This window comes from Oryzias latipes, chromosome 13 (genome assembly GCF_053564925.1).
Source record: "Oryzias latipes strain Hd-rR chromosome 13, Olatipes_Hd-rR_3.1".
In the NCBI taxonomy this organism is placed as follows: Eukaryota; Metazoa; Chordata; class Actinopteri; order Beloniformes; family Adrianichthyidae; genus Oryzias; species Oryzias latipes.
Window position 1 is genome coordinate 10,749,166 of NC_136249.1, and position 121,896 is coordinate 10,871,061.

At 38.8% G+C, this 121,896-nt stretch overlaps 4 protein-coding genes and 3 long non-coding RNA genes across 17 annotated transcripts in view; 6 read left to right on the plus strand and 1 right to left on the minus strand.

Annotated features, from left to right (window-relative positions):
• Positions 1-1,589, plus strand: part of get1 (guided entry of tail-anchored proteins factor 1) — a 5,002-nt gene extending 3,413 nt beyond the window's left edge. Inside the window, 1 exon segment of the mRNA NM_001145994.1 lies at positions 1,283-1,589. Coding sequence (NP_001139466.1) covers positions 1,283-1,371 — 89 coding nt within the window. The 3' untranslated portion in view covers positions 1,372-1,589.
• Positions 1,590-4,729: 3,140 nt separating this feature from the next.
• Positions 4,730-19,911, plus strand: sh3bgr (SH3 domain binding glutamate-rich protein). 7 transcript variants are annotated; one of them, XM_020708445.3, is made up of 11 exons: positions 4,730-5,004; positions 7,417-7,602; positions 7,769-7,849; positions 10,317-10,379; positions 12,537-12,710; positions 13,157-13,186; positions 14,503-14,526; positions 14,805-14,831; positions 15,746-15,772; positions 18,482-18,541; positions 19,308-19,911. In XM_020708445.3, exons 1-10 carry the CDS (start codon positions 4,960-4,962, stop codon positions 18,497-18,499), a joined length of 675 nt encoding a protein of 224 aa, XP_020564104.1. In that variant the 5' UTR covers positions 4,730-4,959; the 3' UTR covers positions 18,500-18,541; positions 19,308-19,911. The 7 variants fall into 7 exon arrangements, with proteins under 7 accessions (XP_020564104.1, XP_020564106.1, XP_020564105.1 ...); XM_020708447.3 differs by lacking the exon at positions 15,746-15,772; XM_020708446.3 differs by lacking the exon at positions 14,503-14,526.
• A 7,791-nt stretch (positions 19,912-27,702) lies between these two features.
• igsf5b (immunoglobulin superfamily, member 5b) lies at positions 27,703-48,975 on the plus strand. 5 transcript variants are annotated; one of them, XR_002291570.2, is made up of 11 exons: positions 27,703-27,817; positions 30,660-30,752; positions 32,756-33,061; positions 40,282-40,409; positions 42,778-42,952; positions 43,434-43,565; positions 44,837-44,861; positions 45,368-45,450; positions 45,994-46,087; positions 47,505-47,569; positions 48,531-48,592. XR_002291570.2 is itself a non-coding variant. In XM_020708441.2 (11 exons), exons 2-11 carry the CDS (start codon positions 30,707-30,709, stop codon positions 48,859-48,861), a joined length of 1,371 nt encoding a protein of 456 aa, XP_020564100.1. In that variant the 5' UTR covers positions 27,703-27,817; positions 30,660-30,706; the 3' UTR covers positions 48,862-48,975. The 5 variants fall into 5 exon arrangements, 3 of the variants coding, with proteins under 3 accessions (XP_020564100.1, XP_011481168.1, XP_011481169.2); XR_013647236.1 differs by having other exon boundaries at positions 46,025-46,087; XM_020708441.2 differs by having other exon boundaries at positions 45,368-45,467; positions 46,025-46,087; positions 48,531-48,975.
• A 5,555-nt stretch (positions 48,976-54,530) lies between these two features.
• LOC111948465 (uncharacterized) lies at positions 54,531-55,869 on the plus strand. The gene is made up of 2 exons (XR_013659601.1): positions 54,531-54,800; positions 55,072-55,869. It is a non-coding gene; the product is annotated as an uncharacterized LOC111948465 (long non-coding RNA).
• Positions 55,870-56,672: 803 nt separating this feature from the next.
• Positions 56,673-57,910, minus strand: LOC111948466 (uncharacterized). Its single transcript, XR_002874484.2, has 3 exons — positions 57,758-57,910; positions 56,840-57,034; positions 56,673-56,748 (listed from the first exon to the last, which is right to left on the minus strand). It is a non-coding gene; the product is annotated as an uncharacterized LOC111948466 (long non-coding RNA).
• A 72-nt stretch (positions 57,911-57,982) lies between these two features.
• Positions 57,983-59,548, plus strand: LOC144996783 (uncharacterized). The gene is made up of 4 exons (XR_013659600.1): positions 57,983-58,154; positions 58,707-58,884; positions 59,014-59,108; positions 59,265-59,548. It is a non-coding gene; the product is annotated as an uncharacterized LOC144996783 (long non-coding RNA).
• Positions 59,549-79,778: 20,230 nt separating this feature from the next.
• On the plus strand, positions 79,779-120,509 carry pcp4b (Purkinje cell protein 4b). Its single transcript, XM_023961741.2, has 3 exons — positions 79,779-80,007; positions 107,945-107,996; positions 119,873-120,509. Exons 1-3 carry the CDS (start codon positions 79,999-80,001, stop codon positions 120,001-120,003), a joined length of 192 nt encoding a protein of 63 aa, XP_023817509.1. The 5' UTR covers positions 79,779-79,998; the 3' UTR covers positions 120,004-120,509.
• The last annotated feature ends 1,387 nt before the right edge of the window (positions 120,510-121,896 follow it).

A 121,896-nucleotide genomic window follows, 5' to 3' on the forward strand; every position in this document is an offset into this window, starting at 1 on the left:
GGAACTCCAACCGCCAGACATCGGTGTAAACAGGGCGTTCAAAGTAAGGTAGCGAATGGCGTGGGAGCGATGGGTGACCGAAAAACTTTCACTAAGACTTGGAGGCAGCGCCGGGCGAGTGAAACCACAATTAGTGAATGAATTGTAGTTGCTTGGGCTAACGTGTCTGCTTGCACTGTTTTTTCAAGCTTTTGCAAAAGGAGCCGCACACAAACGAGACGGACTCTGACGATGACGAAAGGGAAGCCGGCGTGTTTGATAGAAATTTAGCCCAGCCGTTCATTTCACATACAGAAGATGAGGACTTTGATGGATTCTTGGATGCTTATTATTGATGACTGGAAGAAAAAAAAACAATCACAACCAACTCAGTTTTACTCCCCCCGTCTTTTTTAAAACGCACACTAGCATGCATGTTTTTCCAGTATGTGTTCAGGTGCCCGCGCCCTAAATCCCGGCGGACCTTTGTATGTGTTAAATACAGAAAAAGGCCCCATAGCTGAGTCTGGTCCTGAAAATACGGTAGATGCTGAAGTGATTTTGCATTGCATGACCAGTCCACTGATTCTGGGAGGTTGAGAGTTCAAATCCTGGCATTTTATACAAATGAATGGTCTGGAGTGGGGATCGTTTTTCCCCATAGATTATTTATCTGTCAGTTGTTTTGGTTGTGTGGTGAAAAAGCCTTGTAAGAGAGTCTATTAAAATTAGGATTTCACCCAAATAAAAGAGAGTTTATATAGATTACAGTTGAAATTGATCAATAAATTGATTTGTTACCATAGCTCATATTGTTCTCTCCCCATATTTTTATTTTATTTCATGTTTAATTTTTTCTGGTCTGAAACACAGCAGACCATCAGTTACAATGGCTCCAAGTTATAGCTAACTTGTGTTTGTATTTATTAAAATCTTGATCCAATAAACCAAATCTCTTGTTTTTACTGTTAAAATGGAACACGTATCAAAAATGGAGATCTCAGAGAGGGATAAACAATTTAATGTTTTGTTGTGTTTTAGTTTCTGAGTCAATAACTATCCAGATGTTCATTTAAGTGATTTGTGCATTTAGGAACAGATGCTGGAAGCTCTAAAACCTAAAATACTTTGCCAACATTGCAGCCATTTGAGGATAGAATTCTTCTAATTCTATATTTATTGATGCAAATGTTTGAACCCGTAGCAGAGAGTATGTTTAACTTACTGAACTTTCCTTTTCACTGTGCACTTTGAACCCTTCTTGGTCTCCTAGAGCGTTCATAACGGAGCTCTTTCTTTTCAGGTGGAGTGGGAATCACCTGTTGGCTCGTGGTCTGCAACAAAGTCGTCACGCTAGGATTTAATGTCTTTAACCAAAGATCTCAGCTGTAAAAATGTGCAAAATATGGATTTTCACAACTGGAGCTGAATTACCAGAAAACTTAAAAATGTGGCCCAATTTAGCACTTTTTAAGTGCAAGACTCACATGTTGAATGTTGGTTTTAAAAGTGTTTGTTTTAAATTATGTGTTTGCATATTATTTCATATTTTCATTTGTATACAAATGTTTCAAAATGTTAAAGCTGTTTAATAAAAAATGAAAAAGGTAGAATTTTGTATGTTTTTTTTTTTAAATCCAATAAATTCCAGCCTTCCTTAAACAACACAAACACACTTTTTTATTTAACTGATTTAATACACACTCAAAGGCAAAATTATTAGTTCCCTCAAAATAAAAAACTACTAGGGTCAAAATGATTACCCCCCTTAACAACTAATCATCATGACAAAAAGAAATCAGTTTAGACTTAAGAACAATGATTATTGATGCTCTCAAACCAGGAGATGGTGTACAAAGTCATCGCAGTCTTTCCAGGAGTCAGGAACTGGAGTGAGAAGAATGGTCAAGAAATGCAACGAGAGCCACACAGTACAGAACAAGCCTGACAGAGGGAGAAAGACGACTAGTGAGAGATGTGTCTAAAGACCCCAGTGAATGAGTTATCCAGGTTGGAGTCTCAAAGAAGACAACCACTAGAGCTCTGCACAGGAATGGACTGTGAGGTTACAGACCAAGAAAAACTCCTTCTGCAGAAAAGACACCGTCAAGCCAGACTGAAGTCCGCGAAGGACAACCTGGAGAAACAAGCATGTCCTTTGGTCGGCGTAGAGCAAATCAGAGCTCTTTGGTTTGATTATGTCTGGAGAAAGAAGACGTAGGTATACAACCCAAAGAGCACCGTCCCCTCTGTGAAATATGGTGGTGGAAGTGTGATGCTGTGGGGATGCTTCAGTAGGAATCTCATCGAGGTGAAGGGAATCCCGAAGAGAAGAGGATCTGTCAAGATTTTGAAAGAACACCTCAAGCATTAAGCAGCAAACCTGGGTGAGGTTAGTCACTTTGTCTACCGTCACTGCATCGACCCAGAGCACAGGGAGCTACCTTCAGAAGACCAAAGTGAACCTTGTTGACTGGCCTGCACAAGCCCTGACTTGAACATTTGTGGGGTGAACTGAAGTCCACAGTCCAAATCTGGAGGATCCAGGAAGATTCGCCTAAGAAGATTGGGCTAGGATTCCTCAGGAGATGTGTCAGAGACTTGATGAAGACTACAACAAACGACTGCAGGCTGGTATCCTGGAAAAATCCTCCACAACTGACTGCTAGCATCAGGGGGGCTGATACTATTTTTGACCCTGATAGCTTTTTGTTTTTGTGAAACTATTTTGTTTCTACATGAATTCATGAATTAGTTCAGCATCAAAAGTGTCATTCCAAATGATACTCCTCCCCCTCCTCCTCCTCCTCCTCCTCCTCCTCACCTTTATCTTCATGTCCTCCTCCCTCAGCTCCTCAGTGGCCCTGGCCAATCTCACTTCAAGACAGGAAATGCAACTTTTCTAGTGGAATCTTGCTGTTGCACACTCATAAGGGAGTTTTGAACCGCTCTTAGTCTGGCTCGTCACCTAGGACCTGTCTCTCATGGGATCTAACCAGACCCCAGACAGACTAAGTTTTTTTTTTAGAGATGTCTTTTCACTTTTTTTTTCCTTCTTTTTTTTAATTTAAATTTTAATTAGCTTGGAGGTGAGGGTTTGGTTTTGGTCGTTGGCAGTTTTCCGATTGGCTTTTATTACAGCAAATGTGTCTTTTAGTACAGCCAGATTTCTCCGTTTTACAATACTGATAATGTTTTCATTTTGCTGTTCCAATTTCAGAACTTTAGATTTTTCTTTAAGATATTTCTTTTCCATTTGGAAAAATTGTCCCTGCTCTTTTTTTCAGATTTTCCTGAAGCTTTTTGGTTTCTTTGGCAAAGGTTTTCTTTTTGTTTTTCCAAATTAGGAGCTTTTACTTCAAGATATTCTTTTTTTTTTTTTTTTTTTTTAAGGTGGTCCTGTTTTCCATGAATTTAGAGTTGGTCTGTTTCCGTCCCTGGAGGTCAGTGGTGACCTCGTGGAAGTGCTGAACCCATGGTTTAGCCTCCTCACACTGCAGAGTAAGATGAAGGATTTCAGAGTCCAGGATGGAGCTCTGCTCCTAACTCCTGCCGCGCTTTACAAACACAGGTTTTTGGACTTTACCTAAAAACGGTATAATCACAATTAAAAAGACATCTGGGAACGCTTTAAAAATAGATCAAAAGATGAAGTGGGACTTTAAGTAAGGTTATGCAGTTTTTTTGATGAAAGGACTGCAAGATCCTCCAGACCCTTCAGCAGCCGTTGCAATAATCTTGTCAAAAGCATCAGCTTTGAATTTGTCCTGTGTTATTGGAGATGACCTGTCCCATTTTTAAGGAGAGTGTGATTGCATCTGATGCTCAACAGTAGAAAGATGTAGACTTGGCAGCAGCAGCAGCAGGATTTAAACTTGTTGATGTTGTTTTGCAGAACTAGAAGAGTTTATGAAGCTGTGTGAACAGGCCACAGAGAAAGCTGCATCAGCCCCCTCCCCCTGCTGGGGTATCGGGGTTCCAGAACAAACCAGAAGAAGGAAAGGGACAGCCAGATTAAAGCTTTTTGCCACACTAGCTTCAAGTGACCAAACTTTGGCAACCTTGAAGAAGTACTGCAAAGTTTTATGAATATGGGTTGTCTTGCCGTCTTCTCCAACCTTCGCAGATTCGGATGGTTCAGGACGTCCAAAAATGAAATGTGCAGTTGGGAAACGAAAAGACACAAGAGTTTGCATGAATTTTTTAGACCTTTTGCAAAAGGGGAGAGGTGGAGAAACACGACCTGTTAGGCTTTGTGGCTGTCCGCTCTCTCCGTCCTCAAGGCAAAAAGGCTTTTTTTTTTTTACAAAATACGTCATTAGAATGGTGTGTTTTTGTCTAGTCTACATTGCAGGTGTTGTGGCTCCATAAACACTACAGTACAGAAAGAAAACAGAGACCACAAGTCAAAAAGTCAGTACAGAAAGAAAACAGAGACCACAAGTCAAAAACAGGCCTACTGGTGACCTTGGCACATATTATCTGCTACTATAGGCAGGAATCAAGCATATTTCTGCAATACAATATACATGCAAATATAGAATCCATTAAATTCATAATAACAAGAACATAGAAAATATTATGGAACCCCTGTTCACCACCACAGCTGCTATATAACAGTCTGTTATCCTAAAATTTGTTTTGGTAAGTAATTACATTTGTGTTCCCCGTGCCCCCTTTTTTTTTTAATTTCAGCCCCCGCTCCTCCACAGGTCTCTGCACGTCCCTGCTGCACAGTCCTGGTGCTATTTCTGTCCTCCCGGGAAGGAGATGGAGCAGCTTCTCTGCATGCAGCTGAAGTTGCCAATCTGCGCATGGCTGCACCCCTTACCAAAAATAACCGCAGCGGCGTGCGCGCGTGTGTGCGTGATCTCGGGCCATGTCTTCGAGTTCGTCCTGGGAGCGCTCTAATAATAGAGGAAACCGCCCGCGCCCATAAGACCCCCTTTTGTTGCATTTTTAACCACATATCGTAACGAAATGGTCATCAAAGTTTTCCTCGCCTCCTCCTCTGGATCCACGGCGGTAAGCTTTCGGTCACTGATGGAAATCGACCTTTAGAGCGAACTTTCTGTTAGTTCTGTTCTGTTATTTCAGGTTAAACTTAAATTCGTGCTAAAGTGACGCGCAAAGGCTTTTTGGATCGTTACCTGTGCGTAATCGCTCTGTTTATTCACGTCTCGGATCAATCAATCCGATTGAGTGGAGCTTTCCTGAACAGGGGGCTCCTCAACTTTTCCAAACAAAGGAATTCCACTTAGGGGGTCCCAGACAGAAATGGTAGTACACAACGTTTTACTCTCACAGGGAACATGGAATTTCAATTTCATTTATGTTAAGGCAAGTTCCTGACCGTGCGTATGGGGATCTGCTGCACAGGGGAGGGTAAAGCCACCCCCCGGATCTACTTTAGGCAAACCCCGCTGGTCAGCAGAGCTGGCTTGTTGGCCCAGCTCACAGGCCTGTTTCACCACCAATAGACTAGACTTGTTTGCATTCTGGTCCTTAACACAATCTGTCCAGATAAATGAACTCTAGTCACGACTAATAACGTTGGATTCAATTAACAGTCTCATTACTCATTATTGCTGTGCGGTTTCTTTTAATTATGATCTGCACCAAAACATCCTATTTGCGTTGAACATACATTATGTGGCTTATGTTTAAACCCCAAATCAAAGAAATAAGAAAACATGTGTCTAAAAGGAGCTGACAGTTTTTTTTTAAACTATTTTAAAATTAAGGTCAGATTTTATTCTTTAAAAGTAATTCAACAATAGGATGTCATTTTTAAAAGGTCTTTACGCCTGTGCATAGCACTCTACTTAAAAATGTGATTTTTCAGCTTTACACTAATACTGGAAAGTATTTCTAAACTTTTGTAACTTTTCACAGTTTTATTGTTCTCTTATAAAATTGACAACATATTATTTTGTCTAAAATTTTAACCGCAAGATAAATAAAATAAACAAATTACTTTTGTGATCACTACTTAAACTGGACCCATTTGGCTGGGTTATCTTCTAAATTATAGTTAGTATTTTACGCTTGAAAATAATTTGGTTAATGTTGGGGGGAAACAAACAAAAAAAACAACTACAAAGATTAAAAAGTAAATTTAATTTTAAAATAAATTTAAATCAAGTGAATCAAAGAGCTATTACGTTAATCTAGACTCCAAAATATTAAATTGCCTAAAATTAAAATTAAAAAAATCTTACAAATGCAGGTTGTGTGTGACATTGGTGAAGTACAGCAGTGTTGTTTTAGGATTTTAGAAGGGGAGGTGTTCAAAGTTGGAAAAGGATGGCAAAAATACTTTGTTGTTGTCCATAAAGGATCTATATCATGCAAAATCATTTTTTAAGCTTTTAAGTCTTTTATAATGTTCATTCCTCACTATAAACAATCCTAAATCGGTATTTTGATCCGTTCATGAATTTCTGATTATTCCTCTAAAAACCTGCTGTCTGAGCCCCAGCCCCTCCCAATCCACACAAACGAGCGGGTTCTCACACTGTGACATAGATAAGTGAGGAACCGCCCCTTCCAGGAAGAGTCTGCGCTCTTCTCCATGGAGCTAGCGGCATTTGGCGAAAACGCTTTCCTTTTACACGCATGATACGAACGTCCATCTTTGCAAAAGTTCGGATGTTGTTCGTTTTCCTCTAGGTTGACTTCATGAAATGGGCGTCACCCACACAGAGTGAAAGCCGGTGCCTCAGAGATCAAGGCGTCTTTTTTTGGGTTGGAAAAGAACTCAGGAAAATAACTAAGATTGAATAAAAAATGTGTTCTTTTGTGTGTCAAAGGTAATGGGCAGGGATGCCCAGTTTAGCTTAGTCTGTATTTTCTTTTAGCAATTACCTTTTGAATTCTTAGACTTCATGTTCTTTATGAGTTCATGTTTATTATACAATTACCGTCATAAAGCCCATTGAGACAACTTTTGTTGTAATATTGGGCTATATAAATAAAATGAATTAAATTGATGTATTCATCATGTACATAGATATTGTTTAGTATGGAAGGCTTAAGAATAGCATGATATAGGCCCTTTAAACATTAGGGAAATAATAATAATAATAATAATACATTTTATTTATAAGGCGCCTTTCTGGGCACTCAAGGTTGCTGCACAGCATGTATACAGTATAAAATACAATAAACAGTTAAAACAACAACAACAATTTCAATAAATACACAATTAAATAAAAAATATATAAAAACATGAAAAGGTCAATGTTAAAGTGAATAGGCCATTTGGAAAAGACTAAGAAAGTAGAATTGTGACCTTAAATTACATATGTCATTAAAATGTCTGACTCTCATTATTTTTCATTCTTAACTGCTGTTAGGCCTGTACAATCGTGCATTACATTTTACTGCATATTATACTATGCACGTGAGATATAATACCTGCATACTGTCCAACAGATCAAGAAGAAACAGCAAGATGTGGTTTCATTCTTGGACGCTCTGAAGGTGGATTACACAGAGCTGGACATCGCCTGCAATGAACAGAACCGCATGTGGATGAGGCAAAATGTCCCAGAGGAGAAAAAGCCTCCCAACGGCATCCCCCTCCCTCCTCAAATTTTTAATGAAGAGAGCTACTGTGGGGTGAGCATGGATGCAGGCATAACAAGCGGCTGCTTTTATTGGCCCGTGATCTGCTCCGGGGTCATCAAACCATTCCAGAGGATTTGGCTTCAGAGGCAAATGTTCTTGATGGTGAATCATCTGCAGAAGTTTGTTTTTGAAGGTGGCTCCTTTCTGTTTGATGCAGGATTATGACACCTTCTTTGATGCTAAAGAAGACAACGCAGTGTACACCTTTCTAGGCCTGCCTCCCCCACCTGGGTCAAAGGTTGGAGTTAATTTCTTCTTGTAAAAAAAAAGAAACACATAAAAAAGTACTTTTAATAAATTGCCGTTTTTCAGTTGTGGTTTGATAACTAATGTGTCTTTAGTTTGTCATAGATCATATTTTGTTGGTTAAATTTTGAGTATTTAAGCAAACCAGCATGTTTTTGTAAGCCTGTAGAAATAATTTTAAGATACTCATCAGAGTTATTTTTTTACATGCAAAACATGATTTTGTCTGTGCGTTAAGTGCTACACCTGCAGAAATAGTATCTAAAAGAATGTAACTCCCATGCTTTTATTAAAAAGTAAGAAGTCCTTTGTAAGAACTAAGATGTTCACGAAGAAAAGTAAAAAATAGAGAAATATACATCAAAAACTAATTTTTCTGCCCTATAACAAATCTGTCTGAATCCTGGTGTCCATGATTAAAACCTAAACACACAAACGGAATGGCTAACATGTTAAAAAAAACACAAAAATAAGAAAGAACTAAAAAATGGATTTAGTTTACTCTGAAAGGCTTAAGAAAAGCAAGATATAGGCCTTTTAAATGATAGCTGTTGTAGTTTTTTCATTATTGCTAATAAAGAGAAGGGTCATCATAAATTGGGAACACCTGTACCTCTCTGCACAGACCAATGTGTAAAACTGAACTGAACCCATTTTCAAAGCAAAGTAAACCCAGGGCTTCTAAAGTTAGATATAAAATTAGTTCTTAATTATTTATTATTTTTTTGGGGTAAAATATTGAGAAAATGGATAAATGTACCATTTATTTACAAAGAGTGTTTTTTTGGAGGAATGTTGCAAGACATTGAAAGGTGATCCTAATTATTTAAAGAATCAGTGCATTTTTTGTAAAACAAAAAACAACAACCCCCTTTTATAGCATAATGAACCCCCTAATGACTCTGAATCTGCCATGTTTTCAGCAGTAGATAAAATAAATGATGTCATCTTCACATATCGTTGTTTTAATGATAAAAAACAATTAAGCCATGACCCTGTTTGAGTTGTGGCACAGCTGCTGTATTAGATTTTGCCATAGACTGCATATGAGACCTGGACTGAGTGACCCCTCCCCCCTTGTGTTCCAAACAGGAAGTGCTCGCTGGATCCAAAAAGCCAAAATTTCATAGGCTATGTCCGAATTCCTCTACTACTGCGTTCACCATTTTGCAGTGCTGTGCGAATCACAATTCCAAAATGAGTGCCCTAGAAATTTCCCAGAAGTTCCTGCAAAAAACCAGTGTGCATCGATGCTCACTAGATTGGCGAATATGGACCACAGTGCATTGCGTCTCAACACTTTTTGCCAAAGAATTGTATTTAAATGTATTTCTTAATAAACCATCAACGTTTTCCTCTTCAGAACTCAGTGGATTCATAAATGATCATCGCAATCAATTAGATTTTAACTTTGTGAAATCGATGACGTCATAATCGCCCTTTAGAAAGAAAAAAAAGGTAGTAAGCATGGAGTCCAAAGTGCTTTATAAATCCAGGGCACTAGATAGTCCAGCACTATATAATTATTTTGTAGTTAGGGGTTAGGGCAGGAATTTGGACACAGCCACAGACTTCTATTGAGAACAAACATCTATTGTGCTTGTCAGAATAAACATTTTTGCTCTGACATTGTTATTTAAAACATGTTCTTGCCGATTTTATTATATTTTGATGATATATTTTTTCCTGTAGTTAAAGTTATTCAAGTTAAAAACTGCCTCAATAAAAGTATGTGGACTCATCTTGGACATTTAAAATGTTTGAGAGACAGATTTCGTTTGGACCACTTTCAAATGGTGGGGGCGTGGCCTTCCAAAATGCTCAATCTTGTGATGCCATAGAAACGTAGACTCAGACCCACTTGGACCTGCCGCTCCTTACTGACAACATCTGGCTCCAACATGGCGGCGGGGTCTGTATTGCAAAAGATGGCAGCTGAATTGACTTCATTTGGGTGGTACCAGAAGTGAGCCATTTGCCATGGGTGATGTCCAGTTCTTATGTCCAGTCAATGGATTTTACATGCACTGTAACAGCTGGCTGGACTGTACCATTTCATCACCTCTTTATACTGCTGTGGTTTTCAAAATCAACAGTTATCTTCACTGGCTCTTAAACCCAGAGAAGACTCAGATCATCACAAGAATTCCAAAAATATTTATTGATTCCCTGAAAAAAGGAGCACATTTTTGGATGTATTTTCATTAGGAGGATGAACAAATATCAACGTTTGGATCATTTTTTAAAACTGGAATATTCAACAGGGTTTCTTTCTCTGGGCCAAAAAATTCACATAAACGTTTTTGTAGTTTTTCTCTGTGTTAAATACAATAGTACACACTTCTGTTTGTTATTTTATTCTGTAAAACACAGCATTACAAAGGATTAGCAGCATTTCATGTTTTCTGAAAGTGTATTTATTTTAATGTGTGTTAAGCTTCATGGTTTCCTCGATGCAGGAAGCAGAGCAGGCTGACAAGGAGCTCAACGGAACTCTGGAAGAACATCCAGACGACGCAGCAGTAATGCCAATGTCCCTTTTATCTCCCATCATGCTTTATTCTTTTAACTTCTCCTCTACCTCTTTTCTTTCTCATCCCCTGGCCTCCTCACTCGTTCATCCTAAACTGGTGGCTTGAATCAAACTCTTAATTTCTCCATATGGTGGCCAAACATCCTCCCCTCACTAATCTTGTCTCTGCATAAAAACTTCACCTCAGATGAACCTCTGGTTTGCTTTTTGTCTGAACTAACATTCCTTTATCAGCGACTGTTCTAGAGATTATTTATTTACTTTCTGATTTGACACACTTTTTTGCTTTTCTTTTAAAAGATTCTCAACAAGACCTGCTTAACCACTGTGAACACTTTATATTTGCTGCAAAACTCAAAAAAGCTTTTTCTGCGTTAGATGTTATAGCTAGTAGCAAAATATTCAGTAAAAAAAAAAGAATTTTTAGCAAAAAGTCTCACTGACTAAAGGCCTGTTCACACCGGGACGAATTTCGCCGGCGATTTTCGCCAACGTTTAACGCCTCGTGACTAAACAAAGGGCACCAATGTGAGTGTGCACACCGAGGCGAAAAAACGCCAAAGCGTCAAAAAAAAAAAACGCCCCGGGTTCGTTTTTTTTTTTCGACGCGTCGCGTCGAAATCTATTCGACCAATGAGAATGGCGCTTTTGCACACGTGTCTGGAGCTTCTGAAGTTACAGTAAAACACAACTTGGGGGTGCTCAAACACAAAACTGCCTTGCTGAGCACACATACCAGCGAAGAAGATAGACGCCAAGTAGCGTCTACATTCTTAAATATCCCCTTACCAAGTACCAGTCGGAGCTACTGATGCTTGAAATATTCATGTTTTCATTGTATGATTCTGACAAGCGCGTAAATACTTGCTCTCTTCTTCTGAGTGAAAAGCGACTTTAAGAATCGTAAAGTTGCGCAGCGCCACCTTGTGTACAGGAGTATTTCTGTTTACATTAAGCGCCATCTAATGTCAGGGAAGGAAATTGCATGTTCGCTCGGCTCATCGTCAGCGAAAATCGCCTGGGTGTGAACACAAAAGACGTGGCGAAAAACGCTGGCGAATAACGCCTGGCGAATATTCGTCCCGGTGTGTACGGGCCTTTACGGTAAAATTTAAATACGATGCACTGTTTTTACCCTTAAGGTTACACCTCATAAATGTGTTACTTTTCCTCATTTTCAGTATCTTTCCTCTAACTATTAACACATCTCTACAGGGCCCTTGACCTGACATTAGTAAAATAATAATTAATTTATTCCCACGACATAATAATTCACGTTATTATTATTTAATTCAAGTCATTCATAAACACCGATATGAGCAATACTTGGATTTACAGCAGATTCTTTCACATTTCTGTCTGTGTATGTCTCATGACAATGCATGGAAGACACGGAGGATGTTTAAAGGTCGGATTTTTGTATTTTAAAAAGCTCTACAAAAGCATCGGTAATCACTTCTCCATGTCTAGGTTCATTCACACCCGGGTACTCACGCCGTCCTGTTGCAAAAGCCGCTTTGGGTCGATACTCCTGTGTCTCTGTGACCCACATTAACGAGGGGGAAAAATGAAAACAAGAATCAAACTAGGGGATCCATTTATTTTTGTCATGATAAAAATAGGAAAAATATCATACGATTTAGGAGGCCTGAGCTGGCTGCCTCCCTGGACCATAACCAGAAGCATTTACGTTTATTTCTGGTTAAAAACACGGGGTGTGTGAAAGGTCACAATTATTTAGTCAGAACGAATTACTTTATTTTTTTAGCCTTGTCAGGTCTCGGGCTCCGTAAATCCCTGCTTTTTGTAATAATCTGTCAAGTAGACTAGTTCCATATGAGAAACATCTGTTTTATTGTACATACAGTAAATTTCAATAAATCCCATAGTGGAAATGAAATGTAATTTTTGTTTTCATCATGTCACGCCAAACTCCTGGTTTATTTAGGAAACCGTCTCCATCTGTTCTTTAAGGTTCTTCATTTGACTCAAATGGACGACTTCAAGACTAACTCCTTCTCTTCCATGTTCCTAACGTCATCTAACAGCTGAGCTGACCATCTTTCAGCTGCCAACACATCACGTTTTTATTTAAGGTGCAATGCTGGTCTTTTTTGATGGCACGTTGTTGTTTCCACCTCACAAGGAGGTTCCTGTGGAGGAGCGGAACGGGGGTTCACACAGAGAGGAGGAGGAGGAGGAGGAAGGACAGGCAGAAGGTGAGAGTGGTCAGGCAGATGATGAGGAGACGGAAGGAGACACGCCCCCTGCAGAAGAGGAGGATGAGGAAGAGGCTGAGGGGGAAGAAGACCATAATGAGGTCACAGAAGACGCCGTTTTTACAGCATAACGACGGCCTAACTTCATGAGAAACGTCAAATGTTTTTCTTTTTTGGACTTACATAGCACTCTTTCTTTTCTTTTCTTTAACACATTTCCAATTTCACTTTAACATTTTCTTTTAAAGGTTTTGCTGTTTCCAGGTCACCTTTCCTAGACTCTCGTGCTGGAATGACTAACAAACCTTTTTACTGTTTCCAAACAGTTTTCAGATATTTCCATTTCTTTATTGCTTTCTATGACTGCATGAACATGGACTGTTCTGGTTTTATTACAAATGTTCAGTTTCTTTTTCTTTTTACAATAATATCTCTTTCTGATGCAATAAACCACATTTAACCTTGAACTGTCCTGGAATTCTGTGTGGATGGGTCTATGGCTCATGAACATCTACTCTTTCTAATTGGACCTTTTCTCGTCTGTTAGGAGGCACAAGCAGAGGAGGAGGAAGATCAGGTAAGCACTTCATTCATTTAAGGTTCCAGACTTTGTTCATTCACTAAATGTTCCATTATTTGTTCTTTTTCTTTTGGTAAACTAAAAGTGTCACATAACAGCTATGCATGCTCTGTTTAGAGAACCGTTATGTATCATTGAATTTAGTGTAAAAAAACGTTGTGTTGCCTTTTGTATTCAAACTTGAATGTTAGCACCCATCCCCCTTTAGGCCACCGAACTCCCTAAAGTCAAATCAGCTGAATAGCCAGATATTATGGGATGTCAAGCAGCTACCCTTTCCTTTTTTCAAACCATGCAAATGTGGGGCCTGGTCCACCGTAGAAAGCTGACCTTGTTGCAAGAAGGAAATCCTGACCTTATTTCCTAATTTAGTTTTAAAATTTTGCAAACCTATTTTGCAGAGGTTTGTAATAAATGTTTTATTGGTATTTTAATTCCTCTGCATGTTTTATGTTGTTATTCTTATGTTGTTGACATTTGAACCTCAATTCTGTAATACAATTCTATTCAGTTATTTCAAAAAGCAGAAAATCTTGTCAATATAGACAAATAAATAAAGGAAATCCTCCAGCATTACATCATGTCTTTGACAAAAGCAACCCACAGCTAACATCAGCATTTATTTGCACCTACCGGAACATTATGATCACATTTTTAATGAAACATGCTTTATAACCCTGTAGGACCCACTGTGTCAAATTTGGTTGCTGTATTTTGTTGTATTTTATTTTTTTATTGGCTGCTGTACTTACTGCAACCCAAAATGAAGAAAAAAAAGTTGTTAAATCGTTCTTGGGTTCTCCGGGGTTAAATCATTTTTGCACAAAACATATGCTAAATTTAAAACATTCCCCTTAAATATAAGACATAGTCTCTATTTTAAAAGCGTTGCATTCAAAGTTCATGGCCTGCTGAGATACTGTAGCTCTATACGGGTATGAAAAACCTCACTGAAGGTATTTCTCAACAGTAAAAATACACCACAGTGAATCACGCTTTAACCCAAGTGGGGACCTATTTTATCTTTGATGCTGTTCATGCCTCCTAAGAGCTGTCAGGTAGTGTTTTAATTTGTGCAGAATCCTGTGGTTTTATCGTATGAGGGGTCACATGTTTCAGATGAGAAAGTCACAAAAAGAATTGACTTTCTGCTCAATGAAATGTTTTATTTAGCCCCCCGAACTGGCCTTGTTTGTGTTTCACTGCGCCCATCAGTGTCATCGTCTGTTCTTTCCAACATGCACACATTTCGTGGGTTTCGAACCCTTTTTCTTAGCGCTGTTGTCCATGTCTTGTTGCTTTGCTCCCTCCAGGAACGAGAGGATTTGCAGTCCGAGGTAACGGTCATCTCCAGCTCCTAAACAGCATTGAGAGTTTGATGGAGGCTTTGGTCTGCTGTTCTCATGTCAAATCTCTTCATTCAGCCATTCTCACCCTCCCCATCAGCTCTCTTTAATTCCCTCTTTTTCAGCTAACATCTTCATTCCTTCCCAGCTGTAACAGCCTCACGACATCCTCACGTATTTGCTGGATATGTAGCGGTGTAGCCCATGCTTGTGGTGCTCTTTTGCTCCCCATTGCAGCCTGCTGACCGGCTATTTGTTTTTGCTTCTAGGAGGAGGAAGAGCTTCAGCAGCTTGAGGTAGTAGATTTGTGGTATTTTTATTCTTGCCTCAAGCCCTCTGAGTTTGCCTGCTTTTCTCCAGTTATCTATCCCTTGCAGTTATCATATTTTGGAATGTTTGCAACCTATTGTGAAGCATTCCTTTAGATTGTTTCATAGCCATCTGCACATGACGGTCTGCAGTATTTGTGGAACAAATCTGACATCTAGCCGCCTTATATAACTCCAGTAATTGCCAAATTTGACCTCCCGAATTTTGATATTTTCTTGTAATGACAGTGCTCACATGATAGTGCATCCCTGTAATGTTAACTCATTTCATTTCGTTTTCTCTGCCGGCCCTACAGCAACAACAGAGAGCTTTTGAAGCTTCTGTTTACCCAGAGTTTTGCCTATCAGGAAACAAGATGTGCTCTCCAAAGAATTTCCAGGGTTGCAGATTTCGCTCGGCCGGCTTTTCACACGGCATTCCCAAAACAAAACAAGAAATTCCACCAAAACACAGAATGAAATCTATTAAGTCCAAACCATCGTCAGTTCACAGAAGAGAGCAGCTTTGTAAGAGCTCTGTGAAAGGGCTTTCATCTCTTTGACACATTCCAACCTCTGCCTGAGCTTCTGCCGCTGGCTTTGCCCCCCACCGTTGTTTTGTCTTTGCACCCTCTTTTTTTCCAGGACCAAGGCAGTGAGGTAGCTGCTTTGTTTGTGGCCTCTTCAATCTTTTAGGCTCCGTAGACATCAGATGTTCTTCCCTTTCCTTTCTCTTTCCTTGTGCTGCATGCTACGTTTCAGTTTTTTCCAAGGTGCCTAATGGTGTGCAGCATGATGACTACATTTGAATTAAATGCTGGAATTAGAATGGTGACAGCAATGATAGCAGCTGTGAAGATAAACCTGAACCCAACACCCCCCTGACTTTATTTCCCATTCAGGAAGAGGAGGACGCAGAGGAGCAAGAGGTATATGTTCGGACTGGACGAGCTCTGTCTGTCTTTGGAATGGTGTGACCCCTACTAGGACTGGGATTTTGAGCATGATGACAAAACATGATACTGGTCGCCACATGTCATGCCGTCCCATGCACATTGTGATCGTTCAGCACTGAAGTGAACTTTAAGCACATGGACGTTTTCCACATCTGCCAAGACATTTTCACTGTTCTGCTGCCACTGGAGCAGGGGGAAAACTTTGTTCATGTACTTGGAGGACATGAACAGAACTTGGAGTTGGTTTGTTCCGCTATGTTGCATGGAAGGGCATGTAGGTTCACTGGACTTGACATGGGCGCCTTGTCTTTTTCTTATTTTAGTAAAAAGTCGGCGCTTGTGTTTGTCTTTGCCGAGAGCACTAGGAGCGAAGGGGAATGGAAATTGATGTGACAAGGTTTGAAGGAGGAAGCACATCATTTTATTGCGCAACATGTGGACAAAGAACAGTTTTTATATTTGGAAATGTCTCAGGAAGTGACACTTATAGGTGTGATGCTATGAGTGTTTGTTCATAAAAGCTGTATTTTGTGCTTCTAAGTTGTTGTGGTATAACTTAAAGTTCCACTCTAATCATCTTTTGATCTATTTTTTAAGTCTTCCCAGTGGTCTTTTAAATATGATTATGCCAGCAGTAGTTTTTCACCTCTGAGTTGTGGATGGGACTGTTGGCGTAGAGCAACACCGCCCCCTTCCCCATCCCATTGCTGAGACCTCAGAGCAGGGAGTTTGTGGTCCTCCCAGCGTATGTTCTAATCTACATCACAAATTGCTTTTTTTTTTACAGCATTTTTTTGTCTGATGTACAATTTGAATAAAAAAAAAAAATCAGAAATGTAATTTTGAGCTTAAATTTCTTAATACAGGGGAGGAAATATTTGATCTATTGCTGATTTTATAAGTTTACCCACATAAAAAGAAATTGACAGTCTCCCTGTCATCTTAATGGCAGATTCGTTTAAACAGTGAGAGAAAATCACAAAGAGAATCAGGAAATCAACTTTAAAGAATGTATAAACGTTTATTTGCATTTCATTGAGGGAAATTTGATCCCATAGTAACCACTAAGTGTTCTGCTTCACACAGACCAGAGACTCTCATAATTACCCGTCAAATGAACTGAAGACACCTGTTTAAACTTATTACATGTAGAAAAAGACACCTGTCCACAGAATCAGTCCATCAGTCAAACTCCAAACTCTTCAACATGGAAAAGACTAAAGACTTTCAGGTGATATAAGGGAGAAGATTGTAGACCTGCACAAGACCAGAATGGACTAAAAAACCATCAGTAAGAAGCTGGGGGTGAAGCTGGGGGTGAAGGAGACAACTGGTGGTGTCTGCTTCACCCCCTTCAGGTCTGAGGCTCCAAAACAGAGAAATTCTGGTTAAGACCCTAAGAACACCATCCCCACCATCAAGCATGGAGGTGGAGGTATTATGCTTTTGGGATGGGGGTTGCATAGGGCTACTTCACCGTGTGGAGCCATGTACATCCTGTGTGAGAACCTCCTTCCTTCTGAACGGAGGCTTAAAATGGATGGTGTGTAGGTCTGCCAACAGAACAATGACCCAAAACCAACAGCCAAGACAACCAAGGAACGGCTGAAGAACAGGCACATCCAGGTCATAGAGTGCTGCAGCCAGTCTCTGGACCTCAATCCCATAGAAAACTTGTGGAGAAATCTAAAACTCAGAGTTGCCGTGATTTAGAAGTCATTTGCAAAAAGAATGGACTGAAATTCTGCCTGATATGTGCAGAAACTTGCTCATTAACCACAAGAAATATCTGACTTCTGTGCTTGCTAGTAAAGGTGTTTGCCACTAAGTACTACATTTATCCGGCAAGAAGGATCAAATACTCCCTCAATGAAATGCAAATACATTTATGTAAAAGTATTGTCTTTTCTCACTGTTCAAAAAAACCATTAAGGTGACAGTCAGTTTCTTCTTAAGTGGGCAAACTTACCGTATATAATCGGCAAGAGCTCAAATGTTTATTTCCTTCACTGTATGTGTGCTCCATCATCAGGAAAATGCCACAAGAACATGATAAGAACACTAAAAACACAATTTTCAGCTAAGTGAGTTAATGAAAAAGGTTAATATTAAAGTTGTCTTATCATGTCTATCTGATTCCTAGATGCATTTCATAAAAACTTTCTAGGGAAACCTAGTTTTTCTCTCACCATCTAAAGCGCACACATCATCTGAAAGAGCTGCCCGTCATTAGTTGTAACCCTGCTCCCACAGCCAAAGCCTCCCCTTTCTCACATTACTCCTTTGCCATTTTTAACCATCTCCCTCCTCACACACCAACAGCCTCCTTTACACCAGCTCACGCCTTTCTTCTTTCAATGGAGGAGAAAGAAAAATAGCACTTCAGTGTTTGGTACAGTACATGGAAACCTCGGTTTGTGTGTCCAAATTGTCATATGTGGAGAAATCTCAGCTTTCTCTCATTGCTTCAGTCTACAGACTCCAAGGAGACGACTGTACCTCCTTCTGTTAAACACAGTTAGTTTTCTGCAGTGGACTTAACAAACTGACTTGAAGACAAAACCATTTGTGAAAGTTGTGTTGAAAAATGATAACAGCATCTGTGCATTCTGCATTTTTCCCCACTGTATCATTATTATATTATTTACATTTCACATTATTATTATTATTATTTTTTTACAGGAGGACGAGGCGGAGTAGTTTAAGAATCTTGGTTGAAGATGAAAACTGACTACTGTCCAGGTAAAACCCATGAAAGGGACTTTTCGTTCAGCAGTGCTGCTGTTTTACCACTAGAGGGCAGTAAAACATTTTGTAGGCCAACTTTCAGTGCATTTTATAATTCATGCAACCAGGTTCCTTTCAGAGGTAAATCTGTTTTCACTGTTCTGTTGTGTCCCTTTCATTTCCCTGCTTGACCTTACTGTCAAATCAAAAACAAGTGCAAAAAAAGCACAATTACTTATCCTGTCAGAACAGCTGGATTCACAAATTACCTGAGAGGAAGGGCTATTCTTTGGTTGCATTAAAGAGACTCTACCTTAGGATTATATTTAGGTGCCCATACTCAAACTCACCTTGCTTCACCTTAGTGTTTGAATGGGCATTTTGTTTACTGCTGACTTACCCTTTTAGGTGCAACAGTAGAGGTACAAATAATGCATCACATTTACAGTTCCTCTGGCTCCCCCTGTAGAAAGCCTGTCCTTTAGTTCATCCCAGTGTGTCATGGCATCCCAGTCCTGCTGCAGGACAACTTAGGACACCGGATTTGAGGCGATGGCAAAGCCACTGTCCTTTTCTGTTATCTTTCTTCTGGCCCCGGCAAATTCCTGTCACGGCTGGTTAGAAGAAGCTGCTAAGTGAGCTTTCAGATGTGCCTGAGGAGGAGTGGGCGCGCTTGGTGGCGCAGGCACTGAGGTGGTGGTAGTGGCTGCCTCAGACAGCTGGAAAATATGTGACATCTTTTTTTTTTTTTTTTGTTTCATCTGCTTGTCTTGTTTTGCAGCTTGAAGCATCTCCCCGCTCCACCTCTTCATAACCCCAGCCTCGTGACCCCCCCCAAACCAATGGACAGCTCCGCCCTGATGCTGCGCTGGACACGTCTGGAAACCGCTGGCCATGTGCTTGAAGTCCTAATTTGACCCACCACTGTCCCCTTTTTGACTATTTTTATATTGTATGCTTTAGGACCTGATCCAAAAATGGTGTAGCGTAGTTTTTTGTAAAAAGGCACAGTCGCATTTAAACACATCTTGCAGGGTTTTTCTCTTCTAGAAAACCTAGTTTTCTAACACAAAGAGGGAGTGACCTTTTCAAAAAAAAAAAAAAAGTCATGCACTGAAATAGCTTAGCCTGTGGCTCCTGACTACAGTACTCGCTCTGGTTACAGTTCTGCTGTTTTACACCACCGTGGTGCCTCGCGGACTCCTTTTATCAGCTGAATGTAGAAATGCCAACTATAACAGCCTCTGGAGAAAGGAGAGAAGCTCTTGCTGTGATATTGAGAACTACCTTACTACAAGTCCAGTGCTGCTGTCTGAAAAATTGCACTTTGTTGAACAAAGACTGAAACAGGGCTGTAACTGAAATAAAGCAGACATAAAAACAGATTCCAAATGGTTTTTATTTTAAGCTCATACTGATTGTGTATTTTTAAGTGATTCTGTGGTATTTACAGTAGACGGAATAATTGATCCCCTTCTGATTTTGTAGGTTTGCCCACCTAAAAAGCCTAAATAGGGTTTTGCCACCAAGTACTACGTCTTGCTGGCAAGATGGTTCAAATACTTATTTCCCTCAATTAAAATGCAAATACAGTTAAAACAATTATTTTTTTATATTTCTATGTGATTTTCTAACTCTCACTCTGTAAATGAACCCACCATTAGGAGACAGGTGTGGGCAAGCTTAGAAAATCAGCAAGGGCCAATTGTTCAAAGGTAAGCTGATCGGATTTTGGTGATCGGATTGGATCAAATCTTGAAAATGGGTTGTTCAAAAGGGAAAGAAGGAATCTGAAATCAGATTAGATCACAGAATCCAATCCTAGTTCTAATCTGGATCAAACCTTCAGTTTGTGTTGTTCAAAACTTGTCAGTAGGATTTGGATAACTTTGATCCAAAAAAACTGGATTATCCTGATCCCAACAGGGGGTAGGATTTAAAGGTGGATTCCAGGAGGAAAATGTAGAAAAACTTTAAAATTGGTCAAATAATACATTTGTTTCATGTAGTGTTTATACTTTTATTTATATTTTGCACTTGACTTGTGTAACCTTTGTAACAGTGATGAAGTAGATACAGTAGACATAGGCTACCAGTTAAGCTATTCAGTAAAAACAACCAAAGTAGAACTGCAGATCAGCCTCCTAAAAGCAGAGCTTGGAAATGCTGGTCTCTCCTCCTCAGATTAAAAAACTCCCTAAACATTCTTTATTTTGTTAACTATTGGACATTTAGCCATTTTATCTAAGACGTTTTCAAAATATCCACAATGTATTTGTTAATGTATTTTTTATTTTTTATTTTTTGTGACTCAGATGAGGGGTCATAAAAGAAATTATGAATGGAAGTGGATGTTATTTTTGTGTTTTGTCTCAGAATAACAAACTCTTACAGTGACCCCATGTTGGCTCTTCTACCTGTTCTTTACATAGCTGGTAGCCCGTCTTGTGATATGTTCTCCCATTTAGAGCACAGGTAATCTGGATTTGGTAATCTTGAAAACTGTGTATCTGGATCAGGGTGATCCAGTCCAATGTTGCTTTGAAAAACCGGCATAAAAGTAAGACGGATTACCTGATCCTGCATAGGAAAAAATGTGATTTCCAAATCCGGATCATTTTGATCCAGATTAAACTTTTTCAACAACTGGCCCCAAAGGATCAAATACTTATTTTCTCCATTGTTAGCACTGAGGCCGGTAAACAAATATTGGGGGACTCAACTGAGAAGTAAACACTTAAAAGGGAAAAAACAGAGCATTTCAGAAGTGAAGGAAGAAAACAGACAAAGTCTATCAAAAGTAGAATAATGAATGTTTTTTTTCTCCAATTACCAAGGAGTTCAAACCCCAACTATAATTTAACAAAAACTGAATTATTATAAGACTCACTATAAAATAATTCAAGTTTATAAGAGGAATGTGGGATATTTACAGTTGCGTCACACCAGCTTTTAAATAAACCTATCATGTTTTTGCTACATGCTGGCTTTAGGCTGCTGTACAGGCATTATTGCATCATTTTTCACTTTATGATGCATCATCAATTTTTAATGGCAGTGTGAGCTGATCAGCCAAGTGCAGCCTGTCAGTGAAGATAGTATAAAATACTTTTACACAGACAGTAGTCTTCACACCACACTTTATGTGTCCATTTATATACCTATTTAAAAGTTTTTACAAAGAATAGCATCTATTTACATAAATGTTCAGCTGTCTGTCCTTGGAGGATGTTCAGCATCCTTAACTCCGTCTGAGGTATGGTTTTACCTAAAGAGCTCAGGGTTTTCACGGCACACAAACAAATGCAGACGTGCAGTGTGATGAATCACAGAGGGTTTTCAAAGCAGTCCCATTCCTATTTACCAACAGTTTACCCAGAGGTTTTGGACAGGAGTAAAAAAGTGTTTTGAGCAAAGAATGTTCTCTAAAAATATATTTGTTAATCGTTTATTATCATCATTCAACAAAGTGCAGTGAATGGACAATATAAGAATGCAAGGTTGTAGTCAGACTGGACACGTTTGGTTTCCTTAAAGTGAACCATAGTTTGTTTCCCCCAATAATCCAGAACACATTTTCAGTCTGAATGCACCCAGGCGGACCCTGGTCCGGGACCAGGAACAGATCTCGGACCCGTCTTTTGAGGTGGTCTCGGTTTGTTTCCAATTGGACTGAGCTCCGATTCCCTCTGACTTTCCTGAGTCTGAAAAGGCTCAGTACAACTAGACCAAAACATCCACCGGAGCTGCGCATTATGGGATGTAAACAGATTAGGAAGTAAGCAAGCATGAGCAGCAAAAAAACGTGGAACAATGATGAGACAGCGACTCATTGAAATGTGGTTGGATGAATGAAGGCTCATCACTGGGTTTTCCCAACATTCTACATCAGGCACGTGCACACATAGGACCCTAGGGGGGCTAGAGCACCTGCCTTTTTAGGCCTCATATTAAAAAGTGTCCTAGTGCCCTCTGTTTTTTTTGTATTAACATTAATAAATTATGTCTAACACTAAATATATCTGTTCATTGTAATATTTTCTGATTAGAATTGCCTTCTTTAAAAACTGTATTATTCAGATTTACCATCTTTTTGTATTTAAATCTTGCCAAACACAGAAAAAAGCTGTGTTTAGAGGATAAGAGAATTTAGCTGACTGTGAATCACAAACTCAAATTCAAACTTTATTTATTTATCTAGCGCCTTTCATTTCAGTGAAAAACACAGAGCGCTTGACATAAACACAGATAAAATAATCACAAAAAAATGAAAATGATTAAAAACAGAAAATACAGGACAATCACACACAGATAGCACCCCACCCTCACCAGATTCCTACTCTCTCCACCCACCAAGTTCCCCCAGTAGAACCCTGAACAAACAAAGAACTGCAGCTAAAAGAAGGTCTGGCTTGGTTCTGCTGTGAAGGAAACGATATCATGGGGATCCATTCATTCCAAGGCCCAGCCCGACCACGGGGGTCATTACCACAGCGCCCGCCCAACACAGAGCAGCCCAGGGCCCACTCCATGGCTGTCAGAGCATAGAGCGGGACCCCAGCCCGCCCAATGAGAACGGGCACTGAAGCAACAGCACCCCCTACAGGTCAAGCCGGTAGTAACCAGAACAATGGATCCCCAAGAGGAAACACTGGAGTAAAAAACATCAGAATAAAAATGATAATAAAATAACAACAATAAAAATAAAATAATATATGAGTATAATAACAACAATAAACAGAGTAGAATATTAAAAACATGAAGATAATAATAATAGTCCTTAAAAAAACATAGAAAACAAGAATCACAATGGATACAGATGTCAGGAACTGAAGGTGTAAGAGCCAAAATGCAGGAAACTGGGCTTGGTGGCAGAAACATTTAAGAAATAAACCTAAACTGGACAAAAACCATGGAGACACAAAAAGCAGATGAGCTGACAATGTAGATCTGAAAACCAGACACTTCTACCAACTGAAGACAATTAACAGAATAGAAGAGAGTTGTGGATGATTGACATGAACCTGAGTGACTGACAGAGGACAGAACATGACCAAAAACACCACTAAAAACCAAACTAAACTGCAGAATCCTCACAGCAACAGGATGACAACATTCAATGTTATTAATTTAAAACCCTTGTGCTATCTCAGATGACTCCACCCTTACATTGACGTGTTCTCCCTACCATGACAAAGGTGGATAAAGGTGGAAAGATTTCATGTAATCCATGGACACCAGTGAAGATCACAAATCATTGAAGAAAAAAGGTTCAGAGCACTGTCTAGTGGGTCTAGATGACCCAACTCCCAACGTTAAAGTGCCTAGGATAGCACAAGGGTTACTAAATTCAGCACTCTGGTAATGAAAGTTGTGGGATATTACTATCTGTATTAAACTTGATTCTTGTTGATTACGCCTGCAGCACATTGTACCAATATAAATATCTTCCAGTGTTTCATTGCTTTGATGTCTTCCAAGTCTATAAAAAAGTGAAGAGTCATTTTGACAATTACTTGTTTACATTAAAAATGACAATTGTGCACTTTTCCCTACACAGATCACATAGCTGAGCAGGTATCTTTCAGTACCTTATTTTAAAATTGTACTCTATAAAAACCTGCTGCCAACCTCTGCTTGGTAGCAGGTTTTGGCTGTTCCTCACCCTTTTTTTTTGTTGAACTTTTTATTTTTGCTTTCTCATCACAACAAATAACAAACAACAATTTCCTGAGATACATTTGACCATAAGTCCACATCCAAAATAAGGTGTACCATAATATTTTTTCAAGTTAAAACAAAAAGTTGCATTGAGGCAAGATGAGACATGTAGCTCAGTTAAACAGGTACTTATAAGGCACAAATTACAGTTACAACCCCAGGTAAAGTTTAACAGTGTGCCATCTACGTTCAAAGACATGTGTTTAAGAAGAGGCTCAAGACACCCCTTTTTAATTTAGCTTTTAGTTGATTTTAAATGCTAATTTATTCTATTAGTTTTAGTATAGGCTATTTTATGTATTTAATTTCATTTTATGCATCCTATTCTCAGTTTTATGTTTTTATTTACATCTTATGTCTTTAATTTTAGTATCTTATCATGATTTTAGCCCCAGTGTTTCTTGTGGGGATCTTTTCCTCCAGGGCTTGCCGGCTTGGTTGTTGGTTGTTGCTGCAGTTGTCGCCCTTGCTGGGGCGGCTGGAGTCTAACTTTGCAGCTTCACGGCTGTGAAGTGGACCCCAATTGATTGAATTGAATTGAATTTTATTTTTAAAGTTTTATTTTATTTTTATTTAAAACATTTATTTTTATTTTATTTTTACCCACTGTCAGCTTCTGTAGGTCAGCTTCAGTGACCTACTGTCACTGAAGCTATGAAAAAGACTTAAATTCTGCTCCATCGAACAGCTGGTTAAGAATAATAAGGAATTTAGTGGCCCATGTCCTAAAACCGGGGTCCCGTGTTGAAGGCGGAAAGTCCATATAACCGACAATAGGCATTGCTCTGGAAATTGACCCTGTGTCAAGTAACATTTTTTAACTACAGTACATTCCACGTCTTTAGAGTATGTTTGATCCAATCATTTCCAATTCTACCTTTGTTGACAGATTTTATGTCAATAAATGGAAGAGTAGACAACTGCACCCCTTTAGTCTCCCCGGAATCCCGGAACATCTCACGGTGGTGGAGCAACGGCAGAGACGTCTCCCTGCCGCCCCCCGCAGCAGCCCTTAGGACCCATCTTTTCCCCACGAACTGTCCTTCCTCCTCAACCATAGCCAGAAACAGGCTTTTTCAGCCTCCTCCGCCAAGTCCTTGGATGCCTTCTTCCATTTCGACCCAGTCACTCCCATCTTCCTAAGGAGGAGCTGGGTGGATGTTCCAACAAAGCCCCTGCAGCCGACCTCCACCGGGCAGATGATGGTTGACCACCCAGCATCTCGGCACTCAGCTACCAGCTCTGTGTATTTGTCCTTCTTCCTTTCATATGCAGCATCCATTCTTCCCTCCCAAGGGATTGTGAGCTCTACCAGGATTACTGCTTTGGCTGCAGAGGACCACAGGAGTATAATTTTAGATCTGGTAGAGCCAGCCGCCTTTATTTTTTGGTGAAAATAATGTTGTCATTTTAATTCTAGGTCTTTTTCTCTGCCGTAAAAATTGAGAAATCGTTTTGTTCAACATGCTGAAAGTTAATACAGGAATGTTTACTAGAAGAGATTGAAACAAAAACAGAAGACGAGGAAGCACATTCATCCTCACCATTTCTACTTTGCCCAATAAAGACAAAGGTAAAATTTCCCAGCGGGTCAAGTCGTTCTTTATCTGGTTTAGTAGTTTTGTATAGTTGGCGTCATAAAGTTGTGTGGGTTGGGGTGTCAAAATAACTCCCAAATATTTGAAACCTTGTTTTGACCAATGGAAAAGTACTGCTTCATCAAGTTGGGAGGGCCACCATCCAGATGTCATCATTGCTTCTGATTTATTTTGGTTAATCTTATGTCCAGAATTATTACCATAATTATTTAGACACTGCACAAGTTTTGGAATTGGGGTTTGAGGATTTTTCAAAAACAGTAATATATCGTCCGCAAGAAGAGATATTTTACGTATCCTCCCTCCCCCGTATTTAATTTCCTCGATCTGGTCATCTTGACGAATCGCCTGCGCTAAAGGCTCAATCTTCCTCACCCAGTTTTAAACTTCCTACACACCTGTACCTGTTTCAGTTCATGACTGGGTTTTAACCCACCAGTCAGATTACTGATCATTATCACTTGCTTGCTAAAATTGGTACACCAAAATTAGTACACCATACTAAATCCATGACTTTGAGCAAGCGCACCTATAAATATACCTTCACACCATTTTCTGCAATGCCCGTTCAAGGGACCCCTTGCAAAGATAAGTCCATATAAACAAGCTTAAATGCACATTGTTCTGTGTTCAAAACTCTCAGGCTCACATGTGGCCATGCAAGTTTCTACAACTTTTTTTGGACTACGTACAAAATGCGCCCATTTAACACGCATTGGTGGGACTCTGATTTGGTAGTGATGCATGGATGGCAACCCTTGTCATTTCCTGTGGTACCAACCAGTTGAAAATGTGTCATGAAGGAGAAATGAACAATTGCTGCTTGTGCCCTGACAAAATTCCATGACACCAAGTCTCTCATATGTAGAGATAGAGCTGTGAAGGAAAAAGCCTGAGCAAGATTCAGAAGATTTGCCCCACTTTGACATTTTTCACTAAGCCTCTACCAACTGTAGGTGGTGGACATGCACCAGTATCAGGGAGCGAAAGTCCATTGCGAACACTGTATGCCCAACGTGCGTCACATGCCCAGAGTGAAGGGAACATAACAAGAAATGCTGGTTTAAGGCAAAAGGCAGAAACCACAAGTGTTGATTGATTTCAATTTTTCTTTTGTTCGCTCACTGTGCATTTTGTAAACTGACAAAAATAAATGTCAAATCTTTCCCTTTCTGAAAGCGTTCTTTGTTAGCACCATTTTTTCACACCAGCCTAAAACGGGCGTGAGACTGCACCTTTCAAGATTTAATTCGTTTTTTGGAAAGTGATCATAATGTTGATATTTTACATTTCAGAACATCAATGGGGGACCTTTCTGTGTGGAGTTTGCATGTTCTCTCCGTGGGTTCTCTCCGGCTTCCTCCCACCATCCAAAAACATGCTTCATAGGTCAATTGGCAACTCTAAATTGTCCGTAGGTGTGAGAGTGAATGAGTGTGTGATATGTGGCCCCTCAGCAGACTGGCGACCTGTCCAGGATGTCCCCTGCCTTCGCCTGTAGGCTGCCGGGATAGGCTCCAGCAGCCCCGTGACCCGTGAAAGGGACAAAATGGAAGAAGATGAATGAATAAATGAACATTTTATTTTTTTCCATTCAAAACAAACCAAAGTTAGTTCTTTAAGACTTGCGAAACACATTCATAGATATTAAAATATATAGGATTGTTTTGGCAAATCCTGTTTACAACCACCCCAATATCAATTTACCAAAACTGTTTATAGAAAGAAGAAGTTTATAGAAAGAAGCTCTTTGGGAATGTCCCCTGCAGTCCTATTGGAGACAGTGTTTGCTGTTTTAGTCACTACATTGGTGTGAGGCCAGCTTGGGACAAAGTTCCCACAGAGTTTGGTAATAATTAACAGGAGATTTGGGGATTTGATGGCTGAATATCTGGCATGAGGAAGCTGCACGGTGGAAATGCATCCACGGTTCCTGACGTTTGCTTCAAATTCACTCAAACAACAGGCAGAGGTGAGTTCACAACGATTCTGAAGATTTACTGTGAATGTAACCAGCAGTTTTCTTAGTTTGAAATGCGTTTGTTCAGCTTTCAACCCAAAGTGAAATACATAACAGCTGCATGGCATAGTTGACTCATGGGATCTTCCTTTTTAAAGTGGGATAACTGTTGGATGACAGCTTGTATTGTTGTGGTAAGATAAACATAAAAAAGGTATCAGGAAATGGCAAGAAAAGGAAATAGAGACGAACACAGTAGATGAATTTATGTCCAATAATAAAAAAATTATTTATTTTTTCTTTGATTTTTTTGGTTCAAGGCGATGCTCAAGTGGGTTAAATTGGATGACATTATTTTCCTTGCAGCTAAACGTTAAAACATAATTTGTTCAACTTGTTTGTGAATATTACATTGTTTAAACTTTTCTTTGTTTGGTAAATTCACTGCTTTTAGCTGACCACATGACACCCGGAACGTGAGCCTGCACAGTTGACTTTTCTCTGCCCTGAGATGAGTTTCCACTCATGGGATCGTCTCCCGCCCTCCAAAAAAATGGGCCAGGTGGAGAAAACGAATGGACGGAGGAATTTATTGATTCTCTGATGTGTGCATCACTTTAATGTTGCAGTCAGAACTGGAATTATTGACTTCACTGCTGGACGGTGAATCCTTGATGTTATGGTATTTTGCATTCTGTTGGCTGATTTATATTTAACATCAGCGTAAATCTATAAAATGTAGCAGTTTGGACTTTTTATCTCTGAGGACGTGAAAAATGCATCGAGGAAAAAGGGTTTAAATGAAATTAGATTTTAAAGACCTTAAATAGTTATAGCCCATCACAGAAATTCCAGTAACACACCAAAACTAAAGATGTTGACCTGCATTTGATTTCTTTTTAAATATATCAATCTATTTGGACAGATCCGTTTAGGATTTGTATATCTGCGCTCTAAGTGTTCAGAAATGGAGACCCATTTCTTCTGCAGCCATATTCATAGCCGCTCACTGAGTGTGCCATGCTCATATTGGTTAAAGGCAAAGACAACAGATCACAGAGGAATATGGAGGAAATATTCAGATAGTGTTCATTTAGCAATCAGATGGATCTTTTAAATTTTGAAATGATCTGTCTGGCAGAAATTTTACACTTCTGTGCTCCATTTTTGTGATTCCATTTTGTTGATCAAATGTCTGCTTTTGAGACCCACTCAGAAAGGGCCGGTGTCTTTTGTCTTGGTTTCTTAGCAAATAATGTTGTCAAAGGTTAGTCTTCATGTAGGGCATCAGAGTGAGGGTATAGTTTTGTGTTTCTGATCTAAGTTGGTGGTGTGGTGACGCTTTAGGCTGTCTGTTGACCTGGTGACCCTGGTTTCTCTTAACCCTTGTGTTATCTCAGATGACCCCACCCTTACATTGACGTGTTCTCCCTACCATGACAAAGGTGGATAAAGGTGGAAAGATTTCATGTAATCCATGGACACCAGTGAAGATCACAAATCATTGAAGAAAAAAGGTTCAGAGCACTGTCTAGTGGGTCTAGATGACCCAACTCCTAACGTTAAAGTGCCTAGGATAGCACAAGGGTTAAGGACAAGGCTTATGGGGTCAAATTAGGATCAGCTTGAAGCCCCACTACGATCATCTATTCATCTATGTTCCAAGCGTTCCCAGTGGTCTTTTAATAATGATGCTGTTTTTAGTCAAAATTAAAGAAAGAAAACTGTCATTTTCGAGGACATATTTCGGCAGAGCAGCAGTAGTTCTTTAGAAAATCACCTCTGAGTTGTTAGCGGAACTGTTGTTATGCAAAACTCCCTTCCTGTCACCCATAACTGAGAGCTCTCTGTTTACATGCTTTCCTGCTAGCTTACAGCCCCTGAAACCGTCAACCTGACAATATCGGTGTAACAAAAATGGTGGGCGATGTTGGAGCTATCCAGTCGTACAGTTTTTGATCCAAATTCCACGATGAGGAAAACAAAGACGTTCATGGATCTATTTTTCCACAAATGGATGAATCAGAATGGAGTGGAGCAGAGAGATTATGGTCTGACGACTGTAGCTTCTACATCACAACTATAGGCTTTTTCAAATAATAATTTTTCTTTTGCTCTTGAACCATTTGACCGAAGAAATTCTCAGAAATGCAAGTTTGAGCTGAAATGTCTTTATATATGTCCTCCATCATCAGAAAAATGTTACAAGAACATGTTAAAAACACCACAAACATGCACTGTTCATCAAAGTAGGTCTTTAAGATGCATTTTGAGATTATCATTCCAGTTGTTCTGCACATTTTGGTCTCAAATTATTAGAATGAGGCAGCTGACAATCACTCCTTTGGTGTATTAATGAAACAAAAGGCTGGATTTATGACTTTACTGAAATGTGTTTTGGAAGTAGAAGAGCTAGGATTTCTATAGATGAAAGATTTGTAATGAACCCGCCTGGAGCACAGTGTGTCTGCAGTGTGAGCTCATGTTGCCAGAGTTCTGCAAAAAAAAAAAAACCACTTAAGTACCACAAAGATTAGAGCTGACTGTGAGCTGGGATGAGGTGTAATTTAAATATGAGCATAAAGGAGATACGTTCCCAGCACTGGAGGTTGAGACAATGTTCATAACGTTCCTGACAGCTGACAGTCAACCCATAGTGAATAACAACGAAATAAAGAAGCAAAGAAAAGATTTTAAGTTTAGCAGGAATGTCTTGTATATAAATAATCTAGAACTAGTGTTTTTCAGACCTGATAAAAAACCTCTAAGGTGACATCTGTAAGTTTTTTAACATGTCATGTATAAAGCAACAGTTTGAGAAAACCTTAAACTGCACTTTAAGCTTTTTTTTCAGGACCCTTCAGCGTTGAAGAATGGATTGACTGAACAGATGTGTTAAACATGGACATCCTTCCTCTGGTCGTCCTACTTTTCTGCACGACTGAAGGTACAATTCTGATCAGAACAAACCCGTCTCTAGTTGTAATCATGTATGATAACGTTGTCCGTCAGCCAGGACACTTTTGATCTCGAAGTAAGCTTTGAAGAAGCTTCTCCCGGATGGATGTATCCACTTCTTAGGCTTTAAAGTGACCATTTCATAGGAGGAGACACTGGTTGTGCTCATTAGTTTTCTGAAAGCATGTGCTGGCCTAGATATTTCTCAGACCTAATTTCCTAAACGGATGCATAATTTACAACTCTGCAAGCTGGCTGGAGAAGGTAATGCGTTCAGCTCACCACAAACAAGTTAGAGCTACATCACCCTGAGTACTGCGCCACGAACCTGCTAGCAGACGTTTCAAGTCTGGCTATTGATTACATTTCCTTTCGCTCTCATTTGTCAACCACAGAGGGCTGCAAATGTATGCCAGTATTTAAACTCAGCATTTATGGGCCCCCGTGAACAGAGCCTGCTTGGCTGGGGAAAATGCACTATCGTTCAAAGAACACTGGGTCAATTATGTTTTCCTTGGAAGAAAGTTTTTTTTTTTTTACTTTATCCACTTATTTCATCTCCATTTGTTCAGATTGTTTGCTCTTTGAGAGTGTTCAAGCTGCAGCTAGCGCCTGAACTGTGATGCATTGAGACCCTCCCATCTGTGCACTGCTGCTATTTTTTCTTCTCTCACAGAAAACCAAAAATATCTGAAACAAGAAAACTAGAAAACATCTCAGGAAATCTGCAAAAAGAAATAATAATTAACATTAGAACGTGCCTGTAGTAAAAGAGTTTTTTTAATTTTTTTTTACTGGTTTTGCTCTGCTTTCTATTTTGCCATTAATGCAAACTTGCAGACATATACACACTGATGATGGAGCGGCTATGTCTGCTAACAACCCAATATTGGCAGCATTCAGCCCAGTGACAAACATGTAAATCGCCAGGAAGCGAACCCCCAACCTCGTTGCAGGAAGGTGATTGGTCTGGCTCTAATCAACATTGCCTATCATAGCAAATGTGTGTATACCCACATATTGCTTAAAGATCTATTACTGCAGACTAATGTATTTTCATTTGCATTTGTACTGTGAGGGTCTAAGTTTCTGGCACATGTGGGACACTGTCCACATTTTTGCCTCTGAGCCTGTTATACAGTACAGAAAAGCTTTTATTTTGAAGTACATTTTGGGCAAAGGAAGCTGAATAAAAAAAAACAAAAATCCACAATCAGTCTTTTCAACTAAAAATTCCAGTGAATACGTTGTTAAACAGGAAAACAAAAAGCTTGAGGTCAGGCTAGTCGATAATCTGTTATATTGGAAAAAGACAAATGCATCTCCAGTTTCTTTATTAGAAAAAAATTGCATTAATGCAGATGTGTTTTGTGCAGTATATTCCTGATGCCATTAATGCCTTAAACTTAACCCAACCTCCTTTTAGACTTTTACTTTTTAACCAGGATCTTCTATGCTCTCTGCATCACCATGGGAGCAGTCAAATATCCCATGAAGCCCCACAGTTTTAGAAGTTCATTGAACGCTCATGTAATGAGAAAGATAAATACTTGACTATTCCATAATAGAACAAACAATTCTCAGTTTAAAACAGGTGGTGTGCTAAAGTTAAAAATGATTAATTGTTTATTGTTTTAGTACATTACACCAGTCTTAGTATGAGCCAACTAAAAGGTTTAACTTCATCGTTACTTGCTAATTAGAAAAATAAAAAAGGGGATTCTCTGAATTTTTGTTGTTGTTGTTTCGTGATACACATGTCATGTATGTAACTGACACAAAACCAAGGTTTAAACCGAATTGAAAGCATATCGTTGCATCTCAAATGACCAAACACTTATACTTGTTTCTAATCAACAATTATTTAGTTGGATTTAGTGAGGGCAGAGCTCAACATCAGACTTTTTTTTAGATGAAATTTTTGAATAAAAAAAAAAAAACTTAAGACAATTTTAAGAGCATCCTAAACCAGCTTGTGCTGTTGTTCACCAGCTCGAGCTCGTGTGACGCTTTCGCCCACAAACCTGACGGTGGTGCGAGGGGACGAGGCCCGTTTCACCTGCACGGTCCAAAACACACAGTGGACTGTTATGACCTGGATGATGAACGGCGGATCGGTGGCCACCATTTCCAAGAACTTAGGTGTTCTGCCTTCCCTCAACCCAAATGTGACAGCGCAGAAGTCAAAGGAGGACAGCTGGGTGTTAGTCCTGAAGAGCACGGAGAAGGAGAACCAGGGTCAGGTGACCTGTGATGTCCAGCACGTCGAAATTCAAACAACATTCCTGTTTGTACAAGGTGTGTGCACCTGTGTGAGAAAGCTGGTATCAGTGGCGGATTTCACAGTTTCGGGGCCCCAGGCAAACCATAACATGGCGCCTTCTGCAGCAATTGTATTAGTTATTTAAATAAAAAATCCTTATCTATAGTAAAATGTCAAAAAGTTAACTCACTGGTCCCCTTTTAGACAATGTCTATGTCAAGAATCCAAATGTTTTGATAGGAATTTGAAAACTGAAATCATATTTAAATGTTAAAGAAATTTATTTTATATTATATACATTATTTTTACTTGAAAAACATTACGTTTATTAAATGCACTAATTTGTTAATCCTCCACTTCCAAGAAGGAACAAATGATGATTTTCGGTCTTTTCTATTTTTTTTATCAGGTTTTACTAAAGAGGGCAAAAGAAACAGAGTTTTCTTAAATGTTGTTCTTTTTTCCCTAATTTAACTGTCTTCCAGCCATTTTGGAAGTTTGGTAACAAATGTTTTGCTTTCTCTTTGCTTTTTCTTCTTTTCACAGTCCCTCAGATCTCTAAGCGTCCTTTGACCACTTTTTAAAAATTGCTTTAATTCATCATTTAATATCTGCCAGTGTTCCCAGATAGTCGTGGTTTTCAAGCCTAAAAGTCATCCAAAAACCACCACACCCAACAAAAAAACACCCAAAATATGAATCAGAGATTAATGAACGGTAATTAATCATCCATTAGTTTTTACTTCCTGCTTTTGTTGAAAGTTAAACTTTGCCACTTTTAAATGATATTAAATCCACCATTTTTACAGTCAGTCAGAGAAAAAACATGCAATAATGGACTACTATTGAACTTTACAAACAACCACTAATGTTTTGCTCAAATATTAAGAACAATACAAAAAAGAAAGTAAAAAAAAAAAAAAAAAAATTTAAATTTTTGTTTAACTTATTAGCCTATCATGAACTAAAGTGGAAATGTTTCTTGTATTTTTACTTTTCATGAATGAATGAATGAAAATTCGATCCAATTTTATTGATATATATTACAACAATAATCATCTAAATGGGCTTCATACCGGTCACTGAATAATAAAATGAAATCATAAAGAACATGAAGTCATAGAATTCAACTGGTGATGGCTAAACTAAACAGACTAAGCTTAACCGGGCATTCCTGCCTCCATCTCGGTAAGGAAAAACTCCTAAAAAAAACGGTTTCTGGGAAAAAAAAAGAAGCAACGCCTCCTGGTGAGGGAGGGGTCCCACCTGTATGTGATTGTCCTGTGGTCTCTGTTTTTAATAATTTTCATTTTTTATGATTATTTCATCTGATTTTATGTTAGGCACTTTGTCTTTTTAACTGAAATGAAAGGTGCTACATAAATAAAGTTTGAGTTTGTCACCTGCCTCTCCCCAGACCGCACATTCGCAGGAACTAAAAGTTCTCAAACTGATCCCAAACCAGCCCAAATAATGTCCATCCACCTAAAGCAATTTTTGCCCCTACTCAACCCAGACTGGCAATTCTGCCTCTGCTGGCTAACTTGCTGTTTATTGGAATATACCATTGCTGCAGAAAGACAGGGGAGGACCAAACCCTTTTACGTGATTATTCTTATGCCAGTTCAGTGATTTAGGCTGTATTTTTTTGATGACAGAGTTAAATAATGATGGACGTAAAATTAATAATTTCAGACATTTTAATTAAGTGTTCAGCTCGGGGCCCTTAAAGAATTGGGGGCCTCAGGCGATCCTTTGCTTAACCCTTGTGCTATCCTAGGCACGTTAATGTTGGGAGTTGGGTCATCTAGACCCACTAGACAGTGCTCTGAACCTTTTTTCTTCAATGATTTGTGATCTTCACTGGTGTCCATGGATTACCTGAAATCTTTCCACCTTTATCCACCTTTGTCATGGTAGGGAGAACACGTCAATGCAAGGGTGGGGTCATCTAAGATAGCACAAGGGTTAATGGTTTGTCCACCTCTGTCTGGAAAACAATCAGAAATGCACCAAGAGGGGGAAATCTTTTCAAACTGTCCTTTTGTCCTTCTATCATAAAAAAAAAACATGCATAAAAATCATAAACACGCTTGGATCAGCAACACTCATTTCTGTAGTTGAGATTTTCAGAGGGTTTTGTTGCCGCGTTCAAGGACTCACATCTTTGCCAGATGAAAAGGTTTCATGCACACATGTTAACCAGCCATTGGAAACAAGCAGATGGCAACAGAGGTTTCTAGGAAATGCTGCTGTATACGGGAGCGCATGCAACACAATGAGTTTAACCTTGATGAAGCAAAAAGCAGCACGTTTTGAAGACAGAAAAAAGTAAAATCAGGCGACTTAGTTAGAAAAGCTTTGGATTTTTCTCACCCACACACTGCCTGCAAAATGGTACATCTCCTTCAAGCATCCCACTTCTTATTCTCTTTGTTTTATTGCCCCTTAAAGTGGGAGACTTCAGAGTGAACGCTTTCGATGAAAGCTGCTGAAGTGGTGCTCGAGTGATTAATCACACTGTACATCATGGGTGGGGAAATCATTAGGGCCTAGCTGGTGGAGGGAAGCTGAGCCGGTATGTTTGATGGTCTCCCTGACAACGGTTAATAGCAGGGTAGGTTGAGGATGGGAATTAATTGGTCCCTAGATATAAATACAAGTTGAAAATGGCTGGACTCCATGCCAGTCAGAGCAGGCAGCATAGCAGGATTTACGGGCTGCAGCTGCAACCAATCTCCTCTCCTCTGCACTTCAGGACTTGAAAATCACTAGTCACATCCCAAATTTGAATTTCATTTTTTTTTTACCTGCAGGATAACTCTCACACATTTAGCAGAAAACCTCAGAGGTTGGAAAACAGTGAGCTTTGAAAAACCCGGAGCACAAAAAGATTCAGCACATCAGCAATTTCACTTTATGAGTAATTTTTTTAAAAAACTTACCAACTTACCAAATTTTCACCCAAAGGGCTAAAATTTCAAGTTATTGGTTACTATTTGTTCATTTTTATTGGAATAAACTCAAATTTCAACCCCTTCATACTAAATGTCTCCAATTTTGAATGCATCATTTAATTCAGGACTCCACTTGATTTAGTATCACTTTGATAGCAATGAAGAACATTATTTCATGTAATTAAAAATAAAGGCATAAAGGAATTGAAAAATTATTCTTGAAATCTTGACATTAAGGATCAAAATGAGCAGAAAACATTCAAAAGGGAGAGTGATGGCTTTTGCAGTAAAGTCTTCAGTATTTGAGAAAGATTACATCATGAGAGGGGCAAAATTAAAATTTAAAGAATGTGCATCCATGCAAACTGAAGCTATAAGACAGACACTCTGGTGTAAATAATGTTTAGCATAGCTGCAGAGACTTTCTCAATAAAAGCCCTATTTAGCTCATCTAATGACTTAAATACCCACTTTCATGATAATTGTGTTTTTGGTGTTTTTAATGTATTATTGTGGCCTTTTTCTGATGATGGAGGAAATTCCTTCATCTTCTAAATCCGTTTTTCCCCCTTTCGGGGTCAAAGGGCTGCTGGAGCCTATTCCGGCCAATCGAGGGCGAAGGCAAGGGAACGCCCTGGACAGGTCACCAGTCTGTCACAGGGCCAGAAATCACACACCGATGCACACTCACATTCATACCTAGGGACAATTGAAAGTAACTATTTAACCCATGAAGCATGGTTTTGGACGGTGGGAGGAAGCTGGAGACCCGGACAAAACTCCACTCTTCTGTTTTGGGTCCCCCAGCCGGGATTTGAACCGGGGCTCCTTCTTGCTGTGAGGCAAGAGCGCTAACGACAGCGCCACTGCGCATCCTATTGAAGACATATATAAGGAAAATTAAGCTCAAAATTGCATTTCTGTGTATTTATTTTCTCAAATCGTTGTGAATCAGGAGCAGACGAAAAAAATGCAGTTCGACAAAGAGTATATTTGGCTAAAAGCAGCGTAATTAAAAGACAATTGGGGAATGCTTTTAAAATAGATTAAAAACATGATCAGAGTGGGTCTTTAACTCTTAAAAAAATTACTAACTTAATTACATTTTTTTTAAACTTCCACATAAAAATGAAGCTTTATTATTAGAAGTGAACATCCATTTTTTATCATAGTTAAACCTTTTTAATTGAATAAAAACTGAACAAATGTAGTAGTGAACAGGGAGTATTATAACATACCTTCTTTTGATTTCTTCTACAGCGATTGGGCATAAATTTAGAGCTCTGCTAAAAACCAAACATCACAAACCTAACTTATATCCCCGCTCTACCCACAAATCTCTGCAGCCAATTATCAGTAGTGTATGTTGAAGTAGGCCCTCCAGTGTGGATGCAGAGGATCACTGTGGCTTGACACAGCCTTCGGATTAATTGCGCATCCTGGCACGCCCGGTTAACAGTCAGCAACTCTGCCTGTGATTTGTGCGCTGCAGCCTCAAATATACTGTTAGAATGGAGCCACAAATTTACAGCGAGGACGCTTGACTCTGCATGCCATCACCCACTCCCTGCTTTAATTGTCCCATATGAAGATGGTGTCGATGTGACCACACGCCGGCTGCTCCATCTCTGCTCACAAATGCAGAACATCAACACAAATTTATCCCTTAAGCACGTCAATACAGCTGCCTCGGTCGCTGACTAAAATGGATCTGAAGTAAAGGCAGAAGCTGAAATAAATCAAAGAACTTGCTATAAGCACTGCGTTGACCATCACTGGCACACAGTCAAACCCACATGAGTGCATTCAGAGAGCTTGTTCTGCACTATTTATTTCCTCAAATTAAATGGACAATTTCATCTCTAAGAAGTCATGTCTGGAAGAGTCATGTGTTTTGAAAAAAATAAAAGAATTTCCTGTCAATTCTCTCGTTTCATATAGGATAAATACAGCAAAAAGTGCCCTTAAAAGACCAGCAAAGCAGCTTCCTAAAGTTCAATAGAAATACAGGTTGAACTTTACATGTAAATAAATTTATCCATGATTAGCAAGTGTCACCTATTTTTTAAATTTAGGATCCACTTTTAGATTATTTTGGATCATTAGGTGTTAATATACCTGAAATGATAGCATATAGGCATTGAAGCCTATTAAGACAAATGTTTGATTTCAGTTTTAAAAAATTTAGCATCAGTATTGCAAACTAGAAAATGTATGTTTAAATACAATTTCTCAATTTTTATTGTGCCCCTATTAGAAAAGTCCCATAACCTCAGGTCTAAATATCGATCACTACAGCAAAAATGTGTTGATGTCCAAGGGGGAAAACTTTTATTGTGAATTTTTTGTTTTCCTAAAGCTACGTTCTCCGAAATGCGCAGTCATGCAGCCACCCTCAATGAAAAGTCTGTGTAGACGCACATTTCGGGTGTCAGCATTTAAAACTCTCCCTTTCGCGTTTGTAAGACCATTTTCGGACGCACGGCCATAGAATGTGCATTGAAAGTCAAAATCTGTCAAACTTGACCAATCAGGGACTTGGATTTGGTAGTGAAGTATGGATGGCGTCCCTTTGAATTTACGGAAGGGCCAAAATTTGAAAATGGATCATGAAAGAGAAAGAAAAAGCCTGGAGAAATATTGATGAGATTTGCACCACTTCTAAGTTTCACTCAAGTCATCCTCCAACTGTAGCGGGAGGACATGCGCTAGTAAACAGTAAAAATTGAAAGAAGAAGAGGCCCCTCCCTGCTTGTCTAGTGTGAACACCTTGGGCTAAATGTGGGTTCTTGAACGCGTGTCACATGCCAGGTGTGTTCGTAGCATTCCACACTATTCTGGGTAGAACCTAGTTTGTTGGAGAATTGGGTAAAAACTCGAAGGTCATTTTTTAGATGCATTATTCTGGTATAATTACCCAGAATGCCTCATCATTCAGTCCAAAATAAAACGGTTGTTTTTCTGCCAACCTCAATTTGACAATGTTGACATTTTTTTAAGACCTGCATGACTCTCAAAAGTAGTAACTGTAAAAATGGGAAAGTGTGGCGTTCATGATGGTAAAACAGGCATCCAAGAAACATCCCCGCAGAGAAAAGAAGCAATAATCCATGGAAAACTTGAAAGGACTGAACTACAAATCGACACAGACACATCCTTCACTTTGACAAAGCACCAAACCCTGTGCAATTCTTTTCTGTCTATAGCGATTGTCAGTTACATCCTGCTCCCGTCATTCTGCTGGACTTCAAACAAGAAAAACTGCTGCATTTCTGTCTCTATAAAGGTACAGGGATGAATACAGGAAGTAAAAAAGATTGATTCTTCAGTTGAGGCTCTCTCTCATAGATGTGACCCCTGCATGAAGTCAGCTTTCAAAAATAATAAAGTCCAATGAAGGTGCTTATTTGTGGATGGTGATACGTACAAACAAACCCCCAAAGAGCATATTCCTGCTTTGTAACATCCATAAACCAATGCATGTAAAGCCTGAGTCACATGCAGCTGTATGAGGGTTTGACCCATGCAGATGCTGCAAGTTTTTGGGCTGTCCGGGTGTGTGGAGGGTCACAGAGAGGAGCAGCCGCATCTTGAAGAAGGCGAAGGTGTGTTGTGGCCACCTCAATGGATTTTATGAAAATGGAACATACCATTGCCATGTGTGTGTCAAGTGTATTGTTTCCAATTTCTGTCGGGCTGCACACTAGGCGCACACTAGGCGCACGCAAGGAGCGCACACCAACAGAACCAAAAGGCACCTTGTGCAGTACACAGGATTTGGGGGGATTAAAAATGATAAGTCTTCATCAAGCGTCACTTCACCCTTATTTAGCCTTAGTGTTTCCCACGACCTTCTGCTCACAGCGTACCCATAGGAAAAAAATGCACATTTGCAATTTCGCTCTTCTGGTTCACCGAGGAGTTTACAACCATGATACAACCTTGATATTTTGTACGAGCCTCCTGCACCCAATTTTGCTAATTTCCCGTGTCTGTATCCACTCGCAAGGGTCATTGTGACTAAGGCTTAACCCTTCCTTGTGCCATCTTAGATGACCCCACCCTTACATTGACGTGTTCTCCCTACCATGACAAAGGTGGATAAAGGTGGAAAGATTTCATGTAATCCATGGACACCAGTGAAGATCACAAATCATTGAAGAAAAATGGTTCAGAGCACTGTCTAGTGGGTCTAGATGACCCAACTCCCAATGTTAAAGTGCCTATAGGATAACACAAGGGTTACAGCATAAATATGAAGTGCACTTTTATATCAACACTACATTTTCTCATTTCAGAAAAGGGCAATGTGATAATCCAAGGAGATAGCCGGTTGGCCTATATAGACTCACTAGTCTGGTTTCAGTGTCGTGCAGCAGGATGGTTCCCTCAACCCTTTGTGGAATGGCGAGTGGACGGTAAAAAGGTAATAATGTGTCACGTTGAAGATTTCCACTTTTTCTTTGATGTTACAAAGGAATTTACTTTTTACAAATTATTACAATAAAGGTACCTTTTCCCAAACAAACAGTTATCTTATGGTGTAATGGTTAGCACACTCGCCTCATGGAAAAAAGGTCCTGGTTCAAATCCCAGCTGAAGGCGTTCTGTGTTAAATGTGCCTGTTTTCCTCATGCATGTGTGGGATTTTTCTGGGTATTTTTCTCATTGGCTAATTGTTGATTCTAAATTGCCTGTAAGTGTGCATGTGAGTGTGCATGTGAGAACAAGTGAGTGTGTGACTCTGACCTGTTCCAAGTGCACCTGCCTTTGCCCCACAGTAGCTGGGTTGCCTCCAGCAGCCCCATGACCCCAAAATGGGTTCTGAAAATAAATGGATGGATGGAAAATAATTTTTACTTTTGAAATATAACATTTCTTATTTTGGTATGTGTGGATATTTTTTTTTCTTCTGGTAAAAAACTGTTGAAGACCCCTGAATTATTTCACCTAGGTGGAGTGTTTCAGGGGATTTGCTTCCTGCTGGTAAGCCTCGGAGGTCCTGATCAATTATTTGGACGAAAGCATCTTCATCTGCTTCCTCAGAGTGTTATTGACATGCTGTGTAGTTACAAAAGCTTTGTCTCCATCCTGCTAATTATACATTAAGTCTACAAGATAACCAACTCCTTTTTTAATCGTGTTTGCAGCTATAGTCAACCACATAATACCGAGAGGTTCTGCAGCCCTGCAGGAAACAGCACGCCATGGCGTCCACAATGCTTTTAGAGAAAATTGAAAAAGCTGATATGATTAAGGATTTATCTTGCATTTTTAATTCACAATAATCCCCCTATTTCAAACCCTTCTGTCTGATTATGATCTGATTGCTAAAATCGATTAAGAAAACATTTCACAAAAAAACAATTTGGTTCATAAAAAAATGTAGTGGCTATACTAAAATATAGTTTTCTATTTCTATATATGTGGCTTGATATTCCTTCATCGTTTCATCTCTTTTTTTTAAATGCAGACTCTGACAAAAAAAAGGTTCAGATAAGACTTGTTTTGTCAGAGATTGGAATGTTTTAATTATATATTTACATTTTGATATCAGGCTGTCATTGCTTTAGTGCAGCTTATCCAATCAGCCAAATTGCAACATGGGAGATTTAAAAAAAGGGGTTGAAACCTTATGACTGTTTTTTAATTGTCCTTGTTTTGGGGATTCTTGTACAAATGACTTAATATAATAATAATAATAATAATAATAATAATAATAATAATAATAATAATAAAAATAATAATTTGGTCAAAGGCCTCATATTTCCCACATGATTTTTGTATTCATTAGGATGATGAAAGACAATTAAGAGACAAAGATAGATTTCAAGGACGTCCTTTCAACTTTTCACCTCAGAGTTACCTTATAAGATAAGATGGAGTAAGATATGCTTTATTGTCACTGTCCACATGTACAATTAAATCAAAAGCTGTCGCCATATCGTTGCAAAAAATTGAATAATATTAATATAATAAAAATTTAACAAAATACTAAACATTTTGTTATGTGCAAAATCATATGTGCAAAAAATATACATGTTTCCTATGTGCATCCAGTGATTAAGTCAAATATATATTGCAGATAAAAAAATGGAAGTTAGAAAAGTATAAATAGTTAAAATAACAGATATGCAGTACATCTCCGCACATGCACACACGCACACTTGTATATACAGTATATGCACTCATATACACATCAGGATCATTTTATTAGACATTTTTTAATGTCCAACTAATTAAATAAGAAAATACGTTTATGTTGCCTTGCTAGTGAGAGCAGAATCCCACCACTCATATTATTAAATATAAAAATAATAGTATGATGGAGGACTAATTATAAAATTAACTTTTATGTAGTAGATTTAAATTTGAAAATGGAAAGTGCTCATTATTACAAAGGTTTAAGCTTTAAATTAATTTAAAAAATTGCTGATTTCAAAAAGTCAATAAATGCTTAAATAAACAACACATAGGCAATAATTATGTATATATAATTTAAAATTAAAAAAATGGATAATAATGAATGTAGCATGTTGTTTATAATTCTGAATCTGACAGTTCTTCTAAATAGAAGTCACTTTAAATTCTGAACAGATGTTTCTAAAACTGGGGTTGGGTCACCACCACCATTAGACTTCAGCTTATCTCTAAAGCTGAACCTCATCTGAAACTGACATGTGAAAAGGATTTTTACTTTTCTCTGCAGTTTAGCTCCAATTAAAAAAACCTCAAGGACAGGTTGGTGTCAGAATAAACTGTAAACGATATTTCTTTTCTTTTCTTGTGTGAAGGTGAAGCAAAAGCAACACAGTGAATCCAGTTGGAGCTCTGTTGAGATGGTGGGTAGCCTCTTCACTGTGACCACCAACCTCACTGTCAAGGCTGTGAAGAGCACTCGTGTAGACTGCCTGGCCTCCGTCTCGGCTCTTCCTGCACCGCTGAAAAGCAGCGTCAATCTGACAGTGGGTGAGGAAACGCACACAGTACAGCATGTTTGTGTGAGCTAGAACAAATTCAAGCAAGTTTTCAGTGAAGGATATTGATCAAGTTCATCTTGACATGGTTTTGTTGTATTTTTTCACCAGAATCCATTATTTTAAAGGGGTTTTTCCTTATAGAGAAGGAAAAGGCAGGGATGGCTAGTTTAGCTTAGTCTGTTTAGTTTAGTTTAGCAATTACCTATTGAATTTTATGACTGATTTCATTTTCTTTTACAATTACCTGTATAATTGTTGAGACAACTTGTTGTAATATTGGGCTATATAAATAAAATTGAATTGAAATTGAATTTTTAAGCCATAGATGTGTAAGTGGAAGCAAAAGGACACATTGTGTGAACTTGCAAGGTTGTAAACTCTTGAGTACAAACTGGGACAATTTACTCATATTCATTCCATCAACTCTTCTTTAACAGTTCTGCACCAAAATGTGTTCGTTTTTCCTTTAGTTGCTGAGGTGCTGGGAGAAGCAGCGGACCGCACAGACCTGATGATATTATCCGCCTGTCTCGCTGCTCTGCTGCTGCTTCTGCTGGTCTGCATTTCTACTGTCCTCTGCTACAGACGAAGGACACAAGCAAGTAGGCGCTGTTCTTCTTCTTCCTTCATTGTTCGGCAGCAAACTGTGCTCCTGTTCACAATTTTCCACCCTGGAAACTGTGATTACAGTATAATGAAGAGATATATGATGTGACTGCCCTGTGGGGCGCTTCAACAAGGGCAAACAGTATTTTTTTTTTCTGACAAAAGCAGAACATTACCTATCAGGAGAGAGCTTAAATTGTCCAGTAACTGCTTTAGAACGAGTAGGGGAGGAGTGTGCAGCGATGCAAAAAGGAGTGCTGAGGACAGAAATGTGAAAATGAAATATGCAATCTAATCTTAAAGCTGAAAATCCAATAGAACAGGAGAAGAGGTACGGAAAAATGTATGTGATTTCGTAGTGTTTTTCTTTAAAAGACACACCTTTGAAGTTTTCTATTTGCAGTCAAACACGAGTGTAGATGGTTTTTAGCTTATATTAAAGTCAACTCCATTCGTCTTAATTCTGATTAATTCTGATTAATTCTGTTTGCATATAAAATTTAAAAAAAACCTGTGTTGTTTTCTCGGACATAGTTTCTGCAGAGCAGCATTGCCGGTACTTCTTTAAAAATTCACCTCTGAGTTTCTGGTGGGACTAGTTGGCGTGGAGTAAGCCTGCCCCCCCTTCCCATTATCCATCTGTTCATCCCCCTAGCTTACATCTTAATTTCTTGATACATGTTCTCCATGAGAACACTCTTTTTTTCTCATTTGAAGGAGTTTAGACCACAGCAAATCACAGCTTTGGTTCGGGACTCGGGGATCCTTGGGAAAGCATGAGTGACCTTTCATTACCTACAAAGTCTGATACCTCCTGCAGTACTCTCCTTGCTCCAGGCTTTCAGCTTTAAAACCACATCCCTCAGGGGTTTAGATGAACTTCACGAGGATGGCTTCCAGCCACCGAGCCCCTCTCCCAGTAAACCTACAGGGAATGATGGATGCCTTGTAATTAGTGGGGGAAAAAACAAAAGAATCTGCACATTAACCCTACAAGACTTTTGCCACAGTGATAGCAGATTTAATGGTGTGCATTACTTGTTACTCTGTTAAAAGAAAGTGTTTATGTTCCTTCCCAGTGGAAAACACCATCAGTGTTGTTGTGGCGATGTCTTGGTTCTGCAAAGCCTCACGGCTGAATTACATCCATACTGGAAGCTATTAGTGCAGAGCCTCTAACAAATAAGCATGGAGACTTTGTGCTGTGTGTTCCTGTGGTTAGAGGAGAAATGGCTCTTAATTATTCACTCCTTTCTCGTCTTTTCAGAGGACAACTTGCAGGAAGTGATTAGGTAAGAATCAAAAGCTCTTTTATTAAACTTATTTAGAATTTTTTTTAAACCACTGAAATCCCTTTAATCTCTTCACATCATAAAAACGACTTTTCCTATGGAGGGATGAGTTTCCCTGTAATCACAGCCTCACAGCATTGTCTTTTTTAAATGCATTAACATTTATAATGAGGACACCGGATTAATCTTTGTTCATGGGAATGAATTAGTCTTTATCGATCATTATTAGTACGGATAATTAAAAACATTCATTTGAAAATCCATTATGGTATACAGCTACATTAAGATCAAAGTGGTGTCGGCTGAGTCATCAAATGTCTTTGTCTGCATTCTTTTCTTCTGCTTCTTTCCATGTCATTTTTAAACGTGTTTAATTCTAATGTTGATGCTTATTTTTATTTGTCAAAAGACTTAAGATGAGAACAATGTGATGGAGAGCAAAGCTGAACAGCATGAACACGGACAATCTTGTTTCTTCACCAAAAGTTCTCCCTCTGTTCTTGGAGGTTTGACCAATCAGGACCTGAGGGAATCACTGGGGCGACAGGAGGGACGCTGAACCTGGGGTACTCCAGTGAAGGCACAGCAAGTAAGAGGCAGAGGATTGTATCAATGATTTACAACATGATATTCGTTAGTTTGTATACTGTATAAGAACATTTCCGCTCTATGGGTGTAACAATGAATCGATTTAATGGATTACGGTAATTGATTTATGTTGATACGATCCAACCAGATCAATCTGTCTGAGGCAAGTTGTTCATCAAATTGACCCATACCATAAAAAAATAGTTTCAAAATGAAATAAATCAATTTTGTTGATCTTTCAAAATACCATTTGGATTGAGATCCGATTATTCTACTATGACGTAAAAACGACCAAGTTCCAACATACGTGATGACAGCAAAAACGGATCAGTCCATCGTTCTGGTTAAATTTAGCAAAGTCATGTGACCACACAGTGTGCTAGAATGTTCTAAAAATGTTACCTTTGGGTTATTTAGATGTGGAAAAACAACAGTGGGCTGAACTTTAGGAAACTAAAATGTGAATGGATTTGTCATTAATTCTTGTTTTCTTGTTTTTTGTTTGCACATTTAATTTAAACTTAATTATTTTTGCAAATACAAGGAATTTGGAAAACTTCTCCTTCACTGTTCAGTACCAGGTATTTATCTCTGAGTCACACTGGTTTTTGACTACAGACTCCCTGGATCCACGGCAGGTCAGTGAAGTGAATTGTTTCAAATTAACCAATATCCGCCATGAATCATATCGGCAACCACAAATTATGATATTAATCAAACAGTTGTTAAAATGAATCGTCACACCCCTATTCTGCTCCAATGTCAATGAAAAACAATATCCCACTGGTTCAACTGCAATTACATTAACTGATAGGAAAATGAGAGCATGGTTTTCTTTCTCAAACACATCACTCTTTGAGGACTTTCTGAAATCTTTTGGTTAAAATTCCCTTTAAATGTTCAGTTTTATTTTTATCTTTAAAAAAAAAAGCACTCTGTCATTCATTTTTATTTGCATTAAGAATTTACTAATTCAATACTTAAAAGCTATGAAAAATACTGTAAAAAGTTTCCCATTGAATAAAATGCATCAATTTTTCCATCAGTAGACTTATAAATATTGACAAATAAAGTTTCTATGCACAGAATCTTCAGGGGAAAAGTGGAAAGACTTCAGTTTTAAACATTCTATTTCAACTCTAAATTCAAACTAGAAAAGCGAAATACTACCATGGATCCAAACAGTTCAGCAAGCATTCCAACATTTTTGGCAAAGTAATGTCTGGTGCCGTCTTTAATTGCAATACAAGGATTTGAAAGATGTCTTTTCCCTGTTTGTTACAGGATTTAAGCTCCTTGTGCTTGCCAATTATTTTCATGTCAAAAAATAGTTTTCAGTGGGTGACACTTTCTTTCTAAAGTTGGAAATATCTTTTTAAAAATCCAGACAAAAAGTTTCTTCATTTTGGTTGTCCAACTCTTTCATGCTGCTGCTCAAATGCAACACAGGTTCCCATCAACACAGTCCACCTCAAAGGAATTCAGGGACGGTCAAAAGCCTTCACATTCTTTTTCCTTTTCTTGATATTTGATTTTTCTTTTTATTCTTTTATTACTTGGATAATCATCTGATTTTTAGACCTTGTTAAAGAAAAAGCACACATTTTTTTTGGTTTTCATGACATTGCAAGGGTTTTGAATAGAATAATATAATGAAGTCAAATACAAACAAAGTGTTTTCCATGTTTCTTTTAATTTTATTTTTATTTGCAATAGCTTTTAAACGTTCTTATGTGCAGTATGACATATTTCTGGTTTGTTTCCTTGTGTACACATATTTCTGCAGATTTTGAGATACTTTTGATGGAGCAGTGCACCATAAATTAGTTATCAACTTTTATCAATGTGCCATTGCACCTAAATTTACCCTTTTTACAGACTGGTCATAGAAAAAAGTTCTCCTAAATGTTTCAATAGGATTTTGAGTTTACTTGTTTGGTTTCTCCCACACAAAAAAGTAAAGATTTCCACTTTGCTGATGTTGATTTCTAAACAAAACTAAGCTATACAGTCAAGGTCTGCTGGTTGAAGTGTTTTTGTCTTTCTATTCCACAGATGAGGACGGCAGCCTGGGTCACATGGAAGCTCACAGCCAATCAAGCTATGCCAGTTTTCATCACGTAAGGCTGAAAATTAGAAAAAAAAGATCTGATGCTTTTTAACTGCAACTATGACAGAGTATTAGGGCAGCAAAAGAAAAAATTAAATTGACAGGAGTAGTAAGTAATCCATGTGTCATCATGTATTTGGACCAATGCAAGTATACTGCCTACAGCGTGAACCGCCGGAAATCCACTCCTTATGGGTCAAGACTCTTCTTCTGCAGAGGCCCAGCTTCCTGCAACTTCTTTTCAATGTCCTTATTCTTCTAATAAGTAAATGTTGACTTATTTCCTTATTTGTGTAACCAATACTGAAGTAACAGCTTAGAATGCGCTATTACTTAAATTACTAAAACAGGGATTTTGGCGCTTCTTTTTGTGTCAGTTCTATTTCTTTTTGTAAACAGCCTTTTGCCCACAGAAATGTATGACTTTATTCTTGTAAATTCTCAATTTATAACTTGTTAAATTATAACTTTATTCTCGTAAAATGTCTTTTTTTACTCACAGTTTTATGAGTTTATTCCCATTTGTCGTAAAATGGCGACTTTCCCCCAAAAATTATTTCTGATTTTATCCTCGTCACACTGCCCCAATACTCCATTCATTGTATACAACCGCCAATACTGTTGAGTATTTCTTTCAGTCAGTGCGCCACAGCCTTTCACAAATAAATAGAAAAACTCACATTCTCTTCTGATTTGACTGAAATAACTGATTATTTTAGGTCTTCATCTTCTAAGATAGCACCTACCGTATTTGGATGGTTTTAGGTCAAAGGTTATCTTTCTGTTTTTTGTTTATGTATCCTAGTGAGGCTGTTAAGCCGACTATCTAGGAGGGGTTTCTGCTCCAGTGGCTGATTTTGGGTCACATCAATTGCAAAAACCCACAAGCCCTTGTGTTTACTCACTTCCTGTGACTCATTCAGCAGGAGGAACAATCAAAAAACAATCAAATGTCTGATGTCATTCCTCAGATACCGGATGTTGTGGACGCCAGCAGCATGTTCCCGCCATACAAGAGGCATGCCACAAAGTTTCAGCAACAGGAAAGCCGGAGCAATAGCAGCCGGGCCATTACCACAGTTTAAAATGTTTTTATTTTGCTATGTTTGCACCTATGTGTTTGGGACATGCTCGGATTATATGCCTATTTTTAAACCTTGTGAGATCAAAATAATGTTTTCCCTGGAATATTATTTACCCAAAAGTTTCTATGTCAGTGTGGGGGAATTGATCTGGGGAAGAAAGTACAATTGTGAAAAGAAAAAAATGTTAATGCCAAATGTTACATCGCCCATTTGTTGAAGTAAAAATGCACTAAATATGAACATTTCTATTAAGACTTCATGATGTTCTGATAATGAAAACCTTGATGATTTCTACTGGATTTTGGAATTAAAGATTTTGACACCCTGACAACATAGTGTGTGTCCTATAAAGTACACTAACTAGTGAGAAATTAGTGAATTTGGACACAACCAATGTAAACGTTCAACCAGGAAGTCCTTGTAAAAAAATGGTTTAGTTTCTTAGAGGTCTTGTTTTAGTTTTCCCTTTTTATTTTTTCAAAAACATTATATTATACCACATTATTGTTTGACATTGTTTTTCTTTAAAAAACTTTAAGATTCCATCAAAATAGACTGAACCTGCTTAATCCTTTTCTCTTTTGCACTTTAGTTACATTTTTATAAATGTTCAACTGGGTTCCTTGTTCTAAAAGAGAGGTACAGTAGCAAAGTGGTAAAGGACATTTGAATTACCTTTAACATTTCATGGCGAGCAGGACTGTGAGGCTTTCTTACAAAGTGTGCAGTAACGGATTGATCTCCATGCGTTGCAGCTCGCATAATATTTGCATTTCCCAATAGTAGCAGACTGGTAAAGGGCAGCGTCGCAGAGGAAGGTGCATGAATCTGCCGACCACTACGATGCGTCTGGCAGCTTCATTTTTCCTGTCCATAACAGTTTTTCCCACCTTGGAAATCCCACCGCAAAAACGTTCTATGTTAATTAGATACGTTCCTTATTATTGTTTGCGTCCTGTGCTGATGGAAGGAAGGTTTTTTTTATTAAATTATGCTGTTTAAGGCTTTTAATATAAGCATTTGCACAAAGTCTTATTTCACCTTTTAGCACAATAAAGCACTCATTTGTGTTCATATTATTGTTACCCAAATCATAAATATAAATCAGTTTTTTCAACATAAATGAAACAACAAAAAAACAACCTTTTTCCGAAATATGAAATAGTTTATAACTTTTGACAGAGGTTCACATAAATTCCTTTCAAAATAAAAGACACCCAGTGTCACACAGGATCACCTCCTCCATGCAGCAGTAGGTAGTATTATGTAAGTGGTAATAACATTAAAAACAGTTCATTTTACTGTTTGTGGTGCATCTGAGGCAGAAATATAACAAGCTCAAATTAAAACAAAGCTATTGAAGGAACCCCTTACCATTTTTTCCTAACCATGAAGCACACTTAACATCCTTGAGTTCATAAAAAAATAAAAAATTCACCTTAATCCCGTGCACCTTATAAATGAATTCTGGTTATGCTAGGTGATTTCAAAGTGATTTTTTTGGCTAAACGGAACAGAAATATTTCAATATATAATATCTAAGCAGGGCTTTGGGAAACTTTGACGCCGCACCACTTGATAGATTGTTGGAGCATTATGGGTACTGTAGTCAGGAGCCTCACAGACTGATACATACTGTCCTTCAACTGTTTGTGAATAAGTTCAAAAAGTTTGAGTTAGTTTACTTACGTTTTTCTTTTTTTACTTTATTACCTACTTACTTTTTTACTTTTAGAAAATAAAAACCTTTTTATATTTCTTTAAACAAAGAGCCACAATGGAGGCCCATGAAAAAGTGCCGGATGTGGCTCCGGGGTCCCAAGTTGCAGACCATTTGACTATTACATTTTTAAATGATGGTGAAAAACGTTTACATTTTTAAAAAAATGCAATGGCGCACATGTTGTCTAAAAAGAGCAAGCTTTTGCAGTTTTTGATCCCAAGAAAGCAGGAGTTTAAACTTTGTTTTTTCTATTAAAGGTAACCTCGACTTTGAGAAAAGTACATATAAAATTGTAATAAAAAGGCTTTATGATCCAACATAACTGGAAGAACTCATCTGTAGGAAATGAGACTAAACAGATCAAGTTTAAATGATTTAATACAATGTTAGTCTTTGTTAGACAAGATAATGGTGTAAGGCTTGAGTTACAAGCAAGTAGCTTGTGAGGTTGTTCTATAATTTGAGGGCAGGAACATCTGTATGTAAAATTTAAACCTTTTTCCATTTGCTGTAAAAAAAAAGAAAAAGAGCAAATGTTCATTTCACTGTTTGGGAAAGCACATGAACAGGGCATCACCCGGTTAAGAGGAAGCCCTTTTTTACATCACTGTCAGATGAACTCAGTGAAGTTGACATTTCAGAGAAATCTCCCCTTGAATGATCAATTATGTAGTGACAGCATGCATGCTTGCATTATTGAAAGTAGCATGCTGACAAAGTTCCCCGCTCGTCTCCATCACCAGATGGCTGACACAGATCCTCAATTTGGAAATCACATCTCGCCAGCAAATGTGAGGAAAGTGTTTCGTCTCCTCTCTGCCTTCCCCGCTATGCTTTCATCGTCACTGCCTTCTGTTTTATCGCCCCAAAATGTCTGGTGTTGAAGCGGCAGGCTATTAAACAAATGAGGTTTCTTCCAGTGTGCTTGACAGAGATGTCCGCAAGGTGAGAAGCCTATTACATGGCCTGCTTTAGTGTTTTGTTTGGCAGTTTAACCTTACCCTTCCCTGGGGCTTACTTATGGTACTCGATGGGTGTCAGTTACGCCCCACAAAATGGAGTACCTCAGTCCCCTGGAGGCATCTAGCGCTGTCTGAGCCAGTGCCATTCAGCATCCGCCTTCGAGCAGCTTGGCCTGAACAACATCCCCGAATTTCACTTTCCATCTGCAGATGTCGCTGTCATTTTTTCCACATGCACGCAACTCCTCCCGGCTGCAACAAGCTGATCTCGTCGCGTGACACTGCAGCTTCACTGCACATGCTCGGTCCCCGAGGCCACTAACTTAACACACTAAGTGTGGAGAGTAGCAGCCTATTGGAGCTGCATGTACCTCCTTCTTTCTGCATGCATCACAGAACAGAACCACAGGGACTGGCAAAAGGGAAGTCTCCTGGTACGGTGCCGCTCCATAACTACCTCAATAGTTTTCTGTAGGCAATTAACAAGAAGTAGCTGCACCCGTTTTTATTTTTTTTGGTGTGTGGATAAATAAATGGAAACTGTTTAATGGTTCCCTAGAGGAGAATGTGACATCTCCAGTGGCTTGTTAGGTTCTTCTTTCCACTTCCTGTTGCTCAGGGTCCAATTGGAGCTCAGTCACTAAAGTGCTGTTTGAACAGCAGGGCACATAAAACCTACACTTTTACAAATACAGGGTTCACATTTGTGAAGAATCTGGATTATAAATGTCACAACTATTTGTCCTATCTGAAGTGGTCTGTCTTACTAAAAAGCAATCTCATGTATTCTGCAATTTTAAGAAACAAGGAAGGGTGAGTTGTGCATCTGTTGGGAATATTTTTAGCTGCTGATATCCATACACACTTGGCACTTTAGTAGTGATTATTCATACTGGTGCAAAAAAAAAAAAAAAGGATGTGGGCTGTTGGGTCTAAATGCAGTTCCCTTGTTCATAGCAGAGAAGGAGTATGTTGATGCAGAGCTGAGGCTCTCTTCTACAATGGAAAGTTCGTGACAAAAACACCACAATTCTGATAAATTCTTACTGGATACATTTACAAAGGTTTCTGATCTTAGCTGAAAGACTACCTTCCAAACGACTTTCATCATTAAGTACGACAGTTATTCTGAGCATACACCAGTCCTTCATCTACTTGTGTGCTTTCTTTAGGCCTTTGTCGCATGCACCCATATGGGCTGACCTACTGTATGGTTGGGTTGTAGAGAGGAGCAGCAGCAGCTTCAGGGGAGTGCAGGTTTTTCTTGCAATTCCTTTGAGGGTGGTACGACCATTCTTAAAGGACTTCATGAAAATGGAACGTACTATTGTCGTATGTGTGGTTAGCGTTTGGGGAAGTATTTGTAATTGCACACACTTAAAGTGTGCGGGTGGCCCTGTGACAGACTGGCGACCTGTCCAGAGTCCATAAGGGAAAAAAGGGGAAAAAAATAGATGGCTGTATGGGTGGATATGGCGTATGGGTGATGCTGTTGTACAGTGCACTTGTGCTACACTCTGGTTCTTTAGGGAGGTACGACCACTGGCTCCTTACTAACCAACAGTCAGGTTGTATGCTAGGAGCGGGCAAGGAGTGCACACCTATCACTTGAACAGCACTATTAGGCTCCTTGCGCAGTGCGAATGATTTTAGGGGGTCAAACACAGGAAAAATCAGCTTGAGTCTCACCTACATCACCTTTGCTTAACCTTGGGTGTTGTTTAAGTGTTCACTATGTCCTGTCACCCACTGCATATTACGTAGAAAACACATGTGCATGAACATTTTCACCCTACGGGTACACAGTGTTCTACAACCTTAAAATTTCATGCAGGCCACCTGAATGCCCCAAACAGGTTTCCAAAATTTTTACCTGCAGACAGCCTGTATCCACCCATGACAAAGGTTGTAAGCAAAAGTCATGAAAGAACATCAACAATCAACAAAACCCATCAAATCAAGCCTTTCCTCAATCATTTTTCCTCCTCAAAGTTTTTTTTTAGGCGTAAATCAGAGTGTATGTTCCATGAAGACACTGAAAACAGAAAATAATCAAGGTCTACTCTCCTTCTTCATTGTTTAAAAAAAGTTTTTCTATTCAAACAACTCAATGCAATGAAACCATAAACACTAGTAGAGCTTTATCAGCAATAATTCCAGCACCGCGAGGAAAGAAAGCTCTCAAACAGCCACTATTGACTCACTTGAATTAGGTAAATGCTCTTGGCACTGGCTGGGGCGAATTAAGTGGTCAGTGCTTTGTTGGGGCTGTTGTGGGCCAGCACTGGTGGGGCGGCACTGATGAATAACTTAACATGTCCACTCATCATTGAAAGGCAATTCTTTTAAGAGAATCATGGCGTGGGGCTGCGCTGCTAATTTAAAGGCCTTGAAAAGTTACTCGGGGCCACTGTATTATGTGTCCAAAGCCATTACTGACAATAGGCTATATGCACACGGAGGTGATGACGTACTTCCGCTAAAATCTCAGCCTGCTAAGCCATTTCCGCTCGCGCTGAGGCGATTGTTTACAAAGCGATATAACAGCAACTACAATATGACTAGTAAGAAAACGTTCAAATTTCAGCGAACCATCTATAGTACAGCCGAGCATTGCTGTGTGCCTCTGTGTCAAGCTTCGAGCAAGTACAACAGTTTACTTAGTTTTCATACATTTCCATCTGACGCGGAAATCAGGCGAAAATGGCTTGTAGCTATCCGGAGGGACAAATTCACAGTTACTCCCCATACCCGAGTATGTAGCCGACATTTAAACAAGGATGATGTTCGTGAGCCCTTATCAGAGACGGGGAGGCGGCTATTAAACAAGGGAGCTGTCCCAGCACTGTTTGAGTGGAACAATTTCACCCTTCCCACTTCACGACCGGGGGTGTGGGAGAGGAGAGAGCGTCCGCCTCCGATGACGGAGGATGACGGCGACGCAGGCGAGAAAGCTGATATCCCTATGGACCACGACTACGCTTCGGCTTCAGATCCTGCAGTTGTTGATTTAGCCCTTGATGACAACATGTCTCTCAGAGATGAGATTCTCAAGCTGAGGGAACACGTCGAGAAGCTGACAATGAATCAGCGCTTTGGAATTCATCGTTTTGCTGCCTCAGACAAGGACATACGTTTTTACACAAGGTAAGATATCAGATTGTTCTGTAGTAACGTTACTTTTGCAACAACAGATATAGTTGTGTGTGTGTGTGTGTGTGTGTGTGTGTGTGTGAGAGAGAGAGGGAGAGAGGAAGGCTAACAGAGTTGTATATTTGAAATGCTTCCAAGTAATATCATAGTATACACTGATATAATATTTAAATGATTATATCTGAATTGTATTTATTTAGATTTGCATCCTATGACCTGCTGATGAGATTCTGGGCCTTAATAGAGCCATCACTGCCAAATATGGTCAGTGTGACACAAGCACAGAGAGGCACCTTTACAGAGCCAAGTTCCACTGTAGTAAGTAGTTATTTACATGGCCCATACAATAAAACTTAAAGGGATAGTTCACTTCAAAATTAAAATTCTGTCATCATATACTCACCCTCAAGTTGTTTCAAACCTGTATGAATTTCTTTCTTCTGCTGAACACAAAGGAAGATATTTTGAAGAAAGAAAGAAATTCACTGAGTATATGATTTTCATTTTGAAGTGAACTATCCCTTTAACAAAGATCAGGGCTAATAGAGGTTGAGAGAAACATAACGCAAATTGTTTTTCTTTTGAACAGACTCGTTTCCTGCAGCCCATTGATGAGATGTTCATGTTTCTCAATTACCTGGCACTGGGTTCAAAACAGCGTGATCTTGCTGACCGGTATGGAGTCCACCAGTCCACAGTCAGTCGGATCATTACAACATGGAGCAACTTTCTGTACACTGTGCTAGGGTCTGTGAGGATCTGGATACCAGAGGAGAAAATAAGGGCACATCTGCCAGCTGAGTTTAAGGACTATGCAGACACTACAGTCATCCTGGACTGCACAGAGCTAAGGTGCCAGTGCCCTTCATCACCTCTTCTCCAAAGTGAAATGTTCTCAGCATACAAGTCCCACTGTACTCTCAAAGGGCTGCTTGGAGTGGCTCCTCATGGGGCGGTCACATTTATTTCTCAACTGTACGCTGGTTCCATCAGTGACAAACAGATCACGCGTGAGTCTGGAATTCTCTCCCTTTTGAGACCTGGAATGGCCATCATGGTCGACCGAGGTTTTCTGGTTGATGACCTTGTACCTTGCAAGATTTATAGGCCAGCATTTCTCTCTGGAAGATCCCAGATGTCTGCCTGTGAGGTCAGGGAGACCCAAGCAATTGCACCCCTCAGGGTGCATGTTGAGCGCTTCATACGGCGTGTTAAGAAACACAAGTTCTTTGACACAGAGATTCCACTTCGGCTTTTTGGCAACATTAATCAGCTGTATACTGTTGCATGTCTTCTGACGAACTATGAAAACGGGCCTCTTGTAAAGGCTTGGGCAAAGAAGCCAGAGTAGCAGCAGTAGAAAAAAATAAAAATTAATAACCTATGACCATTTGTATAACTACTTTCTTTAAATGTACCTTTGTAAATTACTTTGTATAAATTGAATTTTATAATTAATGTTATGTATGCACTGCTGTACATTGCACATACTCTTTGAATAAAGAACTACTGAATTATTTGCATGTTATATGTACTTTACCTCACCAATGCTTTTAAGCCATCTGTAATATAAGAATAATACTTTCATGCACAGTGAATTATTTACTGAATAACATTTATTTAGGGCTCCCAATTTACAAACAACAGTTATAAAATAATATTTTTAGGTAACCAATTATCAAAAAAATTAATCGGAAGAACATGTAACATGTAATTTAATAATAGATTAGTATTAATACAACAAGAAACATAGTAATACAATTAAGAAAAAATATAAAAACTTGAATCAATATATATGTACAAATATTTTGAAATGGATTGAACTAATAAGAGTTACTGCCAGTAAGAGAAATGGAGAAAAGAGAAATTAACAGCACTCTATAAAGAAGTGTGACAGGCAATCAGAATCTAATTATTTAGGGAAGCAAAGAGGTAACAATAAAAATAAAAAAAATCAATTTTTACTTTCATTGTTTTGGTGATTTCATTGTCTCTGGGAATCCTCTGAATAAACATGTCCTCCTGTGTGTAGACAACAAAGTCACACCAGTCTAAACCAGAAATCAACATCTGGCCCTGGATTTGCCAAAAGTAGGAATGAGATTTCCTTAATGTGTGTGTGCCCTCACTGATCTTAATATATGGGCAGTCAACATAGCTTGCAACATTGGGGCATTTAATTTCAACAAGGCCAAACACTGTCTGCCCCTTTGGATCGTACACAATGCCATCAGGTGATGACCCCATCAAGACCAGGTTTAACACCCTGCATTTGAACAAAAAAGGTTTCCAATAAACACAAACATCCATAAATAGAAAATTAAGTAGAAAAGTACCCTGTTAAAAACATTAGTTACCATGGATCTTGGCTTATGCCACTTCTGTTCAGTCTCTGTGCAGCTGTGTGTTGGGGGAACAGAGGTGATGCTAAGCTGGCAATAATGTGCAGTCTGGTACAACAGTGCTGCCACATGATTACACACAGCTGTACCTGCCACACAGGTACACTGGCAGCTTTGTAGCTGCACAGGACGGGCATCCCCAAGCACAATCTGAAAATACACAAATCTGTTATAATAGAATAAAAGTGCAGTTTTTTAAAAAGAGAATACATGAGTACAGTGAGAATGTTTAACAAAACAAACAAATTTGAACCATCGACATATAATTATTAACTACTAAAACAATTAATAACTACTAAACAATTTGTATGAGCTAAAATTGTAGCCACAATATTATTTATATTATTATTTATCTCACTTTACTCATCATCCCCAACAGTGGACACAGAACGTGTGTCAATGCAGTGACAAAACGGAACTCAGTTTCTGTGAATCCCAGTGATTAGCGTACATATTTAAATATCGATAAATATTCCAACACACCAGTGTTATTTATGGTATGGTAAATGAAATTTGTCTTTAAAATAACCTTTAGCATTATTAGATGCAATGATTCACAGAAACTTTGATCTGCCAAACGTAACCTGTCTCATGAACCATGAACCAATCTGCGCTGAACCTGCAGTATAACTTTCTCTTACTCTTAAGCTGTGAGGCTTTTGGCTTTTCCTCATAGATCTGTAGCACTCAGCCCTAATCGTTACCTCTCCTGTGCTTGAATCCTTGTTTGAAACTGACATTGACAAAGGCGTTAGGAAAATTGGCTGTGATTGACACATAATAGTAAACATAGCCTACGCTGCACCTGCTGCGCTAGCACTAGATAGCATGCATGCTATGGGCATGTAAACACAGAACTCGTCCAGATCTTACCTTCAAAATTGTGGATGTAGCTTGACACATACAATTTGAAGCCCTTCTCTTTCTTGGTTGTCGAAGTGTGACATAACTTTTGTATGATTCGACTCACGTCGTTGACCGTTACCTTTGGGACATCTTGAAGGGACCGAGTGAAAAATGCCATAGTTGTTATAGACCTTTTTCGCAAAAACCGGAAGTACGTCATCAACGTGTAAACCTAGTTCCGGTTTGTGCTTCGCTGGCGGAGGAATGGCAGAGCCTAGAGTGTTTTCGAAGAGCCTGAGTTGTGTTCCGAAGTTCACCAGCACCGATGTGATGAAGAGTGTGAAGATGCAATCGTCCACTAAAGGAAACAAATTGGACATGGGATATAAATTCGTCCACGAAGAGTTTATCCACCATTACCAAGGTAAGCTTCAGCTAGCTTTAGCCATAGCCGCATCACCGGTAACTCTGTGTGTTTACGTCAACTGTAAATCCTGGTGTTATTAATTTGTAATATAAGGCATCGCAGTGAATATGTTGTGTGTATGTTTAAGTGAAAAGGCATGAGATTAACATAACACCCAAAAATTTGGTGAAGCTGTAAATAAGAAATGTTAAGTTGCCCGTATGCGTGTTCATTTTGCTGCGGTTGCGGCACTTTCTTCACTTACTAGTATTATTTTTCTGAAAGTATGGTGAGCAGAAGTCCTCTTTTCCTGGACATGTCCTCTCTTTTGATACTTATATAATAAAATAACATTGAACATAGATGAAATGTAATTATATTTGCTTCATGTATGCAGCTCTGCACACCAATTACTCTCGATGAAATATCTCACAAATTCACTTCACTCCTCTTTTTTACAAACTCAAATCTGGTCACCCTATTGGCAGTTATAGTTTCATGTCATTCTGAACATTGATGTAGCAACATAAGTATGTCCTAATTTTAACCTATATAATTTATTGTGTCTAGATATCACTGGACGCATAAAGTGCCAACCTGAAAGCTTTCGTCTGCAGTTGTGTGGCTGCTAAAAGATTTTGCAATCACATAGTTGCCATCCTGTTCCAGACCGCACATTATTCACAGCTGGGTCTGCAGGCTGCTCCACCCCCCTGGCCTGCACGAGTGGCTTGCAAAGATGGCACAGGTGGGTTTGTGATCATATTGTCATTATTTTTTAAGAACGTATGTGTATCCATAACAACTCTAAATTATTATAAAAACACCCCAAGTAGTTACTACAGACTTTAATTGCTTTCTGCCTTTTACTTATAAGGGAATCCATCCTGAACCGGTTAGTGAGCTGATGGTGCAAAAACCCAAAACAGTTGGCAGGGACGGTCAGAGGTCCACACTGTACAAGGCATACAGGTGATTAACTTTTTGTTGCTTTGTGAGCAAGTTAAGTTTTTTTTTTTTTAATCTTATGACTAACCAAATTATGGTTACAGCAGATATAATGAATTAAATTGAAATGTAGTTATGCACTTATGTCTAACTTTTGTGTGTTGTGTTTCTCTTGTGTAGGACCACAGCCAGATCCATATGATGGCATCTGGAAGCAGATTATGCCAGGTGCAGCCCCAACCTCTCATGGTTGTGTTGGATGGGTTTCTGAGATGGAATGAAAGAGAACTTGGATATATATTGTGGCAAATGCATGAATGCATACCTTAAATTACACTTATCTTGTCTTTAACAATCAGTTCAGCCTTCTGTCTTACTGTTGATCTGTAATGTTATTTTTTATTGTAAATGTTTGATGTTATTTGCATACCAAAAAATTAAACGAGGCACAATTTTGACCAAAATTGTTTTATTTGTTCATCTAATTTTTTTGTGTAGTCAGTCACATTTCAACAGAAAAATATTACGAATATAACAATTATATTTAATTAGATTTTAAGAATATGTGGAAACACTAAATTTTTCCATACTATTTGCACATTATACATTATTTACATACCAAACATTAATTCACTCTTCAAAACAAAAAAGTCCATGATAATTTGCCAAAACACGGCGGTTAAGCCAGATCTGATTCACACTGCCCATCAGTGTGAGCGGCACAGAGAGTTCCTGATGTGAAAGGACTTTATCCTACTGATCACTCTTTCCACCATAATTCTGAGGCGGGTGATGGCTGCGGTTTGTTCTGTTTCCTCCTTGCTGAATTGAGCTGAAAGCTTAAAAGGTGGAATAATGATCTTAGATCCAGTGTCAGTAAGGAGGTCTTGAACGAGGAACTTTTGTCCGCCATGACATTGTCTCCTGGCTCCAGCAAAGGAACTTGGCTTCTAAGTCATGGATGTAATCCAAAGCCTCATCCAGAGCACCTGTGAAGATAAAGAAATTAAAAATCAGTCTTAATATATTAATGCTACCTTTCAACACAACACAGTAATCATGTTTTGAAAAGTATGTTAAGTATTTAATTACAAATACATTTCATTTATTTTTGTTAAGGAAATTACAAAATGACAAAATGCTCAAAAGTGATTAAATACATGTAATTAAAATAGGTGAGAGCATGAACATCTTTTATTATAAATATTAATTTGTTCAGGTAGAAATGCATGTATCCAATAACGGTACACATAGTTGACTAACGTTAACCAAACACATTATGAACAACCTTACCTGCAGGTGGGTGTGTCACGTAGTCGTGATCCATCTTTACTGTCTTAGCTTAGCCACCATGTCGCTAGTATCTTCACAGCTTAGCTGCATAGCCTGACGTTTGAGGTTCTGTCATATTCTGACTCCCTTCTCAAAGGATCAGTAAAGTTGTTCCAAGGGAAAATACTCGGGGCAACACCACTCTTCAGGCGACGAACGACGCAGCCGCACCACAATCCCGGAGCGAAGTTAGTAAGTGCCGGCAGCAGAGGGTGCTACCTGTGTTTACATTAAAACTATGCCCTTCATCTCTTCGGATCGCCTATATCCATTTGGGTTTCAGGTTTGGATCCACAGGAAAATAATGAAATGAAAGGTAAGGCTGTTTTTGGTTGGAAGACGAACAGCCTGGAACGCAACAGAGACTGCAACTCTTCGACTCTGCCATTCTTCATATCTGCTGCTACGCTAACAGGAAGTTGTTTTACACGTCATTGACGTATTTCCGGTCGAAAAATGCGGAAGTGTGAAAAAGGTCTATTGACGCTATGTGCGCCGTCGACGCCGTATGTAACCTGGCTGGCCGACTTGGAATGCGGAAGTGAGTGTGCATATAGCCTATTGAGTCCAGAATCCTTTGCTTGACCTTTTCAGCAGACGGGACCCTGTATCTTTGTAGGTCAATGCAACCAAGTAAGTAAGTGATCCGGCAGCTTAATCGCAGCAGATTAATGGGGAGTATCATCCCAGGCTTGCAACAAAACCTGTGTTAGCTGCACTGGTACGCAACACACAGATTTTATAGGAATTTTAAAACAATGACATCATTTTAAGTTAATTCAAGTGCCACTCCGATCATTTTTTTATCTATTTTCAGAGCGTTCTCAGTGGTCTTTTAGTTATTATTAGGCTGTTTTAATTCAACATAAAAAAAAAAAAAACTTCTTCTGCAGAGCGACAGGTGTTCATTAGAAATATTACTTCTGATTTGTGGATGGGAAATGAGGGGTCATTTCCCATCATGCCTTTGTTTATACTCTCTCCCGCTAGTTTACAGCCCCTCACATTCCCAACATAACATTATGATCAAATTTTCTGCAAGTGGATGCATCAGAATGGAACGGAGCAGGGAGATTGTGGCCTGTTGCTTGTTGTTTGTGTGTAACAACTACAGGCTTTTCATGAGAAAAATGATACAAGAACTTGTTAAACACCAAAAAAAAATCATTTTTAATGGAGTGGATCTTTAAAGTTTGATTTTGAAGAAGGTGCCTTGGTTCTTGTTCTTATTCAGTTTAACATTGGAAGGTTCAGAAACTCATTTTTATCGTCATAAAAACATTCCGTCTACTTTAAAGAACATTTTAAAATAAATGACAAAGGGGTGCAACAGCCCAAAACAAAGACCCAAAATTAGTTCTGCAGACCATGCCTCTAATTACCCCTCCATCCTGCAAATCTGCTGAAACCTTTCAGAGGTCATGGAGTTTATCCCAGCTTCCTTAGGGTGATGGCAGGGTACACCCTGGGCAGGTCATCAGTCTGTCCCTGGGCCACACAACCCTGCTTACCTTCACGTGTAGGGACAATTTAGAATTGTTAATGAAGCTAACCTGTGGAAGGAAGCCAAGGTTCCCAGAAAAAAGCCACACATGCTAAGGACTGGGGAACACATACAAATTCCACAAAGGGAAGGACCCAGCTGGGGTTTGACACGAGGGTGCTAACCACTACACCACAGTGTAGTGCTTCACCACCATGAAGCAGACTGCAATAAAGTTAGCACCTAAATGCAATGTAAGTGAAGAGAGACATAATGGGACATCATATTCAGATGATATTGTCTTAAATATATTAAGAGTTAAAATGATTTAAGAGAGGATTCCTAAATAGTGAAACAAATTTTGAGAAGGCTGAATGTGCTGTTTTGATGAGGATCTCGGGCCAAAAACTCCACTCCTTGTTGAGTTAATATACAAAAATAGCATTAATACATTTTATTGTGTTTGGGGATTTAAAAGTTTCTAATGAAAATCAAGAAATGTATTTTTTTTGCTGCCTTTTTTGCTTTTGCTTTGGGGTTGGGAAAAGACAACATGTCTGAATTTACCTCTTTCTTCAAAGTCTAAAAGATATCCAGATTGCACCCCTTTTCTTGTTCCGATGCCTACTGGCCCCAAATTCAGAATACTCAGATACATAAGGATGGGAAAAGCGCACAGAGGCTCTGTGTGGCTCCCACAGGGGTTTGGAGGCGGCTGAAACTCTTTTCAAACTTTGAGCGATTCCCCACAGTACCTGCCCATCGATCAGGGGAGGCTCAGATGGCAGTAAAGCCTGCAGCGAGTGGGCAGAAGTTCAGCAGTTTGGTCCATCTGCAAACCCCGTCCCCTGATAGCACCGTCATGATAAATGATATTCAGCTGTCACTGAATGGGTATGTAAAAAGAATTATGGACCAGCCTCCCTTTAATAGAAACCACCTATCGTAAAATCCAGTACCTACTCGTTGCTCAATTTGACAACCTCTACATTAGCTGAGCAAAGCAATCTAGAAACAAAGTGCGTTCCTGACTCGGCACCACTGTTACAATCAACGTAAGCTAAAGTAATACTAAAAAACAGATGTGCTTGAGTAAACAAAGTCCACAAATGACCGTAAATGCAGATTAAGCTGCAGGAGGATTACTGGATTAGAATTAAATCTGATTATAGAGAAGAGAATGAAGACAGAAAATACGATGGAGAAAATGCTTTTAGAGGCTTGCATGCCCAAATATAAAAAAGGGCATGCAACAGAGAATTTTGAGACGATATTTTAAATGAAGCCCCTGTTCTCAATAACTTATATTTTCAAACTAAAGACAGCATAAATCAAACCAGATGAGAGATTGCCACAACTCTTGGGTTGTACTTAAAAGCCTCCATCATTTACAAACAGAAAAGGAGCCTTCATGCAAAAGTAGAAAATAAAAAATTACTTTTGAAGCCCATTTATTTCCACAGAAGTTAGAAGGGGCCAGTGTTTTGCATGGGCATCCAACTAAAAAGCAAACAATGAAGACTGCAGGTTTGTTAGATTGTGTTGTAAATTTATGACATTTTTAGTTTGGAGTAAATGACTTGTTTTAGCAACAAGCCACTGTGTTTTTACCTGGTGAAATGACTAGGGTATTACAGCAGTGTTGCATTGGGTGGTACCAGGGGCTTTCCTGGATTTTTATAAGACATTTGTTGCTTTTCTTCATCAGTTTTGAAGAGCACTCTCAGTGCAACTCAGAATAGATTTTGCATACCTCTGTTTCATCAAAGGAACCTTATTGATGTTTCAACCTTTCATAAGGTCAGTGCCAGCTGAGCGATAGCATGTTCAGAAGCTTTGGTCTATTTTCTCTAAGGAAGATTTACCTCTTTTCCAGGTATGCTGGATTGTTGATTACGTCACTCTACCTGTCTTCACTCTTAAGCTTTAGTTAGAGTGCCCACATTTCTTCTTAGCCAATCCAAATCATATTCTTGCCTTTAAATTCATAGATGTTTGTTTTTTCACCTTCCAGATGTTTTCTGCCGCCCTTCTCCACCTGGCATGATGCCTTGCCTCTGTCTGGCCTCAACCAACATCTGCGTCTGGATTCGGGGGTTTATTGATTATTGTCAGAGGTCATAACCCTGCATGCAAGACCTCACAAGCCCAAACTCGCCAAAGATATACCTATATATGTACATTTTCTATTTACATATAAATCTTTCAATTGGATTATCAAGATCTCTCCTTATTTTAAGTATAACCTTCTGCAGATGACGATGTGAGGATTGTTTTATTTTTGGTTTTGTTCACATTTCTTGTTGAGTTTTAGGAGAAGTAAGACTACTTGTTTGGAATAATTCAAATCAGAAATCCTTTTTTTGTGTACCATATGCATTTATATCCAAATAAATATTCTGTTTTAATCGGCAACTTTTTTCAGAGTTCCTATAATTGACTATTGAGGGTTATTATGACAAAAAACACAAAAAGGCTGACATTTTTTGGTTATTTAAGGTTTTTTATCTCATAGTGTTTGCTTTCTCTAATTCATGTTGAATTAAAGCTTTAGTTGTAAAACAAAAAAAAAGCACAGGATTGATCTGCCCACACACTCAGCAGACGTCACACCTGCAGACAGAGTGTGAGTGATGATGAGGTTAAGAGTGGGATTCCTGTGGTGCGTGGGCAAACTGACTTGTTGAACTGAATTGATTCAATTTAAACGGTTTTAAAAACTTGAGGCCAGAGAGTCTGATTATCAATGTGCATGATAAAATCTTCTGAAGTGATAATCCTGATGGTTTGTGTGAATAATCAAAAGCAGGTTAGAGACAAGAGGAAGAAAAGTATTTCAGTTTAACATTCATGCTGACATGAAATGTCCTGGGCAAGGGACAAAAAGACCCCCCACCCATATCTCCACTTTAATGTTCCTACAACTAGCCAACAATAGCTTTAGGTTGAGGTATTTTTGTGACACGTTTCACTGCACAACACAACAATCATTGCTTTAACCTCTTTGAATAAATGGATCCTACAGTTTCTTGTCTGCACTGCTGTTGTGCAGTTGTACAGGCAAGAAATTGTCTGTACTGTAAATTCATCTGCAGCCGGTTATACCAATCTAAGGAGAGATCCTGATAACGCAACAGAAAGATTTAAATGTGAATAGAAAAGGTACATGCAAAGCTTTATTACTTGGAAATGCCTGTTATCTGCAGTTTTATACCATTACTACACTGCATACTAAGGTGGATTGTTTTATTTTGAAGCAGGATTTAGCTGCAGTTGAGAACACTCTGAAGCGTGTTGTTACAGGCATCCTATAGGATGGAATTGCTTTAAAGTACAGGTATGATCTTCTGTTAAATCCATAGTAAGATTCAGAATTTTTAAAGGACAATTTGATTTAATAAGCATCAAAGGACAAAAAATATTTATAGTAATGATTTGTAGTGCGAAGTTATCAACTTGCAGCGTCGATTCATCCTAACGGCAGAGATCAAAATAATAACAATAATAATAATAATGATAGAATGGATTCTGTGACAGACTGGCAACCCTTCCAGGATGCCCCTTCGCCCACAAGTAGCTGGGACAGGCTCAGGCATTTTTCTGCACTTTTCCAGATTGTGAATGGGTTCTTCTTAGCAGTGAAGAAATAAATCACTCAAAAATAAGATGACCAAGCCAGCAGACTCCAGATTTCAAACAATGAGATTTTATTGTTACCAAAAAAATAATCTACAGCTGTGTCCGAATTCCCACCCTAACCTCTAACCACTAAAAAGCTATATAGTACCGGGCTATGTAGTGCCCTGAATTTTTAAAGCAATTTGGACACCATGCTCAATATTTTTTTTTAAACAGTGGATTTGACATCATCGATTTCATGAAGTTAAAATCTAATCGATATGAACATTTTGCGATGATTGTTTTAATGTGTTAATCTTGATACATACTTAAATGTATTTTTCAATAAACCATTGTTTACCATTCTTTTCAGAAGACAGTGGACTCATAAATACATATTTTTGGCAAAAATTGTTCTGACGCAATGCATTGTGGTCTATATTTTCGTCAAAGCATCGATGCACACTGGTATTTCTCAGAGACTTCTGGGAAATTTCTACTGCACTTGATTTTGGTATTGTAGACCTGGACAGCCCTACAAAAATGGCGAACTCACTATATCGTGCACTGTATAGTGAGTAGTGAAGGAATTTGGCCGTAACCAAAGGAACCAAAACCAAGCCTGCTCTCTCTCAACTGGGAAAAGTTCACCCCTTATAAAGGCTTAGCCCCTCCCACGTGCCAATCAACCACACACTTCCTTAAAAGAAATTCCTGTCTTCCAAACTGAAGGATTCTTAAACATAACTTCAAAATTGCAAATATTAAAAAAAAGATTGTATCAAATGAAATACAGAAATAAGTTGGAATCAATTAGACAGAAAGGAAAAGAAAGCAAAAAAAACCCCCAAACAATTCTGACTTATGAAGTGACTTCCTGTTACCATTGGATATGTATGCTAATGTGTAATGTACAATGCTCTGTTTGGCTGTTTGTGGAGGGAAACTTAGATGGTGAGTCAGATTCTATTTAAAACTAAGTGTGCACCCTTAGAATTGAACAAAATTGGGCTGTTAAGTTTTGGTAAAATGTGAATGATTTGTTTGCCTGGGTGTGTGCATGTGTGCTAGAGAACTAGAGAATAACCTGATAAGAATAAACTCAAAACAACAAACTTTAATAGACGGTAAAATGGTAAAAAACACAAACTGAAGCTGCTGCCAAACTGAACGCTTGGAGCGGGTGTGGAGTGACAGGAGGAAAACAGAATGTGACTGAAACAAAACATGACCAATGAAAACACATCCCCCAAAAAAGATTGCTTTCTTCCTTCAACGTTGAAGAAGAGAACAACGTGCTTGTGACAAAGGTATAAACTCACATATTTCTTTTTTTTTACTTCACATAACTCAATGCTCTCATGAAATTTCATAATAACATCAGTCAAATAAATCATTTGGTGACCTGGTTAAAACCAAATACAGTGCCACAATTTGTTTTTGTTTAACAATGCAAACTGCAGAATCCTTTATTAAGTCATTTTTACATATGCATTGATTAAAATGCAAGTTTAAAGATGAGAATTGATTTATTTCTTATTTTATTGCCAAGTTATTATAGACCAGTTTAACAATAAATAACACAAAAACTCACTTTTTCTGCAGTAACTTTTTACATTTATTTTCTTCCATTTAAAAATCTTGCCCACACTGCCCTGTTTTATCTAGAGCCTAAAGTTTTAATTATTTATGGACATTCTTTTCTGTCTTTTCGCTGAAAACCAGCAGAGATGTTGACTTTCCACACATGCTTCTAACTTTTAGAGCTGGCTTATAATACATTAAAAGTAAAAGTAAAGTAAAATGATATTGATAAATTATGTGTTTTAAAATAAATGATAGAGTGAGGTGGAAAAGGATGATTCGCTGTGGCGACCCCTGATGGGAAAAGCCGAAAGAGAAAGAAGATGTGTTTTAAAATAAATGCATGCGTATTGACAAAATCTTTACGTGATTGTATTTATATAGAAATGTATCTTCAACAACGCTGCGGTTCCACAGAATGACCATACGTCATTGCAGTGGGAGGTCTGAGGACAGTATAAGGACGGGTTAAACCTTTTTTCTCTTTGCTATAAATGCATTTTTACAATAAGATGACATTTATCAGTTTTTTCAGACAGTTCATGTAATGTAAATCCTTATTGGTCTGATGAACATTGGATGGGTATATAGATAGAAAAAAGGATAAATAAAGTTGAAAAATTGATAAAAAAGGTCAAAAGAATTAAAAAAACACTAAAAATATGTATCCATATATGTAAATATATGTGGATATAACGGCATTGATAGCCACTCCAGTTTTCTTTCACGCTTATCTCCCAAAATTGGTATCATGAAGTCGGTTGGATGGTTTGCGACTCCAAAAATGTTGCTCAAAGATCCAGTCAGAATTTGTATCCAATAAAGTCATCAGGGACATGAAGGAAACAAAGGACTTCTGGCTGGATAGAAATGAAGCATCATGTCTGTTTTGTAATTTGCTCCCGAGCTGATGTCTTTCTCTTTCAGGGCTGCACTTTGCTCTTTCACTGTTTCATATCTCCAGCTTTTCTCTTTCCCAGCTGAACCATAAACAGTGTGAGACAATATCATTGTACACATCTTCTCTTTTATGCCCATTGTGTTGAGCAAATTTCTTTTAATGTGAAAAGCTTCTGGAGCAAAACTTATTTTTTTTGGTCAAAACAAAAATTATCTCCTGAAAAACTTCTGTAAAAAGTGAATGTTTGTTTCTCTTTGCAAGCTGACGGATGACTGTCTGATTCTACCTGACATTGTCAGACTCACAGTTTTGAGTTTCTTTGTTGTTGTGTAACTGTGGAATCCACAAAGACGTGTCCGCTCGGTTATTCTTGTCTCTGAATCTTACTGCTCTATATTTAAAGCAAGCATCACTAAACGGGTTCCTGGTAATTGGACAGCTCTTCCAAGATTCTTGACATGGAAAAAATCTATTCTGGTGATGTGGAAAATGACTGTTTTGCTGATTATGAAATCTCTTTTAGAAACTTTCATGCAAGTCTTGTGCAGTATAATGATCAACATGTTACATCAGATTTAATTTGGGCTCTCCCTGTAAGAAAGTATCCCCATCTGTGTCTCCCTTACAACTAAAGTCAGTCAGTCTCAAATTAAAAAAAAAACACTTTAAGTCCCTTTGATCACCTGTTGCTCTATCAAAGTGTTCTCAGTGGTCTTTAATTATGATTATGCCGTTTTTAGTCAAAGTCAAATAATCTCTGTTTTTTTCTAAGACAGTTTCTGCAGAGTGGCAGGAGATCATTAGAAATTCACCTCTGAGTTGTGGGCGGGGCTGTGCAGAGCAACCACACACCCCCTTCTCGTCACCATTAATGGAGCGCTCAGTTTACACTCTCTCCTGCTAACTTACAGCCCCTCTCACCCTCAACTTAAAATAGCTGGGGCAACAAAAATGGCGAGCAATATTGAAGCTATCCAGCCGTACAGTTTTGAGCCAGATGCCAGCTCCAACAAGGAAAACAAAGACGCCCATGGATCTGGTCGTCTGCAAGTGGATGCATCAGAATGGAGTGGAGCAGGGACCTTGTGTTCAGCCCAGCATATTTTTTGTCACGATAAGCTCTTTTTCAAAAAAAATTTTTTCGTCTGCACCTGATTCACAACAATATGAATAAAGAAATACTCAGACATGCAATTTGGGGCTTCATTTTTCGTTATAGATGTTGTCAATCATCAGAAAAATGCCACAAGAAAATGTTGAAAACACCAAAAAAAACACAACAGTCATTGGAGTGGGTCTGTAACCATTGTGCTATCCTAGGCACTTTAACTCTGTGCTCTGTCTAGCTCTGTCTACCTTTTTTCTTCAATGATTTGTGATCTTCACTGGTGTCCATGGATTACATGAAATCTTTCCACCTTTATCCACCTTTGTCATGGTAGGAAGAACACGTCAATGTAAGGGTGGGGTCAACTAAGATAGCACAAGGGTTAAAAGCTCATCTCACTTCGATTACTAACATCTGGTAAAACTGTTGCAGATGGCAACACTGTTTTTATTTCAAATCTGTGGTCAATGTATGTGTTTGTTGCCTACAGGTTACAGGTTGTGTTGCATAATCCCATTTGACAGATGACTGTTTTCTTTTTTTCTTATTTGTCTCCGAGCTACAACACATAACATCACCACAAACCTTTCTTTTGTTTCTTTACTTTCATGTTTCCTCTTATTCTCTCAGCTTTCTGCAATTCTCACTGTGACATTACAATCAAAAGCCAATGCCATTGTCCCAGACTCACCATATATGATGAAAGGGATTGATTTACGATTTACTTAATGTGTTTCTATGATGGTGTTGCCAAACTCTACACCCCAATTCATCCAAATGTAGGTGCTGACAATGCACATTGATCTGGCTTAGCTCCACTTGTAATACAATTGGTATTGATCAGCTGCGGTGATGGGCCAAGACAAATTGAGTCCAGATGTCACCCGAAGACAGCTCGCACCTGAGACATCAAGTTGGAGGCTTCTACTCTATTTATTACTGTCTCTTTGTGTCAGGCGGACGCGGAACGAGTGCGTGGCATTTGGACGGACCGTCATGACTTTCATGTGATTGTCAGCCTCCCCAGTAATTGAACACTAGTGCTGTACAAGGCACTGTAAGACATCACAGATCAGTTTATGTGGTTGCTAGAATAGTAATCCCTAATCTTACATTATCACTGTCTCAGAATTGTAATGCATTACATAACTCCTGTATTACTTTGAAGTCACTTTCTTTGTAAAACATGTGAAGGAAGAACAATTAAAGAGGGATCAATGAATTTCATGGTTAGTGACGCGGTGGAAAGAATGACTGCTATTGATTTTTGTTCAAGGGAAATCACAGGACAAACAGTTGGAGGAGCAACAGTCAGCTTCAGTCAGTCTGCTCACACAAATGAAACTAAAGGCTTTCTGCTTTGACTAAATACAGAACCAGAGAATCAGGGGCCAAAACAAACAAACAACGCAGGTTAAAATGTGTGTCCACAGGAAAGGCAGTTAGTGGTGCACATCTACACTTTCCAATATCACATATCCTCTTTAGTATGAAAAAAAAGTTCAGTGTTATAGAATGAAAACAAAGATCTGCTCTCTGGCATTAAGGGCCCCTGTGGCGGTCCTGCTGGCCCTGGTCTGGGTGGTGGATGTGATTGACCGTCGGCTGGTTTTTCCTCTTTCTGCTATACAGTACAGGTGTTGGGAGTCCTGGCTACCACTGCTGCGACGGCGGGGGTCTAGGTGTGGGGATGACTGGGCACTCTCCCTCTTATTTTTTTTACATTCTATCAACCGCCTCAGTAGAACATAAACACTCACTCGAGCACAGGTGCTCGCTCACCTTTACACAAATAGTCCCCCTCTCTTCTTCTCTCCTCTTTTTCATGTCTGTTCCAACAAAAAATGATTACAAATATAATCAATGTAAATAAAGTTTAACCTAAATTACAAAAGGGGTTTATTCAAATATACATCTTGTGTGTCAGAAGATCCAGATCCCCCTGTTGTTACAGTTAAATTTGTCCAACACAAGAGGCCTTCAGCTCTCAGTTTGCTCAGCTGTTGGATAGGACAAGTTAAAGAAAAAAAATTAATGTTACTCTGTAAGGTTGCACACATCAGTACAATAACACGTCACGCGGAGAGTTACTGACAAGCTCAACAGCCAATCAGGACACAGAACTAATTGCACTGTAGAAAGAGAGAAAGAGAAAAAAAGCCTGCAAAGCTGCACTAAAATAAAATCATGAAACAGCGACTCTGCGAAAGGCAAGCCACGATATAGCGAGGGAACACTGTATGGCAGGGGTCGGGAACCTTTTTGGCCGAGAGAGCCATGAACACCACATTCTTTGAATGTAATTTTGAAAGAGCCATACAATATTTTAGCGTCCCTTTCCCACACTGAGGCAGCAACTCCTGAATCTCTCCCGCCAAGAGAGCTCCCCAAACTTTTTTAATTCCAGCAACAGCCCTCCTATTTCCCTTGTTTGGCCCATAGCTGAACCCCATTGGTCCAAACTAACTAACAACAGGCTGAGCCAAAGAACTGAGGGCCAATCAGCATTTCTGCTTGATGCGTTTAATGAACTCCGGAACTTAGAACGCAACCCAACAGCCACCCAGTCCAACTCAGTCCTCTACAACAGTGTTTTTCAACCTTTTTTGAGCCACGGCACACTTTAACCTTGACAAAAATCCCGCGGCACACCAGCACCCCCCCCCCCCCCCCCCCCCAAAAAAGCAGAAACTCATAGTCTGTTTTGATCTACAGCCCCCCCCCCCCGCCAATCTAACGTGCATTTTTGTGATAATTGTGGCAGAAAAAGCAGGAAGTTGCAGATGTTTTTTCTAAAAGATGTAATAAAAGTTAAGTTACATACAAACTGTATGTTCGTTGTGGTTTCAATCCGTGTAACAAGGACGACTCATTGTACGCTAAGGCGCTGTCCCTTTAAGCCAATGCATCATGGGAGATGTAGTGTGAATACGGCGAGAAAACGGCAGAAACACTTGCGTCTCTGAGTTTCATGGTTTTGTTCACTTGTTCCACGGTCTGATACCGGATTCTGTGGAAAGCTACACCACTAAAGACGAGCTTTAGCTGCTATTTTTGTTGGAAATTAGTGAGTTATGAGCTAAATTGGAACAAGGAAGTGAATACTTTAAACACTTCTGATTGGTCAGACTGATGACATGTGATTAAGCCTTCAAGAATGATTGGTGGAGTCGTGGAGACAGTAAAAGCTGCGGGACTTTTCCTTACACAGTTATAGCTGCATCTATTTCGCGGTGCCGTCATTCTTATCAAAATGTCTTTAATAGAATCAGTTAAACACAAAGAAATAAGTATTTTATGATCTTTCATATTCCTAACTACTCAGTGTTTTATCAGGACCTGTTTGGATGAACAAAGAGCTGATTTCCTGGAGATGGTTAATGTTTTTAGATCAGTTAATGAGGGCAATTTTCCACGGCACACTTGACCATCTCCCACGGCACACTAGTGTGCCGCGGCACACTGGTTGAAAAACACTGCTCTACAACATGTTTAAAGTATAAGTTCAAGTGAATGTGTGCTTTTTATGTAATTTCAACACTTTTAAAGTACAATAAGTCTGTGGATTCTTTTTGATAACATTGTTATGCTGTTGCTAATAAATGATGAGTATTTCTCATGGTAGTTTTGCTGATGGCCTTGTCTGGTTGATTCGTGGTGAGTTTAAGCTTCATGCAGACGTAGAGACTTCCATCCGTTAAGCGTGATCGTAGGTTGGTCTGAATGTTCTTTAGATGTGAGAAGGACTGCTCACATGCAGACGTGGAGCCAAACACACACTCACACGCTGCAGTGTGTAAGGAGCGTGTTTTAAGTTTTTACAATCCGTGCGCGATTCCCCTTGCTGCCTGTGCCCACAGCCCCTCTCCCCCTTTCTTCCTCACACATACCGTTGCAGCAACTGCACGCTCTTTCTCACAGACGGGAGCGTGCATTTGCAGGCACTGCAAGTCACAGGTTTCAGGCTGTTACAAACTCTGTTATGTAACAGATAATAGTAAATTGATAGTGGTGCAGATTCTTTTTTCTCCAAGCACCGCTACTACTGCCTAAAGATTGTCATCAAAAGAGCCATATACGGCTTGCGAGCACTCAGTCCAGTTCTCATATACAGTCAACGGTCTGTGCAGAAGAAGATATCACCTGGTTGAAACTCATTATTATCAAAATGTTTGAGCTGCACTCTGGGTAATGTAGGCAATGCACCAATCCTATTAAACAAAGGTAAACACTTGAAACGATAATAAAAACAAGTCCCGTAAGCTGAGCAGGGATGTGCACAGAATTTTAGAGGGGCAGGGGCTAAAAGTTGGAAAAGGGCAGAAAAAACACTTTTTTCCTTTCTCACTAACAGAAATGTATTAATCTTAATACAAACAAAAAGAAAAAACAGAGGGCACGAGGGCAATTGTTCTTATGAAGCAACCCCTAGGGCCCTCTGAGTGCATGTGCCTGAAGCTGAGGGTTGGAGGCCACCTTTAAGTTGGAACTAGACGTTACTGTGATGTGCTCTGTGTGCATCAACTAAATGGCGTATACTTATATAGCGCCTTTCTTCCTACAAGGACAAAGCGCTTTACAGTCACAGACCCATTCACCCAGTCACACACACATTCACACACACAGTCACACACTGGTGGTTGCTCTGCTGCCAAACACAGGCGCCCGCCTACCACCAGAGGCAAGGTGGGGTTCAGTGTCTTGCCCAAGGACACTTCGACTCATGGGCGTGCAAGGCGGGAATCGAACCTGCAACCTTACGATCATGGGACGACCGCCCTACCGCTGCACCACGGCCGCCCCTTACAGCATCACAGTGAACATCTCATTAAGTGTTCCCTTTGACGTGAGCCGGCTGCATACTAATTAAAGCAGATAGGCTCTGTGGTTTTTTAGAAAGTGCCTGGCAGCTAGCTTTTATAATCACAATGAGAAGTGCTTTACCATGCAGGAACCGGCCCAGAGCAGTGGATGACATGTTGCTGAGAGACTGCAGATTAGTGGAACAGACACCAGCATAACATCTGACAGAAGCCCCATGGAGGAAGAGGAGGAGGAGGAGGATGAGGGGGGGTTGGAAATGACACCAAAATGAAGAGACAAGAGAAGTGTGGAAGAAGCAAGGAACAAGGGCTTTTGATCATGCGGTGGAGTCCAGGCAAAGCGAAGCTGTTGGGCTTTCCTCTGTGAGATTTCATTAAGCGGCTGTCTCTGGTAGCTGGGCTCACAGGATTAGATTAAGATGCCAGCCTCACTTTGAGGTACAAGGACAGCGTCTCCGGGCTGTTTTGACACCGTTGTTTGTTTAGAGTATAGGGACGTAAAAACACAAGCCACTGAGCCAGGGTCACCCATAAGAGTGCACAAGGCTGTAAAGCTCACTTTGACTATGTGTGGGACTAAATTACATTTTATAATGTTAAATGTCTACAAAAAAAGATTATTTTCTTTTTCCAATTATAAACCATACAAAATTGGTGGTTTAATATGGTATTTCCAGCAGATATAGCGTATTTTTAACCTAGTTCATTTGCCAATCACAGCATCTGCAACAGCAGGGCTTTTACCGTTTTCCTTGTGGCTGCGTTTTAATTTAAAGGTGAAAAATTGATATTCAGGGTAAAGACAACAGCTTAAGATGTGCAAAAAGGTTTTCCAAAGTAGGAAAGGAAAGGTAAAAATGTTCCTACTGCACACACAGCATGCTAGAAGAAATCTTTTGAACTTACTTTCGTCCAAAAGGTAACTTCAGTAGCGACATTTTAAAATTTCTGAAGAAAAAGGAGGTTTTTTTTTTTTTTTGTAAAACTGTGCAAATCAATTAAGAAATGACTCAACAGAAAGTTAGATGGATTAATTAATACTGAATAAGGTTAAATGTCAAATAAAATACATTTAAGTCCACAATATTGTTCTTACAGTTGGAAATAAAAATGAACCTGTTTGTGAATAAATACAAACAGAGACATATTGTTTTATTGTATCTCCTGCATATCAATGTGAATCAATGCAGAAGCATTTTAACTGGGACTTTAAATATTGATTAGGTCAGCATCATAAAGCAACAGAAACAAACACTTTCCAAAGCAGTGGGAGTCCTTATCTGACACCTGAAGAGGGGCCAGACTCTTGTTACCTCAGGATGCTTCCTTTGCAAAGAATCTTTCATTGGTTCAGTCAAAAGCAGGGTGGATCTTATTGTTCTCTCACAGTTCCACTCCAGTTAGCACATAAAAATATGCAAAGTATCTAAATCCTTTAATTTGAATCACAATGAAATGGTATTGCATAAGTGTGTTATGTGATTATGGCTAAAGTATTCCTTACATTTACATTCCTACCGTGTGTCAATATGATAATATTTCTTCAGTTGTAGCTTGTTTGGTCTGAACCATTCAGTTTTCTCACAATTCCCTCACCTTCTTAGTCAAAAAGTGGTTGAGACAAGATCCATGAACGAGCAAAATCTTGTTAATAGACATAAAATATTAGAAAATAAAAACAATTTAGCAAGAAGTATCGCTTGGAATCATAAATGATGATGTACTCCTGATGGATTCCTGGTAAAATCTGGAGGAAAAAATTGCCTCCGATTCACGAAAAGGATGAATGTACACAGTTCTTAACATCATTTCAAACACCCACAAAATGAAAATCCGTTGTTTAGATTTGACTGCATAAGGGAAGCTCTGTAACTCATAAGAGACCCAGAGAAATATTTTCGGAACTCCCTTGCTAATTTACCACATTGCCATACAACTGCAGAGTCGGAAAAGTAATTGGACCTAAACAAACATCCACTAGCAGCTTCCTTGTGGATGGAAATATTTTCTGAAGCAAACATTTGTGTGAATAAGATTGAAAGCCCACTCTTCATCATCATGTGTGTGAAGTGACGAGACCTTAATATCAAGCAGCAGTCCATTAAAAGGCTTCCTTACATGGAGTCCAACAGATCGCTTCTCTATGCAGGTTCAATCAGATTTTACAGTGTGCTTCACTATAAATGGTTTTTGCAGCGGCACAATGAGTGAGGACAAATTTGGACAGTTTTCTCATCAGTGTATCATATTTCTGGCTCTGTCTCCTAAAAAGCAGAATGACTGTGAATTATATTTTGGCTGAAGCTCCTGCTGGTCAGAGTATGTGCCCTGTGAAACTGTGAGCAGCCTTGCTGTCACACAAATGTTGGGAAAAACACTCTTATGGATGGGGAGGGGGCTCTTTTGTATTTAGGTCCTATTATCTGCTATTGAATGTAGAATCATGCAGCTTGATTTGCAGTAATTATAGGAGTGGGTTGCAACATTTTAATCAATCATTTTGCATTGCTTTTATAGTTGTTGCAGCAAGCAAATTGGGATTTATTGAAGCTTTATTGCAATTTTTGCACTAGTAGTTAGTTTTTACAAAGAAACTTTTCGCTTTTGTAGCTAAAATTAAAGCTACATGACTGGTGTGACAGCTGTATTGAGGTCTGTAAGTTTCTAAAGGTGTGACACACTCAAAAAAAAAAAGCTAAACTAAAAAAAATGTCAATCATTTTCATTTTTGTCTCAGTAAAAATGACACAGATATATTTGGATTATTCGTTCTAGTCCTTTTGTTTGTCACCATGCCTTGTGGAGCTCACTAAGATCACTCCTGCAAGTGAACCCGCTTGACTCAGATTGGTTTCTTCAATTCAACCTAGATAAAAGAAAAAGCACTGTGGTTGAAGGGCTTTTTAGGCTTTCCTTTAATAAAGCTGATCCTGTGTGGCCTTACCATTATTAAATTGGCTCAAACCAAAGACAAGCAGGGCGGCAGAACAGGCCTTTTCCATCTTTCTAGACTTTTTGTTTTAGCTTCTAAGACTTTAAACTTAAGGATCTTTAGTTTAGTTGATGTTTGCTGGGATGGACATCTCAGGGAGACATGTAGTGTGAATTTAAGCTAAACAGATGGTAGATTTGTAAGTAGCATAATGACGACACACGTTCCCAGCGGCTCCCTATTTTTGTGCCCTGATACTGGAATGTCCTCTACAAGTTACAAAGAACCATCTTTGATCCTCCATCCAATATTTGCACCCATTCTAGCATAAGTAAGTATTATTACTATTTCTTAATTTTACGATTACTTTGTTTTTCTCAGAAAAGTGTAGAGCCATCAGTATCCAGGAACATCTTAGTTCAGACTCTTTGCTGCTTAAATGCTCCTGTTACAGCAAAAGCAAAAAATGTTGTTCAATGTTTCACAGAGCAAAGAAGCTAACATAGAAACTTTAAACAAAGGCAAGTCAGAATTACATTCTAAAGTTTCTTTGCAGATGACATTAGCTTTTATGTTGGTTTTGTTTTTGTGTCACATGAATTCGTGCAGAACAGAGAACCGCCAACAAACGTGTCAAAAAGTGAAAAAATTCCAACGAACCTTTAGGATCAGACTTACAGTAAAAAAAAAAAAAACAGTAATTGTACTTTCCATCTTGAGCCCTGTGTGACGATGCAAAACTTTTAATATTCATCAACTCTCTTTAAGGGGTTTGTTCAAACTGGACACATTTGGTCCACTTAAAGTGAACCAGAGTTCATTTTTCTCGATAATTTGGAATAAATTTTCAGTCTGAAGAATACACCCATGTAGTCCCTAGTCCAGGGACCCTGGTCCTGGTCTGAGCTTTGGTTCAACTCAATTTAATTCCATTTTATTTATATAGCCCAATATTACAACAATAGTCATCTCAATGGGCTTCATACCGGTAATTGTATAATAAACATGAATTAGAAAGAACATAAAGTCATAGAATTCAATATGTATTGGCTAAACTAAACTAAACTGGGCCTCCCTGCCCTCAGACCCTCCTTGTAGTAAGGAAAAACTCCTAAAATAACTAACAAATGGATTGCAGAAAAAAAAGAAGAAACCTCAGGGGTGTCCACATAAAGGAGGGATCCTCCCCAGGACGGACAGGCGATGTACCTGAACTCTTAGAGAAGAAATAACTTATCTAACTCTACAACTACATGTTTAAATAGTTTAGCAGATGGGCTTCATCCAGTTGAAGTTGGAGGCCGTCTGGGGGCCTGAGACCAGCCAGAGGCAGGGTCCACAACCGAGTGTAGGAGTAGGAGCAGAGACGAAGTACACAGTCAGGTACAGGAGCACAGAAGAGCCAGTGGTAAGGTCCACAGCCAAGTACAGGAGCACGGAATCTGGACTAACTCCCACTCCCCTGGAGGGGAACGGGAGAAAGGGACAATACAAGAATAACACTGCACCCAACAGAAGCATGGAGAACTGAATGATAAATAGAGATTCTTCAGTCGGAATTCCTTGGAGCGGAACAACTGGACAAAATGGTCAGAATGTGGCAACTGATGAGCCGCGGACAAATGTAAAGCAACGACTGTCATGTTATCATAAGACAAAAAAAGAGTTCAACTCCTTACTTGTTAGAACATTTAACACAGCTGAAAACGCTTCGTACATGCTTTTCCGTGTCTCGTTACTCGGCACGCGCTGCTGTGACATCATCCTAAAAGCCACCTTTTCCTGGACACCTTTTCCTTGAACATTATTATGAAAGGAGAAAACAACATTGTACATATTTTTGTTTTTCAAATTCGTTATTCTGCTTTTAAACCTGACTTCACTTACTTATAAAGAAACGCTGTAAAGTACATTGGCTAAACTGTCATGCCACGACACCAACGAACTTCCAAAAGCCTCTGCGCCATCTTCTTCTTTTGCCGAAACAACATTTTTTCCTCCACACAACCTCTGGCAACATTTTGAAGGATTTTACAGCAGAAGAGAGACCCCGAGGTCATTTCCAGTACAAATTGGCTCGAGGTTGTCATGTGCTTTGACAGTAGATCCCAGATCAGGGTAGAGCAGAAGTGACACTTCCTTTGTTTTGTTCCAATCCAATTTATTTTTGTGTGTGGATTTTATTGTGTTTTATTTGGAGTTTGGTGAATGCCGCTGCTTGTTTAAGCTTCCTGTACAGGAACAGACTTTGAAAGTTAAAATAATTTAAAAACTGGATTTCTGACATTATTATCAAATGCACATGTGAACTAAAGTTATACAACAAGCAGCATCTACTGAAGTGTTCAGGAAAAATTTGAGTAGAATGAAATTAAATGGCTGTGTTACATAAAACTAAACATTAAATGGTGCATTCCTCACTGAGAAGAGGGAAAAATCCACAGTTGTTCCACTTTCAATTTGGTAAATTAAATAAACAGAAGCACAAAAGTTCTATTTCAATTATGCAATCAATTCAATCTGTTTGGAAACACAAAAAACAATTAGTCAATTATACCAGAAATAACTTTCACCAAGCACAATCAAATAAACATAGGAAATGTCAGGCACCCGCGCACTCCAGTAAAATAAAATGAATATAAAAATCAAATCCAGAGAGCTACTGTGGTCATATGAAAACCCTGCATCATCCCCCAGTAGAGAATCAAAGCTGGTTTTTACTGTGGAACAAATTTCATCTGAGCATCCTCCGGTAAAAATAACTCTACATGCTTTTATGAGACACCAATTTCTATTCATAACATGATGGCCGCTGCGCTCTATGCCTCCCAGTGCTCATATCAAGGAGTGGGTGTTCATCGTTGGCGGGGAGCTGCTGCGTTTGGCAGACCATCGTGAAAAAAGCCTTACGCAGCAGCGGCGCATGGACGCTTGGAGAAGTTGGGTGGCAACTTGGGGAACACGTTTGCCCACGGCGTTCCTATTGGTTTATAAGTGACGTGATGACACGGAGGAGTTGGTCTTCACACTTTATAAAGCTCCCGTGTCCGCGGCGAGCGGCTCTTTTACAGATCGCTGTGGCTGAAACTTCCCGCCGACAACCCACTGGAAACAAGCGACGCTGCTGTCCACCATGAGCGAGGTAGGATCACTTTATGGTTTTCAGTCAGGAGGCATGGACGTTTACGCACAGCCGCGTCGGGCATGGAGTGGAGTGGAACCGAGACGATCCATTTGAATCAGATGTTCCACAGCTGTGCGCGCAGAGGAAACACTGACTGAGTTCAGACAAAGGATTCACCACAAATATGACCAAAAATCAATCCTAAAGTGCTTTTTGGCGTCAATTTTTTTAATGCAGAGATCAGTTCAGGGAAAAAGCTCTGACTTGGTTTAAAGCGAATCCCTCCTGATGGAGTTGAGCTGAACGCACTAAGTGCAGCAGCGGCTGCATGTTTCTCCATCAGTGCATTGAAGGAGTTCAAACATCACAGGAGGTTCTTCTGCTTGAAGCGCAAAAGGGGTTTTCCCTTTGCGCACTCCCAATTTATCACAGTCACAGATGCTTGGCTCATTTGAAAGTGTAATAAGGGAAGATACTGGTTTTTTTTATGTAGAGTTCATATTCTCCTGAGTGGCATCACTTGTGTTTCTTTAAAAAAAAAAAGAGTAAAGCACTTTTTGGGGGTTTCACCTAATGCAAAAATATTTTTTTAGGTACCACATCTATTATTGTTTTCTTTTTTTTAAAGATGATTTCGAGGTGTTTGTAATTTTACTTTACATTTTTGGTCAGAGACAAGAACAAAGCCTTAAAACATATGTTTCAATATATATTCACGTTCATTTTATTTTGTATTCTTAAAGCTCATGGATGTCTATTTTTGTGTTTTACTGTTTTTAATGACAAAAATGATTTTAGATCTGTTGCTAGAGTAAATTGGAAGCATTTGCTGCTTTCAGTGTGATCTCAAGAACACATTGAAAGCTATTCAAAAAGATCTAGGCACACCACCACCATCGGCACCATCGGCTGAGTGTTTGAAGCCAACAGACCTACAAAAGGTCACTTCAGCAGTATTGTGTTGGGCTGTGCCTTATTTCCCTGCAAGCTGATTAGAACAAGTCATCCAGTGGCAAGCTTAATAAAATATGAATTAAGGCTGGACACAGTGCACAATCCATGACAGCTTTTGAACAGTTGAATCCATCAGGCAGCAGCAAAATCCCCTCAGCCTTTTTTTTTTTTTTTTTTTGCTATCGGAGTGCTGTTAAGGTAAAGGGAATATGTGTTTTTACAGCAGCTGGAGTTATGTTCCAAAGTGGGAGAATAAAGGAGACCAAAGTTATGGACGGATATTTGTGCTTAGGTTAGGATTTTATCAAGTTTTTTGTAAAGTGAAGAGGGTGTCAGCCACTGTGGAGAATGCATTCAGTCTCCAAGACGTCTTAAATGAGGCAGCGCGACTCAACATGTTCTTGAAGTGTAGCAGCAGTGAGCACTGCAGAGCTCCGCAACCACTTCACTCCTCCCACTTTATACCCTCATCAGCATAATCTTTTATCTTTTGGTCTTGATGCTTGGAGCAAATATAAGGAGTTTTTAGAGAAACAAAAATCCAGATTTTAAGGTTTGTAATAATCCTAATAGAGAAGATCTATCATGTCAGCCCCTTACACCATCTGGTATGGAGCAGCCAACCTATAGTCTTTAAAAACAACCACCCTGCTTGTTTTCTAGCCATATTTGACCTACCTCCCTTGAATCAGGTGTGTTCAGTCACTCAGAACCTGGAATTCCCCAATCCATTTAACTTGCAGCAGGTAGGGCAGAAGGCAGATTTTGAAATCTGATCTGCACACTAAAGCAAATAGGCAGTTTTAATGTTTTACACTAAGAGAAGTATTCCTGTTTACGGGAAGCCAAAGTTTAAACTTTCAAATGATTTTGGGATCTTAAAAATTCAAACAGGTTCAGTTCATAGTGAGAATCTCCCCATGACACATGAGATCACATTGAGGGCACAGCAAAAACATGGCACAGCTGGAATGGCATGGAATTGTGCCCAGCTGGACTGCCTGGTTAGTGGGAAGGCATTCATGCATTCAGCTGGCAAGTTAAAATACAAATAATTGCCAGGGACTGGTATATCCCCAAAAATCTGAATATGCCATAGAAGTTCAATAATTTGATCCTATTGGTTCGATAAGTGAAACACCAAAACCATATGAAATTTCTCAGCCTATTGCAAATCTTTGCAAAACACAATTAAAAACAATAAAAGCTTTGATAGGGAAAAATTGGCATCTTTCTTAAAAGACATTACAGTAATAGAATAATCTAAATCCAAGGCAAAATAAATAGATGAACTTGTTCCTCCGTGACAGATGACAAAATCTGCAATTGGGGTAAATACATTTTTATCCTGACTGTAGACAAGGTTGCCCCCCCCCTTCTGTTTGATATCAGAATATAGCAGTTAGAAATGATAATCAGAAATGAGCATAAAATTAATGGGTTGAACAGAAAAATTATTTAGGAATAAAGTTCGTTTTTTTTAAATTTAGAGTTAATGGGAAATTGCACCTTTAAAAACCAGCCCTGTGTGGTCATTGAAAGAACTGAAATGCTTGGTACTTCTGGGTTTGCTTCTCGATTTGATAAGTAGAGAAGAACATAAAAATCTCAATGTATGCAGATGACAATCAACTATATTTAAGCAAAATCTGCAACAACTATGCCGTGCCCAAAGGACCCAATTCAAGCATATAGATACTTTTCGGGCTATGAAGTAACCAGGTACCATTGAGACTGATTAAAACATGCCAGATATAACTAAAATGCAGAGTGGTTTTCATTGGCCATGAGATTTTTTCAAATATCTAGCCAATTGTACATCTCCCTCAGTGAGAAAAATATATGATGTCAATACTGAGAGTCTGATCTAAAAAAGCAAGAATTTAGATTGATGGTAAGCTTAGCTTCTCCTTCAGAATTTGATACTTTGACTTCCAAATTAATGCAAAATATAGTTTTATCTCAAAGGGGTCTGTAGACTGCTGAGCAACAGTCCAGGTTATTATTATTATTTTTTTTTGATGCCTCTGACGGTATCCCTGGTTTAAGAGATGGCATGACTATTGCATCATTTGTCTTCCATGTTTTGTATTTTTCTGTTTGGTGCCTCTTGATGGACCGGCTCCAGACTTGGTCCAATTCTTGTAATGATTCTCTAAACTCTTAAATAGATTTTGACAATTATCTCAAGGCTGTCTTTGCTATCCGTTGATACCTTTGTTGCTAGTAGATCATTTCCTGCCTAACTTTGAGCTCAACTTTCTGTTAGTGCTCTCAAACAAATCATTCTGTGCACAACTAGCTCATTTAGCAATGATCTTTTTTGGCTTGCCCTCTTTGTAAAGACTGTTGGTGACTGTCTTCTTTGGGTGTCTTCAGACTGGACACATTTGGTCCACTTAAAGTGAACAAGTTTGTCTCCCTTGATAATCCAGAACAAATTTCCAGTCTGAATACAACCAAGCGGACCCTGGTCCGGGTCCAGGGACCGCTTTCGGACCCAATTTTTAACATTGAATACTGTACATTGCTTTTCACTGTTTTCCCGACAATTTATTTGTCATAAATACTTATCAGTGTACCTTCTTAGAAGTCTTCTTGCCAGTAACCACCTCGCAGCACGCCTCCACCAGACCAAAAAAGCAAGTAAAAAGTGTTGCACCTGACGTTGATACAGATGTTCAAAATTGGTCAGAGAAATATAAAGTTTGAATGAACTATCCCGAAAAGGACTGCAAAGCGCAGGACTTCCATCATTTCTCTTTAGTTGCTTTGCTCCGCCCTCATAATACTTGACAAATGAGTAAAGAGATCTTTACACATGTGGTTTTGTTTATTAGATTTAGTCCGGAACAGGAAAGTCCGATTTAGTTTAGATTGTAGGTTTTGCTAAAATGAATTGACAGAGAAAAATATTAAATGTTTTTTCAAGAAGTTGTAATTGTTTTAGATGCATTCTGTGCAGCCTCTGCCACACGTCTAGAGGACATCCCACATCTTGTTTCAAACATGTCAAATGTCTCGCCAGCATTCTTTATCAGTTTCTTTAAATTAGAATAAAAATAAATAGTAAAGTTAGTGATAAAACTGAAAAATTACAAAACCACCCTAGCTTTTACTTCATATGCCTTTTTTATTTCTGTTTGAGGGGGCCCCAATTAGGGAGAATTAGCTACTATGATAACATAACCCAAAATGTGCCGGGTCTTAAGAGGTTAAACTTGATGTACATTTATTGAACCAGTTTCTAATCCTAAATTCCTAGTCCCTCCAAACCTTGATTCCCTAGCCTAAACATAGTAGCTTTTTCATTAGATTATGCTTCATTAGATTGCATTTAATGCAATTCCAACAATGATTCCCAACAATACATTTAAATACCTCAGTATAGTAGATTGTTTAATGAAAAAAAATTGTACTGGTGGTTTAAAATATTGACTTTCTTATCAACTGTAAATGAGTCACACAGTGTAGTCTGCAGCTGTTTTTCTATCTTAACATCACACTGAATTAAACTTCTGCAGATGATTGGATGGTGTCCAACGGCGCAGATTGTTCTGCAAGATTAATTTTTTACGGCAACATATTAAAAGTAGCTATCCCTTCAAGCCCTAAACGACATCAGCTCAATGGACACGCCCATGTGTGATGCAACAGAGGTTTAACTCTAAAGGACGATTTACACTGGTCTGTCTGCGGTGTCTTTGTTGCATTGCGTTGACACAAAAAAATAGAACGTTTAGTAATCAATTGGAATGTTTACAGTGCCTCCGCAATGTCAGCAAAGGATGTCTGTCCCTCTGCAACGCAAACTTTACATAGGAGTTCTATGTTCAGTCTATCAACCCAGTGATTACGCAACAAAAAGGCTTATGATACAAAAAAGGTTTCAAAATAAAAGTGCGCATTGGTCTTAAAAGCAAAACAAAAAGAAATTTCATAATATATTTAAGGTGTCGAGCCCACGCGATAACGCACATTAACACTGTGGATAGCACTGGCGTCCGTTTTCGCCATAGACAACGAAAGTCGTCTATGTAAAATGCATGTACTTGTAAAACATGCATTTTACAAGTACCCAGTGAGGAAGCAGAGGGTATGGGGTCTGATTGCCAAGGTTTTTGAAAAAAATGACTCAATGTGGGGGTGGCAGGACAAACCACTTCTCTGGAATCCAGGGGGGGACCAGAGACGCACTGGAGACAATGTAACTGAAGGTGGTGAGATGGGCTCCCCACTCAATGCAAGGTAGACAGACCAGTGAAAACCCTGAACCTGACTACTGTTGCCCTGAAAGAATGTTTTTTTTTGTTATATAACCCGCTTAACTTCTCACATTGCATCTCATAGTTTGTAGTTTCCCCTGTAATTTTAGGAGACATAAAACTTCCTTCTTAGGATTCATTCTCAGCTTTGCCGGTTTAAATCATTTCATCTTATTTAAATCCTTCACTTTCAGAAACTGACTGCCTTGCTAAAAGGAAGTCTGAATAGAAACTGGAGCTTATTCTATCCAACGTCATTGTTCCTTTAACTGGGTCATAGGACAGGACGCTAAAGAAATAACTATAAACATGAAAAAAGCATTTGACACAAGGGTATACAAAAAATAATTCAGGAATAAAGTGGGATTTTGAATGAGAAATTATACCTTTAAAAATTCATTTGGCATCAGTTCTTTGAGTTGTCATTTCAGTAATGCTAATATTGGAAAGAAAATTACGTAATAAGGATGAATGATTGTGATATGTTGTGATTTAACCATTTTAAATTAAATTAGTCATACTTAACAATTACCAAAGTCATTTTTTTCCACAGAGGCGGAATCCACTGTTTCCGTGTGCCAGTAAGGGTTATCTCATCCAACTTAAAACCAAAACCAAATGAACCACAAAAAGGCTTGTCTTACAGAATTGGTCTTGATGACTGTTGACCAACAACATGCCAGTGGAATTATATGACCTAAGTCTTTTATATATCAGAAGAGAGCTGTAAAAGAAAAAGTGTGGAGCAAGATTGACGAGATTTGAACCGCTTTGACATTAGGCACCAAACCGTTTCCAACTGTAGGTAGCATATATGTGCTAGTAAACAGTACAAAATTAAAAGAAAAAGAATTCCCTCCCTGCTCTTCCAGTGTGAACACGTTAAGTGCAGTCGCATAAACAAGTCACATACCCAGTGTGTAGCTTAAGACTAGAGGCCCCGTTCACAGAGAATGTTTTTGTCAGCGGATCTGCTGCTGGTGTACAGATGACCAAATGTGACCATTTACACATGATCTACACTGAAAACCGGGGAGGAAAACCTGTTTCCATGAATATTTGTTCTTTTGATGAACTCAATTGAGCTGAAGTTAACTTTTAGCCATTAGTGACATGAATGTCCTTTATTTGGAGACTGAGGGGGCTCTTGTTTAACTTTTTTCTTATATGGTTTATGGTAAATCCTAAAGTGAAATTACTGGTTATTATCCCTTGTGCTATCTTAGATGACCCCACCCTTACATTGACGTGTTCTTCCTACCATGACAAAGGTGGATAAAGGTGGAAAGATTTCATGTAATCCATGGACACCAGTGAAGATCACAAATCATTGCAGAAAAAAGGTTCAGAGCACTGTCTAGTGGGTCTAGATGACCCAACTCCCAATGTTAAAGTGCCTAGGATAGCACAAGGGTTAAATTGATCCCCATGGGCTTAAAAATATAAGCACATTTTATTCAAGTAAAAATCTAATCTTGAAAATTTCTAGTTTCTCTAATTTTTTTATTATAACCATTAAAATTTATTTCAAATGTTATGCATGTTGGAAAAACACCAGCCAGTTTTTTTTTGCCTCAATAAACTATTCATCAACAAACACAATCTTTTCATCTACTGTACAGCAAAGATGATATAAATGGCAATGAACTCCACAACAGCCTCATAAATCACTTGGATGAGAGCTGAATGCGCCACAGAACTGTTACACACCGTGAGGTTAAGTGACTTGGAAACTGTTCTTATTGGATGTGTGGCACCCATCTGATTAGTATGGAGCTATAAATTCAGCAGCTGTAAACACAGGACTGACTGACTTGTTCATTGCTTTTTCTGATTAATTTAGCAAAGCCAATACAAGAATCAATCAAATGTATTGAAGAAATAGACATCTTCCTTATGTGTAGAAAATGCTCATTGAGGCTGCTTTGCACTTGAGTCTGTAGATGACTACTTCCTTTTCTCGCTTCAAATGTCTTCATTCTAACAAGTAAAATATTAAAGAAACATAAAAAAATCTTCTACACTTGTTCTGCAGTGTTAACCCTGTAAAGCCCACTACATCAAAGAATTGACAGAAAATTAAAATGTTTGAACCCATCTGATGAAAATCCACATAAAATCATTGCAATATAATTTTTGTCATGAGATATTGATAGTGTCAATTATGATATGTTGGTGATTTGGTAAGTTCCTGCTCATAAAAATGTTAGTTTAAGATCCAAAAATATTGACATGAGTGTTCAGGAAAAAAGGCATCTTATTTACCCACTGTCTCAAATCTGTAAATGTGTAAATCAAATTTATACATTTGTATTCTTTCAATACAGCAATTAGTCATTAAAAAAGGAAAACAATAACAATAAATTAGTTATTCTCTCTATAAAGTTTTGAAAATAAGCAAATCTTTTCCCACAAAAGTAATTTTGAGATTTGATGGAAGCAGTCATTTTAAAATGAGCAGGAAAATCCCTTCTACTGCCCCTAGTGGAATGATGATGAACTACAGAGCAGAAAACGTGGACCAAGTTATAAGTTTTTAAGGAAAGTTGGAATAATGCTAATGAGAAAGGGGGTCTCAGAAATGTGCGAATTAAAGATTATACAAATGGTTAAAGGGTTAAAGTTAGATCTCAGGACTATACAGTGAGGCAAAAAAGTATTTAGTCAGCCATTAATTGTGCAAATTCTCCAACGTAAAAAGATTAGAGAGGCCTATAATTTTCATCATAGGTGTACCTCAACTATGAGAGACAAAATGAGGAAAAAAAAATCCAGAAAGTCACATTGTTTGATTTTAAAGAATTTATTTTTAAATTATGGTGGAAAATAAGTAGTTGTTACTTTGGTCCCAGCTCTCTGCAGCTCATTCACTAGTTCCCCCCATGGATCTGCAGGGAGCCCCAGATCCAGGGAGATATCAGTGGTCTTGTATGTCTTCCATTTCTTAACAATTGCTCCCACAATTGATTTCTTCACACCAAGCTGATACATATTGCATTTCAGTCAATTGTTGCAGGTCAACAATTTTGTTTTTGGTGTCCTTAGACAGCTCTTTGGTCTTGGCCATAGTGGAGTTTGGAGTGTGACTGTTTAAGGTTGTGGACAGGTGTCTTTTATATAGATAACCAGTTCAAACAGGTGCCATTAATACGGATAACGAGTGGAGGACAGAGGATCCTCTTACAGAAGAAGTTGAAGGTCTGTGTGGACCAGAAATCTTGCATGTTTGTAGGTGACCAAATACTTGTTTTCCACCATAATTTACATATAAATTATTTAAAATCAGGCAATGTGGTTTTCTGGATTTTTTTCCTCATTTTGTCTCTTGTAGTGGAGGTATACCTATGATGAAAACTACAGGCCTTCCATCTTTTTAAGTGGGAGAACTTGCACAATTGCTGACTTACGTGCTTTTTTACCCCACTGTATTCTAAAATATATTTTTTAAACTCATTTCGGTTCAATTAATGGCTTTAAAAAAAGTCACAGTCCTCACAGTTTACTCTTGTAAAGTAAATCAAACATTTCAGCAAGCTCAGCAGTGGTGCAGTGAGTGTGCCAGCTGGTTCACCTTATGAGTTCAGTGAGTAAGGAAAACTGAATTAGCAGAGAACAATTACTGCTGCAAGTCATCTTTTCATCTCCCACTAAACTGTACAGTATGGCACACAGAAATCTGAGTGGAAGAACCCATTTTCAAGAGCCAAAGGGTGTAAGAGCGGCACAAACAGAAATTCCAGATGCTTGCTTAGATGCTGCCGGCTTAGACGTTTCATCTGTTAGCTTTGCACGAAACACACACACATTTTGTTATCTTACAATCCACTGTGTAGTAAGACTTTACATCCAGCGTGATGATCAGCACTTTCAAAATATACCAACATAACTACTATTTGGGTGTAGTCTGTGACTTTTTTATTCTGATACTGTTTAGTTTAAGTATCAAAAGAGATGTCCTCAATCTAATTTAAGTATTTATAATTTAAGCAAAAAAAAGAAAAAAAGGAAACTTCCAATCAATTCAAATAATTTCTATCCCCTATCTGATGCTGACTTTAAAAGATTGGCTCCAAGCTGTTGTGAACTTAATAGTTCAGTCACATTTAGACAGACACCAAAGCAGTCAGGATGAAAAAGGAGAGTTGACCCCGGAAATAAACTCTACTTAGCAATATTTCAACACAATTGAATATAAAGTTACTGGTAGCACACAAAAAATTGATATCTATTAAGCCTTCAAGGCCAAAAAATGTATGTGATGTCAAATATTTCTATGCATCCCGTGTAGGAACCTCTCCCTGGAGCTTCCAGGTGGATGACAATATGAACAGAAAAGTCCCAACAGTACTTAAAAAATGAAAGAAGAAAAAAATCCAACATCCAAAAATACTTATCCACTCCAAGAAATTTCCCTTAAGTCATGAGGCAACAATGAACCTTTGGTCAAAATGCAGCGTAGTCAGAATCCAAAGACAGTAAAAGCATGGGGAGCAAACTGGGTCTTAAAAAGAGAGAAGATTCTCTATCAGGGATCTGCTGCATTAAGCCTGCTTAACACAGGTGGGAACCATGAGGTTGATTACCTGAAGGTACTGCAGGGAGTGAATGATGGAGGATTATGAAAAGAGCAGAAAAAGATTGGGCAGTCATTGATTCTGCCAGTTGTCCCACTTAAAAAAATGAAAGAAATCTGTAATGTTTATCATAGATACACTTCAGCTGTATTAATGCCACCATTCTGAACTGGTTCTCTGTGGAAAAGACACCTGTCCACACCTAAAACAGTCAGATGGTAACTTCTCTACCATGACCAAGACCAAAAAGGCTGTCAAAGGACACCAGGGAAAAGTTTGCTGACCTGAATTAGACAGGGCTACACCAAAATCAACTTTTGGAGCAGTTATTAGACCAAGGAAAAAATACAAGAAGGAAGATCTCACGTGGTGGGCTACAAGTGATCTTGAGAACGGTAAGGAAACAGCCAAGAAGTACAGGACGGGAATTGACCTGAGGATAGCTGGGACAACAGTAACAGAGGTTACTATAGTAACACACAACACTGTCATGGATTCAAATCCTGCAGGTCCCCCTGCTTAAACCAGCACATGTCCAGACCTGTCTTAAGCTTCCAGAGACCGTCTGGATAATCCAGAGGAGGATTGGGAGAATGTCATGTGGTCAGATGAGACCAAAATGGAACTCTTTGGTGGAAACGCCACTTGTCATGTTTGCAGGGAGAAGAATGGTGACTTAACGATGATCCTAAACACATCGCGGAGTGTTCTAGTTAGGCCTGCACAATTAAATTTATCGTTATCGTGATTTCAAGCTGTGCAATATCCATATTGCAAAAGTCAGCGAAAATCGCAATAAATGGTAAACCTTAAATGTGCTAAAACAATCTTATGGCAACTTGAACTATTTAATGAATTGAATAAATCCCTTTATGGATGTGACCAATCAGATGGAGTCCTTTACATTGTTGACCAATCAGATGGCGCTCTTACGTCAGATGTTGCCCTCTAATTAGACGAGGGTCATTTGGAGACTAATTCAAGGTATTTTGACTCTTATTTAAATTAAACTTTTGCAGTGAAATGGAAATGTGTTAATTTTTTTTGCTAGTTGTTTATTTATCGCAAGTCATATCGTCATCGTAATATTGATCACTGATATCTTATATCGCGAGTTTTCCTCATATGGTGCAGCCCTAGTTCTAGCCAGTCTCTTGACCTCAGTCCAATAGAGAATCTGTGGAGGGAATTGAAACTGTGTTGCTCAGAGACGGCCCCAAAACATCACATCTCTGGAAAAGATCTATGGAAGACTGGATCAAAATAGCAGCTATGGTTTGTTGCAACCTGCTGAAGACATACAGGAAACACCTGACCTTTGTCATTGATGACAAGGATTACATTACAGAGTACTGAGGTGAACGTTTGTGATTGAATACGTATTTTCTGCTTTATTATACAAATAAATTCTTTACATTTCCTACAAAGTGATTTCATGGATTCTATTTTTTAACATGAATTGGCAAAGCTACATACAGCAGAGCATCATTACTTCAAGTCTTATAATGGAGACTGTATCAGAGATGTGACAGGCAGTAAACGCTATCGACTAAAACCTGTTTGTAGTTTCTCTTGATGGAAGAACATTTGAAAAAAAAATGAAAGGTTTCAAGAATTTGTCTTTGTCTTTCTTTATGCTAAAGTTTTGTGACCTACTTTTGGTTTTTGAACTGTTGGACACTTTTAATCATGGAAGCCAACTTTTAAACCAGCCAAATAACGTCATGCTGGAATAAGATCTTAAAAAATAGCAACAAAACACATCTTTAAAGCTCGTCTTTGGCTGTCTCGCAAAGTATATTTTTATCTGCCACTTTGCTTTGGATGTGATACACAAGGATGTTATACCAGCACTTCCAACTGTGTGGTGTCTTGTTCACTGGGCAAAGAAAAAGAGGATCTTAATAGAACAGTTTGGCCAGTTTCCTCACATTATCACATCACTTCCCTTTCCATGGAGATCTGTCTGTTCTGCAGTGCCTGGTGGGACAGCACGAGCAGAGGACAGATTCATCGTTCGACATAATTAGGGGCTTAATTTTAATCGGACCACCTTGCCACTCTGCATTCATTGGAAAAGCTACTCTCTTGCTGCCTGGCCCAAAAAGCTACTGGACTGCAATCTAGGTCGACTGGTTACGTAGCCATATTGCCCCTACACAACTGACTGACTGGCTGTTGGCTTGCACTGGAGTGACAGCTTCCTGCTAACTCATTGGCCCGCCCTAAAACTAGCCTGTCTCTTGGGGTCTTCGATCGTCATCCTAAAAGGGTGATTGGTGTTGGGCCAGATGAAGCAGATAGAGAAACTCACTTACCTGCTAATCGGTTATTAACAAATTAAAAGCTCCTGAGGGGTCCATAATAGAGATTTGTTGCCTGTGACAGGAAAAAAACAAACATATTAAGTTAGAGGACAATAGGAAGCATCTGCATCGACAAGAAATGCTAGGATTTGGAGTATGATGCCATCCACCCATTTTCTGAACCCATTTTGTCCCTTGCGGGGTCAAGGGGCTTCCGGAGCGTAACCCGGCCACTGTTGGGCAGGATGCAGGTCGCCACAACCATGTACCCATGCACGCACGCAGTCACACCTCAGTTCACCTATGAAGCATGTTTTTGTACTGTGGGAGGAGGAAAGGAGTCCCTGGAGAGTATCCACACTGCACGCAAAGAGGCCCCAGCCGGGACTTGAACCAGGACCCTCTCACTGTGAGGCAAGAGCGCTAGCTACTGTGCACAAGAGGACCTGGTTGCAGACAACAACAGGGCGCCCTGACATTATTAATCAAATTTTTTTTTGTTTTGGTCCAAAAGCACTAATTTAACTGGTGATGCTAACAGTTATTGTTTTTTTTCAGCTTTCATGCCTTCAAACTTTAACCAAGCTTATGATGTACACTGAACTGTTTCTTCACATGAAAATTGTGCTACAATTTTGAAATCTTGTAGAATCCCTATTTCCAGCTAGTAATGTCTGGGCGCCATCTTGTCTGCAACCAGGTCCCCTTCACTGTTCTTGTCTGCAACCAAGTCCCCCTCACTGTTCAGCCCTTTAGAATTTAGAGCGCAATCTATACCGTCGCACTGTAATAGCCTGGCGAACCATTGCGGGTGTACCGTCCCCCACCAGCAGATAAGATAGGCTCCAGCAACCCCTGACAAAAAATAGTGGGTTTGGAAAATGGATGAATGGATACAAAAAGATAGTATGTAGATATAGTGAATCAGTAAAATCATTAATAAGTCATAAAACTGCAAACGTACCAGTTGCAAACTCCAATTTGCAACACATGCAAAATTAATTAAGTAGAGGATCATTTTCTGCATGTTTGAACCTTTAAGATCTGATATTAGCAAACCTTTTGCATTTTTTTCTACAAATTCGAAGCCTAATGTCCTTACCACTTCCATCATTGCAGCACTCAAGCCTTGCACTACGCTAAGGCAGAGAAAACAATTCCCCGAGATTGGTGACACCAATACTAATGAAGGAATAACAGTTAGATGTAATCTCTCCAATTTCACGGCTCATTATGTTGTACAACAATCAGGATCCAGAAAAATTACTCAGGGTTTGTTGTTTTTCATTTTTTCCGCTGTAATAGACTGAAGGAAACATGATTTGTAGACGTAGGGTTGTGGGAATTTTCACTGCAACAGCAATTTAAGTGCTATCCAAATGTATATAAAGTATATTTAACAGAGACACTAATATTTAGATGTTTGCATATATGTCTGTGGTTTTTTAAATTTAATTTTCTACAGCTTTGCTTTTTTTGTGGAGCCTTGCAGTTGTGCACAGTTTGAGATGCTCATTCAAAAAGCCTTTTCTTCTCCTTCTTCTTACTGTTTGCACCATCTGTATGTGGTAAACAGGATTTTATCCAGAATTCAGATATGTGGAAAATTGGTCAAACTTTCCTTTATCTCACTTTTTTTTGGCACCTCAGAAGAGAAATAATTGCCCCGTACTCGGAGTGGACATGGATGTAACTTGCTGTGAAAAAAATAAATATTTCAAATACTTAATACCAATAAAATCATCTCAGGAGGAAAATTTAATTCGACAGATGATTCCTTTACTTGATAATCGTTTAAATCAGTGCCTGCAGGAGTAACTGGCAGCTAAAATGCCGTTCAACTTTAATAGATGCTTTTCTGCTACTTTCTGTTTCTTCTAATTATTGTGGTCAATCTATTACATCCTTCCAGGCAAGAAAGGGGGCTTTGGAAAACTATTTTTTGTTCTGTTCCAACCCACACACTACCGGTTCAGACGTGGAGTGAATTCTCCACAAGGGAAAGAAAATCCAAAAATTCTTCTGAGGGGAGTTTTTTGACCCAGCACAGATTCAGCACTGCTTCATAATGCCCTATAGCCCTATGACAGTAGGTTTATGTAACTGCCAGGGGAGCTTATACCAATGAGATATTTGCCACACACAACAACACACTACCGTCATAGTAAAGAGCACACACACACACACATGCGCACACACTGCTTCTTCTTGCAAAATGAGGATGAGGAGGCTGATTTGTGGGGAGCTGAATAAGCAGGAAGAGTGAAGTTGGATGATCAAAGGGAGTAGGAGCTCTGGCTTAGACTTTCAGCAAGGAAGCATGCACTCCACTGAGCCTGGAGGATGTGCTGTATGAGTGATCAAAAATAAATCACAAGTGACAGGAAATAAACATTCAATTATCTCTTTGATATCTAAAATATTTGCAAGTCACCCAGAGATGTGGTGATGAGGCCCCCCCTATGTGTGGGAGATTTGCCTTTTGCCAGAAGCTTAAAGACTTTTCAAGTAATAATTAAAAAAAAAAAAACAACCCAAACATAAAAAAAAAAAAACTTTTAAAAAGGGACTTTTCAGTAACATCCAAACTATACTGAGGCTTAATAAACTAAAACAGAGGCGGCTGTAGATAATTGGTAACCTCAGCCTGGTGTGATGTGACTAAGCTGAAAACAAAGCAAACTTTACCACAAAACATAATTAAAACCAAGAAAAATGCAGGAAAAGCACACAAAAAAATGTTTTACATCTGCAAAGAAATGTTTGTTACTAGCAAAAGTTAGGATTTTACTCTGCTGCTAATTTGATGGTTACCTTTGTTGTTAAAGCAAGATTTTTTTTTGTAGTGCTGTGTTTTTGAAAGGCTTTAAGGTTAGCTACTTCGAAACCATACTATTTAATATGTATTTTTAAATAACTATTTTTATTTAATGAGATAAAAGCAAGCTTCTTATATTTGGGATTTTTGTGCTTTTATTTTGATATCTGTGAGCTTACATTTTAGACTTCCTGACTGTGGGTTGTGTTCTGATTTAAAGCTCACGATGATCAAATCCAATTTGGTTCACATTTAAAAGGTAATCTGTTTTTCTTTGTTTGAACTAATATGCATCCTGACATCCAAGTCATTGGGAGTTTAATGAGTTTCATTTCAAAAAGACGGCAGAAAAGTGGGGTGCCACTGGCAGCTTGCCTGCAGCGTCTTAGTCTGCTGTCAGATTACAGAGTTTGGCTCACTTGGAGGAAAATAGAGACTGGCTCCTCACAGAAAGGAGGTATGGGATGACGATGTTTGTGTGGAAGCTTCCTCAAATTCCTTGCTTTCCCGCTGTATGCTGATGAATGCGTGGCCAGATGTAGTACATATTTATATTTCTCTGTTGTGTAATGTGCTTCCAGATACTGCACACTGGAATTGCTGTTATCCAGCTTGACTCACCCTGTGTTTAGAGGCGTGTGCCTTTTATTATTCCTGCCTGGGCTGTTTTCCCCCTATGGCATCCTAATTAAAAGCCTGCAAGAACAAAGTTGGATGCCGCTACTGTACTACTCACAGGCAGTGTGTTTCACTTTGTGTGTTCTGAACGTACAGACTTTGGACACACAAACCAAACATTGTTTTTTGACTTTGCGTACCTGTGAGTGTGTTTACACTTAATGAGAGGCACAAAGCAGCTGCTCTACATCCATCTTCCATCAGCCATTTCCCCCCCCCCAGCTTGATTAGTCTCTCATGTACTTGTTTTCCCACTTCTCAGCGAGGGATGTCTGTGTGAGCAGGTGATGTCTCTGCAGGTGTACTGATTTCTTCTCGCTGCAATCCTGTGTGGACTCCATCTGCTGAGTGAGGAAAGCCCCCTACCTAGTCAGTAAGATCACTCATCAACCTGCTCTTATTGCAATTACACCTGGCTCAGCTCCAGAGCTGCTCAGCTGGAAACGGTCCTCTGCTCTTGGGAGGGTGATAGCTCCTCATCACCTCTGTGCTGAGCCGGGCACTCTTGCCATGAACCAAAGCACCTCCAGACATGTCTTGAATTTAAGATGAGTTATTAGGGATTAATTGAGGGATTAATTTTTGATGCGGCTTTAGAATAAAGAGTAAAAGCTGATGCTGCAACAGAGAGATGTCATTGTGTTGTGTTTCTACATTTATTTTGTTGTGTTTTTGCAGAACGTTTTTTTAAACTTCAGAATGTAAAATTATCCATCCATCCATCCATCCATCCATCCATCCATCCATCCATCCATCCATCCATCCATCCATCCATCCATCCATCCATCCATCCGTCCGTCCATCCAACCATTCATCCATCCATCCATCCATCCATCCCTTCATCCATCCATCCATCCGTCCGTCCATCCATCCATCCATCCATCCGTCCGTCCATCCAACCATTCATCCATCCATCCATCCATCCATCCATCCGTCCATCCGTCCATCCATCCCTTCATCCATCCATCCATCCGTCCATCCATCCGTCCGTCCGTCCGTCCGTCCGTCCGTCCGTCCGTCCGTCCGTCCGTCCATCCATCCATCCATCCACTATCAGAACCAGCTGAATCGCTTTTGGGGTGAAGGATCCATTGAAGCAAACCTAGCCAGAATATATGATATTATAAAACTTAAATCATTTTGGCTTTTTGGCTTTTTTTTGGCTTTTTTCCAGATTGAAGAGGAAATATCTGGAGTCAATTCAGTTTTGTGATCAAAATATCAATAATCTCTCCCTACTGTGAAAATGGTTAAATTTTAAAACAGAAACAAACACAAAAATATGTGGAGAAATGACATTGCATTCTTTGAGACAGACAAATATCAATACCATTCCTTTGTAAATTTTAATAAATGAAAAAATAATAAGAAACTATTTGGTATATAGCATTGTAAAATTTATGCAAATTTGTATGTTTTTTTCATGTTTTATTTATTTGGTCTCTGATCAAAGTTGGCCAATTTGATCAGAAGCTTCTTTAAAGACCTACTCGGATGGAAATAGTAGGGGTGTAATTTTAAAGTTATATCATGCTTTTCTTAAGTCTTTCAGAGTAAACTGTATCCATATATATGATAATATACAACCTTTGGCACACTAAAGAACAACATTTTAATAAAATATTAGTTACTTTCACAGCTCATTTTCTAACTGGAAGTAAGATGACTTCTTGTGAGAGCTGCCCATTTCATGATATCAACCAAGAGTTGGCTTTAGCAGGATGTCTGCATTTCCCCCACGAGAGCAAACAGCATCCAAGCTTTTGCAAAGATGAGTGTGAATAGTGTAAAAGGGAACCGTTCAGCCGATCACCACCAGCTCCACGGAGAAAGCGTGTGTGTGTGTTAGCCTGTGGGCAGTGCAGTCTCTTACTGGGAGAGGCTGTTCTCCACTTTGTGATGTCACAATTTGAAGTTTCCCAATCCAGATGGTATTGATGCACATTAACATTTCAAATGATCCAAGCCAGTGTAGAAATGGATTCTCCCTGTCTTAAGTATATATATGACTGATTGGAAAATATAACTTACAGGTAGTATAAAAAATACAGTATATGGTTGATTTTTATTTGTTTAATTATGTTTATTCAATTTTCAAAATAACCACAGAAAAAAAGTACAGTCCTCTACCTCCCTCTCTCTCTGTTGCTGTCAACAAATACATAAACTGTAATTGCGGCATATTGGTAAAAATATATATAAATATATTGAGTTGACATTTAAGGATACATATTTAGTCAGGATTTAGTACTTAAATTGCAGGAAAATAGAGTGTAAAATAAATAACAGCCTGAAAGAAAACATGTAAAGAAAGTCATTCTTCCACTTTTGTAGATGGGTGATTGAAAAGGCCAAAAAGGTCCTACAAACTCTGTCAGATTTAACTTCAGGCAGATTTTTAAGCAAACTGGTGGTAAAGGACCCTAAATGTAGGAGACTTGGCTCATTACACAAACTTAAAGCCTAAAAATTTAAACTGTAACATAAACATACAAGGGAAACACAAAGTGTAACAAAACAGGCAACCTAAAGAGCACTGATTGTGATTACTGGCATTAATTCAGCTGTGGGTAATAAGTAATGAAACTAGGTGAGACTGTGACATTGGGAACACACAAAATGTGACAAAAACCAACGAAACACAACTAAAAACCAACAAAATGGCAAAATCCTCACACAATTTCAACGTCTCTCCATTTCTTTTGTTGCTGCCGATCTTACTGCGCACTTCATAAAACAATGATGGCTGGAAAGTGTGAATCATGCCTGAAAATCCAATTATAGTCTAACGGGATTGTTTGGCGTTGAAAACAAAAAACTATCCATCTTAAGTAATTGGTATTGTTGCAACAAGCCGCAATTTTGCATCAATATCAACACTTAAAAAGCAAGCATGAATACAAATGAGCTTGTGGGCAGTTTACTTGTGGAGACTGCTGCATAGAGATTAGATGGGTTTGGCTACTTAGCTGTAGGAATAGAAGCAATTTTTATTATTATTGCATAGTTTTTTGTTTTGTTTGAAGGAGCAGTTTAATTTAACAGTTATTGGGAGATTTTCTTGGAGGAAAGAAAGGAAAATTCAGCAGTGTTACTGTAACACCTCAAAGCAGTTTTTGTGGGCCAGCTCACCTCAGCGTCTTTCTCTGAAACAACCAGGAACATCAACAGGTCATCCAACAAGAAATACCACCCGCAATTATACATACATGACTTGTAGAAAGAACTTTTACAGCGAACGGATGAACTTATGCACAGATGAATTTTTACGTTGTCTCCCGAAAGATGCGCATTTTTACGCTCTAAACAGGAGAACACGCCATACTCCTTTGCAGCATCAAAGCCCAGCTCTTTGAAATTCATTGAATGGGGTGGATTAATAATGCAAGGAAAGAGAGAGGAGCTCAGAAAAAGAGGACACATAGTGCAATGCCTCCTTGACTTCTTGGCTATTAAAAGCATGGAAACCTTTTCTGACACAACCAAATGGGAAACCTTTGAACATACAGGGGAATTGCTGCAGAAAGGCTGCAATGAAAGTAAGTTAGGCTTAATCCCCTCAGAGACAGACAGATACACGGCACCTAAATGAAACCGTATCTTTCCCCCCTCTGTTACTGTGCCGGGTTCCTCCTGCTCCCTTCTGAGCTCCTTCAGAACAACAAACAGAACAAAAACAGCTTTGCATGGCTGATGAAATTCAGGACTAGAAGAATTTCCTGTAGGAGCTTTCAGAACAAGTAGGAGAATAAACACAATTAATATGGAAATAGTGACAGCGAGAGCAGACGCCTCAAAACAGAAGACCGCAAGGAAATTGAGCCCCAAGTTTTGATTCTTTGGATTTGTCTTTTAAGACTTTGAAAGACTTGAGCACTTATTTCTTCCTAATTTACTTCTTTACTATTATTGAGGGCAGGGTAATGTTTGGTTTATGCGTGTTGATAAAATGTATTTCTTTCTTTGTTGAAATTCTCATTCTTTTCTAGTCTTTTTTTCTCAAAAACTGAAACCCGATTCTTTAAGATCTCTTGATTAATAGTTTATAAATTTACACCACTGTAGCAAATGCAGATTGTGGTTTTAGTTTTCTCTTAAATTATGAAAGAACTTTCCGTTTCTATTCCTTTTTAACATTTCTGCAGCATTTAACATTTTCAAACCATTCTTTTTTACACACACTGGAACCTTCTTTGACACTTTTAAAATAGGTTTTGCTTTCTTATCCCAATTAAACTGACATTAAAAAACAGTTTAAAACATTTCTTAAATATTGTAAACAATCGTGTCATCCAACCAGATTTGAGTGAGAAAGCTTAAGTTGTACTAAAGTAAAACTAGCATTGCTTTAAATAACTATAACTTTAGCAGATGTAGAAAAAGTCATAAAAATAGTTATTCAGATGAAGTGAAAGTTGATAAAACTGCTACTTAGAGTAAATTTTTTAATACAACATCTTACCTTCACAATATTAGTTAAGTGAAATGAGAGAACTTTTTTAAAATCAGCCCAAAATTATTATTCAGGTAAAGTAGTAATATGATTTACATCATATAGATAATAACAACAACAACAAAAATAATAATAATAATAATAATAAGAAGAACAACAACAATAAAAATAACAACAACAATAACAACAACAAAATAAACAACAACAATAATAAGAACAGCAACAACAAGAACAACAACAATTATAATAACAACAACAACAACAATAATAACAATAACAACACTAATAACAATAACAATAACAACAACAATAATAACAATAACAACAATAATAATAACAATAACAATGGATTGGATTTATATATGCTTTTCCAGACGCTGAAAGTGCTTACAATGTGTCCATTATTCATCCACTCTTGGTGATGGTATCTACTGATGGGGCCACAGCTTCCCTGGGGCAGACAAACAGAGGTGTGGCTGCCAGTTTGCGCCAACGACCCCCCGACCATCATCGTGACATTCATACACACACACAACAGCGGCTCCACACTGGAGGAAGGGAGGGTGAAGTGTCTTGCCCAAGGTTACAATGGCGGATGACTGGGGGTAACGGGGATCGAACTGCTGCAGTTTAAGAAAAAAAAAAAGAAAATTCATGCAGAAACCTAATCAGAATCAGAAAACTGTTTTCTAAACATTAAAAGTAAATAAGTGAATTAATATACACAAAAATAAAACACAAAACTATAAAACAAACTTTTATTTTGTCACAAATTGATCAGAGATTCAAGTTAACTTTAATATATTAATGTAAATGGACATGTATACACATGTATATATTAGAACATAAACAAAGATAATACTATGAGAGACTGTACAAGACAAATTTCCTTCTTAGCCACTAACACATACACACACATTCTCACGCTCGCATACATACAAAGAGAAAGAAACATGTAAAAATATTGAGAAAATTGTAAATTAAGTCAGGCATATCAGGGTCAAAGTGAGTGGAACGAAGCAAATTTATATATAATCCAAGCCCCATTGTGTTCTAACTAAATTATTTACATATTTGTCATAATACAGGACATGATATCTAGAGGTGTGTATAATTAATCAGACCAAGTGCCGAATATTTAGTAAAGTGATAAATATTAATGGTATCAAGTAACAAAATGTAACTCTCATTAATTATTATCACACACTACCCAAGTCCACACACATATACTGTATATTCAGCATAGGCTTGGAATTTGAACACCCGGTCACCTTTAAATATACTTTACCATCCTATATTGTGACAAAATGGTTAATATGCACATTTATTAATGAATATTTGTGCATTGTTTGAGCTCAGGGCTTAACCTATTCCAGAGTTTAGTACTGCACACTTCTTGAGGAAATATGTTAAATATCTACAGTTATATTCTCTTATAAAATTAGATCTGTATTTATAATAGAAATATGTTTTGACATTTTAAATTGTTTATGTCTGATGTGAGGCTTCCAGTTTAGTTTGTTGTCAACAATTAGTCCTACGAATTTTATTTCTGTTACACACATGATTGTGACATTATTTTTATTGACATATATATGTAGACTTTATAATCACCCAAAAATGGTTTTTGTTTTGTTTAAACTTAAAGATCATATAATAAATCTGTGTTTTTATTTGGGCTTTTTTTAATAACATTTAAAGTTTTAAACATTTTCATACATTATATATTAAATCATTAATATAAATGTTGAATGGTAAGGGACCCCGAATCGATCCTTGTGGTACACCACAAACTATTTCCTTTGCATCCAATTTAAATACCTTAGTAATAATGCTAAGCTGACCAGATAGTCCTTAACTTGGACTCTTTCATCAGCTGTTTTGACCTGTGCAGCAAAAACATTTTCATAATTTTCAGTAGACTCACCCAGACATATCCATGCTGTCACTTTTGCCCCTGTTTGTGTCCTGTCTCACTTTTGGAAAGCTTTGTTTCTGGGGACAACCTCCATGTCTACACACAGCAGCCAAACTTACTCCCAATCCATTTTCTCTCTCTGTTCCCCACTAGACCATCAATAATTTAAGTTGGCCATTCATCTTCCAGGTCTCTCCTCTCATACAGTACATCTTAGCAGCTGAGGGAGTATTGATCCTGCTGTCTTCATCCTTCTTCTCCTCCTCCTCACTGGAACGGGAAAAATCGCCTCCTAGAGAGAACTCAGAAAAACCGATCTGCCAGCCAGCTGTAAACATGCCATGATTAAATGACAAAGTAATTACAGTGATAATTTCACAGGGTATAATTTTACTGCCCACCTTTCTGCTAAGTTTCTGCTGCACAGCCCTCTGGATGAATTGTTATCAAGCTCAGATTGAACCGACGGTGATGTTGTCATGGCTGGGAATCCCATCGCAGACAGTTCCTCTCTGGTGACTGCTTAGAAAGGGTTTCCACCTTGATCCTGTTCAATCATTTCATTATGAGAACAAATGGACCACCAAAATGCAGCCAAATAAAGGTGCCAGCAGCAGGAATGTTGACTCAATTAGTTAAGGCTGGTATGGATGAGCAGCAAAGATCATTTGATGCTATCAGGCCTGAATCTGCATCGACTGGAGCTAAAGATTCTGTGACTCCAATCAAATGGTGGAGATTCAATGTTTTTCAAGTCCAAACTAATTAAAACTTAGTTTACAAAGTTCTGTTTTTACTCAGACACATGTTGGTTTCACATCCTCATTAGGAAAATAGAATATTGATTAATCAATTCCACTATTTCCCTTCAAGTGATTTCTTGTATTTTTATACACAAAAACTTTCATGCTAGTTTTTATTGTAATATATTTTTTAATTTATCTATTAGAGTTCCAGCTTGGTTCAGTTTGAGAAAACTGTTTCTTCATAGACAAATAAAATCTATTTTTAAATGGAATCTTGACAAAAGAAACATTATTTAATCAGCCTGCCAATTGAAAAATATTTCAATGATATATATTGAATATCCCTCGTTTATTGCTCTAAAACTAGGCCAAGATAGGTAAAAAACCGCAAGCTCAACAGGGTTCTTCTTTCCACGCTGATTCTGCCAAGCCCGTTCCCTTGGCTGTGGTTTCGCTAGATAGGAGGTAGGGACAGTGGGAATCTCGTTCATCCATTCATGCGCGTCACTAATTAGATGACGAGGCATTTGGCTACCTTAAGAGAGTCATAGTTGGTTTAAGACTGTAAAACCTCTTACTATAAACTTTTCTCAGACAGACATAAACATTTTTTACACTTTTCCCTCTAGTTTAAACTCTCAAAGTTCAAACCTTTGCAGAGAAATAACTCCAGCAGTAGCGTTGAAATTTTTTGAAAAATTGTGTGATATTAGTGATCAACATTACGATGATGATATGACTTGAGATACACGAACACATAGCAAAACAAACAAAAAAAACAAATAACACATAACTTCTATTTCACTGCAACAGTTAATTTAAATGAAAGTCAACATTATTCTGAAGGTTATCTCGACAGGAGAGAAGTAAGAACGTGTATGTTGGGGAAACACACCAAAGAACAATGATCTACCTTTCTGGTAGTACTGGCAAAAAATTCTAACGACCCTGAGATAGTGTTTACTTTTTAAAAAAACCTAATGGTTTCTCTGTCTATGTATGTGTAGTAAACATAACTATTTTTTGGGTTTTATGCTGTCTTTTGCTATATACACAGGCTGATATAGCGATGTCAATACATTTTCACTTTATTTATTTATTAATACCCATCCAGTATTACAGAATGAAAACAAAGACTTGCTCGCTCGTGATTAAAGATTTATGTAGATTTAGCTAACTGAACCCATTCTGTACAGGAGACATGGCTCAGAAGAGATTGATTGACACCACAAACAAAAGAATACAAAACAGCGAGACTGCGAAAGGTTAATTTCTATAGTAAGGGAACACTGTATATACAGTATTAAATATTTCTTTGTTTGTTTTGTCTTCTTTAGTTTGTTTATTTTGATTGCATAAAAAAACAATTCCAATGTAAATGTAAGAATTGAGAGAACTGATTCAGTGAACAACCAGTGTTTGAAGATGAACTAGTTTTCTACACATCTTTTTACACTGAATCATTAGCTGTTCGACCAGAGTGATCATGCAGTTAGTAAATAACTTGCAGATAAAATAGGAAAACTGTAGCTGTACCATTATTATCTTAAGTTGTACTTTATCGTGGATTTGCAGCTCAAAAGTACGGTTTGTGAAGTCTCATCAAAATTTCTACAACAATTCAGATGATCCCTCCTAAAAGAATGAAGCGATCGTCATCATAAGTAGGCCATGAAGCATAAAATTGGTGCTTTTGAGCAGAATTTTCTTTCTCCAATTCTGTGAATGAATAGAGGACCATAAAAGCTCTCCTTCTCACTCTGTCTATTAAAAGCTGGGGTGTAGTAGTACTAAGCTTCTCACTGTGACGGAATATTACTTTCCCTGTTCCTCGCTTTTATAAGATCTGCTTTCTTCAAGTCTGTAAAAACGGGGCAAAGCTTTATGACCCACATAAACCGCACAACTGCTTTGAATATTAGTTTTCTTCTCTGGTGTGCACTTTTATATTTATGCACGCATATTGTAGGAACATTTATTTCCCTGCAGGAGTAAGAGGGTCATATTTTATTGTTTTAATATAAGTGTAAACTGTGCAAGATCCCCTGTGCTGAGTTTCAATGGAAGTGCACATTAATGAAATTAAATGTCACACTAGCAGAAATGGGGAATACATACGTTACCAGGCTAATCTTTGTGTTTATTTCTCTAGAGGTTAGCCTCCCATTTTTAGATTAATAGAAGAGGAGACACTTTTTTTATCGAGGAGTGCTGTACTGGGCTGAATAATTGGCTTTGGGAACTTGCGATGACTTGGACAAATGTTACAGTGTAAGAGTTTAAAGGGATTGTCGTCGGATTTGAAAAAGCCTCTGTTTACCATTCGACCTCCAGGTTTCTTTGTTGTGGAGAAAATAAAGACTGCACCCATTTGTGTTTTAACGCTGCGTATTCTACACATTTGATTTCCCACTCCCCTGTGATTTATATGTTTAAAGGCAAACCAGTTTTATTTGTGAACCATCTAATGTACACAGAGGCATTTCACAATGTTTTACAGAGATGGAACAATGTTTGGTAAATTACATGTAAACAATAACAGCACAATGAAAAATGAACAAAAGTACATTAAATGATAAACAAGCAGTAGAATTTAAAAATCGACTTTATATTGTTCCGTTAGTCAGTGAGGCCAAGAATGATGTGATCAGAGCTCCTGGTTCTGGTTAAGGTGTTTTGAAGGTTTCTAACAATCTAATCTGAAGACAGAAGACTCCAGGTAATCCAGGCTGCAGGAGGAAACAGCTTCCTAATACCTTTCTAGACTTGAGATCTCAGAGTCTCACTGATTATCTACAATGTTAAAAAGTTGATTTAGTTGTGGTCTAAATATGAGCACTCAAAGTCAGATTTGAGTCTGTTATGACACCAAGATTTCACATTTTTAGTCTTATTGCTTCAGAAATTTGCTCTTTAGTAAATTCGCTTTGCTTTCCTCTTTCCAAAACCAATCTGAGTTTGACTGCATTAGACTTGGCCGCTCTAAGCAGCAGCAGAAAATGTTAATCCACAAAGTTGAGTGTTTTCTACATAATTGTAATTTTTAGTGTGAATCATCGTGTCCATGTGCATGGTAATAAGAAGAGGTCCAACAACTGAACCCTGAAGAGCACCACATGACATGTAGACCCTCATATGTTTAGATCAGCGATGAAAACAACAAAACTTCAAGATTAGATCTGACCCAACTGGAGTATACCTGAAAACACCACCCACATGTCTGTTCCATGTGTGTACAGGCTGTTTAAGACTTGAAAATGAATTTTATGGAGTGTAGCCTGTATGTTATTTTAATACAATGGAGTATTAGGGTCACCATCAAAGAAGAAAATCTCAAAATATATGTGATTGGAGTTGTTGAATTATGAGAATAAAAGTCACAATTTTATGAGGAAAAAAGTCAGAAAATTATAAGGAAAAAAGCCGTACAAATAGGGAAAAAATATTCAACAATTTACATGAATACGGTGGACATTTATGCTTAACAAAGTCAGAGTTTAACAAGGAAAGGAAAGGAAAGGAACAAGGAAAGTTTTGAAAAAAAAATTAAATTTAGCTTTTAAATGTTTTAACAAAGACAATTGAACATTACTTGTTTAATTTATGTTGCAGGGAAACAGACCTCCCACAGGTCAAGAATCTCGCTGATCATGCTCTACATATTTTCTAAATGTACAACTTTATTTTCATTAAAATACAACTTCTGAATCATAAATATATGATTTTCTCATAATTTCACAACTTTATTCTCAAATCTTATATGAATTTTTTCCCTTTATGGTAAGCCTAACTATTGTTTCAAAATATAATCTCACACACTTTTTATATGGACTGTTTCATGTAATTTTTTAAGGAAAACAATTATAAAGTCCTGATAAACGTCTAATTAATCCATCTTAAAACAGAATCCTCCCTCGTTAATTGTTATTTTTCTGATCAAAAAGGCCAATTGATAAAACCCTTGGGTAATGTGTCAGATAATAATAATAATAACAATAATAATACTGTGATTATTATTATTATTATTATTATTATCATTATTATAAGCTGTCAGATCATCATAAAAAATGACATATTTTTACACCGCCTATTAAAGTATAAACTTGTGCTCTCTGATCTGATTTTCTTTGCGTTAGTAGGAATATGCTTTCATCACAGTGAGAACTCTTATCAAAGAAAAAAACAGAAGTACTAGTATTCGTGGGGGTCAGAGACCACAGAAACTCGCGAATTAGCAGAATCCCAGAATTCGGAGAACCATCCTCCACACTTGCAGCCAAAAAAACGCCCATCACCGATCCTTCCTCATCAAAAACCCTTCTAAAACATTTTCTGATGCTTTGTCAAATATTTATTAAAGATTATTGGAATATTGCTCACACATTAGGAGAGTCACTCTGTCTCTCTGTGCCCTATAACCAGGAGCCCAGGCTTCCTCCTTCATCCCTTACTGTAAGTGTGAGAGGGTATCTACTTCCAGAAGAGGCCGGGATAATCCATCTTTCATTCATCCAGATGATAATTAGTCACCGCGATCATCTTCTTCATCGTTTTAGGGTATTTTCTGGCTGCTTCTGAGTCAGCTGATGCCATTCGTCCATGCAGGGGCACAAACTTTGGTTATAGGGATTCAGGAACGGCTGGAAATATGTGTAAAATATTCTTAAGCAGCTGGCAAGGAAGCAGGCGAGCCGGCGTGCCCAAGCAGCACCTCCTTCACACGCAAAAGTCTCACACAAGCGTCTTGAGCTGGGTTTTTGTGATTAACCCGTGGAGTCACGTGACTGAAAAATAATTAGCGAATACGTGATGCCGCAAATGTTTACAATATTTAAGCGGATGGGGACTCTAAAACATTCCTTACTTAAAGAAATAAATCCATAGTCCAAGCTGAAAGAAATGAAGGTCTGGAGGAAATGGGACGCTGTCACTTGGTGACTTCCGCAGGGTTGCATAAGTCAATGCAAACAGCTATACCTCGTCAATGTGTCAGTCCAGATCATATTGTATTTCGCACTGAGGCCTTTTTAATGTCATGGGACGCTGCGCCTGCAGGTCACATCATGTGCAGCCTGAATAACAATCGCACCGCCTGAAATAAGCGGTCGAGGCTTCAAATGGCATTTCAGCTCAGACTGCAGATTATTTATGGCAAGACCTGAACAGCTGTTTGGTCTAAGACTGTGGATTATAATTCACATTTAGTCCAACTTCATTGTTTTCTTGTTTTTTTTGCATTTTAGACACAAGCATCCGGAGCAGCTTCTGGCAACAACAAGGCCGCTGGAGGACAAGGTAAGACAAGACCGACGAGTTTAACTTTTTTCCCATCAGTTTTGAACCCCCGGCTTTCCAGGTTTTGCTAGGGGGAGATAGACATGATTGAAATGTGGGTAAGTATGCAATAATTTACTGTACTCCACTGCCCGGGCTTATGAAATCGGTTCTGAAAGGCGTGAGTCAAATGATTGACAGCTTTCAGTGCACACGTGCGGGCTGAAACACTCACGGCCTGACCTCAGGGCTTTCTGTCAGAGCAAATCATAATCAGAATAGGAGTTTGATATGTTGTTTTGTTTATTTGACACTGAAACCGGAGCACACATTTAAGATGGTTAATTCATAATGTTCTTCAGACACTAAACTGCGTCACTTGTGATACCTGTGGGTCACGAATGGAAAAGCACGTCCCAAAGTTGAATCATTTACACAAAGTGAGTAAAATCATTCATTGAAAAGTGAAGGAGTCAATGGACAATCCTTCTAAATCAAATATTTAAAGGTCCTCCAGATGACGTGGATGAACGTGAAACTCATTCAGAATTTGACCTGGAAGTAGGAGAAGAAATAACCTCTTAGCAGTAATGGCCACCAAAAACCACAAATCCAGTTAAAGTCACTCCTCCACATGGCACCAATTTGCTGCAGACTCGATGGCTTGTGACTTGTACTGGTGTGAGGTAAACTACGGTGGCCTTGAAGTGCCAATAACATAGACAAATCACTCAACGCTGAAAACATATTAAAGATCACAACAACCAAAAAATTCAAAAAGATTACTTTACATTTTAGAAAGAAAAACACAATTCTGGAAAACACATAATAAAAAAAACAAAATTTCACAGCAAGGAGGCCCCTGGTTCAAGTGCCAGCTGGGGAACCCAAAACAGAACATCAATGGGGGACTTTTTTTAATGGAATTTGCATGTTCTCCCCGTGCATGCGTGTGTTCTCTCCCACTGTCCAAAAAAAAAACCATGCTTCATAGGTTAATTGGTCAATCTCCAAATTGTCCATAGGTGTGAGTGTGCATGGGTGTGTGATATGTGTGACCCTGCAACAGACTGGCAACCTGTGTTCCCTGCCTTCGCCCAAAAGTGGCTGGGATAGGCTCCAGCAGCCCCGTGACCCTGAAAGTATCATTAATTTCACTAGGTGTGTGAAATTTGTAGTTTGATCCATGCCTTGGGGATGAGCTGCAGACACAGCCGCACTCAGGAATCGTTTAACCCTCCAATCCAACCCTTTAATAAGAAGTGTCATGCAGGCATTAGGTACCACTTTTAGGGTCTTTGGTATGACCTGGCCACTGCGCTGCTTAATAGATAAAAATAAGCTAGACAGAATATATGTGCGCCTCACTACCAATCCTGTATTCAGCTTCATGAAACATAGGTGGAACTGAATAAGTGTCTAGTGTATTAGCAGAATGCAGGAACAGTTATTCAGATAAATATAGCATAAAAAACATGCTAACAAGTCAACTAAATTCTTTACATCAATTTAAATCACACAATTTTTCATTGTCTGTCACTTTTGAACAACTCTTCTTCTGTGTTGCTGTCAGTAGCAAACATTGGTGAACAAACTTAAAGTGCCCTCTAGTGCTTGTTAGTGGGAAAACAATGAACATATGAGCCTTTTAAAAAAAAAATCTAAATCGCGTATAAGTCGCACCTGAGCAGAAGTTGCAACCCTAGCCAAACTATGCAAAAAACTGGGACTTATTCTTCCAAAATATGATAGTTTCCAGAAATCAAAATGAAATGTTAAAAAAATGAAACAAAATAAGAAACTCAAAAAGGTAGGTATTATGAGACGTCACTGATTGGATGATGATGTTAGAGTTTTGAAGAAGAGGGAAGGCTGAAGAATGAATGTTACCTGAACTGTGGTAAAGAGTTGATTGAGCAATCACTGAACTTTGCAGTGGCTGTGGCCAGAAGCTTAAAGAAATATTGTCTGTTGAAAGATATCGCCCTGCAAATAACTTCCGGTTGAAAAGGTGAACAAACGTCGTCGTCCAAACAGCAATGTCAGATAATATCTACCTTTTCCATTTTTTTTTTATTTTGTTGTATTGTTTAATCTTTTGTTTTGATTTCTGGCAATTATTGTTGTATTTCAAGACAAAGCATTTTTCTTTCGTTTCATTTTTTGAAATTGCGAAAAAGATCTTTTGAGAAAAACCCCAGATCAGCTTCAGAGTATTTTTTAATAGATCACTTGTGAAAGCGGATACATGTTCTTTTACTCAGACAAATAAAACAACTGAGAGAAGCATCTGTTTTTGTAGAGTCTTAATGATGATTCCATATCTCAAATAAATGTGGCCTGCTTTAGTCCTGTGGGAAATACTGATCAACTCCATGTGACAAGTGTGTAACTAATCATCTTTTATCGTTGAACTTCTCTATCATAGTGGAGCAAATAAAGTCAGCAGTGTAAAAACCAATATCCTCCCTGCTTCCATGTCCTCTAAATCAGGGGGAGGATTTGATGTTTTGCTCTGACTCAGCAGCAGATCCCTGATATGGACGGGAATCAAAATTCAAGTTTTTTTCAGCAAATGTGGTTCACCTGTTAGGCATATCCCTTCAAGAGTCGCCACACCAAGTCTGGTTTTACTGATTCGCACAGGTGGTTTAGCAGAGATTTTTTATGCCAGAAGCTCTTCCTGGCACAACCCTGTATTTCATCCGGGCTGGGGACCTGCACATGGAGACCCAGACTTCAGCCCCCTTGTGGCTAAATAGGCAGTAGCATGAAAAGTCATGCCTATGACCAACTTTGGATGAAGGTGATCGTGCCCCCTGGGAAGCAAACCTTGGTTTCATAGGCGACAATCCTGGAAGCTAACCTAGCAAATCTGGAAATATAAAACATAAAAAATAACTCCAAATGTTTTTGAAATTTTAGGTATTGGTGGATTTAGAGATACAAGTATTCAATTTAAATGAAATTTCTTTTTCTGGCTGTATTTTATTTTTTTAACATACCTGCCAGGTGGGATTATTTTGTTTAGATAGGAGTCTTAAAGCATAATGTCTTTCTGGTTTTTCTGATTTGTCCAATTCTATAAAAAAAAATCCTCCACTGTCCTATAAAAGCTGGTGCTGCATTAACTCTGAATGAGTTTAACCAGCAGCAGCTCCCCACATTATAGTTATGTTCCTTCAGAGTTGGGCTATCAAGCTTTAGTGTTTAACCCTTTACCACCAGATCTAACATCAGTGTTTTTCATTCTTCTACCAAAACTCTTCAACCATTTAGGCAAATAGCATAATTCCAGTGGAAGCAGAGAAAACCAGTCATGCAACACTTTACAGTAGTGAATCGCTTGCAGAGAAAAGCTGATATGCAAAGCCTTTTCTTTGTGTTGGAAACAGCTGATTCATGTTGATTGTGTAAACGGTCAAAAACTTGCCAAAGAGCATCTTATTATTTTAGTCGTCACCAGTGGCTTCTCCGGAGTTATAGGGTTAAGGGTTCATTCCTGCTTCTTTTCTATAACAATTGCTGCTGTTTGATGTTTAAAAATATAAGCAATACTGTTCGTTTTAAGATGGACAACCCAGGAAAGGCAGAGACTAAGGAGCTGTTTAACAGTTTATTTCTAGAAGCTCAGATATGTGGAGGAGGAAGCAGTTATGTTAGTCTCTAGTGTGTTAGCTGAGTTTTCAGAGAAACAGGATGGGCAGGATGAGGAGCTGTGGTGATCAGTGAGAGGTGAATCCAGCAAACAGTTTAACCCTTGTGCTATCTTAGATGACCCCACCCTTACTGTCTAGTGGGTCTAGATGACCCAATTCCCAATGGTAACCCTTGTGCTATCCTAGGCACTTTAACGTTGGTAGTTGGGTCATCTAGACCCACTAGACAGTGCGCTAAACCTTTTTTCTTCAATGATTTGTGATCTTCACTGGTGTCCATGGATTACATGAAATCTTTCCACCTTTATCCACCTTTGTCATGGTATGGAGAACACGCCAAAGTAAGGGTGGGGTCATCTAAGATAGCACAAGGGTTAAAGTGCCTAGGATAGCACAAGGGCTAAACGGTAAATCCAAAAGGGGTAATCCAGATCCATAAGCAAAGGTCCGAACACTTTGTAAATCCACTCATAACTCAAAAGGGTGAGCAACCAGAAATGAGTTAATGTAAGCTTTAGCGTGAGCACAAAACTAAACAAACTGCCAGAGAAGCAAAGTGGAGCAGAGCAATGGCTCCAGCTGAGAACAGGTGAGGGAAATGAGGCTGATGAAAATGGAAGGGAGCGTCCTGAGTGACGGCAGCAGCTGGAGGTCTGGCTGCACCGGAAAACATCGGAGTGTGAGATGGACAGGCGGATTGGAACACCGTCCGTCGTTATTCAGTCGATGTACTGGTCTGTTGTGGTGAAGAGAGAGCTGAGCCAAAAAGCTCTCAACTTACCGGTCAATCTTTGCTCCAATACCCTTCTATGGTCATGAGCTCTGGGTCATGACAGAAGAGCCAGGACACACAGGAGAGACTACGTGTCTCAATTGGCCTGGGAACGCTTCGGGGTCCCCCCAAAAGAGCTGGAGGAAGTGGTCGGGGAGAGGGAAGTCTGGGCATCTTTGTTTAGACTGCTGCCCCTGTGACCTGGTCCCAGATGAGCGGAACAAAATTGATGGATGGATGGTCTCTGGCCCTTAAGGGCTGGAGTGGGGTTGTGCCTAGAGTGGAGCATCTAGAAAAACAAGTCTGGAGGCATTACGATGAAGGACAGTTCCTGAAAGTTCTCATATGCTTGATTTTACATTTTTTAGAAGTGTGTTTTATGTCAAAGCTGTCTATGAAATATGAGTCTTCAAAACTAACAAACAGTTTACACAAAAAATTTCATACCAACAGCTTGTGGCAGCCAAGGTTTTTTTTGTCAGATATTGTCAAGAGTGATCAAAAAATTGTCATTAGGAAAGCATTTAAATATTTCTTTGTTGTTCAATTCTTATACATTTCAAACAGCAGGAAATCAACTTGCTCTTAAAAACCGGCGATTATAATTATGATTAAACAGCTACTAGCCTGTCCTAAAAGAATTTATGAAAGGTCATCCAGCAAAGCATCCCTTCAAACAAAAACTAATTACCACATTTAGAAAATAACATAGTATTTAACTATGTGATGAAGAGACCACTATTTCAGTGCAGGTACATTTAAAACTCTTCTTTTACTGACTGCATCTGAGAAAACGTCTGTAGCTTTCACTGCACAAACACACATTAAGTTGCTGGATGACCTTGACAATGAATTTGTAGCCTATAGAAACTGCGTCAGCAGCATGATTCTTAATGCAGAAGTGGAAAATACAGAACAATGGGAACTGTTGCTCTCCTCCGCTCCCTGTTAGCGCTCAGCAGAATACTGTCTTCAAGAACAACCTCTTCTCTTTTAGATTCAATGATGACCACATCGTTTGGAATGTCCTTTTGAGTTGTGGAGCAGCTACTTTCAGTGACCTGTTCACCTGGCATCAGCAATTTTTAGGAATGTTAAAAGTTTGTTTGAATAAAATGGAATCATTTCTTATGTTTCCTGCTTTGCTGCATCTTTGTTGTGTTTATCTAAATCTAACATTAACAAAAGTGTATTCTGTATTGCACAAAGCAACATGGTATGGTAACTGCAGAGGCACTTCCATGAAAACATCTGCTTTGTAGAGTTATTTGACTTGTGAGGGTTTGAAGGATTTCATGTTCAGTCATCTTCTGCATTATTAGTTGACATATTTGGAGTCCAGATGTTGTGTGTTTGTGCAATACTTCTTTTTGCATCAAGGTCCTTTGCACAGACTCCCCCTCTCCCAGGAACATCTGCTACTACTACATTATGACATACATCAAAAACTAAACCCACTGACCGCAAAATCAAAGGGCAACACATGCTAATACTGTGGTAAGATGTGGGACATTGTGTCTGTGTTTGCTTTTTTACTTTCTTTTCCATAATTTATTACAGCAAGTGTTCACGGTTATTAGAATTGTTGAAAACATTTGTAATAAGAGCCACAACCACAGCATAAATTTAGAACAGGAGAAAATTCAAACCTGAGGGGCTGAAGTCATGCTTTTAAAATGAGCTTTAAACAAGCACGCACAGTCAAGTGACCTATTTTCTTCACAATTTTACAATTATTTCTTCTCACAATGTCAGATGATGTTAACGTTTAAACACATCATTGCTCTCTTCCTGAAAGAAGCCAAACCATTGCTCTGCAGCCCATAGATTCTTGTATTTTGTTCTTTATTCTGAATCCTAGTGGGTGACACACAAACTCTAAATAAAAAAACATTCGAACTTACAGCATCAATCAATACACAGCCAGTTCTTCAGGAGTGCTGTGCATTGATTGCAATGGTCTGATGTTCAAGGGCCTCGGGGTTGTGGATTTTCCTTTAATTTCATGCACTTTCAGCTACAGAGCCAAAAATACTAGCGACCCCTTTGCAAGTTTACAAAAATTTCCCCTCACCTCTGAACATTAATAGAATAGTATCTACCCTTTGAAGTTTGAACACGGCAAAACACTCCTGTGTTCTGTACCAACCCCCAGCTGATACATATTTTTTTTCCAATGCATTGGATTGTGTTTGCCAATTTTGCCAAATTTAAAAAATATTCTACATTGCAATTAGATACAGATTTCAGTACTGTAATAATATAAATGAATTAAAACAGCAACTGTTTTGTGATCTAAGTTTAAAGACATAAGTCATATTTCATGTTCATAAAAGGCCTTCAAAGGCCACTGAGCTGCTAAAGATGGACAGCTGGATTATTACACTTAGGTTGCTCACGATAAAGGGTACCTGAAGCTACACTCACATCACCTTCAGCAACCGCGTTCCAGCGAGCACTTTCAGTGAAAAGTCTTTGTAAACACGTGCACATGTGCATTTCGGGCTTCCACATTTAAAACACCTGCACCTTAAGGCCTAGCTACGCACATTTTTGAGACCGTTTTTGGGCTCTACATACAAAATGAGAATCCATTGTCAAAGTGAAACCAGGTCAAACTTTGACCAATGAGGGACTTGGATTTGTTAGTGACATATAGATAGTATCTCCTGTAATACATGGCAATGCCAACCCTTTAAATTCTGATCATGGAGTAGTAAATAATAATTGCAATTTGTGCCTGGCTGGTATTCTATGACACTATGTCTTTCACACTAAGTCATCGGAATAGAGCAGTGAATGAAAAAACCTGGAGCAAAATTTGCACGGCTTGGAGATTTCGCACCAAGCCTCTTTCAGCTGTACGTGGCGGACATGTGCTAGTAAACAGTAGTTAAAAAAAAAAGAAGAAAAACAAGCCCCTCCCTGCTTGTTCAGTGTGAACCATGGATTAAATGTGCGTTCAAGAACCCACGTTTTGCTTCTTCTTTCTTGAACACATGCCAGTTGTTTGGACACACATTCTCATTCAAATGAATGGGAAGGTGTGTCCAAACTTTTGGTCTGTACTGCATGTTTCCCAGTCCAGAAGCAGATGATGTCAAAGATATTTTTCTATTTGGTGTGGTGGAGTCTAATATATCTTATTAATTTTATTATATGATATTGTAACCGAGCTAAAAAATATAATTTAGTAAGATACTAATAAAAGCCAAACAGCTCGTATTTGCCCAATAACTCAAATAAACCCAGTAAAATCCCCCATACCCGAATGTCAATGATTATAAAACACACAAAGTTAGAAAAACTTATCAGGTAGCAGAAGCAAGAGGCAACCTAGCCTAATAAATAATTCATTAAAATGCACCAAACAGTCTGAAATTCATACTTTCCCCAACAACCCATCAAAACCAAACTCAGTAAGATCCTCTGGTTCTGTATACTATTTCTTCCTCTGGTAGAGAAGTGCCCTTTACGGGTCAACGGCTTTGAAGCAATAAAATGAGTTAGAAAATTTAAAAAAAAAATCCTACTTTTCACTTCAAAGCTGATTTTGGAATATATTTCATTGTATTTAATTAAAAGCCATCGTGCAATACAGAGCATCATTCCTATTTTTTATTTCAATAACCGTAAATTTATTTTTCCCTATATAGTGTTAAAAATGATTCTTGAAAAACAGATATTGACAAAATCTCAACTCTTGAAACAGGAGAGAAGACGTCTCTGCCCGCTTTGCTGAAAGCCCCGTCAACATGATCTAAAGCAGTGCTTTTTAATAAAAAACGAATAATACATATGAAAATATGAAAAGAGGGACACCAAACTCTTTTTGTATGAAGATTTAGAAGAATCCGTAGAGCTCAGTCCGTAGCACTCATCCCTCTGGGGAGATGATAATTATCTGTTTGATCCACAGACTTATAAAGCTTGTAGTGGTGACAGAATAACGCAGAGCAACGACACGACGAATGAAAAGTGTTGATATGGCAAATACAAAAAAAATAAGTTAATGTAACATCTTTGAAAGTGCTTTACTTTATCCTTCCAGACATACAGTATTTTAGAACATTTTAACAAAATTATGCCCTTTTTTGTATTATAGAATCTTTGTTGTTTATGTTAAGCATATTTGGATCCTAGAAAAAAAAAAGAACATTTTCTTGAAAGTGCCTTGATTGAGGCATAAAGTTCAGGATGCTAGACTGTAGGCGTGATCGTTAAATAGATGACAGAAACAGAGCCTGAGGCTTTCTGTGCAAGCAGTAAGCAAAACAGCAACTGCATAAAAAATAGCCGGGTACATTTTAATAACAGCTATTACAGAAAATGATCAAGTGTACAGTAATGCATAATATTTACGTGGGTTTTTTCAGGCTTGTACTTTTTCTAAAAATATATATATATATATATATGGTGAGATTTAAAAAAAAAATCTTTTGATGTAATGAAAATGTGACCTCAGAAAATTAGTTCTTGTCACACTGCAGCGACAAAATGACCTTTATGGCTTCAGATTCTATCCGTCCCTTCGTGGGAGACCATTCACACGAATAATGGTGTTTATTCTGAAAAGAGGAAAAATGGGACTTTGCCAGTTTAAAAGAGACACAGCTGCATGAACGTGCACCCACCACCCTCTCAGCCAGTGGAAACAAAAGCGCCCTAAAAGCAGGAAAAAAGGACACAAGCAGTGAGGCCGCTTCTTTTGCTAAGAACATCAATAGATTTAGTAAAGGTTGGAGGTGGTACTTAGTAAGACTGGCCTGGGGTGCATCCAGCCTCTAGTCACAAAGTCTGTGGGGACTGGTTTTTGCCCTTAGCAGGTACAACAGCTGCTTATTTTATTGTCTTTTGGAAAGAAACACACAAACATATCAGGCAGTTCTCCATGGGGTCATGTTGTTCTCCCAAACTTGTTTACCATAAATGTAAACATCAAATAATTATTCCTTCCAGGACAGACCGATATTATATATTTATGAAGAAGCATACAGAGTGTGGGGGCATTTCTCCATTAACTGTTTGAAAATCCATCCATCTTCGGAACCAATTTATTCCCTTTTGGGGCTACGGGGTTGCTGGAGCCTATATAGCCCCTCATGGGTGAAGGTGGGATACACCCTGGAAAGGTCACAAGTCCATCACAGCACCACACAACCGCTCACAGTTACACCTATACAATTTAGAGCAACCAATGAAGCATGTTTTTGTAGCTAACCGGAGGAAAACACACACATGCACGAAAACATGGAAATTACACAAAAGAAAGGACCCCAACAGGATTTGAACCACTGAACCACAAATTGGCCCCCGGTTTGAAAATTGTTAAGACTAAAAAAATTTGATTAAAAAGAAAACCAACTTTCACTTTTGAACAAAACTTAATGTAAATATTCTTTTTTATAGTTAAATTCTATTTAATGTTATTTTGACATTGCATTCTTTTTGTTCTTGTTATTTGATTAATTCTTTGATAAATAGTTTAATTAATGTAGCCCACCTAGTTGAAACACTACAAAAATCTCAATCGTTCAGACTTTTCTGTTTGTAGAAACTTTTGACTTTGATGAGCTTTGCATGCTTCCTTTACCCACAACAACCTTTCCTCGATCATTTTCTCTGGTTTGAACCTTAATGTCGATAAAGCTGATGCCCGGGGGCTGACGTAAGGCAGAGTGCACAGCTCGATGTCTGTGAGGTCAAAATAGCAGAAATCACAGGGTTAGAAAACTCAATATCAATTATTGCAGGTTTCAAAGCTTGGATGACACAACTGTTAGTGTTTCCTCCTTGAGCGGCACAAAGAGGCACTCAGGCTCAGCCCCGAGGGAACCCGAGCGTTAGCTGCACAGTCAATACTACAGTCGCCTCCCTGCTTCTCAGTTCTGTCGTGTGCTTTCTGCAGATCAAACTCAAGCAGATCAATCTTTTGCAAGAGAAACAGCAAATAGCTCACTTTTTGCTTAAAGTTGGAAACATCAGAGTATATTTCACAATAAGCACATTTTTGTTCAGTTTGGGGGGCAAGTTAAAAGTTAATGATCTGCCAAATGTTTTGGTCAAATTAATGGAGTCACTTTCCTACATTAACTTCCACCTAAGAAGTGTTTAAATATTCATTGTGATTCCTCAGAGATCAATTTGGTTTAATGATATCAAACTTTATTTATTTAGCACTTTCTACACATCAGTGCTTTCCAAAATAAAAGTTATTCTTAGGAAATATGATTTAATTACCTTTACAGTGTTTCTTTTAATTGACATGGAAAATCCGAATAAATAAGCACTGGGCCCCTAGATTAAAAATTCTTTGGGGCTCGCTCTGAAACAGAATTAGCTATATTATGTGATAAATAACTTTTTCTCTTACAGAAATGTCACATAAAAGAATTTTTTTTTCAACTCAAGTGGTGCCTTAAAACCCCATTTTGGGAACACTACAATAAGCTTAACTATGAAGACTGAGATTCATTAAAGCCTTAGTCACAACTGCCCATACGGGTGGATACTGGCTTTCTACGCGTGAAAAATTGTCACACCCGTAAGGGGCACGCAGGTGACTCATACAAAACATTGAGGTTACATACCGTTCAGTGAGCCTGTAGCGGGAAAATGTTCATCCATATTTTCTCTACAGGCATCGTGCCAGTGACAGGGCATAATGAACACTTATGCAACACGTAGAGGATTGCCTGAGTGAGGTGTCGTACAGTTTTTCATTTTTCAACCCCCCTAAATCCTGTGGACTGCGCAAGGACCCCATTGATGCTGTTCATGTGGAATGCGTGCTCTCCTTGCTCCATCCTTGTGGTGCCTGACTATTAGGATTCAGGAAATTGTACAATCAGAGCGTAGTTTGTGTCTGCATTATATGGGCGTCCCAAGGGCACTTAAGCATCACATGCACACCCTGTGGGTGTGGAATTTGTGGGCGGTCAGTAATGGGCCAGTATTCACACACCTTACTAACGACTAGAGTGTGGCGAAAGGGCACCATTCTATGGAACAACTGTAGTGGGTACACTTTGTTTTATATTTGTGTGAATACTTCACAATACTCTTACCACACGGATGACAATGGTACAATCCATTTTCATAACGTCCCTCAAGGCACAAGCCTTTAACCCTTGTGCTATCCTAGGCACTTTAACATTGGTAGTTGGGTCATCTAGACCCACTAGACAGTGCTCTGAACCTTTTTTCTTCAATGATTTGTGATCTTCACTGGTGTCCATGGGTTACATGAAATCTTTCCACCTTTATCCACCTTTGTCATGGTAGGGAGAACACGTCAATGTAAGGGTGGGGTCATCTAAGATAGCACAAGGGTTAAGGGAACTGTGAGACTGTAAGAGTGCAGAGTTTGAAAAAAAAATAATCAGTGCATGCACCTTATGAAAACCTCACATGTTCGCAGTTTTCGTGCTACTTTGACTCACACCGACTTTCTCTGTCTTCCAAAGCTGAGTCCAAGACGGACGTCCCCGAGGATTTTGACATTGACATGGACGCCCCGGAGACCGAAAAGGCAGCGGTCACCATCCAGTCCCAGTTCAGGAAGTTCCAGAAGAAGAAGCAGAACGACAAGTCCTAGTGAGGGCCATGATGCTCTGTCAATGTGTGGGGGGTGGGACAGCTGCAGCACAGTGGCGATGGTGTGAGATTTGCATGTAAACAAATTCATACCTGTGGAAACTCTTGGGACTCTGGGGTGGGGGGCTGGGGGTTAACCATAAGAAATGTCTGCAAATTCTCTTTATCCTGTCAGTTATTACCATTATTTAATCTTTTAAACCAATAACATGAAGCATTCTGGCTTGTATCCTGCCATATCTGTTGCATCCACCACAAAGTCTAGACTGTTCTTTGTGTTAGATCATGTATTTGTACTTGTTGGCTCGGGACGATGTTTCCTGGAAAGCATCTGTCGTTTGTGAGCAGGTGTATCAGCAGCAGATGCTGACGTGAAGATTGTTTGTAGAGAACTTAGCTCGAAGCTTTTCTTTTCACCCTGAAGCGTTTTTTTCTTACCTGCATGGTTCTATTAAGACTGTCACTCCGTGTACAATAAAATAATAAAACCTATGTGTGGAAACTGTGTACAGCGCATGGATCTGTCCCCATCTGTCAGACATCTGAAGCTGCATGTGGTTGCTGAATTCCTGCAATGTGCATGCAAAATGACTGACTGTGTTCTCTGACGATAAAACTATAAATAGAAGCTCTACTGAACTAGCTTGCCTGGACCTATTCTTTTCTCAGCTTGATAACTAAGCCACTTCTAGCTTCAAGCCCAAAAAAACAAACACGCAAATAAAGTTATTATTTAAATTTGGCCTGTGAAAAACTGAAATCTATGCAAGCAAAGTGATTTAAAAATATTTTCCTGGCTTCGCTTAACCTCAAATAGAAGGTGTTCTAAGAACTCCCTGTTTTCTTGGCATGTGCTTATTGTCCTCTCTATCCAGCTGCTTCAGTTTTCTCTTCTCGCTCTGTTTAAATGACAGAACAGCCAAGATTTCAGCCATGAGCAGCCGTTACAAAACAGCCTTTTCTCCCTCTTGAAGGGGATTAGTCATCATGAGAAAATGTGAATAGGAATAGACAAAGGCTCTTATAAAGAAAAGGCAAAAAAAACAAACAAACGTGGTTTATGATTTGTATTTTTAGCACCAAACATCACGTCATTCTTTTGTTTGATCCTTCTGCCATGATGTATAGTTGTTTTACTCAGAAGACATTAGGTTCACATAGGATTCTTCCTTTGTAACCCTTGTGCTATCTTAGGCTGCATTTACACTGCAGGTTTTGATGCCCAAATCCGATTTTCTGACTATATCCGATTTTTTTGACGGCCCGCTTACATCATCTTTTAAAAGTGACCTGTATCCAATGTTTGCATTTACACTATACAATGCTGAATTTATCAAACGTGGACGTTCTGAGGACTACGTAACGTAGCAGCATTCCCGCATTCCGCGGACCTGAGCACTGACCGCACGGATTTAAAAAAATTATGATCCAGCAGGCCTTGATTATATTCATAACAGTAATAAAAGCAGTTAGAAGGTGCGTGTTGGTCCAAACGGCAAACATTTAGCATGGCGAAACCTCCCCTTTTTGTTGTTTTTCTTTTGTGTGACTGCGGTTGTCATGGAGGCAACGCAGCGATGGAAGGAGGCGTTGCCTTGGGTGCTCCTGGATGAGGCAGGCGCACGAGAAGGGATGCGCGGGAGAGGAAAAAGGAGGGCTGAATGAGGAAGAGTTTGCAGACGTTGTGCTGGACGAACAGTTTGATCCAAGAAAAGAAATAAATGGCTTCTAGCCTGTTCCAGAGCAACGGTGTCCCGCTTGATTAGTTAGCATTTGCGTCCCGACCAGGACCGGACCGGAAATAACAGCGGTTTCCGACTACGGTCTGAAGCCTGAGGCTGAAAGGTAACACGCTGATGGGGCTCCAGCTGTCGTCGAACAGCAAAATCAGCAC

Excerpts from the sequence above, each read along its gene's own strand:
- sh3bgr (XM_020708445.3), top strand. The coding sequence starts at position 4,960 with ATGGTCATCAAAGTTTTCCTCGCCTCCTCCTCTGGATCCACGGCG. Across the intron at positions 7,603-7,768 it reads ATGAAGAGAGCTACTGTGGG|GATTATGACACCTTCTTTGA; the intron begins GTGAGCATGGAT and ends TGTTTGATGCAG. Across the intron at positions 7,850-10,316 it reads CTCCCCCACCTGGGTCAAAG|GAAGCAGAGCAGGCTGACAA; the intron begins GTTGGAGTTAAT and ends TCCTCGATGCAG.
- igsf5b (XM_020708441.2), top strand. The coding sequence starts at position 30,707 with ATGGACATCCTTCCTCTGGTCGTCCTACTTTTCTGCACGACTGAAG. Across the intron at positions 46,088-47,504 it reads ACTCCCTGGATCCACGGCAG|ATGAGGACGGCAGCCTGGGT; the intron begins GTCAGTGAAGTG and ends TCTATTCCACAG. Across the intron at positions 47,570-48,530 it reads GCTATGCCAGTTTTCATCAC|ATACCGGATGTTGTGGACGC; the intron begins GTAAGGCTGAAA and ends GTCATTCCTCAG.
- pcp4b (XM_023961741.2), top strand. Across the intron at positions 107,997-119,872 it reads CAAGGCCGCTGGAGGACAAG|CTGAGTCCAAGACGGACGTC; the intron begins GTAAGACAAGAC and ends TGTCTTCCAAAG.